The sequence below is a fragment of the Ambystoma mexicanum genome, chromosome 1q, assembly GCF_040938575.1.
Source record: "Ambystoma mexicanum isolate Mex_15411 chromosome 1q, UKY_AmexF1_1, whole genome shotgun sequence".
Classification (NCBI taxonomy): Eukaryota; Metazoa; Chordata; class Amphibia; order Caudata; family Ambystomatidae; genus Ambystoma; species Ambystoma mexicanum.
This window is the reverse complement of record NC_090922.1, coordinates 466,972,095-467,116,273: the sequence shown is the minus strand read 5'-3', so window position 1 is coordinate 467,116,273 and position 144,179 is coordinate 466,972,095.

Below are 144,179 nucleotides of genomic sequence, written 5' to 3'. Positions count from 1 at the left end.
TCTGAGGAGGCCATGTAATCGATGGCCCCTTGGCGTGGGACACCTTTTGAAGTGCACATGTAGTTTGGCACCTTGGCCTTTCGCGCCCCTAACAGCCCCCCATGCCAGCGCGCATCCACTGTAGCGAACCGCCTTTGATAGAGGGGGGTGGGATGGATGGGCCTGGGGCGTGCAGATAAGGCACAGGAACACTGCTGAATGGAGACACACTTATGTGGATTGCAGGGGGCCGGCATGCTTCAAGGGGCGGCCTGGCTGGAGACACGGGGTCTGAGGAGGCCATGTGACCGATGGCCCCTTGGTGTGGGACACCTTTTGCAGTGTACATGTAGTTTGGCACCTTGGCCTTTCGCGCCCCCGACAACCCCCCATGCCAGCGCGCATACACCAGCGTGAACCGCCTTTGATAGAGGGGGGTGGGATGGATGGGCCTGGGGCGTGCAGATAAGGCACAGGAAGACTGCTGAATGGAGACACACTTATGTGGATTGCAGGGGGGTGGCCTGCTTCAAGGGGAGGCCTGGCTGGAGACACAGGGTCTCAGGAGGCCATGTGACCGATGGCCCCTTGGCGTGGGATACTTTTTGAAGTGTACATGTAGTTTGGCACCTTGGCCTTTCGCGCCCCTGACAGCCCCCCATGCCAGCGCGCATCCACTGGCGCGAACCGCCTTTATATCAGTATATCGTTGCTTATCAATAACAAATGCCACATACCGGAGATTCTTGTGAGCATAGACCCACACTTCAACCGGTGTATTATAGTGGTCAAGACCCTAAGGCCTGTATAATCCAATGGTAATTGTTAGTATAGACATATGTGTGACTTTTATAGAGACATAACCCACTGAAAGACTTTGAATAAGTGTTATTTAGTGCATTCATTATCAAGCATATGTTATGTTAGCTTTGATAGATAGTGACCACCCTGCTTCACAGCGACCAGACCTTCTCCCATTCGGAGCACAGATGTCTGACGTCCATCCTTGAATGGAGACACACTTGATTCATTTAAAAAATCGAAACAACCGTTGTTAAAATATATGTGGTGTTTTATTTTGTATCTTATTTTCATGACACAAAAATACAAGACTTTAAAGATTATACAGGTCAGGTTGCAGCACAGCGAGAGAAAATCCCCTGTACTGACCGCTGTCACTCGGGAACGTTTCTCTAATGGCACGAACGGCACAGGCGGGTATCACTCTTCGAACGCGGTGTCCAAGCCTCCCGTGGAGCCACCATGTAAAGGAACGATAGGCCACCAGCTTGTACCACATGTGAAAAGTAATGAAACAAACTGTTTTTAAATGACCAAGATAAGTTTAATAAATGTTTGTTGTCAATGACAATCCTTGTAACTAATGGCATTCTGCACGGACAAATGCTATCTAGACAATGCACACTATTGAACGACTTACATGGGTTACAATGATATGTAGATGTAATTTTGGATATAGTAGAAGCACATGAAATAGGAGTGGCATGACAAGCAGAGTATACTTACTCGTTACTCGGATTACGAGGACGAACAGTTGCGCAAAGTTCGTGCATAAGCACCATCATTATTCTCAACACGGCCCGTGTGAGGCAGGCTGCAGTCTGGCAGCTCGGTGATGTATTGCGGTCGTGGTTCGCCTTCCAAAATGTAGGCCAGGCATCCCGAGTTTTCTCGGCAGCAGCAGTTCTCGTCCTCAGTTGGCATTAGCTCGCACCGATTGCATGTGCACCAGGTGGAGACGCCGTCCATTCGACTAGGGCCAGACTCTTCATCTGTTGATTCGTCCTGACAACTGCCGTCCGAATCCCCATCGTTTTCGCCTGCTTCCCTTTCCAGTAGTTCCTCCTCGGTATACTCGGGCTCGTGCATGTAGGGCATTATTGTAGCCATTGGGCCTCATTCCGAGTCTGGCGCTAACCAATGGCGCTATTAGCGCCTTGGTCGGCGCCGGACCCGTACCGGCACCACCATGGTGGAATGGGAAATTACCGCCCTATTCCGAGTTGACCAGGGCGGTAATTTCCCATTCCCCAGGGCTCTTCCCCATTCCCAAATGAGCCCCCATAGGGCTCAATGGGAATGGGGAAATTGCAAATAACGGTGACCGTACTTTACGGTCACCGTTATTGGCTTAAAAGCCCCTTTGCGCCCTCGTTCCTAACGCCTGCTAAAAGCAGGCGTTAAGGACGAGCGCGCAAAGGGAACTCGGAATGTGGCGGTAAGGGATTACCGGCACCGGTCTCATTAACGGTGACCGGTATCCCTTACCACCATACTCGGAATGAGGCCCATTGTGTGTTAAACAAACTAAAATAATTTATAGCGGTGGTACTGGTATTTGTTCACACGGGCTACAAGTGGCGAAGGTAGCTGACCAGAGCACTGAAACGAGTCACAGAATATTCAAAGTAACACAGAGAGAGGAATGGAATTGAAAATCTGCTGCTGTGTGTTGTGAAACGGTCTGTTTATACTTATTGAGGAAAGAGGCGTCCTGCCATTTCCATGGCGACACGTCATTAGCTGAAGCGCAGCGAATGTTGACACAAGACGTGCTTTGGCGTTGGGAAATGGGCGGTACGAGTCTGCTGATGACAGGATCAGGGGCGGGGGAATTGATTTAGTGCCGCAAAAGCAGGTCAGCCAGGGCAATCGGGGAAAAGATAGGATTATCAGAAAATGGCAGCTCCCTAGGAAAGTTTTCTAAAATCGAGCCACTTAGGCTTAAAAAAACATGGCCGACCCGTAGGGACAATAAAAATTTTTACTAGACCATGCCTTTAAACACTAGCAGTGGCACAACACCAATGATCGGATTGGCCTTCAGTCCTCATCCCCTGAAATTTTGGGCTATGTTGACTGGACCTGGCTGACCTTTAAAGCCGTGGTCGGACAGTATAGGACACAGATGTTAAACAGCGCCTGTGTTTTGCCATTAACAAAGGGCCGGCAATTACTAACGTAAACCATTTCACTGTTAGTTTTTAGGCAGTTGAAATTTTGACGTGGGTTTAGTACTTGCATGCCAGGGGAGTGATTGGCAGGGTAAACAGGGGACAGGAGACCGCTCATTCTCACAGAAGTCCATAAGTGGGTGCTTTCAGACTTAATGGAGAGAGTTTGTAACATTGAAGCTGCACTAGAATAGTCTCATTAGAATGCGTAAAGAAGTTAGATGCCCCCACACAAATAATTTTGCCCCTCCCCTACCGCCCGTGAATTTAGCGCCTCTCCCAACATTGGAAAGGTTAGCCCCCCTAGAAGTTTCGTTTTTGTTGAGCCCCTGAACACAAGCACACACACCACTCACCATACACATGCACACCCAGCCACCCATACATTTCAGTGGGCACCCTTTCACCATAAACTCACACAGGCTTTCCAAGGCCGCATCATGCAATCACTCGTTAATTCACATTACATTATATACATATATATATACACACCCACTAACATGTACGCACACACATTTAAAGAAATTACATTTTCTTACCTTTAATCCGTTGGTCCAGGGAATGAGACCTTCAGCTCCCTGCAGCAGCCAGGAATGCTCGATCCCGTCATCTGCAGGTGATCTGGAGGCCTCTGTGTCATTGGCTGGAGGGGAGCCCCATTACTTAAAAAAGAAATGGTTTCTTTTTGAAGTCACTCTGACTTCATAAAGAAATTATTTCCGTTAAGGGACCAACCCAGACAGAAATAATTTATGAAGGCAGAGTAACTTCAAACAAAAAGTATTTTCGAAGTCTTAGGGCCCACCAGCCCCAAGACATAGAGGAATCCAGCCTGTAGGCTTCCATGTCATCTGGTGGGGGAGCCCTCGGACTTCATAAAGAAATAGCACCTTTTTCTAGTCACTCTGTCATTATAAAGTCATTATTTCTGTAATGCTGTAACAGAAACAATTTCTTTATGAAGGCAGAGTGACTTCAAAAATAAACTATTTATTTTTTCTGTATTTTTGTGTAAAAATGTGTTTTTGTTTTTTTTTTGTCTGTGGGACCCCCTATCAGGACATGTGCAGGCCTCCATTACGCCAGTGGACAACATAATTGCCAGCAATACATATTGCTTCCTGCTTCTAATTTGACCATTTGCTCAAAATGTTGTTTGATCCTTTAGACGGATACATAAAGTTCTCTATCCTGAGTTTAGAATAGCCAGTGTGCAGAACATGTATCCCATGTAGGGGGAAACCTGTTAGTCCCATGTGTGCCGGCATGTATGACCTACACTATGGGGATAATGTTCTTTTTGTGTTTGCTAAAAGAGTGTTACACATTCAATTAGCTAGTCTCAATGCATCAGCTTTGCAATCATTGTTCATTAATGGAAGTCAGAGCCTGCTGAGAACACGTGTATGGTGGCATTCCCCGAATAGCAGCTCCCAATGAGAAGGACAGGAACACCCCATGAAATGTATAGCGCTGCCAGCTGGGGAGTTCAGGTCTAGCAAGCCTGTTGGGAATATGATCTACTCATGAAAATATAGGACCCCGCCTGGCAAGTACTGGCACTGACATAGGTATAGTAGGTCTGCTGAGAAATGCCTTCAGATGTGTATGGAAGTAATGCAGTGAGGACGGGACGGGTTGCTGAAATACTGCCCTCTGGTGGCCCATGATCATGCCCCATGTCTCATTCCCTTAAATGTTCCCCCGTTCCCCCAGCCCCCCAAGTTCCTACCGTGTATTCTTTCCATTTCAACACTGCTCTCGGGCAGGGTCACTATTCCTCAGTTTTGCACGACTCTTGTCATTCCGCTTAACTCTTTCATTTACTGACGCACCTCTTTTTCGGCTCCAGAATACACGCACAGGAGGACTCTGCAAGCCATCATTATTGCTACCGTGTCTTTTGTGAGAGAGGAACTTGAAAAGCGCTCGAAGGACCCATCGTATAACGGTGAGGCGGTAGGCAGTAATTATAGCGAATACAAAACAACTAATGAAAAAATAACGAATGAAAAAACAACTAATACCAAAATTACTATTTCTGGAAAAAACGAAACATGGGGTTGTGAGGTGAACAGTGGTTTTGTGGAGGGGTTGGGGTGGGAATACCATTTAAAAAAATGGGTGCTTTGGGCAGGGAACCACCCAAAACAACAAAAAAGAAATTAGTTATTTTGGAATTCGTGTTTTTTTATCCGTAATTTTTCATTAGTTATTATTTAATTAGTTGTAATTTCATGGAACCGTTGAGGCCTTGCATTGTGATGTTTATGAAGCCAGTGTTTGGGGTTTTGAGAAGAGGGAACATGAACACAGTTCGCTTAGAATTGACTGTAGTTTAGTTTAAAATAGATTTAAGGATTCGGATGGGGGCAGCGCTCTAGGGTCGAGGATGGTGCGCTAATGTGAATGACTGCATGCATTTCATGCGTGTGTGTGTGTGTGAGTGTTTCTGCTGTTGTGGCCACATGTGCCTTGTGCAAGCATTAACGAGTTTACTTCATCTGTGCTAGTATCATGCACATTGCACATGTTATGCATGTATGAGTGTCTGTATGTTTGTGTGTGAAATCTCGTCAATAAAATGGCTACGATTTTTGTGCACAATTTACATCTTAGCCATGGCACGCTCTGAAAGGACTGTTTAATGGGTTACACGCATGTTACACGTACGACCTATGACATGCAGATTAGGGAGAATGGTGAAGGTATGACAGGATTTCAAGGGGACGTTGACGTTCGTGACCTTGTACAAGGGGGACGTTTCCATTGGAGTGCATTGGCCTTGCACACTAAATGGTACAGTGATGGCCATCTACATATAACCAAAAAGGGGGCCTGTTCGCTTCAAAAACAGAGAATCTCTGATAGTTGTGACATGAAGAAATACAGGTTTGGTATCCTGACAAAATAAAATGCTGTTTGAGTTTGAAGTATGCATTCTTGAGAATATAATCTGAAAGATAAATTGGTGTTTAGAGCAATATGTTTTTTTAAATTAATTAAATGTGTTTTAGTTAAAATAACACAGAATAAGCATCGCATTTCATTACTTGCTGAACAATACACATTCTCCTTTAGAGAATTAAATAGAAAGCATGAAGCGCAGCCTGGTAAACCTTGAAAAGAAAATACATCTAATGTGAACAATTAGATTGTAAATAAATAATTCAGAAGGAATGATTTTCATCCAATTAAACAGTTTGATATCAATTTGAATGGAAATGTATAAGGTGACATTTCACAACACACAGAGATGAAAGTCATTGCAGACTTGTCTTCGAGCAAAAGATGCCCAGACAGTGTCCCTAGGCGAATGGTATTCTGTGCAGACGGCTTTGCCTGAGACAATGGGTTTAGATCATTACTGATGTCAAGCTAGAGAGGTTCATGAGCTGAGTTGGATCGTGTTTTGTATTTGAGTGCACATACTGCAGAACTTTCAGCCCCTTGATGCCCAAAGGAGTCTTTGTAAATATCGGATCTGAAGCCATGTGGAAACAGCAGAGGAGCATCCTTCCTTGGTTGCATCCTAAAATAAAGCTTGGCAAGTGCCACATCTTTTAGCAAGAAGGACACAACTATAGTTCCATGTGATAAACAAAAACGAAGATTCTCCATGGGCACTATAACTCCATGTCATGTAATAAAAATCATGTGGTAATATTCAACACACAAACTAGGGCAGGCTGGCTTGGAGGAATTTACATAGGTATTCTGCTGAGAGAGAAGAAGGCAGGGGACAATTGGTTGCATACAGTGGCCTTTTAGGAATAATAAAGGAAGGCACATAGGAGAAAAAGGAGATGGGCAACATAAGATGTCCGACTGTCCACCAAAGGGAGATGGCGTTGAGGGAAATCTGTGGTCTAGATGACAGAGGGAAAACCAAATTACGGTGACACGGAACAGATGACCTCAACATTCCCTGTAATTGACACTGCGGAAGTTGTTTTCCTCCCGGGCATAGATTGCACAGTGGGGGCTTGTTACTTTTGCACTTACGTGCGAACAAGGCCCCTCTTGGCAATGTTCATCCTTTGCACTAGGAAGTGCAATACAAAGGTGCAAATGCATGCTTAGTTGGCGGTACGCCTTTGTTTTAGCATTTCACAGATTAAATGCCACCTGTTAGTAAATAACAGGTGGCTCTGTGTAAAACAGAGGAGGCTGCATTTACAATGGATTCCCATGGAATCCACCTGCTTTTTGCTGGTGTAAAAAACAGGCGGATTCCACAGGAATTAATTGCTTTTTACGCTGGCATGGAAACGCCATGCCGGCATAAAATAAAGTGGTATTTGGGGCAGATGGGAAAAGGCCCCGGAGCATGAATAAAGATATTACAACAGGAGTAGCGCCTTTACTCCTGTCATTAACGCCTTTATTTATGCTGGGGGGGTTGTAACATGAGCCCCCACATCTTTTTAACATTTCATTTGAATAAATGATGGTGCGGTGAGTCACAGCACTATACGAGAAAAATGCAACAGTTGCTTTCTAATAGAGCTTTTCTTTCTCCCCTTTAAGTAAATCTCACTCCGAATTTTGCTGAGAATCTTTACATACCAACACGACGGGCCTGGCGTTCTAAACCATGGCATGCCTTACCAAAGAAAGAGTCCCCTTACATTTAACACAACAGGTGCATGCAGGCAGGCATTTAATGTGGAGCCTAACATTTAGTAGAGGCATTCACTTTGGACTGACAATGCACAACATAAACATGGATTGATGAGATTTTACCAGTTATTTCAAAATCAAAAATTTCATATTGCCTTTTTTTAAATGTTTTTAGGCATCCAACATTGATACTGCTGTTCTGAATAGAGAACTGATTTCAAGTGACTCTAATGTTTTTTGCTCAGTTCATTGTGAAGTATTAAATTAACTAAGCGATATTTGTTTGCATACATCAACATCCTAACATACAGTACATAGTTTGCATGATTTACCCACAACCGGTGTTTGTGAAAAAATGTCATTATTAAATTAACCAATTGAAGTTAAAACAAACTCCTTGATTTATTTTGTGGATGGATTAGCAACACTTTGTGAAGTGAGAAATTTTATGTTTAGGATCTGTTTCTTGAAAGGTAGTCCTATGATGACTAGGTACTGACATTTCTTAAAAGGTATTGTGTAATCCACTGTTTCTGATCTAATTGAGTACAAATGATCCACTTAGACATGGCTTGTGCTCGGCATGGTCTCAAGGCGCCTTCCTCAGAGATCAGCATGGGTTTAACGGTTTCTTTTGCTCTAATTAGACTTAAACAAGAAGGGATGCACAGTGGTTTTCTTAGATTATTGGACAGCTTTTCATGAACCATGGATCTGCACATTGGGGCGATCTCTATTGTAACCCTGAATTATTCTCAGGGGGGTAGAGAAGGAGGCTATTATCCTATAGAAGAGTGTAGTGAAGAGCAGGGCGTTCCTATACATACATATCCATTGAGACCGCCTATGGCTGCGAAATGGTTGGAGCATGTGAATGATAAAGGATGGTTGATCAATGTCATTGCATTATCAGTGATTAACAGATATTAAACTGAAGGACTGGTCTCACCAGAGTTTGGAGCTAATGATACCCGACAACATATATGGTTGGAGGGAATGCATTCTATTGTACCAATACAAGTAAATCTTTCACCACAGGACCATGTGGATCTACATGTTTGGGTGTGGCTAGGAAAATGTTTACATATGGACTGGGATGTCAGAAGTCTGCCCTATTTAAAAAATTAGATGTGGGTTCAGCAACTAGCTATTACGTTATGGTTGTTTGAAAAGGTTTTTGTGTAGTTGGAATGACATTGAGTGTTCAGGATATCCATGACCTAGTTTCACATTTGCATATACCCAAATCTTACCCAGTCAACAGAAGACCACTCAGTGCTACAATGGGAACACTGCCATTCTCTAATATTCTAAACCCTGGTGCCATCATCCTTGTTATGCTCCAGGTGATGGTCCAATAGGGGGCAGGGACTACAAAGCTGACAGTTGCAACCAGACTCATCAGTGTCCACATCCATTCACAGTACAATGCACTGGACTTTGAGGGGAGGCCATGGAGAGGAGGAGCTTTGCAAACTCCCAGTAAGATCGAGGAAGTGGGTGGACAGGTAATGCAGTCTGCACTGATATGTGTACATTCATTACTTGTTTTGTGTTCCTGTGTCTGTCATGTGTCAATGTATTAGGTGTGTGTTCATGTCTCCCATGAGGTGTGTGATGTGTGTGTTTCACATACATATTGGCAGGTCCATCTTTCACTTTTGCTTGCTAGTACCTAGTATTTGTTCCTGTATCTCTTCTATTGAGCTCATTGTTTGTCACAAAACCGAGTAAGATCAATGCAAGAAATACTCCAGGAAGTGTAATTAATCAAGGCTTTTGTTATAACCAAACAAATGACAATGTGAATCTCTTTTAAACAAACACAATCCTTAACGTTCTGGACCCTCCCTTGGATTTTTCCCAAGTCCCTTGTCAAAAGAGTATGGCTGATAAAACCCAATAGGAATCTCATGGTACATAAACAACTTTGCTCCTCCTTCTGCCTTCAGTTTCACACTCTAAGAGTGATCCTTCCCTGTGCCCTCTCCATTTATAATAAGACTGTTTAGGATTATAAGTGTCTGATTCAATAAATTTATAATTCCACAGCAAAAGTGTCTGGCTCAATTTTCCTCAATCCATGGCCATGTTCAGGGATGTAGCATTCATTTTCAGAGTCTCACACACTGGGGCGTTTAAGTGTTCCACACATCTTTCGTGGTTCCTGGTCCCCTTCATTGAGGTCCTCTACCTCTTGTACTGGACTCAAGGAAGGCTAACTTGCCTTGGTACATCTTTCACTGGTTTCCTTGGCCACAATCCCTGCAAAGTTAGTGCCCATATAGCTTGCAGTGTAAATGTTGAGTGCTAGGTCCTTGGGAGAGGATATTGAGACAGGCTCCAGATCTTCCAGCCATAGGCAAGATATCCTGATCCTTCTTTGGCCTGGACCGATGCCACACCATCACTTCACAGATACTGTCTCCTGCCAATAGTCTCCACCACCCTGCCCTTACTCTTCGTACCAAGAAAACACAATATTCGCATTTTGATATCAAGAGATCTGTCAGACATAATGGAAATAATCCCTCAAAAATTAGCAAATCAAGAGACAAGAAACAATCAACAAAGTACAGTGAAGATCTCAATGGCACCCTCGAATGTTTGGAAGATGGTACCGGAAATTGTATCCCAAATCTTTCTTAAGCTGGGAATTCCAGAGCAGAAACTTTAGTCAATGATTTGATCAGGACTTTATCCTGGAACACGAGGGGTCACAATTCATTCAGTAATGATTCCATCACATGTTATATCTTTTTAATTTTTGACCTGATACTATTCCAGGAACCTTGGCTAAAAACATTGTTTGGTTTGGATGGTTTCCCTATATACCATCAATTGGCAATTGGATCAGGCATAGGTCGCCCTGCAGGTGGTTTATGCATAGCTTGTAGAAATGAGGTTTTCTGTAGCTCTAAACTGCTCTCAGGGGATATTCCAGGTATTATGATTGTCAGAGCTGAAAGGAGGGGTAAAGACATTCACCAGAATTGGATTATAATAAACATATACTGGAATCCCGTAATAGCACCACTGATAGACTTTCTTCAGAATTTATTGGATTTACTCGTTCAATACACTTCCCAATTTCCACTAAATGAAATCTTAATAATGGCAGATTTTAACTCTCAATGTATTTGAGGTTGGATTTACTGATTCAGAGCAATGCAAATGTAAGATTAGAAATGGGTATAATTGGTGTAATTTTATGATAGAAAGGGATTTGTGGATACTAAATGGGAACTCAAAGGAACATATACCCCCTGCCCTGACCTGGAAGAGAGGGTAGTCTTATTCAATGATTGATTAGTTTCAAAAGGGATCTTCAATAGCTGCACAAACCTAAACGTTATTAATGGAAGTCTTAGTGATTATGCTATGTTGGAAGCCACATATAATTTTAATCAGGAACTCTTAAAACTCTGCTATACACAGGAATTATTTGTAAATAGTGCTGGGAACACGCTGGTAAGATTGAATAGAGGGGGTTGTATTCTTAATGATAAACTGGAGAAAATCACAAAAGACATGATGTCATGATTCCTACCCCTGGGGAACCAGAACAGGTCCAGCAACCCCGGAAGCAGGCATCACGTTATTTGGAGCAAGCCCAAAAACCCCTTCTAGGGGCTGTTGGGGTGCGGTCCTGGCGCCTATCGCACCAGGCTCATTCGGAGGGTCAGTCCTGGCGCCAAATGAGGCTTGGAAGGGACTATTTTACCTAGCGACTATTTTTTACTCGGGTGGGGCTGCAGAGGAATACTTACCTGGGACTACTTTGGAGGCTATTTAAACCACGCCCGAAGAGCAGCACACGCTTCGCGTTATTCTGCATCCATTAGCGTAACGCTCACCGTGTCTGCAAGCCTGCATCCAGTCTTCTGCCACGCCTGCCTCGAGTCTGCAGCTCCTAGAAAAAGGAAGGAACAGAAGGAGAAAAGGTTAGAATAAGACCAAAACCTTCGATCCTTACCTGAATTCCACTGTGCCTTCGAGCTGGAAGAAAGAAGCATTTTACGCGCGCCGCCTCGCCTACTGCAGCGCCGCGCTGCACTCACTGGCCTTCGCAGCATCCTCACGATCCACCGCATCCTTCTGCACATTCCCGACGCACTCTGGCACCTAAGGGGAACACAAGAACAGCAAAGGTGAGCCAAGGGAATAAACAGAGGCAATAGTAACTACCCCCATAGACTTACCTGATTACCGCCGGGGGTACTATTCCTCTTCACGGGTCGGCGCAGTCTCCATTGCATCCTCGCTGTACCCCGGCCCCTAAGGGGAACAAAAGGACAACAAGGTGAGACAAAGGGACAAACAAGGGGAACTCTTCTCACCGCAATAGACTTACCTAATTTTACCGCCAGAGGCATTATTCCCCGAACTTCATATTTTCTCTCCACACCTGAATAAGGGAGCAAGCAACAGGTTACATTCTGGCCTTATTTTATTGAACTGTGTAGGATAAGCCAAATCCTTACCTGAACTTCGTCAGCTACCACGAGGAACTCTTCGCTGGGGTCAAGCTGCAAACTGCAAGGAATCGGACAAGAGTGAAAGTCAGACATGTGAACTCTTACGAACTACATACTTTTTGGAGTCAATATTGTTCTGGAACTCACCAATTCCTTCGAGCCAGTGAAGCAACTGGTTATCAACGTGCCCCTGCGCTCAATGCAGGATGGAGAGCTCATCTTTTCAAACCATCAGGTGAGACTATAAGAGGGGACATCAAAGGTGATCTGTGGGGAGAACAGCGGGGGTGGGGGGATTTACGCTCAACTCCACGGGTGGTTAATTCCCTTTCTCCATTTGCAGAAGAATATTCCTAAGGGCCAAGCAAATGAAGCTAGGTGGGCCAGTCCAGTCTGTCATCTCGGCCCTACGCGTCACATTGGTGGAGACTGCAGCTGTCCAGTTCAGATCGACGCCTCTGTGGGAGCCAGGTGAGCGTAACACATGACAGATCAAGATTTGTCCATAAGCTATGAGCCTAAATGTTTTGTTGAATTTTGATGGGACCTTAATCCTCCGGATGACTTTGCTTCTGCACAATGTAGGAACCATAGACACCAATTTGACGCTCAAATTGTAGAGCAAAAAAGAAATGGAAGAAAACGAATGGGCTTCTTAAAAAAATAAGAACACTAAATATTCAACAATATAAGGAAGAATCAAGGCAGATAAATAATTCCCATAGAAATTGGATCAGGTCCCATAGATTTCTGAGGCTGCAAAAAGAGGGCGAGGAAATGCTAAAAGCAAATTGTTTAAAAAACGTGTGTAATTTCTGGTCAATGATAACCTCGAGGTAAAAGCCAACCAACTCCTTACAAGATGTAAGTATTCAGGAGCCGGTTTGGGTTGACCATTTTTTAAAGGTTTATGGACCTTCTGAGACTTTAGAACCCAAGATTATAATAAACTCAAAGTGGGCTCTCACATTTTCAATAGAGGAGATATCAGTTCTAATAAAAATTAATCTGCTTCTCGAGCCTCAGTGTCAGGTACTGTCAGGTTGGAGTGACATATTCTTTTACATACAGTATCATATACTCATTTACATTGGGTCAGGAGAAGACACATATTTAGAATAGAAAGGTTTTGGGAAGTTATTATGGGTTATATTTTTTAAACAGCCAATTTTGCCCTTAACCTTCATTGTAGTCTATGGAAAATGCCCCAAGCCAAGACGGAGGTTCTCAGGCTAAATTCTAATTGGCTGGAGATTGTTTATAGAGAGGACAGTGAACATTCTAAACTGCCTTTCATCGTCTTTGCCCAGCTGAGAGGTCATGTGCTATGCTGCTCCTGCTTAACTTGTTCTGGGGTGTCAAGTTTCAAGCAGTCGAGCGGCATCTTTGAAAATATAACGGGAGTCGTGTATGGAGTTTGGTGGAGACACAGGACAGGAGTGAGAGATTTCCAATTTTCTGAGAAAAGAGGTTTTCAAGATTCAATCACAAGATAAGTGACTTCCCTTGTTTTGATGAACTTTGTAAAAAGGTTATATTGTTTTAAAAAGGATTGAAATTTCAAACCTGTATCTAAAAACTGAAGCGCGTACGTTTGTTTTCTTTTCTACGTATCAATTCAAACTAGCGTGTGATTTTTTCCGTTACCTTGAGCCTGCGCGTGTGAATCTGCGCGTGAGAGTGAAGCGCAAGCGTGAACTTTTGACTCGCGTTTACTGTTCATATACGCGAGGGTTTTGCTACGTGAGTTCGCGTGTGTATTTTATTACGCGTTTCGAATCTGCGCGTGCGCAAGAACAAATCTATGTGGAGCTTCCGCGCGAGCTCTCTGAAGTGTCACGTGATAAAATAAAAGCGCGTGTGCTTTTTCCTGCGATTTGTTTTTTGCGCGTGTGCATATTTTTTCGTGGGTTGGACTTTAGCGCGTGTGTGTTTAACTCGCGTCTTGGACTTTAGCGCGTGTGCGTCTTACCCGCTATTTGGATTTTCAGCGCATGTGCGTATTTCCCGCGACTTGGGGTAAAGCGCGTGTGTTTTTATCCCGCGGTTTTGGATTTTCAGCGCGTGTGCGTATTTCCCGCGACTTGGATTAAAGCGCGTGTGTTTTATCCCGCGGTTTGGATTTTCAGCACGTGTGCTGGATTTTTCCACGTGAAGATTTCATCGCAAGTTTTAAATTCGTTCCAGAATAAAAGACACTCCAAAAAGTAAATATAAAAATAAATACAAGAACTTAAAAGAACTTCCTTAAACGTATTTAAAGAACTTTAGACTTTGTTCAAGAATCTTGAGGTTGAGAAGACAAACTACAAAGTTAAATATTACATTCATGGACCTGCTGAGAAGGCTGAATGATCTTTAAGATTCTGGTCAACAAGTAAGGAAGTCTTGTCTGCTTATCACTTCTCTGGGCATACTGAAGAGAAGTACCAGGTATGGTTTTTTGACTATTTTGGTAAAGGATATAGAGTTTTAAGGTTAGTATAGTAACCCATTGAGTAATGAGGTGTATTACATGTTTATGTTTTTAACTACAGGTGAAGAACCAGCGAGTTGATAGCTTCCAGCCTGGTGTTTGTTATTTTGTCCCTTCCCCCTTTCCCCTGGAAGTGAGGTAAACTGAGCGGTTATATATATTGTCAGCTCAGAGTGCCACATTTTGGGTGGATTGTCGGGGGTTCAGCAGCTTCTGCAGACACCAGGATCTCAGCACGACAGAATGAAAGGCCAATTAAAAAAAAGTGTCTGCCCAAGCTGTTATGAACCCCGACGAGACAGTCATGGAGGCATTGGGAGTAATGGTTAGGGAAATGAGAAAAGAGTTACGGGTGGCTCATCAGGAATATTCAAGTCTTTGTCAAAGAATGGATGAGTTAAATTTAAAGGTAACTCAAATACAAGAAAGAGAAGTTGAAGTTTCGGAAGGTACGGAAACCCACCTGAGTTGGTGAGAGTAGGAGAAGAACAAGAACCTAGACTTCCCAGAGGGGCAGTGGGAGGTTTAGGAACTTTAGTTATGCCTGTCCCTTTGGCCGCTCCCGAACGTTTTTTAGGAGATTCAAGAAAGTTTCAAATTTTTCAGACTCAGTGTGAATTGCATTGTTTAAGTCCTCCAGAGTTGTTTTCCACAGATGCTTCAAAGGTAACATTCACCTTATCATATTTATCTGGAGAAGCTTCTGCGTGGGGAAGTCTTTTGGTGAGTCAAAAGAGTTTGGCTTTGAATAATTATTCCCTTTTCCAGACCGAATTTAAGAAAATGTTTGATAAGAGACAGTTATCTTTAGAGGTTGATGGAGAATTACTGGAACTGCGCCAGGGAGGAAAGGAGTTGATTTCTTATATCACTCAATTTAGAACTTTAATTTTAGAAAGTAGATGGCCAGAGGAGAAGAGGGCTTCCTTATTTTATAGGGGCTTAAAGGATGAGTTAAAAGATGCTCTGGCTGGAGTTTTGGAGCGACCAAATACTTTAGATGCCTTAATTGATTTGGTAGTTCAGTTGGATTTTCGTTTAAATGAAAGACGTTTAGAGCGTAGACGTTCTCAGGGAGAGGTTAGGTTTCCAGGAAGAATGGAGAGGCCTAAAGTTGAGGTGGTGAACAGAGAAGTGAAGTCAAAGATAATTGATCAGCAGAGTCGGGTGAGAGGTCCGTTGTCCAAGGAAGAGAAGGCAAGAAGAAGGGAGAATAATTTGTGTTTATACTGTGGTAGGAGTGGCCATTTTCTTGAAAACTGTCCTTTTACCCCCAATAAGATCTCCAAATCTTCAGGCAGAGTACAACAAGTGTCTAACACAATACAGACAGCGGTTCCTCACATAACTGTGAATGTATCCTTGATGTTTGAAAAAGTAATTTTAGGTTCTGGGCCAATAATTATTGATTCAGGAGCTACGGGTAATTTCATGGATAGGGGATTGGCAAAAACTCTAGGTGTTCCTTTAGTTGCAAAGAAAGAAGTGGAGCAGGTCAGGGCAGTTGATGGGACATCTCTTTCTTCAGGTCCAATCACTCATAATACAGAGTTACTTGAGATGGAGATGAATGGAGCTCATAAAGAAAATATCTCTTTTGAGTTAATTGATGGCCAATCTTGAAAATTATTTTGGGTATGCCCTGGCTTACTCTTCATAATCCAAGAATTGATTGGAGTGCAAGAATGGTATCCTTAGAATCAACCTATTGTCTGGAACATTGTTTTTCAGGAAAATCTCTTGAAGAGAAAGAAAAAGTTGTGAATTCCGTTTCATTTTCGCTTGCAGAAAGAGGAGCAATAGGTTTGACATTGGAGCAGTTGTGGGTGAACTTCCTACTTGTTATCAGGATTTTTGGGACGTGTTTGATGAAAAGGAAGCTGGAGAGTTGCCTCCTCATAGACCTTTTGATTGCAAGATAGAGTTGGAGCCCGGAGCTATTTTACCTAGCAGTAGGGTTTATGCCTTGACAGAAAAAGAGAATGATTATTTGAAAGAATATTTAAAGGAAAATTTGGCTAAGGGATTTATTCGGCACTCTCAATCGCCGGCAGCCTCACCATTGTTCTTTGTGCCAAAAGCTGATGGTTCTCTCAGAACTTGTATAGGTTACAGGGCGGTAAATAGAATGACAGTGAAAAATCGGTATCCTCTCCCTCTCATTTCAGAAATGTTAAATCAAATACAAGGTGCTACCATATTTTCTAAGTTGGATTTACGTGGAGCTTATCATCTTGTAAGGGTCCAAGAGGGGGATGAGTGGAAGACGGCATTTAAGACCAGATTTGGCCTGTACGAGTACCAAGTGATGCCTTTCGGACTTTGCAATGCCCCAGCGGCTTTTCAATTTTTTAACGATGAGGTTCTTTGGGAATTTCTTGATGTTTTTGTTATCGTTTATATTGACGACATTTTGATTTTTTCCCAGAATTTGGAGAAACACAAAATTCACGTTCGACAGGTCTTAAGAAAATTGAGAGAGAATAATCTTTACGCTAAATTGGAGAAGAGTCAGTTCCATACGGATTCGGTAGAATTTTTAGGATTTGTTATCACTCCTTGTGGCCTGGAAATGAATCCAAAAAAGGTGGAAGCGGTTCGTGATTGGCCTACTCCAACTAAGGTAAAGGAGATCCAGAGCTTTTTGGGATTTGCCAATTTTTACCGAAGATTCATTGAAGGCTTCTCCAGTTTAGTAGCTCCAATTACTCGACTTTTAAAAAAAGGAGTTCCATTTGTTTGGGAAGCTAAGGCTGATGAGGCTTTTCAAATTTTGAAGGAGAAATTCATTACCTCTCCTATCTTGATTCATCCTGATACTTCCAAACCATTTTTTGTAGAGGCTGATGCTTCTAATGTGGCAATGGGAGTGGTGTTGTCTCAGAGGCATAATGTTACAGGACAATTGCATTCAGTGGCCTACTTTTCTAAGAGATTCTCACCTGCGGAAGAAAATTACACCATTTCAGACCGAGAGCTTCTTGCTATCAAAGCAGCATTTGAAGAATGGCGACATTTTTTAAAAGGGGCACGTCACACTGTGACAGTATTAACTGACAACCGAAATTTACTTTTTTTGAAGACAGCAAAAACTCTGACACCTCGACAACTTAGGTGGTCCTTATTTTTTGCGGATTATGACTTTATAGTTACTTTTAAGCCAGGTAATCAAAATAAAAAAGCTGATGTTCTGTCACGGCAGTTTCCAGAAAGTGAGGTTAAGTCGGTCTGTGAGCCACTTCCATTGATCGCTCCAGAACGTTTTGTTCTTGCTGTGATTGAAAAGGAGAACGAAATCTTCAAGAAAGTACGGGAATCCATTTCAGAGACACAACTTGAAGACTGGGTTCGTTTGGATCCAGCTCGCAAAATTAAAGATGGTTTACCTTATCTAGATGACAGACTCTATTTACCATCAATTGAACTTAGAGAAAAAATGTTGAAGGAGTGTCACAAATCAGTTTTGGCAGGACATCCAGGGTATCAGAAGACTCTTGAATTGGTCAGAAGAAATTTTTGGTGGGAAAAAATTCGACAAGATACCGTTAATCTTGATAAGACCTGTGAAGTTTGTGCTAGATCTAAGAATCTCATCGGAAAGCCTTCTGGGTTATTGGAGCCGTTACCAGATCCACCGCGGCCTTGGTACTCAGTGTCCTTAGATTTCATCACGGATCTTCCACAAGATAAAGGGTGTACATCGGTATTGGTAGTAGTTGATTTACTCACTAAAGAAGCACATTTCATTCCAATGAAGGGAGAGGTTACCGCTGATAGTTTAGCTCACAGTTTCTTGCAAGAAGTGGTAAGATTACATGGAATTCCCAGTCAGGTAATCTCAGATAGAGGGTCTCAATTTATTTCTAAGTTTTGGAGAGCTTTTTGTAAGAGATTGGGAGTTGAGGTATGTCTATCATCAGGTTACCATCCCGAAACCAATGGGCAGGTAGAAAGGATAAATCAGGAGTTGGACAAAATATTTGAGGTGTTATCTGCAGGCAGGTGAAGAGTGGGTAGATTTGTTGTGGGTTGCAGAATTCGCATATAACAACTGTAGTAAGGATGCCACCTCTATGTGTCTGTTTTATTTGGGACGAGGTTTTCATCCTCGTTTTCTTAGTATTGAGATCAATAATGATTCAGGGAACCCAGAAGTAGAAAAGAGACTAGAAGTCATGAAAAGAAACTTGGAAAAGGCAAAGGGGGTGTTGGTGGAGAGTAAACAAAAATACAAAGGGTTTGCTGACCTTAAAAGAAAGATTAATCCTCAATATAGTGAGGGAGATTTGGTGTGGTTATCAACCAAGTTTTTGAGAATTAAAGGAAGAAATACGTTTTGTCCTCGTTTCGTAGGACTGTTTGTAGTCGAAAAGGTGATTAATCCTGTGGCTGTTCGTCTTAGATTACCCAGACATATGAAAACTCATCCAACTTTTCATGTTAGTTTATTAAAACCTGTGGTTAAAGGAACTAGATTGACACCTACTCCTTCAGCAGTTGTGATTGAGGAAGATGCTTCCGAAGAATTTCTGGTTAAGAGAATTCTGGACTCTAGAAGAGTAAGAGGAAAGCTACAGTATCTCATTGATTGGGAGGGTTTTGGTCCTGAAGAGCGCACTTGGGAGAAAGCAAGTGATGTGCATGCTCCTCGTTTGGTTGAAAGATTCCATAAAAAATTTCCATTGAAAAGTGGCCGAGGGACTGGGCTAGGAGGGGGGTACTGTCAGATACTGTCAGGTTGGAGTGACATATTCTTTTACATACAGTATCATATACTCATTTACATTGGGTCAGGGGAAGACACATATTTAGTATAGAAATGTTTTGGGAAGTTATTTTGGGTTATATTTTTTAAACAGCCAATTTTGCCCTTAACCTTCATTGCAGTCTATGGAAAATGCCCCAAGCCAAGATGGAGGTTCTCAGGCTAAATTCTAATTGGCTGGCGATTGTTTATATAGAGGACAGTGAACATTCTAAACTGCCTTTCATCGTCTTTGCCCAGCTGAGAGGTCATGTGCTATGCTGCTCCTGCTTAACTTGTTCTGGGGTGTCAAGTTTCAAGCAGTCGAGCGGCATCTTTGAAAATATAACGGGAGTCGTGTATGGAGTTTGGTGGAGACACAGGACAGGAGTGAGAGATTTCCAATTTTCTGAGAAAAGAGGTTTTCAAGATTCAATCACAAGATAAGTGACTTCCCTTGTTTTGATGAACTTTGTAAAAAGGTTATATTGTTTTAAAAAGGATTGAAATTTCAAACCTGTATCTAAAAACTGAAGCGCGTACGTTTGTTTTCTTTTCTATGTATCAATTCAAACTAGCGCGTGATTTTTTCTGTTACCTTGAGCCTGCGCGTGTGAATCTGCGCGTGAGAGTGAAGCGCTTGCGTGAACTTTTGACTCGCGTTTACTGTTCATATACGGGAGGGTTTTGCTACGTGAGTTCGCGTGTGTATTTTATTACGCGTTTCGAATCTGCGCGTGCGCAAGAACAAATCTATGTTTAGCTTCCGCGCAAGCTCTCTGAAGTGTCACGTGATAAAATAAAAGCGTGTGTGCTTTTTCCCGCGATTTGGTTTTTGGGCGTGTGCGTATTTTTTCGTGGTTTGGACTTTAGCGCGTGTGTGTTTAAATCGCGTCTTGGACTTTAGCGCGTGTGCGTCTTACCCGCTATTTGGATTTTCAGCGCGTGTGCGTATTTCCCGCGACTTGGATTAAAGCGTGTGTGTTTTATCCCGCGGTTTGGATTTTCAGCGCGTGTGCTGGATTTTTCCACGTGAAGATTTCATCGCAAGTTTTAAATTCGTTCCAGAATAAAAGACACTCCAAAAAGTAAATATGAAAATAAATACAAGAACCTAAAAGAACTTCCTTAAACTTATTTAAAGAACTTTAGACTTTGCTCAAGAATCTTGAGGTTGAGAAGACAAACTACAAAGTTAAATATTACATTCATGGACCTGCTGAGAAGGCTGAATGATCTTTAAGATTCTGGTCAACAAGTAAGGAAGTCTTGTCTGCTTATCACTTCTCTAGGCATACTGAAGAGAAGTACCAGGTATGGTTTTTTGACTATTTTGGTAAAGGATATAGAGTTTTAAGGTTAGTATAGTAACCCATTGAGTAATGAGGTGTATTACATGTTTATGTTTTTAACTACAGGTGAAGAACCAGCGAGTTGATAGCTTCCAGCCTGGTGTTTGTTATTTTGTCCCTTCCCCCTTTCCCCTGGAAGTGAGGTAAACTGAGCGGTTATATATATTATCAGCTCAGAGTGCCCCATTTTGGGTGGATTGTCGGGGTTCAGCAGCTTCTGCAGACACCAGGATCTCAGCATGACACTCAGGTCCCAATGGACTTACCAATGGGATTTTGAAAATGAATCCAGCTATGTGGGTGAGGGGGTTAAAATCCCTATTTGATAAAATAATTGACACAAAAAAAATTCCAGAGTCCTGGAGAAGTCTAGAATCATCCCTATCTATAAGAGAGGAGATCGAATGGCAGCGTCAAACTACCGTTCAATTTCACTCTTGGACGTGGATGGAAACATTTTTGCAGGCCTAATTCTGAGGGACCTGGAAAAGTGGGCAAAAACGAAGGGGATAGTGTCAAAACATCAGACAGGATTCAGGAGAGAATTATACACCTCCCTGAACGGCCTTAGTTTAGTTTAGTTTAAGCATTTATATAGTGCAGCCATGGACCCATAGGCATTAGGGCATGGGACATAACATAAAACCTCAGAAAGAGTCGACAAGTGAGCATAGAGGCTGCGCCATCAGTTAGGAGAACAACCAAGTTTTCAAATTCTTCAAGAGGGAGGTTATTCCAAGCTTTCGGGCTGATGAGTAGAAAGCTCCTTTTTTGACCCTTTTGATTCTACTTCTAGGAATGCTCAGAAGTTTTAAGTTATTGGATCTCAAAGATCGACTTTGCATTTTTTCTGTGATAAATTGCCTTAGATAGTCAGGCATGGTGCCATTCACGCACTTATAGGTAATCACCAGTAGTCTGTATTGTACTTGGGCTTCCACTGAGAGCCAGTGCAGGACCCTTCTGGCAGCAGATACGTGGTCACGGCGCTTGAGCCCTGACACAACCCAAAGAGCACCGTTCTGAATGACTTGGAGTCTGTTAATTTCTGATTATTGTCTAGCCAATAGGCTACAACAATAGTCGATTTTAGCTCCAGTAATCGTGCAGGCTATTGTTTCCACATTAGCTTGGCTAATAAAAGGCCTAACACGGGCTAGAAGTTTTATATAAAATGCTAGAGCAGAAACTAGGCTGCCCACGTGGGCCTTCTTCGATAGCTGTTGATCTAAAACTACCCCCACGGTTTCAACCTTTTTAAGGGGAGTTAACATAACCTTGCCATGACAGAATCTAGTGTAAGGCATACCCAGCTTAGACAATAAGGGAGACAAGGCCACGAGCAAAAGCTCGGTCTGTCTGTTTCTCACCATCCAGTTTTCAATAGCTAGGTAGACACGGTTCAACTCTGCCTCGTCCACTGGTTGAGTGCCCACGACAGGGACGACACATTGGGTATCTTCCGCGTAGTTAGTGAACATGATCCCCTGTTGGTCGATCAAGGCAAAGAAGGGGACCATGAATATGTTGTATAAACAAGGGGACAAGCAGGCACCCTCTGGTACACCAAATTTGATGGAGATAGGTGAGGCTTCTGCTTCCACCGAGAAGACTCTGCTAACACGGTTATTCAAAAATGAAGCAATCTATTGTGTAGCCATTGGGAAAAAATGGGCTCCTGCCTTTAACCTGTCGACCAGAATAGAATGGTTGACCAGGTCGAAGGCAGCAGAGAGGTCAAGAAGCATTAACATGGACGCAAGGCCCTTGTCCATCTGCTCTTTAAGTCTAGATTTAAGTTCTAGAAGGGCAGTTTCTGTACCAAAGCCGCCTTGTCCTAAGTTGTGTCAGTTCAGGATCCTTTGAAAAGGGAAGTATGCCTCTGTTCAGAGCCTGGGTAGATTTATCCGAGGCTTTCGATTTTCAATACGATTAATAGAGATCGCCTGTGGGGTAAACTAAAGAGTTGGGATCCGCCAGATAATCTGCTGGCCCTTTTTATAGAATTGCATCAAAACTCATCTTTACGAGCAAGAATGACGAGATCGGGGGATCTATTCAAGCTATCGACATAGAAAGAGGAGTCCGACAAGGGTGCCTGGTCGTACCATTCCTTTTTAATGTATATCTATCAGATCTGTTTCAAAGGCTGCAGGAGATAGCACTGGCAAGTCCAAAAATTGGCACGATGAGGATTCATTGTTTGCCATATGCCGACAATATTGTCATATTAGATCATACGCAAATTGGCCTACAACGCCTACTTTATTTACTTTGTTTATATGAAAATAAACCCAGAAAAATCTAAAATAGTGTTTTTTAAACATCCTCAGAATATCACAAAAGCATTTACTTGGCATATTGACAACTAAGCTGTCCCCATTGTGACCAAGGTCACCTATTTAGTTTCACAGATAAGAGCCCACTAAAACTGATCTACTCTCCATACTAGATTCAAAGATTCTAAATATGGGTTCACAAATGATGATGATGAAAATTCACACAAAATTTTGCAAATTCTCTATTCTCCCACTAACAAAATTTTACAATGAAAAAATAGTTCCAACTCTCCTTTTTGGTTTTGAGTGTAATTTGCAAAGCTTTGATATTGATTGGGACAAAACCGTGGGTAAAATATGGAAAAGAACTCTTGGTCTGCCAAATTGTGTCCCAATAGCTTGCATACAATATGAACTTAGTGTCACCTCACTCCTGGCTTTGTTAGAATGGAAATGGATCTCATTATACAGATCGATCCTTGATCCCCCTCTATTATCCCTCTATGAGGATGTGACAATACAATTGCAGTTCGGAGATAACACATGTTTGAATAAACTAAGGGATAAAGGTAACGAAGTACTAATACAGTCGCATAGTAAGATGGACATTTTCATCTAAAATCCCCTTAAAAGGAAAGAATCCATGAAGAGAAAGGATTGGATTAGGGCGATGGAGAAGGTGAGATTAGCAAAAATATCAATCCTCCTTTACATTACATGATAAACCCAGATCATTCTTGCCCTCCTACCTAAAGAAATCACCAGATACAAGAACCAGAGCAGATTTCCTTAGATTTAGATTCAATATTTTGCCCACATTAGAAATCCAACACATTAGAGATAAGGTATCATTTCTGACAGATGGTTGTCAAAAATGTGATAAAGTGGAAAAACAATCCATTTAACATCTGTTATCGACATGCCCAGGTACCTGGGAACTGAGGCAGCAAAGATTTCAAAGATTTGTTCATAATGTTGGGTCCTTAGACACAATCCTCTTCTGGGAAAGACCGGCTTCGGGAAATGAATTGTTTCTTACAGCTGAAGTGGTGAAGGTTTTGAAAGAACAAACCTCATTGGATAGGAAAAATGTTTACACAGAATTCAAAGAATTAAACATTTTCCTACCTCACCCTTTGCATGTATAATCATAGGAAGCTTGGGTTAATGATTACTTTCGTACCGATTATCCTCTATTTTGTGGCTCAGCGTTGTCATTTTTTTTGTATTTTTTATCTTTTTTTTCTTTTTGATTGGAAACTTAGAATTTTAAGATTGTATGTGTTTTGTTTTCTGTATGATTTTATCTTCATTAATTGTCAATATTTTTGATACTTCCAAAAAAATGAATGTGTAAAAAGTCAACATTTTGTTTAAAAATAAATAAATACATATTCGTGTGTTGATGGGTGCTTCTTCTAAAGTCCTTGAGCTTTCTGTTCTCATTAATCTCTTCACCACTTTCTTGACACATCCCCACTTGCTCTTGCATCCAGCCAAGCATCTTATATGTCCTGCTGGTGTAGGGTGCATGTGCTCCTCTGTCTCATCAACTTCTTCTCCTTTCTCACCACTTTCCTACTTACCTTGTTCCTCTCTTTCCTCCTTTGTGGCATTTATCTCCCCTCAACTCTTCTATACTCGTAGGTAACTTTTCCCAGTATCCTTCTTTCTGAGGTCTACTCTCCAACCTCCTCCTAGTGTGTTGTTACTTTCCCCCAACTCCTCCTCTTTGGGGTCTCCACTCATACCTTCTCCTAGTCCTTCTTCATTAACCTCCTCTCTCCACTATCTCCTCCATTCCTACAATTCCACTTCTTTTCTCTGACATTCACCTCCTCTTTCCATCTTCTATTTTCAACCTCTCTTCTCCTCCTTCTTCACTTCTTCTCGCCATAGTATACTCTCTGGAGCTTTTGCTGAGGTTTCGTTGCAGTCTCTGGCAATCTGTCCACAGTCCCTATCTGAGAAGGAGGAGGAGCTTCCTTACAAAAATCTCACCACAATGCGGAGCTTTTGCTGAGGTTTTGTTGCAGTCTCTGGCAGTCTATGGCAGGCCAGGGGCCTGGGAAATGGGCACAACGACAGGTTTGAATGAAGCAGCCACCTAAGCGACTAGTGCCTCTGAGGATGTGTTCCTGCCTGTGGAGCCTGCTGAGTCACCTGTGCGACAATGGTCTATCAAGTAGGGCAAGGTGAGTACTGGGGCCGGCAAGATAATCAATCCTTCTGCTCGCTCTACCCCATGTGACCATCCAGCTGGACTCTTGAGCTGGGTGGCAGGGGAACTTACGCCACAGCTCAACCCCTGCCCTTCAATATAGAGGTTAAGGTTAGTGCCAGTACAGGGGAATACATTGACACTATCATCAACATGAAGGAAATGAAGTAGGCACCCATTAGGTTAAATGCCTGGGATGTAGCGGAAGAAGAAGATAGGGCTCCTCCCCCTCCGCTCCCAGGACATGTGCATTCTGATTCGCCCTCACTGGGTACTAATAGCCAATATAAAAACAACTTCTCACAATACAAGAGCTATGGAAAGTACATATTTAGACTTGTATAAAACTAGGGAGTACATGAATTACCTATTGTATGATAATGTGCAGCTAAGCCTTTGTTTCCTGCTTCCCCAGTCTCTAGTTAAACGTAAGAACAAGACCCAGGCCACCACCACCTCTGAAGCTGAAAAAGGAACATGCTGGGTAGCATGGCCGAAAGTTCTATTCTTTAAAAACGGTATCACCTTTCGATTTAAGGTGTTAGAAGGCCAAAAAAGCAGAACATTAATTATAGTCTCCACCGCATCAGGGCTAAAAGGACATTAAAAACATTGTTTTCCCATGTGCCAGTAACTGCAGCTAACAGTAAGATTATATCGTAATTTTGTTATTAAAGCACGATGTTGTAGGATAATAGACCAAGATAAATATACTGGTGGTCCAGTGGGAATGGGGGGATAAAATATTGTAGAATCTCACATAAACTTTAACAGACTCCCTATTTTCTCTTTAAAATCCAAAGTAGGCAGTCATTTCACTCTGGAGAATGGATCTAGCATTATTTGGAATTGTAACCTGTGCATAAAACCAATCGCTCCAAGGTATGCTGTGTGAACAAGTTTTGACATACATTAACCAAGGTATGTTTTCCACTACATCACTTTGCAAGAGATCCAGAACAATAGTACTCATCCAAGCTCAACCCCAATGTGTCCAGATTCTATCCCACTCTGTTACTAAGCCAGTTTTAATGATATCTTGGAATGTTCAGTATATTGTTTTGGCATCACATTAAAATGTAACTCTGTTTTGCCCAAAGCACTTGATGCAAACAATTTTCATTGTACTAGAGTTGTATTTCTATCCTACATATGCAGTAAATCCTCCATTTTGTTCTCTAAAAGTATTTGGGCAGAATTGATCATGGCACACTCATTTCTTATGTTTTTCCCATATGATTTGCATAAAATGCTTGGCATACCTAACTCAAACCAAAGCACCTGAATGGGATCGATTGGAGGAGGCGCAGAATGTTTTTCTAAATATTTCCTTTGAAAGTCTTTAATTTTAGTAGTAATGTTTCTCCTGTACAACATATGTTATACTGTAGTGTTGGGGGAACTTTCAATTCATATACTTTATTTAATGATGTTAAACTATGAGATTTTTAATAGACTCACAACTTATTCAATTCTGCTCTTACTTTAAGAGGCTTTAAATGTGATTTTCATGTGAGGGCCCTAACAAACCACATGTAAAGATAACAATAATCCTGTACCAGGAATTATTAGCAGTTCAATGCTGGCACAAGGGCATCCATCAGTTATCCATTTCGGATTACAACTGTTGCTTTGGGATCCTATTGAGCCCTTCGGCATGAGAAGTATGTATAACTTAAATAGTTGTTAGCTTAGGATCGATTATGGGCTTCTCTATGAATTTAAGACTATAAATTATGATATTTTACTATTACTGTGGAGAATACAATTTTGAAATATATGAGATCAATGACTTCTCAGAAACCTGACTTTAATGGATCGGTTTGACAGTGCCAGCAAGGTCCACGATACAATTCCAAAATGTGTTGCTGTCCTTAATTTTCATAGCAATTAATAAACTTTCATAGCAATTAATAAATTAATAAACACATCATATATCCTTCTCTTATAGCTTGAAATGATTTAATTTTTTCTATCATCTCCTCATCTTACCATAAGCATTGTTTTTATCATTATTACGTTTTACATTTTCACTTGATTCTCCTCCATAGCACCCCTTAAACCTTCTCCAGGATTGGGAAAATCCTCCACAGGTTACATGATTCCATTTGTCTTTTTTCTACTGATCCTTCGATTAACTACTGTTCATTTATGAACTACTTTTGTTTCTCTTTTGTTTTTGCACATCAATTAACTTAGCAGAATAAAAAATAGTCGCACAACACAATTTTTGTAAATTAGAAAAAGAACCTGATTTAATTTTAATCTTAGGTATGATTGGCTCTTCATTCTTCCAATGAAACTCACAAGCTATGTTTTGGTAATGGTTACCCTTTCAATCCCTCTATATTCTATCTCTTTCTTTTGCTAACTTCCCATTCATAATCATTCTGGCAGCTGTTTATAGGTTTACACAATAGACACTTTTATCACAATCACTTCACTATTACTTTCAGAGTGCACTGTCTACATATATACTTCTTCATCCCTCAGAATATGTCCAATCAGAAAGATGATATGTGGGTATGGCACAAAATTATTGATTTACGAGTCTTACTCTTCTGTTTGGGATCCCTTATCAGATAAATGTTTACTCTATCCAGGTTAACCAAAGGAATTTCATAATATATTTAACAGATTGTATTTCTCATGTGAGCTGGCATTTTATTTCTCTGTCAACATAAATATTAACAATAAAATAGATTGTGTGGTCTCCAACATTGCCAAATCTGTGGCATATCCAATGATAGGTGGATGAGCTCAAATGTCCTGATTTGGCTCATCTAATAGTTTAAATTCTAAGACATAGCCATCAAGATTTTCTATCAGAATGCACAAAAGATTGTAACTTTTAAAGGGAGACCGAAGCCACTAGATCATTTAAAGAAGTGTTTGAGGTAGACAAGTATGCTCATTCTACGAAATGCTGCATCACCTTATTCAGATGACCGCAGTCATTGTTTATTGGTATCTCTTTGTTATTTTATTGTGATTGCACTACATAATATAATGACATATCAGTTGAGAGCCGTTTGATACATCAAGGTCATAAGGGTCCATTGTGCATTCTTTACCTTTAGATTGCAATTTAAAAGTAAAGTTCTCTTAAATGCAGAATTTGCAATTGGTATCTTCATTTAGAATGCCACTAACTTTAGCCTTACAAGTCTTATTCTCCAATTCCTTTTTTGGATTATGAATGATAACTGACACTTGAATTTTCCCAGAGCATGGGTGTATAAGAGGAGCGTCATACTTAGCCTAAGGATTCCCAGTTATATGTATCACTTCACTGCAGAAATCATTGTCAACTTCATTAGTCAGACTCAGACTCTTCTCACATATTATTTCATATGACGTACTTTTAAAAATCAACAATCTTCAATGTTCCTCGGAACAGTGCGTAATTGTGTTTTGTGTTTAATTTGAGAGTTACAAGATGTGCTACATTTTGATTAATCATATTTGATGCATACAGTATTTCTGGTGCCTAATGTCTGCCATTTGTGTACATCTATCTGCCAAAGCCTCTCTTTGTGGTTGTAAAAGGGAACTATTTTCCCCTACAAAGTCCCCTCATGCTATACATATCCTGGATACAGTAGAATACCTTAGGTATTCACAAAAATGATGCTAAACAAGCTACCATCAGCACCATTCCACAACCCTCCCTCCTCACCCAGTCCTCCACCCTCATGCCAAACTACCTCACTTTTCAACCCTGTCACCCAAGCAGAGGTCACCTCAATCCTGAAAGGTTTGAAACCATCTAGATGCAAAGGAGACGCCTGCCCAGCCGCAATCATCAAAGACTGCTCGGACGCCCTGACCGCTTTTATCACCACTTTCATCAATGCAATCTTCTCCTTGAGCCTAGCCCCACCACTCTCAAGAAAGCCTGGATGCTACCTCTACTGACAAAAATGGCCTTGGACCCCTCTACCCCTACCAACTATCGCCCAATCACCAAAGTCCCCTTCCTCCTCAAGATCCCTGATAGAGCCGCCTACCTCCAAATCCAGCAATACCTGGAATCCAACCATATCCTAGGGTTGCATCAATCTGGTTTCTGCCCTGGTCATTGCACGGTATCAGCCCTGCTTGACTTTAAGAATAAGCTAGATGAGATCAAGGATGCTGGAAATCCAGCCCTACTATCTCTCCTAGATCTCTCAGCTGCTTGCGACCTGGTAGATCACAAGATACTCTGCCAACACCTTACTTCAGCTGCTAACTTCTCAATGGAAGCAACAAGCTGGATTTCCTTCTTTCTGGAGGGCAGAACTATCAGAGTCTTCACAGGTAATGCAATAGCCCTCCCCACCCCCTGCACCAATTGCCTGCGGCGTTCTGAAAGGCTACTGTCTCTCTCCCACTCTTTACAACATTTTTACCCAACCTCTCTTCAACCTCCTTGACTCAATAAGCATTTCCTATACCAACTAGATGCAAATCCTCTGACTCACAGGTATTCATGCTATTGACTCTGCCACAGTAAACAAAGTCTACCAAACTATCCAGGCGGGGATGGCCACACACCATCTGTGTCTTAACGCTGGAAAAACTGAAATACTCCTAGTGGGATCCTTAACAGAGCTAAATAATCTTGACCAACTTTATTTCACCATCACCATTGTTAGCATCTTTATCTTTGTCTCACCACCAGTGTACCTTGTCACCAGAGTGTACCTGTATGCCTCACTCGCCCTCACTCGTCAAGTCAATGCCATTGCCTCCTCAGCAGTTCATACTCCCAATCTTATCAATGCCTGCAGACCGTTCCTCCCTGCTGACAGCTGTCTCACCATTGGCCGAGCAATCATGGGCTCAAGACTAGATTACTGCAATACGCTCTTTGCAGGCACCTCAACCCGCAAATATCCCAAAAATGCAAGTCATCCAAAACAATACACTTCGTGCAACCCTTAACATTTCTAGGCAAGCACATATCTCTGCTGCAAGAAGAAATGCTCACTGGCTCCCTATAATAGATTGGATCACCTTTAAAACACTGGCGATCGCCCACAGGTGCCTCTGTAATACTGCACCGCCTTACCTTGCTCAGAAAATCACTAAAGCCCAGTCCAAGAGACCAACCAGAACCGCTTATGCCAACCGGCTCCTTATGCTTAAATTTCGACTGACCACAGCGGGCAGTGCCAGTTTTCCAGTGATGGCAACTAAACCTTGGGCTGCTCTCCCCAATACACTGAGTACTGAACAATCCTACTGGGCCTTCTGCAAATGTGTGTAAAACTTGGCTCTTCACGGAGTGTAGCACATGGTTGCCCTCCCCTACTATTTTTCCGTCAATTCTTCTACAATGCCTGTGTTACTTTACCTGTAACATCGCCTTGATGCCCATGGCCTTAGTGCACTTTATTAATGTGAAAATGAAATAAAATAAATTGTCAACTAATAGCAAAAGGAGGGATGGCTTTCAAATAAAAATTTGGAGTTTAACTAAAGACTAATTACTGCAATAAACAACCGGGAAACAGCAGCTTATATGTCAAATAAATACACTTGATATAACAGAGATCTTTCATCGAAGCAATTATATTTAAAAAAACACATGAATTGAGATAATAGCAATATCTATGATAAGCTACATAATGTACCTTGCATATGGCCCATGTATATCATATTGCGTGCTATCATAAGTGGGCCACGGAATCCGTGATGTCTCTTGCCAAATATTCTGCCTAACAATCACTGTCAGAGCCAAAGAAGCACACATAAATAAGCAAGAACCATTCTGACAATTGCAGATTGTTGGTGAATACAAATCAGATGTCAGGGGCACAGCACCTCCCCCCTCGCCCTCCCTTCCCAGCACCTAGAAAACCTAGATGCATCAAAAGAAACAGGGGAGTCAAAAACACTAGAAAAGCAAAGATTAGGGGCTCATAACTTAAAATTCCCACTACAACTACAGACAGGGTCACTCATCTTTCACCAGACCATTGCATTACCATTGCAGTGGGCTCCTCATGGTAGTGTCTTTGCTTGAGCCCCAGGCGCAGCAACATTTAACAGCCATAGCTGCCATTTCAAAAAAATGTTGTCATGAGTTGGTTACTAAATACCAATACCTCCATCATTATAGGTATCATCCATAGACCTCCGAAAGACATACCTTTGTTTGAAGAGCAATTTTTGGCTCTTGTGAATAACTTAACTAAACCTAAATCTCCCATTATTATTATGGGCAATTTCAATTACTGGGTAGATGACAAAAGAAATAAACCACACTTAAATATACCCAATGGATTAAAGAACCTAGGCATAAGGATGACCATTTCATCGACAGGGTTCTTACCCACTAGCTTAAGGTTCTTGCCCCAGTCTGTTTCTGCTGTCCATGGTCAGATCATTGATAGTTAACTTTATTGTTTGTCTTCTGGATGCTCCTGCACGCTTAGACAAACAGCCCAGGATTGTGACACTACTGAAACTGCTTCCCCCCTGATTCCTTTGGCAATGTCACATCCCTGGTTTCTCAAGTATCATCTGCTATCTCCTCTGAAATTTAGGTGCTAGCCCCAGAAGAAATCAAAGTCATCAAGCCTGAGACGTTTAAAAGATCCTGGTTTAATGACAATGTCCTGAGATCCAGACTCTTGAAACAGACATTCAATCTTGATTATCTTGAATAATACTTGGAGGCAGGTTATACATCCATACTTCTTTATTGCTCCATATCAACTGCCTGCCCTTCACTCCTTTTCCTTCCATCCCCATTCTAGTTCCATTCCCTTTGCATTCCACATTCTACAAGCCACAACAGCAACCGGCCAGCGACTTGCTAAACTGGATGCCTCCTATAAAAGCTTCAGCATTGCTAATAATCAAATTGCGGTCTCAGATTGTGTTAAGACACTGGGCATCCACTTGGACGCAGAGCTGAACATGAAGGCCCACATATCCCATTCCTACTTTTCCTGTGGTTACCTTGTTAGGCTTTTGAACCAAATCAGACCTTATATCACTCTCAAAAACAAATCTATCCTTGTATCTGCCTTAGTGAATTCAAGGCTCGACTATTGGCCTTCTGGCAGGGACGACACAGGCCAATCTTCAATCCTTGCAGATGGCCCAGAATGGTGCAGTCGTGCCGTTTTTTGGGTTGGGTAGACAGGATCATGTTACAGACTCCAGAAGGGCCCTTCACTGGTTACCGGTCAAACACAGGATTGTACATAAGTGCTGGACATTCATCGCACCTCTGTATCTGACAAAACAACTGATCACTGATCTCCCCTTGCGATCTCTGTGATCCAGTGATGGCTATGAAGTCATACAATCTCGGTTTAGACTGGCAAAGTTTGTTGGTAACAGCTTCCCAGTTCAGGATACTAGAGAATGGTATATGCTTCCACTGGCAATGAGAGCCACCAATTCTCTCTCCACCTTCAAGAAGCTGGTCAAAACATATTTATTCAATCAGTAATAGGTACATTATTAAATTCCCCTATTCTTATTTAAGTTTGTTTTCTCTTGTTTTATGGTATCTGTGCGCGCTGAGGCCTATGGGCATGTGGCGCGTAATAAGAAATAAAATGAATAAATAAATAACGACAGAGTGGAAAATTGAGTAGCAACACATTACAAGGAGGGTGGTGGTTGTATCATTACTGGACTCCGATTGACATTTACCCCCTTGTTTAGGTTAGCAATGAAAGCCTCACCTGCAGTTAATGCTACACACTGCACAAGTGACAGGGCAAGAGGTTTGTAGATAGGATTATCAGGATTGGAAGATCTATTACTAAGTCGCCATGACATGTTTTGAAGTTTTTTACAAGGATAAGTGCCAAAGAAAGGGTGCTGAAGGCAGCAAGGGATAGGGGCCCCACATGCTATAGTAATGAGCCTCTCGCCATCGTCCCAGATCTCCCCAAGGAGGTGGTGTTAAAGAGAAAAGCCTTCAGAGAGGTGAAGAATATGGCAAAGGACAAAAACGTCCAAGTTATTCTAGTTAAAACTGCCATTAGGAAAGTGTTCCTACTTGGAGGCACTAGGAGCATGGTGGACCCTAAGGAGGCTATAGGCTGGCTGAGGGATTTGGGGCTTCCCCAATGTAGCCTCTGCTTTGGGCTTGATAAAGGTGACTGTCACTCAGTGTTATGTCCCTTCACACCCCCTTATCATCATACACTCCCAAATTTCAACACACAATTGCTTTTCTATGTTTAATATAATAGTAATTCGTAGGGTTAAAATAGCACTGCCCCAAAGCTTCAATTTTACGGTGTGTGGTGATCTTTTAAATGCTGATTTACCTTTGATAGGTAGGTGCGCTCCATGGCACACTCTGTGCTCCTCTCAGCTGCTGAGAGCTGGTCATGTGCAGGGAGGGCATTTAAACGACAGTGGTTGGCTTTTTCAAACACGTCATCATGTTATGTATCTTGTTAGGCCAATGTTTTGCATATCAGCAGCCCATGCAAAAGTGAAGGGCAGCTGCGTTTGGTAAGTGGTGGAGGGTAGTCCGGCAAATATATTATTATATTATTTAGTCCCTTTACGTTGAACTGATTTTATTTGCTCTTGAACGTAACGTGACCATCTCCTTGACTTTAGCAATTGTTCTGCTAGGTGTGGTAGTCGAAATATTATGTGACTTTGTTTAAGATATAGATCTGGTTACGGAAGGGGTGTTAGAGGTACATCTGAGCTGGACCTGGGCGGTAAAGTAATTTTGGATAATGCAGGATGACATGGCACAATATGTTTGTAATATGATATTACCTCCGCCTATAGAGAACATTTTTCAGACAAGGAGGAGGTCTTACCAACGTTAACCAACACATTGGCAGTTTATAACATCTCGAAACGGATGCTTACCACTAACGAAATTGCAGCACTTGAGAAAGGTTTCTCCTTTATTCCTATGCGTAATCCAAGCCAGATGGACCTTGAATTTGAACTTCGTAGTTTTTTCAGAAAAATTCGGCTGAGAGACCATTTTGGTACAAACAGTAGTGATTTAGAAAACAACAATACTCCGTTTAGGCCAAAATCGACTTTCATGCCTACATCACAGATGGTTTCTAGTGAAAAAATCACCTTTGAACGTGCTGTCCTTCGTGACTTTCATTCCATCTTTTCAGCTCAGGGTGATCCAATTTCAAATTGATGTTATAACTTTTCCAAAAAAGAATGGTCCTGCTTGCAAGAACTGAAACGAGACACTCCTATTATTATCAAACAGGCAGATAAAGGTGGAGGAGTGGTCGTTTGTGACACATCCTTTTATGATTCAGAAGTACTAAGACAACTGGACAATGGGATCTTCTATTTCAAACTCAACGGGGACCCGACAGAGACTATACAAAGTGAAATCTTAGCCCTGGTCAAACAGGCTAAAGATGCGGATATCCTTAGTACCAAAGAATTTTTATTTCTCACTGGTAAAGGAACATGCGTACCTTTGTTTTATATCTTGTTAAAAATCCACAAGAATATATTAAATCCTCCAGGCAGACCGATAGTGTCTCTTTGCAGTTCTATTCTAGAACCTTTGGGAAAATACATTGATTATTTCCTCAAACCTTTGGCAGCTAGTACACTGACCTACCTGGCTGGTACCACTGATGCTATTGTCCATTTGGAAAACTTTCCATTTGATCCAGACAAAAACTTGTTTATCACTCTCGATGTCGAATCATTATATTCGAATATCCCTCAGTCAGAGTCATTGCCCATTATCAAATGCTTCTTGGATCTCAGAGATGATCCGCAGCTGGTTCCAAGCAAATTCATTGTGGATCTCCTCCAAATTGCCCTGACTAAGAACTACTTTAGGTTTAAAGAGGGTTTCTACCTACAAGTTAAAGGTACCGCGATGGGTGCAGCATTTGCCCCCAATTACGCGACCCTTTTTATGTGGGCTTTTGAGAAGGTCTCGATTTTTGATATCTCCAATCCCTTTTTGCCATCTATTCTTTTTTATAAAAGATATATAGACAATATTATAATTGTGTGGGATAAATCTATGGGAGATCATGAACAATTCCTGACTTGGATTAACTCATTGAATGACCATCTCAAGTTTACTATGTCTGTGGACAGTATGTCAATTTCATTCCTGGATCTGACACTTAAACATCAGAACGGTGCTATCATTGTGGACCTTTTCTGTAAGACTACAGATCGAAATACTATTCTTCACTTTGATAGTTTTCATCCGCAATCTTTAAGGGAAAGTATTTCCTATGGACAATTTTTAAGAGCTAGGCGGAACTATACGAACAAGAAACATTTTGTGTCTCAATCTAACATCATAGAGAACAGACTATCTCAGCGAGGTTATCCAGCTCACATATTGCGACAGTCCCGTAAAAGGGCAAGATATCAGCATCGCGAAGTCCTGTTGACTAAAAATACCCGTACCACACAGAATCAGTCGCGTATGGTCTGTGCCATGACCTACAGCACCCGTCATGCCAAAATTAAGAAGGCAATTGCCAAGCACTGGCATCTACTTCAAATGAACATGTCTGACTTGGAACATCCTATGTATGCATTCAAAAAGGGCAGGAATTTGAAGAGTTGGCTATCCCAGGCAGATAGACTGCAGACCATGCAGGCACCTAAAACCATCACTGAAATGTGGGGCATGGAATGGGTTACTGGCAACTATCCTTGTGGTAATTGTTGCCAGTGCAGATCTACCACAGTGACCAATACTGTTACCATCAACCATAGAGTCTGGAACTGAGGGATCACACGACGTGTAATTCTAAAAATGTGATTTACGTGATTATGTGTTCATGTGATAAGTGATATATAGGCAAAACCTCTAGACCCATTAAACTGAGAATCTCTGAGCATAAGTCCAGAATTAGGACTCGCAATTTTTCTTCTCCTTTAGTTGCTCACTTTGTTGAACACCAACATGACTGTGAAAACTTACGTTGCTGGTGTCTTCAAAGAGTCACGGGACCAGACCATTATGCTATTGCCACCAAATTGTCCTGAAGGGAACAGTGGTGGATATTTAACACACAAAGTCATACACTAGGCCAGAATGCCCATGAAGAATGGCATGCGTTATTTCAATAGATCTTTAATGTCGATACAGCTCTTGGACTCTAGCCCTCTAGCCTTTGGCTATTCTTGGTGCCTTCAGGCCCAAGCCTGTACAACTTCATTGATAACACGTTAGGTGTTACGTCCATCTTGACATCGGTAGAGATGTATCATAGGTTTGGGTGTACAATAATTTTTCCCTTCGTTGTCTCGACCTTTTTTTTTGGTGTTATTCCTGCTGTTATCCTTGAGATTGGTTTCACATTTTTTATTGTGGCATACTATACAAATGCCCTTGTTTTGATGTACTCTGGCTTTTCTGGCCTTAGTCCTCTCTCTGGATTGCTTGCTTCTGCCTCTAGGCTCTGCCTAGTTTGATTGTTAATGCATCATACATCTTGTTATAATCTGACACGCGTTCTACACTGAACCACGTGGCCAGTCATGTTTTGGCCTCGCTGTGCGATTTTTCGCGTGGTGTGTGTGTGGGGGGTGTCCTTTGGTGCGCTCAATGCGCTTGGGCCGTGGTGTAGGTGACATTGGGCCCGCTGTGTGTTTTTGGGGGCGAGGTTGTGTTCGCTCGGCACGTTTTCACTGCGCGGCGCGTGGCTCTGTATTGGACGCGCTTTCCCGTGTAAGGGGTCATGTGCAATAGCGACGTTTTAGATGTCCGATTTGATACGCCCATTGGCGTATTTAACCTCGGATACACGCCAACACAGGAAGTTCGCTTGCTGACTTCCTGGTGTGGTGTTGACAGCGTTTTGCCTCTGAGGTAAGTAACTTTTAGCAGGTAGCCAGATGGAATTCCTCACGGTTTCGGCTTCTTTTCACCTTTCTATTCTAGATTAGGTCAAATATCTATGGTGGAGGTATTTATGTTTACGAATTAGACTTGCTTATATGTTGAGACCTTGCAGTACCGTTATTTAGGTTACACAATAGGCATATAGATCCTGCTGTGCATGAACTTGTGTAAGTTCAGTTTTTTACGAACTTTCAGATTATGCTTTCTGCCTTTACCTCATACAGTGCAGTGATGTATTCTATGTACGTTATATTTCGGGGCATAAGAGATGATTTATCAGCTTTTTGTACCTTCTATTGCTTCATACACTCCCTGTCTATCCTTGAATGATACTTGGAGGTTCACCCTTCTGGGGAACCCACTGAAATCCCGAACTGTCTATGAACTTGAGGCCGTACCACAGATAAAGGAATCACCTATTGATGGTACTTGAATGATAGATCTGGGCTTGATCAATGGTGAGCATAATTACAAATTAGGATGTTGCCCTTATCCCCTTTTCCCCGAGTGCAGGATCTTCTTTTTTATCATTACTATTGTATCACTTTTTCGGTTTTTCCATCTCTTATTTTTCAATTAATCTTTGACACATGGGTGGTCCCATTGTTGGATTTTCCTTTACATTTTTATATGTCTACTTTATTTAGAATGGAATTTATTTATTTCTTTACTTTCGGTTTTCCTCTTTGGCTGCTTACATCTCACTCGAGTCTTTTTTACCAGAGAAATTTTATGACCACATTGTGGCTTGTTTTATTTTTATCCATTACAGATCTAATTTATTTGAGATTTGTTTCGGTGTGGCCGAATCGCTACTTCCTGGACTCTTTTGCCAGGCTCCTGGGCCCACCCCAAAAGGGTCTGAGATTATGGTAATTAGATTTTCTCTAATTAGATTTTCTCCCCTACTAGTCACTTTGCACGTTCCAACCCAACGTTGGGGGATTGGTCCTTCTTTGGGATCCTCAGATCACTTGTTTTTATGTACGGATATTATGTATTGAACTGTTGTGCTGTTTACATATATGGTTGTTCTAATGTTATATCTTTTTATTATTATTTTCTGTTTGGAGAACATACATTTTAGTGTCTCTCTGTAATTTGTAACATTTGTGTAGGTAAATCCAAGACACAGATGAATTTTCAAGAAAGTTTATACGAGAATGCTACGTCCTGATGAAGATGGACATCATTTGTAATTCAGTTAGATGTGTTTTCCATCGAAACTACCTGTTCTAAGGCGCCATGCTCACTATACTGTTTTTATGTATTTGTGGTTTATTTCGCATGTCACCTCAGTAGTTGACGTATAGCATCCCATGTTAGATTTTTTAGAGTATGAGTTTATTATTATTATTTTTGTGAAGATTCTTCAGTTTCTCGTTTTATGAAATATTTGAACTGCTATATTTGGAAACAACACTTTTTCTTCTCTGCCACTTTCAGGATTCAATCCATCTTTGAATTCATTTCCAAACCATCCTGACTTTGTTCGGTTGACCAGGATTTTTCCTACCCGAGGGATTCCCTTCTCTCGAGTGGGTTTAATCCACCGACACTGACTTAGACCTATTTGGGGACGATGGTGATCATTCCCCAGCTTGTGATCTGGCAGCAAGCTCTTAGCGGTCCTATTGGGAAATTAGTATTTTCTTCACATTATGCACTTTATTCGTGTTGTATAGTTGTATGTTCTATATTTACATTTACTCTTATTCATGTATGAGCTCTGACTTATTTAATAATCATTTTAATGTTTCTAATTAAATAAAGGAAAACAAATTCTTCATAAATGTTTTTGTGAATTATGTGCAGTGGTCTGAGGAGTTTATAGAGGGACCGCTCCCGACTGCTGGTGGGATTATGCTTCTTTCAGTAGACTTATTTACATATCCGCTGGCTTGATTTTTGTGCTTTGTTGCTGGTTGCTTCCCCTTTTGCCAGCGACGTAGGGGGTACCCATCTATTGCATTGTTGTAATATGATATTTGGCAAGCCAGGTTATTAGCTAGGATGGAACGTGCCTCTTCTCTGTAAATGGTCCCTTGAGCCATAGGTTAACTACAGAGACCTACTAGCCTAAATACTGATGTTTTTTTTTAAAATTCACTTTGTGTATTTAACTACATAAAATTAATGAGAATTTGTATGTACAAAAAGTGAGCAACTTAAACACCCACAATCCACACACACTATTTTAAATGGTATGCAAATGCCCAACATGATTTTACATCTGCACTGATATTCTTATCAAATCTAGAACAAGTTATAAGGATACAGCACAAGCACAAATAGCCTCATTGAGACACCAGCTTCGAGCTGCACAATATATGGTGCTGGCTGTCTAGCGCAATCTGGCTCCTTTGCAGCAAATGTTAAATGTCCTGGCGCGGGGATTCCACAATTGAATTATTTGATATTTATTGCATACTAATCTGCTTACATACACGGTTCTCGGGACTAATATTCTGATTGTGCTGCATGGAGGGGCGCTATTTTGTAGTCTGGAATCTAGTCATTCGATAGCTCAGGGTAATATATTAGTCACTTAATGGAGGTGGAAAGTATTACTCATTTAATGGCTGCATATTTATGGATATTCAGCTAGATTTCGGGGAGGCTGCTCTTAGAAGTATTTATATTTTCAATAGGTTTGTGGTTGCGCCGTTCAGTTGCAACTCTGTTACTTGACTTGAGTTTTTGTTTTCTATTTTTGTTTTGCTTTTCTCATTTTGTTTTTTTATATTTGATACTCTTCTCATCGATGGGAATACAATCGGGTTGAAAGGTAGACAAGGGCGTGCAGACGTCATGAGCCTTAACACAGAGAGCAGGGATGGGTTGACTATAATCTCTTGCAATGTGAATGGAATTAATAATCTCATTAAAAGGAAACACATCTTATCTCCTCTGCGTCATTTGAAGGCAGATGTTGCTCTGTTGACAAAATGTGCAAAGGATGGGTGGGACAGGTATTTCACTTGTCTTGCTACTCGAATTCGAAAGGGGTGATGATTCTAGTTAGGAAGAATTTACTGGGAGTGATGGTCTCTTCACTTAAAGATGAGGAGAGACAACTAGTTTAATTGATTTTCAGGATCCAGAATACCACTGTCATGTTGTGCAGTATGTATGCCCCAACTATGAATCGTGAGTGGCATGTTCTTTGATGAGGTTGGATGCCAGTTGCAAAACAAAGGGCAACAGAACATCTTGTTAGGGCAAGATTTTAATGTGGTTCTGGATCTTTTTTTTCGACAGGAGTGGTAATAGGTTCCGTGATGGTAGGAATATAGACAGGGATGCACTGAAACTGTTTATGGGGGACTTCAACCTTTCATATCTGGAGGCTAGAACATCCCCCTGGTAGAGACTATACCTTCCATTCAAGCGCACACAACGTTTATTCTAGAATTGACAATATATTGATTTCTGATAGAGTCGCCCCAAATTTCACTAAAATTGATATTGAGAGTATTCGGATTTTCGATCACACCCCGATTAGAATGGGAATGTCTTTAGACTATACGTCTAAAAATTCGGACTTGTGGAAAATGAACACAACAGTATTGGAGGGCAAGGGGTTAAGAGACCAGTTGATACGTGAGGCGAAAGAAGTTTCTAGGACTGAATATGAATGGGGAGGTGCAGATTGATACTGTATCAGAGGCTTTCAAATGTGTGATGCGCGGCATCCTGATGAGACTCTCCAGTTGCAGACGTAGGGTGAGGAAACTTGAACTGGACACTCTAAGGGCCTCAGTTAAATATTTGGAGAAAGACCTGATGAGGCATCCCTGTGAAGATAAACAAGGGAAGTCCTTAATTTAAAGTATGAGTTAAACATTTGATTGAGATGGCAGAACTGATACTTTTTAAGACTAGGTGCATCTATTATGAAGGAGGTGAGAAATGTAGGTGCCTGCTAGCGCACCAGTTGTGGGTGCTCTCTGGAAGCAGGGCTATCTGTGCTATTGAGAGAAGCTCTGGAGGGATAACATAAGATCCTGCTGAGATAAACAAAGAGTTCCAGGCCTTTTATGAGAATTTCTATTATGAGTCACAAGTCATCAGTGATGAGGCAACTGTACGTTATCCAGAAGAGCAGGCTTTACCAGGTTTTAAAATTACAGGATAAACTGCCTCAAATCAGAGGCCATGCCCTGTTCTCATTTTTGCTGCAGGTCTGATTTGACTAACTATGCTTTCAGATGGGGTCCTTTTAATATGTTGTATCTGGGAGTTTGGCTGACTAGCGATATAAAGGACATGATGATGAAGAGTAACGTGAAATTGGCTGTAGACAAAGTATCAACCTACCTGATGAGATGGAATCTCTCAGTCTCTCGTTGGGGGGGCAAAGTGAATGCCTTAAAAATTACAGCAGCACCACAGATAACTTATATCATTAGCATGATCCCCCTCCCGCCCACAAAGTCATTAATGAAGAAGCTGGATAGTTTGGCTCAGACATTGTTATGGGATCATAAGCCTCCAAGGCTGAAGCTGTGGAAACTGAAGCTTCAGAGTGACAAAGGGGGTCGGAATGTGCCCACCTTGAAGAGGTATCACCTGGCTTTTATTGCCCATCACATACTGTTTTCCTTGCGAGAACCTTTTGGTGCGTGGACGGTGACAGAGGCAAGTATGGAAGGTCCACTGGAACCATCCGCTCTGTTGACTACTGGAAATAACAAGAGGAAGGATGTCTCTGTTCTTACTGATTTCATGCGCAGGTGTTGGCAGGAGATATCTAAGTTGCTAAAAATAGAAGCTCTACTAGTGAGTAGTGCTTCAATTTGGTTAAATCCTGCAATCAAGATGCTTTTCTGGCCAAATAGGTACCTAGGAGGGGTTCAAAGGATTGGTGACCTATTTCAGGGCTGGTCATGTCTCTGCTACCAGAATCTAAGAATTGAATATGACTAGGGAGTATTTTCCCCCGATACTAAACCCCGGTAAATCATATCCTGGGAGCGGGATTTGAAGCTGTGATGTCTTGTATTCAAGAGAGACGCTTTGCCAGTTAGCTATCATGGCAGCTCTATGAAAGACTTGGATTTAGTGCCTTAAATGGTTATGCACCATTGCCACCTTGTGGCTGAATGGTGAATTGAATGCATTTTGCAAACAGTTTTTTTTGTTCTCTCTGTCAACTAGTCCCTTATTGTTGTGCTAATTTCTTCATAAGCACAACAATAAGGGCACTTCTTCCCCACCAACATTGCAGAAATAAATAAATTAATCGGGTCCACGGACCCGAAGAACGTTGTCCAAATAAATAAATAAACACGGCCGTGGCCAGAGCCATATCATGCCCTTGGCCCCCGAGTAGCTCCCCCACCAGCAGAGAAGCGGGATGTGGGGAGGGCGGTGCAGTTACAGGCCTCAGCCACGGCCTTGTTTTTTAATTTATTTGGACAATGTTCTTCGGGTCCGTGAACCCGATTAATTTATTTATTTCCGCAATGTTGGTGGGGACCAACATTGCAGAAATATATTAATTAATCAGGTCCACGGACCCGAAGAACGTTGTCCAAATAAATAAACACGGCCGTGGCCGAGAAGCAGGACGGGGGCAGGACTGTTACTGCCTCTGCTGCCCCCTGCAAGGGGGCAGCAGAGGCAGTTACAGGCCTTCGCCACGGCCGTGTTTTTTAATTTATTTGGACAATGTTCTTCGGGTCCGTGGACCCGATTAATTTATTTATTTCCGCAATGCTGGCAGGGACCATCACTGCAGAAATAAATAAATTAATCGAGTCCACGGACCCGAAAAACATTGTCCAAATAAATAAATAAACACGGCCGTGGCCGAGAAGCAGGACGGGGGCAGGACTGTAACTGCCTCTGGTGCCCCCTGCAAGGGGGCACCAGAGGCAGTTACAGTAGGGTGACCAGACGTCCTGGTTTTCCCGGGGAAATCGCCCTCCATCCCGCGACCCAGGAGTTCTTTTTAATTTTACCGTCGGGGGTTTGCATGGTTGGGTGACTATGGAAATTAAAATTATTATAATTATTTTTCACAATGTTGGAGTATTGGCTCGAACCCCCAACCTTTCAGGTGCACGTCACAACACTTACTAACTGTGCTACAGAGACTGGCTTGGAAATAATTGTACAGCAGGCCATGTAATATGACTGAGTTATAGCAAACGCTTGTTTTGAAGTAACATGCCAAGATTCAGAGACAAAACTGCACAAATGAGATCATATACAGTTTATAAAAAGGAGAAGAGCTGGAAATATGATTGGGTGGTGGTTGTGGGGACGTGTTGGGGGAGGGGTGGTCATTGGTGGGCTGCAATCTGGGAGTCCCTCTTTTATGTTGTTGGTTGTCCCGGTTTTCGTTTTGGAAATCTGGTCACCCTAAGTTACAGGCCTTCGCCACGGCCTGGTTTATTTATTTATTTGGACAATGTTCCGACAAACGTTGTCCAAATTAATAAATAAACTGTGCCGTGGCCAGAGGCAAGTCATGCCCTTGGCCCCCGAGTAGCTCCCCCACCAGCAGAGGAGCGGGATGTGGGGAGGGCGGTTACTGCCACTGGTGCCCAGCGGCAGTTACAGGCCTCAGCCACGGCCTTGTTTTTAAATTTATTTGGACAATGTTCTTCGGGTCCGTGGACCCGATTAATTATTTATTTCCGCAATGTTGACCCGAAAAACATTGTCCAAATAAATAAAAAACCAAGGCCGTGGCAGAGGAGCAGAACGGGGCAGGACTGTTACTGCCTCTGGTGCCCCCTGGTTATTTCCCCACCCATTGACTGTCTACTGCTAAACTAAACCCTATTGTCCTTACCACCCATTACCTGCCCTTCCCCACTCAATGCCCACCATCCTGGTATGTCTTAGAGCTTTCTCTATCAAACCGTAACATCAAGCCACTATTATTAATTAGTAGTCTGTTGTGAGTTAATGGCTTAATTGCGTTTGCAAATGTTTTACTGGTAAAATGAAAATGTCTTAAGTGTGCCTTTCCCCCACATCTGTTCCTCGAAGCAAAAGTCCTGTAAAAAGCAAGTACTGACAAAGTCAACGATTTTAGCTCGTTCTTAGGTTTTGGGTAGGACTTGCATGGTGGTAGTCATGATAATATAGTCATAGCTGGTCACAGAGGAAAGCATACCTAGTTACATCTTGGATACAGGTATTGCATAGACTTACAAGGTGGTGTGTGAGGGTATGACCCCTTATTTCCCCCGTCCTCCAACACTATCTGAAATGTTGTCAGGCCTAGTACGATAGTCGCTTGTTTTGTTCCTCCCTTCCCTTTCTCCACCACTCTCTCTCACCTTTTGTTTTCTCCAGCTCTACCAGAAATGTTGCCAGGCCTAAATCGGTAGTCGCCTGTCTGTTTCCATTTCCTTCCCACTCTCCCCCTCCCTTCCTTATCTATGTCTTAGCTCTTGCACTATCTGAAATGTCGCCAGACCGAGTACGATAGTTAATTTCACATCCTTACTGTTCATGGCCTGTAAGAATGTCATTAGGTCCTAAGTGTCACTCACTGGTGTGGGGAGAGAAATGCTCCCTCTTACGGTCAATCTAGAAATTGTTTAGAACATCTCACATTGAGAGATTACCCTACATTTGCATGCAATGAAGCAATAAAATAAAATTTCTGTGTTTACACCTGGAAAAACAGTTGTCCGTGATTTTTTGAAAGGGGCAAATGGGAAAACACTGATAAACACAGATTCTGAAATTTTTTGAAAACACTGGAAAAACACTCCCAGAAGTAAAAAAAAAATAAACCCCTAAAACAGGAAACCCTAAATATGACCTCAGGGACTGCACATTTTGGGGATACAGGTCCTTGAAGTTCATTAGCTAAGCTGCCTGAGAATGTCGTTCATGGATCTTTCCGTCATCTATGTGAACAGTAACATGTGGCCTCGGCTGTCTACAAGCTCTTGAGTGGCTCATCACAATGGAATACTCAGCTCTTGGGCAAATGGTCGAGCTGACTCACATCTGAAATGATGATATCAAGATGGGAAATTCTTTGCAGAAAAATTCCTCGTATGTCTATTAACATTGGTGAAAGAGCAAGTCAAGCTCCAGAATAGAGTATTCTGGACATTTGAACAGATGTGCAAGCAAGGCCTCAGTACATCCGATGCTTGTTGGTGCTGCAGACAAACAATTGGGTCATTGGAGCATATGCTATGGGACTGTGATAAGGTGAAGAACTTCTGGATTGAACACGGTTCTTGATGTGGATAACAAATACGACTTTGTGACTTTGATTCTGGGAGAGGATTCTAATTTAGAGGACCTGTCCTACCTGCAGGAAGCCTGTATGGTGGCCAAAAGCATTATGCTACAGAATTGGAAATGCACTGTCTTGCCCACCAAATCTTCAGGAAATCTATTCCTGTTCCAATATTTCCAATATTGAGAGAGTTACCCTGCAGAGCCAGAAGAAAAGCAATGTGTTTGAGGATACATGGAGAAGATTTCTTAAACTGGATTTCGAGTGAATCATGTCTGGTGTATAGTCAGAGGAGGTTCGAAGTGTTTTTAATTTGTTTTTTGCTTCTTTCCTTCCACTTTCCTCTTTCCCTGGTAGTGTTGACATATTGTTTTTTTGTATATAGTGGTTTTAAGACCAAACATTTTTAAATTTAAAAAATAAAATGCAAACTTTATCTAAAGGGACTCGGATAAAGGATCAGGCATATTGTTTCTTGTCTTTCAGACAATTTCCTTGATCAGAAATTGTGTTTCAAATGTGGGTAGTTGCCCTAATATCTAAATCTTTATCTAAAGAAGGCTGAAAATTGCAGATTAGTCTAGTCAGCGCTTGTAAAATAACAACGTCCTGCAGGTTCATAGATAAAGAATTATCTGAACAGCAGACCAAAGAGTCTTGGAATGGAATGTATAACAATCGGCTTAATTGTTTTGTGAGTGCCTTGAATACACTCTAATACACTAGCTCCTGAACGGGAACCTGGATTCAGATTCAAAGTGGATGCCACAGCAGATATTTATGGGTTTAATTGATGAATAGATTGTTCTTTTATGACAGCCTACCTGCTTATCATGAGGACAGGAATGCCTGGGATCCCTTAATAAATATAACCCAGCATTTTAGGTAAATAATAAAAATATGTACAAGGAACACAACACATTTTAAGACACACAAATGAATAGTAAAAACAGATATCCTATGGGCTGACTAGGTGATTATGAAAATATAGACTATTAAAAACTAAAACGTCAGCCCTGAGTTTGAAGCAGCATAGATCTGTATTAATCAAATGCACAGTGCAGAAAAAACAGAAATGTAAAACCTAGAAGTTTAAAAGTGCAACAGTATAAAATGCAGCGTCCAAAGTGCAAATCAACAATGCAAAGCACTGTGTTCAGAAAGGTCATATAATTTCCCTTTCATTTTTCAGAAGGATCAGGCTAACGATCTTAACCTGATTAGATGCATTTTTAACCTTCACAGGGAACACATGAGTGGTTAGAGGGGCCTTCGTAGTCCATCTCCACCACTCATAGTAGGTAAACGAAATGTCTGGCAAAATATGCAGATCTTGTCTCAGTGCTAGAACCCAATGATTCAAGGACAAATAATGCGTCAAACAGCAATGAGCAGTTAGATTCAGTCGACCTGTATTGGCTTCAATTAGCACCAGTTAAATGAAGTTGTGGATCGGCCACTCAGTGATAATAATTTTCAATAGAAAACAAACCACAGCCTTTGACTAATGTGCACATATGTTTAGAGTCAGGATCACTGAATTGTATTATGACCAGAGAGGTAACTCAATCAATCAATTGTTAAGTGCAAAAATTGCAGAAATTGAATCTAAATCTTAAGTATGTAATTTCGAACCCTGGCAGTGTGGTAGCACTTGTGTTAACAATTGTAGCATCAGAGGTAAGATGGCAGATTCAACATAGGTCTGTCAATAATGATAAACAATGATAAATCACAAGGTAATATGATGGCTGAAAAGAAGTTTGAAGGAATCGTTCAGCGGGATGCTTAAAGCAGATCCAGCAGGATCACCTTACCAGGTGAGCATCTCAATTATTTTATTAATCAGACCCTCATCTTCCAATCCTCATCTTCTACATTCTATCTTTACTGTTTGGACAACAATGGAAAGACTAAAACACAGCATAAAAGTTGGAACTGGCTGTTACAACACAGAAAACTATTCTTACATTCAAAGATAATGTTACTAACCGTACTAAAAAGTCCCCCAAGCTAACATCTTTTTTACACTGAAAGTTACAAGTCTTTACACATCTCTACCTCAAGAAGAGGTACTTACAGCAATGGAGTGGATTCTTTAATGGGAGCTGACATAAGGGCTAACACCTTTTTTTTATTGTTTCATTGCATTGCTGATTTGTTTTTGAACATTCCATGATCTATTCTATTTGAAAATAAGAGGAACGTCAATGGGTGAAAGAATAGCCTCTGTGTACTGTAATGAATCTGATGGTGTCATCACTCCTTTCCCGGAGGTAGCCTATCCTCATGTGTCCAGGGGACAGCAGCCACTACCTGATCCTGACCCTGGAGGTGGCTATTTGAGGGAGGACCACATGGGGGGAGGTGACCCTCAGGAGGGTGGAGCGACATCATTGGGTGAGACATGGTATCCCGGTTCCATTTTAGGGAAACCCTTTCATGACCTCAGGCCTTCATGGCATATTGTGACAGCAACCCTCAATATTCCCCAACACTCAGTCAGAGAACTTTTAAATATCACATAGTTACATCAGTAATACAGTAATAAAGACTGACATGAGGAAGGGAGCAACCAGAACAAAGATTACTCAGCTAGATGATCGAAGTGAGCCCTCTAGATTGAATCCAAACAGCTCCCTTCAGTAACACAGGAGTTAAAAGATAGAGCCGTAGAAAAATACAGAGGGATCTGACCGACTAGTGACTGGGAAGCCAATCTGTCAGGTGGACACGTGAGCAGAAAAGTGTCAAGAAGAAAGAGGGAGTCAGCGTCTGGACCAGAAATGCATTCTCACAGGCAGGAGCGACACTGAATCGGGACACAAGGCAAAGAAGCTTTGCACTGAAAAGAGAACCCAGAGCGAATAGTAGACCGCCACCAGTCACAGAAGCATGCCCCCTGAGAGAGAGTGGAAGCTGAGAAGGCCCCAAGCAGGATCAAAGAAGCCAAGAAAGCTGTCCTAAAGCCAGTGAGCCCACAGTGGAAGGTTGGGGATATGGGAGGGACGGAGAAAAGGCATTCCTGGTCCCTAACTAGAATGGGAGCAAATTCTCTATGGCTTGCATCATGAACTGAGTTTCATAAGTCCCTGTATTTGGAGAGTTGTAAATACACTAATGATAAGAGGAAATTGGGGAAAAACATATACCCTCAGATCTTGAAAGTGAATGAACATATGAGGAAACCTGGCAGGAAAGTATACAAGGTGTTTTGCGAGTCTGGCACCCACACCCAAATTGTATAAATTAACTATATGAGAGAACCTGGCAGGAGAGTATTCCGGGTGTAAAGGGCAAGCACATCCTTTTGCAAGCGCTCCACAAAAAGAATGTATCTAGTCATGTGAAAAGTATGGTGTCCAGTTTATTTAAGCAGCATAAACTGAAGAAGTCTTTTGTAATTAATACAATCATATATATCATATCCTGTCAGTTTGTGTTAGTAGGTGACAGATAAAAGGTATTATTTCAACAAAATGTTGTAGACTCCAGTGTGAAGGCGATACAGTATGTAGAACATTTGGATGTACTCGCCTTAAACCCACTAATTGCTATAGTAACACATGGTTGAGTGTTAGCCATTCCTGCAATCTGCAGCACCAAGCACCCGCACAAACGTTATTACTAGATAACTGACTACCCTAGACAGAATTAGCGTGACTATAAGGTCTGTCAACCAATCATGCATTTTTTACACAAAAGTATTCCAGGCTTTTGCGAGTCTGGAATCTGCACCCAAATTCTATTAAGGGACTGTATAAGAAGAACCTGGCAGGAGAGTATACCAGGTATTCTGTGAGTCCCAGAATCCCAAGGAAGATTCAGGCCATTAGGATTTTGAATTGCATTTGTGGTATTTTGAAAAGAGAATACCAAGGAAGATTCATGTGTTTGGATATTTAATCACATTCAATGTGGACAAGATCTGGGGAAGGGAGTAATTTCCCCGGGAGTGAATTACAACACAAAGAGAAGGGGGTTATCCTCTTGGGCTACAAAAAACTTGGTTATTCTTTTGAACTTTTGCTTTGGTGGACAGAAACCTGGAGAAGGGAGTAATTCCCTGGAACTGTGAACATTATTAAGTTGACAATATTGTTGGATTTATACCTTTTTGTTGAACGTAAATATTTGTGCACTTTTCAAGCCAAAGTCAACACCCTTAACACATTAGAGTGACTTTTAGAATGAGAGGGCTAGGTTAGGATTTCAGACACATAACATATTTGTTTTGGACATCTTGACACAGGATGGGCCATTAGTTTTTGGTTGAGGTAGGGAAATTCCTCCTAGATTAGGGATAGTGAGGCATTTTCCAACCCCTTTATTATTTAATAATTGTTTATTCCAACCACCATGAGTCCTCTGTGTCTGTGTCTCATTCCTGGTTCCTCACGTTATGCCAGCAGCTTTTTGTTTAGCTTTGAAACAGAATATATTTTATCATGCCTAAATTCAAACATGTATCTAAAAGCATATACATGTGCTAAAGATTGGTGTATTGGCCATGTCAAACAAGACGTGCTTGATTCTATCAATTATATTAATAACGCCAGCAACAGATTAGATTTACATTTTAGTGTGGAGAGTATACATTTTTTGATGTTCAAACTACGGTACCAAATAATCTTCTTACATCTACAGACTTTAGAAAGCCCACTGATGGGAGCAATTGCTTACATGATACGCATATTAACCCTAGCTCTACATTTATTAATCTTATTTACAGTTAACTATTAATGATAAAAAGAATAGTAGCAGACCCTTATAACCATAACTGTATTTTGTTGAATACAATTCAGGCACAGTCCTCATAAGAACCCACTTTACAGCCGTCGGTCAGAAGAGCAGCTAACTTTACATCAAAAATGTGCTTCAAACGCAAATCTATTAATTTTCAACAGAATTTAGAATATGTGACTTCATTTTTAAGATAAAGTGCTAAAATGAAACTTTTTTTCAGGAATATAGAGGGATTTTTCAACAAAATAAGGTTAGTTAGGACTTTTACTACTAGGAAAAGAGGGATGTTTCCTTTTCTTTCATGTCAGCCCGATGGGGCTCAAATGGGAATGGGGAGCATTTTATTCTGGCGCCCACGAATGGGCAATTACCAGGTCCGGCAGGGCCGTAATGACCGGTAATTGCCCATTTGCGGGCTCCGGAACAAATATGATATTGGTGGAACCTCTGCCGGTTTTACAGGCACGGCTACTGCCGGTGTTATAATGAGGCCCAATGTGTAGTTTTAGAAATTGTGAGGATTCCAAAACAAGGAGAAAGTACAAACAAGATGCTTGCAAAAAGAGATAGTTACGGGATAGATAAAATGTCACTCCTCACAGAAAAGAGCATGCCCACAAAAAAAACAGGCAAATTTGTTTAATTTGATTTAATGTTTAAAATGTAGCTTAAGATTGGCTAGGAAACACACTCTCTATTAATAAGACTTTACCTATAAACTGCATGTGTACAAGGTTCAAATATATATTGAATAGTGAGATGTAACTTACTGAATTATATGTGTGATATGTGTAACTAAGATAGAAAACATCTACTAGTCAATAATTGTATCCTTTTGTGATTTGGATCATGATTTGTTTTTAGAATTGTAATCTTTTGAGGATATTTATTTTATTTATTTATTTTCACATTTATAAAGCGCACTAAACCCGTAGGCATCAAGGCGCTGTACTATTCAATAAATGGTACTTGCTTGGAACATTCAACATCCAATCCCATAATAATTTGTCAATGATGCAGTCATATATTTCATTAATAGTCCCCCTTCTATGCTCGCTATACCTTGCATAGTAATTGCTACTATAGATCCAAATATTGTATTTGGTTTACATTAAATATTTATCTATAAATATATAAAAGTCAAAATGTGTTTGTTTGTGGTGGGATTTGTGGTGAGGCGTTGTCCCTTTTGGAATTCCACACTGTTTCACCAATCTGCACCAAACTGCAAAGTTGCCTGCTAGGACCCTCTGGACATAACTGACTACATGGCATTTGAACACCCCACCCTTTCCCCGGATTTCAGCAAAAGTCAAACTTTGTGGGTTTGTGAGTTGTGGCAAAGCATTGTTCCTTAAAGAATTCCACACCTTTCCACCAATCTGTACCAAAATGTGCATATTTACCTTTTAGGACCCTCTGGACATTACTGGCTACATGGCATTTGGACACCCCACCCCTTTCTCCGGATTTCAGCAAAGGTCAGCATTTGTTTGTGGGTTTGTGTGTTTGTAGCTTCTTATACAATTCCACACCGTTTCACCAATCTGCACCAAATGTTGCATAGTTACCTGTTAGCTCCCTCCAGACATTACTAGCTACATGACATTTGGCCACCGCACCCCTTTGCCCAGATTATAGCACCTTAACACATGAGACGGTTGCTTGAAATCAGCAAAACATCAATGTGGTCATAGAAGGACCAGTCCCGACACGAGGAACAAAACTGGAGGTCCAGGCATTGCGTTGCACAGTTTCCAAGATATGTGCACTGCAACGAACTGTGCCACGCCAGGTGGGTAGAGAGCACAGAAGGTCCCAGTATGCAGCAGCATACCAACTCTTGCCTCCACCCAACTTCTTCTCCGGGCTATGTCAGCCAGCCACACGCGCCCATTCTCAGTGCAGTTTACTTCAGGGTGCAAAGCACATGGACCGATAAGGAAAGCGGAAAAACGACCTACAGAATCAGTGTTATCATGTCTCTCTACATATCCTGTTTGAAGAACGAGTATTATGGCTAGTAAAATATAAAATGTAAATCAAAATGTCATATTCCATCATCATCCAATGGTTCTTAGCATTATAAAAACAGTTTATAATAATGAATCCTTCATACATTAAAAGAGAACATCTGTATCTATATCTCTATGTCTTTTCTATTCCAACGTCTTAAAACAGACAGAATACATTTTTCAATCCTATGAGCATTACTTGTTGTCATTCTTAAAGTATTACTCATACTGCTAAGGGTATAAGTTTCTTCACAACATTCAAATAGTCCATTATCATTATTGTCATTATGATAGAACCATATCCCAAAAACTTGACTCATCAACCTATCTTCTTCTCAAACAAAGTGTACAAAAACTTCTTTGCCCCACATGTGTAAGAGTGGAACATTCCATAAATAGGTGTTTAAGATATTTCATTGCTTTCCCATCATTACAATATCTGCACATCCTATTAGTTCTAGTATTTCCTTTGTCCACTCCCATGATCTACACAGTCTCTAGATTATTTAGTAGACATTTCTTAAAGAAATTATGTGAAGCGGGATTAGGAAATGTGAACATGTGTATGACTAGTTGTCAATGTACTCCGATTGAGCTTAACATTTTTAAACATTGGCAATTACTGTGCCAATACCATAAATGTATTTTCGTTTTCATTTCAAATAATTGAAACACTTTTTAAAATCCTCTTATTACCACATTAATGTGTTACTCTCTCTGTTCCTAGATTGAAATATAGAGCTATTCTTTTCATTTGTGATTTAGTAGATAATGATACAAGTTAATTTCAGTTGTTTTCACCTGAAGCAGCGTAGATTGAGCTAAGCCTAGTATATTTCTCCAAACCTTCCCTTCATTCTTTTGTAACTAAAGGTTGGACTCAGAAATTCTATCCCATAAAGGGTCGTAGATGTAATTTTCATGTTGTAGGCGTTTATTATGGGACTAAGAGTAAAGCATCAATTTTCAGTATCACATTGTCTTAGTAACAGGGTTATAGGCATTGCTTAGACATTGCTTTGTATATTTTCTTATTCTGTGAACTTTCTTCGAACAAGAATTATTAACCAGAAATCATAGAAAAGTCTTACACGTCTCCTATTCCAGTGTTTACTAGATTCCAATTAAAGGGGATTTTCCTTTCATTTCAAGTAAAATACATCCCTTTCATTTAGTTGTATTAATTTCCAATTTATTAATTTCAGTGAAGATCCCAAGCTTATTTAAGCTTTCTATTAAACCTTGTTGTCTCTTGCCTAGGGTAACCAAATTGTCAGCATTAGCTGACCATCTCATTTGATTACCTTCTTCTATTGTTGGCTAATTTGTTTCTACTTTTAAATCTTGGCCTGCACCTTCTATATATAAGTGCTATAGAAGAGTTAAACAGACTTGGGGCCAATGCACAGACCTGCTTAGTAGGTTCACTATTCATATCAATTCCTGGTGTAAAGTGGCCCACATTGGCTAATCTATTTTTAACTGCCTGAGCGGTATGTAATGATATTATTAATTAGAGTAATCCATTTTCTATTGCTGCATTGTTAAGCTTAGCCTACAACAGCCCTCTGTTAATTAGAATCAACATTGTGGAGAAAGCAGCAACAGTACAAGGGAACATATGAATATTCTCTTTTTATTGACCACAGTAATCTTTCCTCTGCATTTCATAGAGTGTTTCCTTAATTGGAATGATATAACTGCCTGCCATTTGTACATGTGTGGATTCATGGAGAACTCTTAATCTGGTTCTCATAATTATAATGACTTTGTGAAGACTTTTATGGGACCTGTTCTTCAGGTGTTTGATCTAAATTATTATTTGATGTGTTGTGTTAATTGAAGATGATGTGGACTGTGTGAAAAGTGGGTGTATTCTCACTGCTACTCCTTGGCTCCTCTTCGCAGGTGGCCAGGGAAAGGCCATCGCTTTTGGATCCTGACCCTGGGGTCACAGAAACAAGGGATGATTACCTGGGTGGAGGGCCTTGAGGATTGGCATTGGGGTGCCCTTGGGTGAGATATGGTATTCCTCATTTCCTAATGACAACCAACAAAATGCTCCCCCAACCTTTATGGGCTGTTATAAGCCAATTCCCATCCCAGTCAAGAAATCAAGCAGCCAGAGGAAGACATGCGAGATGGGGAGCACCATGTGAAGAGGCGGCCGTGGTGGAACTGAAGCAGCTCAAGCCAGGATGCAGGAAAGACATCCAGCAGACTTAGGGGACCCCTTCCAAGGGGGACGTGTGACTTCCGCAAGCCTGGGAACTTTCAGACCCTTGAGTGTGCAGCGGGAACTACCATGAAGCCAGAGCCCAGAGGAAGCTGGCCGCATGCCGACTGAGACACTGGAGCTGCCGGTGTGGGGCGAGAAGCAAAAGGCTGGCGAGTGTGGCTCACGCCGTAATGTACAGAAGGCCGGTGAGTGTCAGGAGAGCAGTATAGAAACATGAATGTGATTTTTGAACACCAAGCTAACGAGAAACGTTACATTGAACAATTAAGTGCTCATTGAATACAGAGCTAAAGAAAAAGTATACTTTGAACAACTAAAGGCTCATTGATTACCGATCAAAAGGGACACTTAAACATTGAAATAAAAAGTTACACATTAAATCCTGAACAGAATAGAACTTCCAAAATGTGAACAATACAAGTGCACATTTGAAGACAGTAAACCTTTTGTGAGTGAATGCAGTGTGTCAAGGCCACGGCTTGGCTAGGAGGTTAGGAACACATGGTGGCAGGGCCATGAGACTTATCAGGAGAAGCCAAGTAAGTGTCAGCTTATCCCCAAAGCCAAACCTGCTCTCTAATCTTTACTTTAATGTTCCTTCTGGCCTCAATCTCCTCAATCTATTCTCTACTTTTTATACGGTGAACTATGGCATCCTGCCCTGTCAGCTCTGTGACATCCTGGGTATCATTGATCTGGCCCTGGCCTGATTAGCCTCCTTTCTCACAGACCGACCGTCTCTGGTCCAACTTGGGTCTTTCCTCTCTTCTATCTCTCTCTCTACATGTGGTGTTCCCCAGGGGTCTAACCTTTCTCCCTGACTTTTCAACCACTACATGGCACCTCTTTCCTACTGCATCACTACTCTCTGCTCCAATTTTCAGTGTTATGCGGATGACATCCAGCTCTCTTTCAGGCTCCCCTCAGGCACCTCTGCTCCTTCTCTCATACCAGACTGTTTGGCCGCTGTTCAGTAATGGTGTGATCTCAATGATCTTTGCCTTAATGTAAGAAAGACTGAGATCCTCACCTGCTTCCTCCTTTTCTCTCTCCCTCTTGCAGCCCACTCTGGGCCCTCTTCCTGCTCTTTCATGGGAGGCTAAGAACCTTGGTGTCATCTTCGACTGCACCCTCTCTTCTCTCCTCACCCCCCTGTCATCTCTAAGAAGTCAAACTATCATCTGCACCTCTTTAGAGGCATTCTTCCTTTTCTTACTTTCCCCCAGAAGCTCACTGGGCCTCATTCCGAGTGCGGCAGTAAGGGGTTAAAGGCACCGGTAAGGATGCCTGTGCCATTAACCCCCTACCGCTATATTCTGAGGTCCCTTAGCGGCAGCCGCTAAGGGACCAAGGAGCTAATAACGGACCCGCTATTTGCGGGCCCCTTATTAGCTTATTCCCCATTCCCATTGAGCTCTATGGGGGCTCGAATGGGAATTGGGAATGGTTTTCGGAATGGTCCGACACCACGGCCCCGGACACAGGTTTTGAGGTAGCCATGGTGTGCATTAGCACCATGGCTACCTCCAAACTCGTAATGACCCCCACTGTCTCTATAGCCCTTGTCCTGTCTAGACTGGACTACTGCAACAGCCTCTTTCTAAATCATCCTGCCTCTACTCTTTGAACGTTACAACTTATACAGAACAGGACTGCAAGACTTATCCTTGGCCTCAAACCCAGGCATCATATCTCTCTAGCTCTGAAATTTCTTCACTGGCTCCCTGTACTACAGGGATCAAATTCAAGACCCTTTGCATGATCCACAAGGCTTTCTAGGGCCTGGGAATGCACTACCTCCAAATTTCTCTTCCTAAACATCTTCCTTCTCGAGTAATGAAACAACTTTTAATTCACGGCACACGCAGATTACTACTTTTAACTTATATTTCTCTTTTTGTACAAAGTTTTGGCGGACTAATCAAACCTTTATTTACATTCTGCGTAAAAGTCGACATTACATGACAATACTTCCAACCATATTACCATATAAGAAACATACCCAATTTTTTCAGTTTGCTTGGGACTACGGATATGCATATCCTTAGTAGAATAGCATAACAACTAATATCATAAAACAATTTACTACATAATTGGAACTAATTACATTTAGTTTTATTTCAGCAATATAACCTGAGCAATATAACCCGAGTGGGGGGGCCTTAATGGTTAGGTAATGCCCCGGGGCATTAGTTAGAAGCCTGAGCGAAGTGGGGCATAAGTTAGAAGCCTGAGCAAGCGAGGACTTTAACATTAGCCCTGTGGCATTACTTAATCAGTAATGATCCCCCGCTGCCCCTGCAAGGGTTATATTGCTATTAGTATCCTGGCATGGTGTACCAGGGTATTAATAGTGTTTTTCTAAAAAACTACAAATCAAGATGACCACCATGGTTTGGGGAGAAGGGAACTGCAGGTGTTCTCTTCTCCATTTGCCATGGCGGCCATTGCCAGGCACACTAGTGTTCCTGGCACTGGTGAAGGGCAAGGAAGCCTCAGATAAGTGGGGCGGGGACGGAGGGCTTTGGAGATGTGGAAAAGGGGGGTGAGGGTGAGGGGAAGGGTAAGGGGTTTCCGCAGAGCACACTTAACTGTTTCCCAGCGAGGGAAGATGGTGGCCTTCAGCTCCAAGGAGACTCTGAGCGGGGGTTTTACTGTGTGGTAAAGCCTCCATTCTGAGCCTCTCGATTGGCTCAGAGGCAGCCCCCCCTTGCCGGGTACTAATTAAGAATAAGTGCTCCCTGAATTTCAGTATAGACTCTCAGAGATCTGAATTTTCTAGTTATGCTTCTATTCAAGATCCAACAGTGCTCTAAAGAGTCCTGATGAACTTAATATATTCTGACATAATCCACATTGATGATGAATTTCTCCATTGCTGAAACTCACTTGACCCAAAAACATTTTGGGTGGCTTCCTAATATGGGTAGTAAAGTTATCTCCAAATATTGGAATTGTTTTTGTTATGTTATTATTTGCGTTTGTTATACATTTTGTAGGGAATCAAGGCCATATCCTGCTGTCGAAGGGCATTGATTGCGACCCGACACGCATATGAATGTTCCTTCTTATCAAGTGACCTGACAACACTTAAACAGAAAAGTCTTCTTTCTGACACAGAAGAGCGATGTGCATACATGCCATTTGCAGCCATAATGAATTGTAACCTGCCGATTGGTGCTGGGTTGTTTAAAATGTGCATGTAACTTATCTCTCTATAATTTCTGTGCATCAACGTAATTAAGTTAATTTTTGTCAACCACCGAATTCTCTGAAGAAATCAAGTGTTTGCAATGAAGTAATTCAGTTGTAATACATTTCTTGAAATTTCTTGCAGATGCATATGCGTTTGAAAGTGTAATACTTTTCAAATGAGTATCCATGATAGATATTTATGTAGCACAGTTATCACATCGTTGATAATGATTTAACATTATTGGGACGCTTCCCAGAGAGAGTGCAACGCAGTTCCCGCTCTGTCACATTCAGGACCTTTGATTGCAGCTATCTAACATCACCACATGCCAGGAAGCATACACTTTCTCTTTGTGACGTGCCAGATATGTTAAACCCCCCCACCCACACACACACCACTGGCTCCTGTGTCTGTTGCTTACCTTGCTTTCCGGTGGTTGCCAGCAGACAGGGTCTTCTTTTATACCCAGACTGCGTGCAGGAATCATGTCCTCGGACTGAAGAACATGCAGGAATCAGGGACCTAACAGCCATCCAAGGCAACTCACATGCTGTCTTTGGGGCATGTATGTGTCAGCCCACGCAGCAATGGCTTCTGTGCACACATATTTACTGCCCTTGAGTCTTGACGCTGTTTGAGGTTACATAGACATGCAGCCCAGACAATAAATGTAGTCAGCGTGCAGGTCTGACCAAAGGTAAACATATGTGTTTCCTGCAGCCTGCAAGCAAAGCAGACAGCATGCTACAGCTAAGGGTTGTCTTCAGAATAACCCATTCAGTGCAGAATAAATGATGGGATAGGTCTCTGCTGCCTATTACAGACACAGGCCGACGGTAAGAATCGGGATAGCATGATGCCCTGGGCACTTTTTGCCATCCAAAAAACACGACAGTCTTCCACAGGGTTTTCACCGTTTCAATTACTGTATGCTAAGTACCCTTCGGGATGTCCTTGACATGTTAAAGGAAACTTGGGACGAGAGAGAAGCCCTTCTAAACCTCTCACAAACGGCCCAAAGATTATAAGAACATGTGGCCACTGTGAGTGCAATAGTTCAAACACACCTTACTAAAGCTCTAGAACACCAAAAGACCTCTCATGATAAAAAGGCTTTACTTAGGTCCTTTTCTATTGGACAGAAAGTTCTTGTACTCCTACTGACATCTGACAATACGATGCTGTCCAAATGGCAAGGACCCTATTAAGAACCTGAACAAACTGAGACATATAACTATCGAATATGCCAAACAGACAGGTGAAACAAGACCCACATATATCATATACACCTTCTTGAGGAGTGGAGAGACGATCCTGTAGAAAACACAACTCTGATGCTGACTATTCTCCTAACAGAAGAGTCAAATAGAAATACTTTGATTCCTTCCCACCAACTCAAAAGCAAGACCTGCAAGACTTGTTAGAACAGCTTACTGATGTCTTTAAGAATGAACCAGGGAGAGTGAAATAGGGATTTCACTATGTCCGCACGACCCCAAGAAAGGTTGCCCATTTAAAACCATATTTCATCCCTGAATCAAGGAAGTAAGTAGTCATACAGGAAGTGGAGAAGATCCCGAGCGCTGACATAACTGAGCCATCTTTGAGTCCTTGGTCCTCTCTGATTGTACTCACTTCCGAGCCAGATCGATTGTGGAGGTTCTGTTTCAAGTTCAGTATGATCGATGGGGAGCCACTATTGTCCTTTCCCTGATCAATCTGACAGAAAGGTTCTGGCAAGTGCCTGTCAATCTAGAGGAAAAGGAGAAAACAGCCTTCTCCAAACCTATTGGACTCTTCCAATTTAAATATTTACCCTTTGGCCTTCACAGGGCACCAGCCACATTTCAAAGGTTAATGGACCAAGTCCTTCAGCCATATTCCTCTTTCTGTGGAGCCTATATTGGTGACATCATTATTCATAGCAAGACACGGGAAGAGCATGCGCACCATCTCTATTTAGTCATCAGAGCTTTAAGGAAAGTTGGCCTTACTGCAAATCCCAAAAAATGTCACTTTGCACAGTCAACCGTCAAGTATCTTGGTTTCCATGTGGGAAATGGACTTGTTCAACCAAAGGGTAAAAGGATGAAGGCTGTACAAGAAACCCCAGTACCCAAGACAAAGAAAGATCTGAGAGCCTTTCTAGGGCTATTTGTGTACAGTGGACGCTTGGTTCCTAATGTAAAGGCATTATGAAGCAAGACACAGACAACAGATTCAAATGGTGTATTAATGGTGTATTAACTCAAATGTCAGGATGGTTGAAGGCCTATCATGCCTTATGCTAAGGTGGGATTTCCCTACCTGAACGAAACTAAGGGAAGTCTGAGTCAGAAAGTTCAATTTAAAAGTCTGTCTGTGTCTAAAACCCGTCCTTGCCCTCACACCTAAAGCTAAACAATGTGTATGGATGTTAACAATAAATGAAATGGTGATTAACTCAAGGTTCTGAGCTTCTTCCAGCTCTAGCTTCCTTTTCAGCTACCCTTCCCAGTTCAAGAAAGTTCCACACATGTCTCAAGATTACCTTTCTCAAGTTCATAAAAGTTCTGCAAATTCGTGCGGCCCCCTTCCCCAAGTTCAAGGCACCACAGTTCCACAAAAAGGGTCTTGAGGCTCCCATCCTCAAGACAGCATTGCAGTTCATCAAGTCTCAGGGTTTCCTTCTCCAATACCACAAATCCCAACTTATACTTGGTTTCAAATGTTCAACACAATTCCAGGTGAACTTGAACTCCCTCTGAATAGGATTAACAATTCACTTAAATTCTCCTTCTTGGTTTAATTCAACAATGTCTGTATTTTTCCAAATTGAGGGCTACCTGGTTTAGGCGCAGTTGTCAGACCAGACAGTCCACCCGTCACAGGTCGGGGCAACCAGGAACCCTAGGCTGTTCAGCCCACACAGGCTCTTCTATACCTAACCCTGTGTACAGATTTACACTCACTTAGCTTCTCCCTGTCAGCCTCTTGGCGATATATGAAGGTTCACAGTTAAATGGTTTCTCATGGTTAACCTCTTGGCTTTGCTACAATGTGTCACATCCAGGCCCGGACTGAGAACTAAAAGTGGCCCTGGAAATTGTTTTTCAAAGTGGCCCCATATTTCGCTGAACGAGTAAGCACAGCACGTGAGCACAACCCTTCTATTTCTAGTATCCCTCAAGAAAATGTTGAATACAATTAGTCAAGATTAGTGCATTTAAAACATGTTTTAAATATATATGGATTAAAAAGTCTTATTTTAAATAGGGAAAGAGAAAAACCCAGGCTGACTACCCCTCTCTCTTTGGTCTGTCGAAAGAACACAGGGAAGGGATGCACTAAAACCTGCTTAATAATAGAGTAGAAAACTACACCTGTTGGGTGAAAAATTATTTAAGACTGGATACTTAATTACAAAAGTAGAAATTTCTTTTAATATTTTTTTTGTTTAAAAAGATTGTTCATAAAAACAGACAGTTACAAATTACAACATGCATTCATCAACAGTTACATATCAATCCATAAATTGTATGAGTCCAGGGTGTTACAGTTAACATGTATTTTAAGCATAGTTGTGAATTTCAATATGCGAGTCACCAGAAAAAACACAATTAGGTTTTCCTATAGTCGACATATGTTTCGGCCTTTTTGAAATACCAACGTGGTGAGCGCTGGTCAATGAAATAATTATACGGCCATCTTCCCTGTGTTCTTTCGACAGCCCAAAGAGAGAGGGGTAGTCAGCCTGGGTTTTTCTCTTTCTCTTTAGAATCTCCCTTCCTCCAGCCCTGACCCCCCGACAACAAAAAACTTTGGGAGTACCCATCCTTATAATTATTGTTTTAAATAGGTTCATGATCTCTCAAAGTAGATCTTCAGTGGTAGAGTGGCCTGGAAAAGGCAGTGTCCTAAACCTATGAATGTGTTACTTGTAATAAAGCTAAACGTTCCTTCTTTTTTTATATTTATTTTTTATTGAAATTTATCAACTTTTTCAATTATTACATAAATTCATCAATAACATTATCGAAATTTATCAAAAACAGTAAAAAAATCAATAGAAATTCATTTAAAAGTAAATATCAATTGAAGATGACACAACCACACAATGTACATAATGAACAAAATGCGAAATAGGACTACTGAATAGATACAAAAAAAGACATCAAATGCAATCTAAAAATCACTCAATATAAAAAAGGAAAAGGAAAAGAACAATAAACGAACAACAATCATATTACATCACAACATGCTGTGTCATAACTCGTTATAAAATAGTCTTAAAAAGATGTGCCTTTACCCTTGAATAAGCAACATCTATTCTATAACATAGAACCATTCCAGATCTGCATAATTTGCGTATTTTCTTCCGATCAGAAAAATAAAAGAATGAAAAAAAAACTTAATTTAACAGCTGAAACCAATATCCACATTCTCATTAGCTCATGCTTTTATGAGTAGCACTGAAATATATTGTTACACCTCTTTTGACCAACTCTGAATTGCTTTAATGCGTCTCTTCCAATTTCAAGGCATTCAAAAAGTTTATTGTTGCTATCCAACTGCTCATACTCTTAGCAGCAACTATTGCCACCCACCTATTTTCTGGTTTCATATGTGCAAAATATTCCATGTGTTTGATAAAATGTATTTGTCTTAGTCCCATGAGTGCCGCACAATCTACTATCACATGTTCTAAGGTTTCCTTGATCTTGTAATTGTTGCAGAAGCAACACCAGTTTTCTTCTGCCTTAATTAGTTTTCTTCGAACTTGGATGTCACGTGTGAACCATAAGTTAAATCGAAGTTGTAGTATTGCATTTCTCATAGCGGGTGTGGGGACGCTATAGAGATATGGTGCCATATCTCTATATCTCTTTGGGCCAAACAAGCAATTATTAAAGTCTTTATATTTAAGACATGAGGTTCTGGTGTTTATCCAATCCATCATGTACAGTTTTTTCTTGGCTCTGTCTGGATTTGAAACCAGAGTATTAATGGCAATATCAGCATTTGCCATTTCAGAGGCAATATATTTGAACCAAGATTTTGGAAACACATGATGGGAAGACAGCATATACTTGGAGACAATCGCTAGCGTGGAATCATTTGAATCTGAGAGTAGACATTTCCGAAAGAGGCTTAACAAGTGCCAATTGTACATAGCCGTCAGTGATGTTAACCCCAGTTCATATCGCAGCCAAGGTCCTGGTATCCCCTGTGGTAACTGAAGGGCCGAGCGCCAACATTTTGATTCTAATTGATTCAGAAAGGTAGATTGAATACCTTTTTGTGTTTCCAAACCATACAAAATTGTTGCTGTTACATTTTGAATCCCAAACATTACCATTGATTTGATGGAAAATGTACCGTATTTGTGTAAAATGAGTCGTGTCTGAGATATGGCTGAGGTAAATTTTTGTTCGTTTTTTTGCATATGAGAGTGGACAGATTTACGGAGAATAAGGCAGTGAAGAGCCTAGGGTGGGTGTCCACATCGTGGTCCAGGTCTGGAGACATAGGCAGTGCCAGGCCCTGGCTTGGGGTTGCTTAAGACCTCTGACTTTGAGGCAGAAGGTAGTACTAGTTGTGCTGCCCAGCAGGGAGTTCCTATGGCAGAGGTCTGTGATGGCAAGAGCGTGTCAAATTTCTCACCTGGTAGAATGGGTTTACATCCTTAACTTTGCGACAGCATCAGAAAACATGCAGAGCCAGAGGACAAAAGCCTGCCTGGGCCATGTTAAAATAACCCTATGATGGCACCAAAGCCTGGGATCAATTTGCAGATGGCCCACGCCTCCAGTGATTAGCATGGCACTGTGAAATTAAATACCCCTGCATTGGAGTGAAAGATGCATCTAATGGGCAAAAAGGAGAGTGAAGTGGTCATACAGCCTCCTGGTCTCAGAGGCAGGGTGGGTGGAAAGCCCAATAGGTGGATGGCTTGATGCATCACAAGCTTTCAAACGTGTTATTCAGCACCCTCATGCTCCCCCCAAACTATGAGACTAGTTCCATCCCTACCTGGAGGGCAGTTCTTGGGTAGATGAGCCACTTCACGTTGCTACCCCAATCAGGCAGCCAACTATTTTGTGTATTATTATAATGTGGGTGAATGGTTTCGCCACAGATGTCCGCATTCCCTAATTCTTTCATCACTGTCCATGTGGTAGGGCTCACTGCTCTCATAAGCCCACAATGTAGGATCTGATCCCCTGGCCCCTTTAGGAGATGACCCTGCACTGGACTGGAGAGGTGCACAAGCCAATGCCCCACGAAAACCCCATATTCTTAACATGATCCTCACATGGGCAAAGGGTGCCGATGTCAGATATCAGCAAGCACTGTTCATGTATCGTGGAGTTCTCCATGTTTTAGCCAAAATAAAAGTTTCTGAGTTACAAGAGAGCTGTTCGGCTTGGAAGATGAGAATGGTCAATGTTGTAGCTGCAGGCAATTTCCTATTGGCTGGCGGTATTCGCCTTCCACCGGGTCTAGCTTGCTTATCGCAGGCATACGGGGTGTGAGGTTGGGGCACTTTTTCCTACAGAGCAGTTTGCACTTTCCTTCTGCTCCCAGGAGCCGCTGGTGGAGTCTCACTGACAATCAGCATTTGTTCACTTTCAAAGTCATTTCCTCTATGTGGGTGCTACAATAACGGACTGTGCTTGAGGCTGCAGACTGGAAAGCCTCAATGCTAGCCTGTGTTATCTGCGCTGGCAGGTGACCAGGCCCCGTGGCGCTGCGAGTAATGCATGGGGCTGGGCTGCTTTATAAGTACCCAGTTAATGATGAACTGGGCTGTGACGCTTTAAAAGTGACCCCGCTGACATACAGCCATTACTTTGCAAGGGGAGGGATAGGATGTTTGGAATTCATCAAATTACTTAATATAATCCTGAACAAAGGTGAATGAGATCTGTAGCTCCTGCCAGCCCAAGCAGAATAAGTGTGTGCCATGCATACAATACGTATGTACTATACCTATGCCTGCCGTGGAAATCGCTTTAATAGCTCACATTATACAAAACTGAACTCAGCGCCTCCACCCAGCCAGTAGCCACCCCCCCACGCCTCTACTCGCAATCACTGAGTCAAAGATTCCATGGTTGCTCGTTTATTCGAGATTCGATATATTATCTTTGCTGGTGAAAGTAGCATCATGTAAGAAAATAGCCTGCTGCATGCCGAAGTGGCATATTGGGGAGTCAGTACCCTGGCGACACCTGCAGGGGTTGGGTAGGGCGCTGTGGGACTACGCTAACGTCACTTACTTATGTAGGGTAGGGTGGTCATGGCACCGAGTAGCAGAGTTACTGCACACAGAGGGACCCAGTCCAGTCAAATAACCTGTATGACCAACAGGCGCAGGTATACGCCCCAATAAATAGCTGTATCACACTGCACAGGGGTGGTCCAAGTGAGAAGCCACCCACCCTCATACGGCACGGGGTGGTCCAAGTTAGAAGCCACCCACCCCCGTGGCCTTGTCTTTTATATATAAATGCATTGCTGCTCCTATAGATGCATGCACTCATTTAGCTTCTGCAGGCTCGTGTTCAGTGTGCGCTACTCGCAGGTATTATCGTCTCAAATGACCCAGAAACAGTCTATTAGGTCGATCGGGACATTACAGTATCTGATGCATGTGTGTGCTTTGGGTGTTTTAAAAGGTCTCGCATACGCAGCTCATGGCCAAATGGCCAAGTCCCAGAATGGGGCCCAGAGGCATCATTGCGCGGTGCTGCAATGAAAGGCCAAAACAAGGTATTGCAATTACATCTGCAGCTGTATGTGAGCAAGTGCAGTTTCATGGCACACAGGAAATTGGCACATGTCTAATCTTCAGTGAGACAACGAATATGCTCATGGGAAGAGTGCCCTGCATGTTGAGTCTCATGTGTTCCTAAAATCCAACAGTACAGTGAACGGAAGAGAACACGCTTCCAGGATATATTCAAGCAAATTACGAAAGACTCAATGGGCTCACTTAATATGTATTGTTTCTGTCACACTGGTATATGCATAGTATTCCTTAAATATGTCCATATGCATAAATGGTAGGCATGAATTCACTGTCACGTGTTCCTGTATCAGGGCCGGCTGAAGATGTGTTAGGGTTGCAAGGGGCAATTTCAACATGATGTTTGAGACCACCTTGCCTTACAACTGGTAAAAAGACTCAGCTGTGCGCCTGGGGTATTTAAATTAAAATGAAGTCAAAGGAATACAACAAGGTGGTTAATAGCTGCAGAGTATCATGGGGCAGGTAGCCAGCAGGTGGTTGGAAACACAATGTCAGCTGGAAAGCTATGAATCGTTCTTTGCCAGGAGGGTGCCAATGATGGGGGAAACTGTATAAGAAAAACAACTAGGTGAATAGAATGTTGCTGGGGAAGTCACAGGCCTGATGGCACCGGAAAAGGAAGCCTGCAATGTGTGAAGTGCACATGTTTATTGTCCAGATTTAAAGGAGTATGTTTCTGTGCCATAATACTACCCACACAGGGCAGCTGCTCCGGGACCCCCAGAATCCTGGGGCCCATTTCAAATGAAATGGAAGAAAAGTCCTCACACCATTCCTGTCATGCATGTCCTTTCGAGTGCCTACCTCCAGGACACTTCTGAAATACAACTTTCCAGGGTCCCTGTGTCGGCAGTGTATCAGCTGCAGGCTGCCAGGCCACATGGAGGGAGTGGGGCTACGACACACCTCTACTGGGACAAACCCTCTATGGTTCACTTCAAGCACCCCGCTCACCGTGATGAAACACTTAGTACCCCCCTTCACCTCTCCACACATACACCTCTCTGCAGCCTTCAGTTCCTCTTCCAGAATTCATCCACTTCCTCCCCCTCCACCCCCACATGACCCCTCGCATGCCCACCTCTTCCACAGCACCTAGCTCCATCAACACTCCTTTTGAGTTGAGATCCCACTTGATGGCTCATTTCCCAGAACCCCTCAAGCAGCTTTTTGCACCCCCTGAAGAACTAAGTTCATTGAGGGGAACTGATCCTTTCCAGGTAACCCTCCTCATTCCTTCACTTTGCCTCGTTATCTTTCCTTTTCAAAGAGTTTGCTTCTGCCTGAGGTCCTTGGTCCCTCTACTTGTCCACCACCAAACAGAGGTAAATACTAAGCAGGCCCGAGCCTTTTATGCAGATCGTGCTCCCTCCTGTAGAGCCCAGCCACTCTGCAGATTTGTGATCGCTCTTGCCTGAATTAGTTCCTTCTTCTGATTGGAACACTTCCCTCATCAAGCCCTTGTCCCTCCACGCTTTCTACAGTTTCCGACATTTCCTGCAGTCCTCACTTCACCTATCTCCTCAATCCTCCGCCCCAGTTCATCCTTTAGATCGCAATTTATAGTTCAGACTCACCCCCCCATGTATTCTTTGGTCCCTATTGCATCCCTCAGCCCTGCCTGCTGTCCCTTCTTCAACCCTCGTTCCCCCACTCCACTTGCAGCCTTCAGACCCAGCCCCTCCTGAAACTAGGGGTCCCCACTTCCCCATCCTTCAGAGTGCTGGCAACCTGCAGGCCACTGTTCCGACCTGCACTTCCTCTTCTTGCTAGTTGGATCAAGGTCACTAGTACAGTAAGTGGCTATACGTACCATGAGAGGGTCAGGTCACTAGTAACATAAGGGAACAAAAGAGACTTACTTGCATCATGATCGGATATAAAAAGGCCAGCACCACTAAAGGTAGGGTCACTGTACAACAAGCGGACACTTGAGGATGACTTGAACAGTAAGTGGCTATAAGAGAGCACTAGTACCATAATAGGGTCAGGTCATAAGTACCATAAGGGAACACATGAGACTCACTAGCACCATAATTGTGTATATAAGAGGGTCAGCATTACTAAAAGGAGGGTGCGGCAAGCCGACACATGAGGGTCACCAGTACAGTAAGTTCCCATTAGAGGCTCACTGGGACTGTAATTCGGACATGATGGTCACTAGTACGATACAAGTGTCACAAAAGGGTCACCACTACTGTAAGAGGGTCATTAGTACCATAAGCAAATACAAGTGGATCACTGGCAACATATGGCTGAGGGCCGGTAGAGCATGTGTGAAAGCAGTGAGGACCTTCTAGAACGTTCAGCTTCCTCCCCCGCCCTGTGAAGACCACTCCCTTCTGCTACCCAAAACAATGTTGCTCAGGCGCTCCCACTCACTTTCTTCATGCCCTTTTACTCCCCCGGTCTGCTGTCTGCCCACTCCAGTCTGCTTTATACACAGTGTTCTTTGCACTGTTCTACTCCCAGCCGTGCACAGTTCCAGTTCCCTCCTACGCAGTGCACCTGCTATTAACTCCTTGGACATTTCTTTCTGCTCTCATCCCCTACCCCACGCAAGATTCAAACCCCAATCGCCTGCTTCAATTAAATGAGTACTTATTAACTGTGATAAGAAAGCCCTCTACCTCACCCTCACAAATTAAACCATTAATAGTAATGTTTTGATCTGCCCACTTCACTCTTGAGATTCCCTTCGTCACCTGCCACTTTGGCAATCAAGTGGGCACTTTTCAGTCTCCTGTGCACACAGCTGTAGGTGTGAGCGGGCTCCAGGCAAGCCAGTGAGGCAGCCCTTGGCAGACGTATCGTTTTTACTGTCCGTATCTGCGCTGAGCTCCAGGGTGTCCTGGCAGCCCTGAGCCGTAGCAGCACATGCACATACCTTTTTGTGTTTTTGTGGTGGATCTGGAACGGACTCCGAATGCAGGTGGCAGCTCTCGATGTTGGAGCAATGTCAGCATGGGCGCCTGGGCTGCACCTGCGCAAGTGCGTATGCAAGCACAGTCAGTCACATGGGCACTAGGGCACGTGCGGTTTGTTTAATGCACGGCCCCCCACAAATATGCAGGCATGAGCCATCGGGCTGGCACGCCCCAGGGAGAAATGCAGCAGCCAGTTAACAGCGAATGTCCCAGGCTGGCCTGGATCATGTATGATGTTCGTTCCCTTTTTGTATCCTTCCACCAAGCAAGAAAAGAGGCCCTATTCCCACGAGGCCTACCGGGGAAAGTCCCGGTTTCCCGGTGGGCCAGTCCAGCACTGGTCGCATCTCCCTTTTGCCAGTCTTTAGCCTTGCCGTACTGTATTGATGTACAAAGTTCAATTCTTGGTGGTTTTATTTCTTCTCCACCTTTCTGTCATGCTCTTTTGCAAACTTTCATACTTGCTTTCTCATTTCGCTCATTGCGTTCAAATGGGCACTTTCCCATTCATCTGTTATTGGCTCATAACTTTGCCCACAAAGTTTCCATTCAATTCGGTATTCAATATTCTTTATTATTTACTTTGTCGCTTAACTTCCAAACAACCTGTGGCTTCGGGTTGGTTTCACTCTGTGCTTGCTTTTCTGCTCATTCAGCATTCATCTCCCTTACACAAAGCTCCCTTAGAGCGCCCCGTTCTTGAGTGATGTTCCTTTCCACTCACCGGTCTCTGGCGGTCCTTTCGGGTGGCTGTGATAGTCCACTGTTGTCCTGCCTGCTGGCTTGCCTTTGACTGCAAGCCCTGCCTGCACTTCTAATGCTTCTCTGTGTTCAACGGCAGCTCTGCTTCTCTTCCACAGAGGCTGATGGCAACTTTGTTACTTTTCCTTTGCCTGTAGCTCCAACTGTGGCTTCCCGACTTCGAAGGCTACCACACCTGTAAAATTCTACTGGCCCAACGTGCCCTGGGCTCCACAGGTCCTCCAGATTGTCTGCCGGCATCCTGGCTTTCCTTCATGCAGCACCATAGTTGCATTCTCTCCAACAGGATCCCCTGCTGATCTCTCCCACGCCGGCCTCCGTGTTTGCCTCTCGGCTGCTATTGTCATCTCTTCTTATACACCTGTAACCACTTCACAGGTTGCATGTGTGAGGTCTCAATTGGACTTGCCTGACTGTAATTAGAGTGACATGTCTGACCGTCACAGTACTTTTCCGGCATCTTCCTCATCCCAGTAGTAGAGTGGTGAAATGAGTCACTAGTGTTCAATACTCCTAGTTGCCTCTTGCTCATCCCAGTACTGTCACAGGTTGATTGTGCCAAAACGAGGGGAGATGCTTTAAAGTAGCCCATAAAGGCCAGGCGAGGGTTAGGTTGGTCCTCAATAGGGAAAGGGGTATATCATGTCTCACCTGTGGGTACCCTCTTCCCAATCCCCAAGGACCCTCAACCCTGGTTATCCCCCCTCGCTTCTCCACCCCAAGGGTCAGGATCCAAGGGCAATGGCCTCTCCCTGGCCACCTGAGAAGAGGATCCAGGGTGTGTAGGAGTGTTGATACCCTCCTACCTCACTGATAAACTTAAAAACATAGAGCCCCAGAAGATAAAGTAGAATCCTGAAGATCAAACCTGTTTTTACAAACTTAAACTATGCAGTGAACTAGTATTGGAAGTAGCCAACTTCAGTAAATAATTAATCTTAAAGATGGACGCCTCCCATGTTGGTCTAGGGGCTGTTTTTCCCAAGATCACAATGGCATTGACCATCCGAATCTTTATATTAGTCGGAAGCTTTACCCCAGAGAAAAGAACTATGCTACTATTGAACTTGAGGCCCTAAACATATAGTGGGCAGTGTCATACATAAAACACTATCTTGCTGGTAGAAAGTTAAAGTTGGTTACCGATCATTCTCCGCTAACATGGATGAGTCTATGTAAAGACACCAATTCACGAGTCATGCACTAGTTCCTTGAAATGCAACCCTATTGTTTGATGGTAGAACATTGGAAAGGTCGAGACCAAGAGAATGTTTATTTCCTCCAGCAGCATTATGGGAAGGGTATGTGATGAATCTGATGACGTCATCACTCCTTTCCCTGTATTAGCCTCCCCCACATGGCCAGGGGATGGCAGCCGCTACCCTATCCTGACCAGGGGGGCCGCTATATGAGGGAGGACCACATGCATGGATGCACCCTTCGGGGAGATAAGATGACATAATTGGTGAAAATCACACACTCCCATTCCCTTCCAGCAATGTTTCCTCTATCCCCCAGAGCAGTGAGCAAACATGAAGATATAGAAATAGCTAAGTGCCTGCTACAGCTGTATCCCACACAGGTACTAGACCAGGAGACCGAAGCTTAGAGCTTGCTGGGGGCTGTATTCAGACACTGGCAGAGATTAGAACCAAACAGAGAAGATTCTGAGAACCTGCTTGGGCTATTTCCCCAGATACTAGACCGAGAGAAAAAAAAGAAAACATTTCCGACCCAAGTAGCCAACTTGGGTATATATCCCAAATCCTGACAGAGATGAGCTATAGAGAGAGAAACAAAAGCCTGATGAGAATTATATCTCAGGCCCTGGCTCAAGCCAAGAGAAGAGGGGAGAGAGAAAAGCACACTGTCTGAGAGCTGTACTGTGTTCAGGATCCACAAGGAAATGAGTGATCTTGATGTATGTTCTGCCATGCCATTGGGCTCCCAATCTCTTGTGAACTGTTTGTCTTCCTTCATTGAAAATGTTGAGCTGATACAACCACTATTGATGACCAAACGAAATATAAAACTGCCCCCCCCGCCCTTCCAATGCAAAGGGTCTTCTTCTTGCTTCTCCTCCTTCCAATGAGGCCTTCTGATTGATATGAAGGCATGAGGAGAAGAGATGTTCTCTTGCCCAACCAACAAATAAAAGACACTATTGGCAAGCGTACCTTCTTTTTGGATGCCTTGAGTAACTTTTTTGTTCCTGCTTGTATCTTTCCCCAAGACTTAAAGATGGCCTGTATCCTACCACTACTCAAGAGGCCATAATGACCCAGCAGCCTTGCTAACTCCTGCCCCATTGACATCATACATTGTATTGGCAAAGTCCTTGAGAAGATAGCTCTCTTCCAACTCCTGGCCTTCAATGAAAACAGTGACCTTTTGCATGGTCACCAATCAAGTGTACATCCTATCTGAGAAACGGAGTCTGCCCACCTCTTTATCAAAAACAAACTCCTTCAGTTGTTTTACTGTAACTGTCCTGCCATTCACATCCTTCTTGACCTTTCCTCTGTGCTTGACACTGTGAAACATGACACTCTTCTTGACTACATGGACAGCGTCTTTGGTATCAGAGATATGGTCCTCAGGGGAATGCATTCCTTTCTTTTGGACAGAGGAGTCCAGGTCAGGTCAGGCCTTTTCCTTTTCTCCCTACCATCTCTAACTGTGTGGTTCCTCATGGCTCTATACACTCCCCTTGGCTGCTTAATACTTACCTGTCACCACTAGTGGATCTTAGCCCTCCTTTCTCTTGCTCCTTGCAGTCTTATGCTGATGATGCCCAAATTGCTTTCAGGCTGGGAGGCGACCCTCACTATCTCCTAGACTGAATACTCTGTGGTATACCAGGGATTCCTAGAAGGACCAGTAGTGTCCACATAGCCCCTTACCTTTTATTAGTTGTCCATTCTGACTGGGCAAGGAAAGGGAGTCATTAAGATAGGCCCCTGGACGTATGAGTTCCCTGTCCTGGCCCTTTCTCAATAGTACCCCTTTTGAGTTTAGTGGAACACCTACGCAGCACCACAAAAATAATATGTGACCGACTCGGCCCTGTGTGACTCTATTGTGCTGGATACCTGCAAATTTCTCTGTTCATTAATGCAGAGGGGTACATCATGTAGAGCAGAGTATTAGGGCATCAGATTGTGTACAGACCTTTAGGAAATGTAGTATTAGTACTTCAGCAATTTCTTTCTGTAACCAGAATTTGTCCTCATATCTCTTTGTAGTGAACATTGCAGCGGTGATTGTTCGTATGTTTAACGAGCGCAAGTCGACACTGAAGCAAGGTATGTCTTTCTTTTCTTTCCTTCTCTACCCGTTGTGTCTGTTATGGTATTGTGAGGGTGCTGGAACCAATATGATCACTCATCTCCATAAAAGAGTGAAATGCATGTGTCACCAGAATCTCTTGCTTTTGTGTTGTTGTCATTTTTGTAAATTGCTTTTATTAGGATTTCATCTCAAATTCATCTCAGCGTGGCATACACTCCCACCTATAAGGTAACCAAGGTAACCACTGTTTAACTAAGGAACCAAGCTGAGAAATCATGATGCCATCAGCTCCATCCATCTCGCTTTCCAATCTACCCTCTTTCCCAAATTGCTCCTATATGTTTGTATAAGCACCTTCCTGTTACCTTTGAGGACGTGATCAACCCATAGCATGAATGCCCCATGAAAGCTAGCTTGCAGAAGACTGATGTAGATCATCACAGCTATGGATTACAGGATAAGATATCTTGCAGATGACTGATGTAGATCATCATAGCTATAGACTACAGGATAAGCCAGTTTGCAGAAGACTGATATAGATCATCATAGCTAAAGATTACAGGATAAGGTAGCTTGCAGAAGACTGATGTAGACCATCATAGCTATAGATTACAGGATAAGCCAGTTTGCAGAAGATTGATGTAGATCATCATAGCTATAGATTACAGGATCGCATAACTGATCATGGACATTCATCTAGTGCAGGAATGGTCGATTAATTTCCCAGGGAAATAATAGTTAATTGAGCATCACTCCTCTTTCCAATGAACCACCCCTCCACCTATAATATTTAGTGAAGCAATAATGCTGCATTCTACGGCCGATACCAGGTGGTAAAGGCCCAAGTTAATAGACTGGATCTCAACAACTGCTTTTAGAAAGGGCCATGGGTCCTTACCACCTGGTCAAGCAGAAGGAGTGGGGACATTACTGTTATGTTGGCTGGTCATGGGACCCACCATGTAGAGTTACGTGGTGACGATGCTCTCATCACCAAATTGAGAAAATAAAGATGGCGGCTGCCCAGAGCATCGCAGAGTAGCTGGCAACAAGTGAGAGAGTGCCACTTTCATTGAGTCTGGTCTGGGGAGACCGCAGCCATTCCACTGTAGTTCTATCTAATTATGTACCAATCTGCATAAAAGAACTAGAGACAAGAGTTGCCTCAGTCCCACCCCCACTGCGGTGAGCCGTGTGACCTCCACCTGTCACCCGTGCTTGCTCCCTCTGAGCTGTGTACTGCTGGAGCATGTTTTATACATGTGTGCAGGAGGTGCAACATCACTGTTTATCCGGCATGTTTCTCCATGCACTGAAAGGGGATGATTCATCATGGTGAGTGCTGAACAGGGGCAGCCATTTCACTGGGAGTGTTTGCATGCCCCCCCACTCTTGTTTTTTTTGTTTTTCATCCCTCGTTAAAAAAATAAAAGATACTGAGAAGGGACTTTATTCAACAATGTGCAGAAAAGACATTCAGCTGCACTTTGATTTAAAAAAATGAGGAAAAAGGGGGACTTTTCTGAGTTTCTCATCCAGCTTTGTGTTTTGTACACTTCTGATTAAGAGCAGCAAGGAATGTAACTATGATGACAACTGTCATCTTAGCCTTTCCTGGCCACCATCATTGTTCATTGGGGACATGCTGAACCATTTCATTCTCTTCATAATGGCGGATGATGCATGAGCTGTTCATCGGGGGATCTCTGAGGCACCACAGAGGAATTGCACCTATGGCAGAGTTTGATGTTACGGTTGCTCCATCCAGCCAAGGCTCCAGATGGAAGTTGTAGGTGGAAATGCTAGAGATGTACTTCATATCCACTTGTAAAGATGAAGACATTGCCAAACTTGCTGAATATGGCTGTTCAAGTGACACATAAGATATCCAAGACCTTGACCCTACCTGACGGTAATACCAGGCCGCAAAAGTTGCCCCTGTAGGCTGCTTTAGCCCCATGGTCAATGCGGTCCATGAGCATTTCATTCTGAGAAATGCCAAACAGAAAGAAACAGAGACACTGGAAGCTTTTCATGCACGTCACTTGGTATTCATGTTCACTCTCATTAGTGAAGAATATGAAGTAAGAGAGCAAGTCATCCAACAATGATTTTTCATAAAATTGACCAAACAAATGTTGGCAGAGCCAGGCCTATCACTGGCGCGTACACTGGAGTTCAGAAGAGTGCATGAGCTAGCAGAGGAAAGGGCATTCCACATGAACACAAGGATGAAATCCAGGAAGGTGGAAGAAGACTCTCTGGTTTACAAACTAAAAGCAAAACCAATTGGAAGAAATATCAAGGTGGACAGTGGAACGTGGACATGCAATAGTTGCAATCATTTTGAAGGTGCAATACTACATACAAGACACTGTCGAGCTTAAGCATACACGTTTGGAAAATGTGGATGCCTGAATCACTTAGTGAGGGTCTGCTGCTCGTTGGCCCCCTACCGATGCCAGAGACAGTGGCCCACTCCCAAGAAAAGCAAATCAAAGGCTGCCCAAGTGCAAGTAGTCAAAGACCAACCAGAGCAAAAAGAATAATTTCCAGTGTCTTAGGTGCCGTACAGAAAAGGACAAGGCAACCTAGGCGTACTATTAATCTTCAAACCAGGTACACACCTTTATTTATAGACTCTTGTACCTCCATCAGTGTCATGGCCGAAACACGTTTTCACCTGCTAAAGGGGGTAAAAGCATTAGTGCCTACTAAGGTTTGGATCTACAAGTTTGCGTGTTCCAAACCCATAGAGTTGTACGACACGCTCACAGGCAATGTAAAGCATCGGACACATCAAATCCATGCAAGATTTAATTTCACAAAAGTTAGTGAGGGGACATTATTGAGACACGAGGCTGCTGAAGAGCTGCAGGTGCTCCATTTTGCATGCACAGTGTATCTGGAGAATGTGGAAATCCCACTGGACAGAAACCAGACCCTGTTCGGAGGCGTGGGAAATCTGAAAGGTGCACCCATTGCATTGCACATGGACTACACAGTGCAGCCTGTAGCCCTAAAACATAGGTGTACTTTGTCCCACATCAGACAGATGTGGGTGGAGAAGAAACAAAACAATTGATGGAAGCTGACATGATTGAGACAGTGACTGGGTCTACACTGGGGGTATCACGCATAGCAATAACCACTGATGATATACTGTTGATGGAAGCTGACATGATTGAGACAGTGACTGGGTCTACACTGGGGGTATCACGCATAGCAATAACCACTGATGATATACTGTTGATGGAAGCTGACATGATTGAGACAGTGACTGGGTCTACACTGGGGGTATCACGCATAGCAATAACCACTGATGATATACTGTTGATGGAAGCTGACATGATTGAGACAGCGACTGGGTCTACACTGGGGGTATCACGCATAGCAATAACCACTGATGATATACTGTTGGATGTCATTTTTTTCAAAACTGGGTCTGAAGTCTGGGTTACATCAGATGGTACTTCACCTGGACTCAAGATACATCGCCACCTTCAGCATGCACAATGACCCAGATATAAGAGGCTCAGTTTCGGGACATCCTTCACTGCTAATGTCTTCCAGCACATGATTCATTGTGTGCTGCCTGGTCACTCGGGAGTCCTCAATATCAGCACTGATATTCTTGTTTATGTAGCAACCGAAACGTAGCATTTAGACCAATTGTAGGAAGTGTGTGACTGACCTCAAGAGCAAAGGCTGATTCTTCATCAAGAGAAGTATGAGTTTCTAATGACGAAGGTTCCATTTTTTTTGGAGGTGTATTTCACGCGCAGGGCCTGTCTGCAGATCCCCAGAAGGTGAAAGACATTCATCATGGCCATGCTCCCCAGAATCAATCCGAGCTAAGACGTTTTTTGGGGATGGTCACCTACTGTGGCAGATAAATTAAGAACATGGTCACATTGTCTGAGCCTCTGCGGAGACTCACAAAGAAGAAACTGCATAGGAATGGAGCCCTTTGGAGGAAAATGCAATTCTGAAGGAAAAAACGTCTCTTTCCTCAACAGTAACCACTGCCTTCTTTGACGTTGCTCATACTTCAGAATTACTGGTGGACACTAGACAATGTGGTTTAGGGGCAGTGCTTACCCAAAAAACTGCCAGGTATGAGGTTCTTCATATTGCCTATGCCAGCAGAGCCTTGCTAGGGCACACACTAGTGATAGTCTCAGATCGAGCGAGAGGCTCTGGCAGTTCTGTGGGGGTGTAGACACTATCAGATATATCTGTATGGAAAGTCCTTTTCTGTAATAACTTTTAATTCAGATAATATCACGTGCAGCTTCACATCCCCTGCTGAGAATAGAATGCTGGCTACTACAGCTGCACGAAAATGATACTCCCCTCACATTTAAGCCAGTGAGATCAAGTCTTGCTGGGCCACAAGACTTATCTTTGGCCGTAAGTCCAGGGACGGCATCTCTCCTTCCCTAAAAAGTCTTCATTGGCTCCCGGTTGCTGCACAGATTAACATAAAAGCCCTCTGCATCATCCACAAGGATTTCTGGGCCCGGGGACCACACTATCTTCAATTTTATCTCACTAAATACTCTCCCTCTAGACCACTACATTTCTCTGGTACCAACTCTTTGTGTGTAAAGCGTTTTGTTAAACAGAGGGTAGGTGGTTGTTTGCTTTCCTCAGTTGGCTCCCTCCTATGGAACAGCTGCCCTCCTCCTTCTCTGCCTTTAGCAGGACTTTCTTAAATTCTGGAAACTCCTTAAGACTTTCCTCTTTACCTCCTCCTTCCCTTTTTCTATCCTCTGCTAATCCCACAGTTGCTGTGATTGGTGTCCGGGGCAATTATGCATCCGCAGGGCCCTTCTCCTCCCACACACAATCATCCCAGCTCCTGTCTACCCTCAGCACTTGCATTGGCACATCGTCTGCCCTGGAGGTTCTCACTCACATCTAACGTGGCTCCAGCCCGTGTAGCACTCAACAATCCTAGCACTTAATCTGTGGCTCACTCATGAGCTCAGACTCCCTAGTACAGACCCTCTTCCTTGCTGCACTTGTACATTCTGAATACTCACAAGGCATAGTAGGTTCATCATTTTTCCTTTTTCCCTCACACTGCTCTTAAATGTTGTGTTTTGTAATGTATTTCACTCCCTGTGAGTGCTTTGATACAGTATTTTACTTGCTATAAAAGCGCCTAACAAGCAAACAATAAATAAATAAATCACCCAACCCAATCATAGAAGAATAAGGAGGCAGAGGAAAAAGAGGTTTTGGGACAGATATGTCTCATTGTTGCAGATGTGCACAAGTTGATATCAATACAGGAGCTGGTGGAAGCTTTGGCCATAGATGCATTCCTCGAGCTGGCATTTGAAGCAACGAGGACTAGGAGATGGAAGGACATGCTAGACTCCTTTGGTCAATGGGCGACCTCTGTAAAAGGTGTGCTGCAATGACTTTGGAAAGTTTGAGATGAACACTCAGTATTTCGGGAAGGACTAGTACTCCTCGATGTCCGTATTGTATTTCACACCACGTTAGTCCCAAAGGTGCTGACATTGGCACATTATGTCCACCTAGGGTTGACTATGACAAGGTGAGACTTCACAAGGGTTTGATTTCCAAGGCTTGACATCCGACCAACTCCCACAGTCAACAGGAAGTTGTGAAAAGCCAAGGTCCAATATCAGCACCTTCAAGGGGATCAACATTTAATTGTCCTTATTGGCTAATGAGGTACCCATAGGTGGAGCTCCTGGGCTTCACATCAGCCAGAGACAGAATTTCTAGCTTCAAGAAAAGGTTTGCCACTAACGGACTGCAAGATGAAGTTACAGGTAGGGGTGGGAAAAATCCAGCTAGCGAAACGGAATTAGCAAAATTCGCCAGCAATTCCTTTCCATCTGCTGGCTGATTTTTCACCTTTTCTACCACACTTTTTCCCGTTTATTTTGCCGTGGAAATTACTTTTTTTTAATGAAGAATTGTTTTTTGTCTGGTTCAAAACACGCAAAAAGTACAAACCTTTGGGGAATACTAAATTTGGGAATACGGCATAGCACATCATGCCACTCTGCTATCGGGCCAAAAGTGATAGAGAGAGGTTTATGCACACCTTAAATAAGGCATTTTGAATCACCCCGGCACAGGGGGAGGAAGTCTAAAGAGCTCTAAACCAGTTCCTAAGAGCCTACAGGTCTATCCCCCATGCATCTAGATAGGTGGCTCCAGAAGAAGCTCTCACGAGGCCGTGACTTATCACAGATGCAATCCCATCCCATCCCATCCCAATAGGAGCAATCCCACTAATGACAATGCAAGGGATGCTGAAAAGAGCAAGATGGCAAATGACAAGGAGAACAAGCACAGCAATACCAGGTTTTGCATGTGCCCATGGGAATGTGGCTCTATCACCTTGTTTGGAGATTTACAAGTAATAGGCAAGGGCGGTTTACGAACCTGAACTGTGGTGGTTCCTGACGAAGGACAAACTCGCTGTGACAGAGAATACATTTCTGAAATCCATCTTGAGTTTACCCAAGAGCACACCAAATGTGTTAATGCATTTAGAAACTAAACAAAGTGACATCATTGTTGAAATAGATCTTAAACCAGTTCTTTACTGGGTTAATCTATGGACTTTGCCTGTTCATGAAACATTCAGGAAGGCACTGCAGGACCTTTTAGCGCAGGAGGGTGCCACCTTACTTCCCTGGTGTAAGCATGTTAATATCCTTACTGTCATAGGTTTGGTAGAATTGTAGCACCATCCAGACAACATTAATAATAGTACAAATTATGCATAGTATATTTTGCAAATGGAAGAAAATGCTTAACAGTCTTAATACTGGGCTACTAAGAAAAAGATTGGTTATGAGGAATATCTTGATTTAATCATTTCCTTACTGACCTGCTCACTCTAAATTAGGTTTCGTCTTGTAACATTCCTCATGACACATCTTACATGCTCATGGGATGAGATGAATGTAGATATATGCCAATGTTGTAATCAACTCAGAGAAACAATGCGCCACTACTTCTTTGGTTGCTTAGGGTATATGACATTAGGCAAGAGATATTTAAACCCATCATTGGGAGATAATGTAACGCCTCTATCCTCTGAAGCTAGGACTGTTTGTAAATCATCGGAAAATCTTTGGCGCAATTCAGGCTACATCGACGTTTATTTTTTAAAGCATGGCTCAACAGGTCAAAGACCCTAAGGTTGTCTGAGGCCTATCATGGTAACAAAGCATGATGCTCCAATTGCACTAGCACACATGTGCACATATTTTTGGTAATGCTTTCCATTTTGGTTATGCAATGTTGGGTGTTAAAGAGCAAGGAAAAAGCTATATGTTTTTAACAAAATGATAGAGCAAAGTTTTCAAAATTGTCAGGTATTGATGGCTTTTTAAGTAATTGGCATAATTGTGATCACATTACCAGTGCGATTGCGACAAATTTATTTGGAATTGTGTAATTAATATGATTTAAAAATTGTGTATTTCTCTGTACAATTTTTTCACACATTGTCAAAATAGACTATTTGATGATGATGACAAGGAAAGTAAACTCAGGGGGATGATTCTAACATATTTCATGTTGGAGATATGGTTCTTCTAAAGAATCAGATTCCTAAAGAAAAGGTTAATCTTTCGAACCACACCTATGGTTCAAAACTGAGGCCAAAGGTACAATGGTGACAGCTGCCCGAGGGTCTCAATGGATCACTCGAAATGTGAGTATTTTAAAACATACTGAACCTGCTATCGACCCTGATGGGGGTCAGGAATGGCCCTCTATATCCCCATACAGATTGAATCCAAATGCCCACAGATTAAATAATTACATGATGTACTAGTATAGATTGTTGCTGGTGTTCGTTATGACTGTTGTTCCATGGCACAAACAGGAAACACGAGTTGTGTCATAATGTTATTGTTGTTTTTTTCATGACAGAGGAGGGATGCTAGGTTGGCTGGTCATGTGACCTGCCATGTAGAGTTGCATTTTGATTATGATGGTGGTCTCCTCACCACGTTGTCTATCCAAGGTGTGGCTGATTAGCCAGAACTCAAGAGAGTGCATGCCACGTTTATTGAGTCTGGTCCAGGGAGACCACAGCCTTTGCTTGGTACTCTGAGCTGTGTATGTGCCAGCCGGCACATAACAATCAGTACCACAGAGCAAACCCCCAAGGTGCAAATGACCTGGATAAAGTAGCAAGGAAAGGCCAAGGAAAGCATAGAGCCAGTGGAGTCAGTGACTGGATGTAAAGGGGCTGCAATGGAAATGCAGGGCTCAACGGGGAACTCCTCATGGCCAGTGCAGAGTGGCGCCGGTTGGATGTCAGGCTAGAGTGAGGAGCAGGTACTTGGAGAACTACTGGTAGGTAGTTGTGCTGGGAGGGGCCAGGGTTGGTGAGAGGGAGCCGGTTGGGGGATGCCAGTGTTCGACACAGGGAAGACCGAGGGATGCAGCAGAGGCCAGCAGCATGGAAATCAGGCTTTGATCATTAGCTAAAGCCTGCATCCTGCTTGCATTCCTTGGCAGCTGATTGGCTGACAAACGTTCCCTTGGTGTTAATGTATCAAAACGTCATGTTCTAACAATTTTGAGAAATCTCTCGGTAATCACTTTATAATTACTCTCGTGCTGACACCTTCTCTTTCCATCAATACAGAGAGAAAAATTCCCTTATTGTCAAGTGCAAGCATGCAATTTTCTTTCTCACCAATACTCACATTAGAAAGCCTTTCTCCATCGGCAGAAACTTTAGAACCTCCTTTCCTTTCCCCTTTAATAGGGCTATCATAACCCATCTTCCGCCATTAGTCACACCATAACCTGATCTAACCATCAGAATAGGTATCATAACCTTCTGTTTACAACCATAGTGACATCATAACGCTAACGCTGATATGACTGACACCCCTACCCCATCACCATAAGTAAAGACACCATTACTCACTTGCTTCCTTCTGCCGACCAGAGGTGACCTACTATTGCCTTTTCCATACCAATAGTAACATCACTTAATACACCAGTAATCAAAGCATCTATCTTCCATCTGCAGTATCATCAAAATACCCTCGATCTATCAGTAATGACATTGGAACCACCTTTCTACATCAAAAGGGACACCACGCCTATTCCACAAATTGTGACATCACCCCCTCGCTCTATCAACAGAGATCCAACCCCTCTCTCACCCATTATGTTTCTCATCACACGTTACACATGCTGTGATATTACCTGTACATGTTTGAGAGGTGGCTTAATTCTAATTCAAGGTAGACTTGGACACTTACCATGAAGGGACTGGTTTCATTAATTAGAGGGTGCTTCTTAAATGTATTTTAAAAAAGGAAATTAACAAGATTAATTGCCTTAAAATAACACATATTATTCCAATGCACTTTTTTCACCGAGGCATGTTTACCATAATGTTTACCTCAATGGCACCTTATTTTCACTTGAGCAAGTTTTGCTTGAATCCTAAGACCATGCAAAATTGCACTGGTGCTAAGTTTCCGTAATGGGGAACCAAGATAGTTTCTGTGATGTGAACCAGGACAGAGTGCTTCTTTTGGTTTTATGTTTGTGTGTGGTCTGGAAAGTCAAAATGGTGTCCATGGTGCTGAAACCTGCAGGAGACATTTTTTTCAAGGGCCTTCTCCAGAAATGCAAGGTCGGTCACTGATTTAAGATACGTGTACGGTTCAAGTTGGCTTGTAGATGCCTATGGCTCACCTGAAAGAATGGAAGACAGCATATTGAACAGGAGAAATTTACGAGACTAGGAAGGAAGCAAAATTCTCACCAGACCAGGGTTCCATTCCGGTATGCTTTAGAATCCTCCGGCGATCAGATAATACTGATCAGCCACCATGACAAGAGGGCCAGGAATGAGGCAGCTTTAGATGGAAAACTGAAGATTTCCCAAACAGGCCAGTATTTCTGAAAAGCAGTTGGTACTGGGGAAAAGTCAGCACATACCAGGCAAACCTGACGTTGCTATATTGAACAAACAGCTATTGTATAGAGCCAGCACTGAAAGAAGGAACGTGATGTAAACTTGCACAAAATGTGCAATGCTTGCAAGCTGTTGTCAGCTGTTTCAATCCATCCATGGCCTTGTCCCATGCTACTCTACGATCATTGTTTATTGAGGGTCCTACGATGAATGATTGGTTTGCTGTGAGAAATGTACTCAGCCCGAACCCAGGAATGTCAGTGCTATACTTTACTCTCTATTAAAGCAATCCTTATGTGCCACCAAGGGTCCACGCTAATGGATGCTGCATTTGACCTAATCTGTGTCACTTACCGAATGTCAGCATAGTTTTGTTACTGACATGTTACTGTGATTCATTCCATGCACAGCTGATATGGATGGTCTTCAGGCATTCTGGCAGATCTGAAAAAGAGGGGTGACACATTCTGTTAGTGGATAGAGACAGAACATGCAGCATAGTTTTGGCGTTGTCTTGGTACATGTGGCCGGCTTTGCACTGCATATGGGTTTCCTTCTCTATGTGCTGTGCTGTGTCAAGAGCATAGATGTATTTATGTGAAGGGGGTTGGGGCCTTGTGTTCCCATGCTGATAATGTGCATTGGCTGGGGGTGTTCTATGGTTAATTAGCGTACAGTGCGGCATAGCCATAGTAGTTATTCAGTACAGTGAATACCAAAGAGGTGTGTTTTTGTAATCCCTAATTGTTGTGGTTGCTCATCTTCTAAGGCACTCCTGCTGTGACCTTTCCTTCATCCCCAAAATTGCTCTTCTTACAAGTACAGGGAGCTTGCCTCTAAGGATCGGTTTACACGATTTGCAGAATAATCTGAACAAACTGCATACTTTTTTGATGGATGGTCGGAAGGTGTTTAGGTATAGACCCTGAGATGGGATATTAGGTTACTAAGGCAACGTGCATGTTAAGGCAAAAGACATTGTTCATTGTTGGGATTTGCAGGGAGGATTCCTGCTTCTTTTTCCTGTTCACCCAACAGGGCAGCTCACCATCTGGAGCATTTGTAATCAGAAGGATCGTCTCCATAGAAACGTCTTGTGGTCCACACCAAGGTGGATGGATACAGCAGTGTAGAAGGGTGCACATTTTCACCTTTGCCTGCCTCATGAGGGTACTTAAGACAAACAGTGGGATGGATCTGGAGGCAGACATCCTCTGTGATGTGTTGAGGTGCTGAGAGTTCAAGAGATACAACTGTGCCTCACCCGCCCTCTTTACCTTGAGGCTTGGCTATAAACTTTATGACACTTTCCAAAGGACCAAAAGTTCTCTTTGTTCTTAAACAGGCCATTGCAAGGAAAGAAATTCTACTCGTTAACAACCGCCATTTGTCTTTGGGTCGACCAAGCATTCCCTAAAAATACTAAGGATATATTCTGAGAAGTGCACTCACAGTAGACTTCACCAAGTAATCAGAAATTCTCATCAAACAGGTCATCAATTAAGGATGCAGTTTATGCTTACTTAGACATAAAGTCTGGCATTTGTGACAGCAAGTTGCTGTAATCACTCAAGGGGCACAGGACTGTGTCAATAAATGGCTATGAGCAACTGACAGGTGTTTGTGTTATTCTCGAGAATCACACGGAATTACAGGCATCATTAACATCAGTTTGAGAGAATGTTATCTGACCTGACCTACTTAATAACACAAACACTTACTGATAAGAGCGCTGATTGACGAGTTAGTAACCAGGCTTTAACCTTAGCCCCTCACCTCTTATCAGTGAATACTAGGACCGATGCATATTATACATGGCAATCCATGATTGTCAATGGAAATGATAAGTGCCTACACTCGATTTCAGCCTTGATAAAGACTGCGAAGGTCAAAACACGTGTCAGCTAGAGCTACAATAGTCACATGGGCATTAACTGTATACTGTGTATACTATTTAATATGATTTGCTTGTAGATATAATGTTAATAAATCTTTAACTCTATATTAGCTGGATTAGCACACTTTTTCTCGTTGACCTATGTTTGCATTGTATATTTTAAACTGGTTTGGTTATTTCTATTATTAATAAATAGACCTTCTGTGCAACCCTGCATGTTTCTTGTCCTGATAAAGGAGGGAGGTTGTAGGGAATCAATAGTGTTACACTGGCATGTCCTAGATTTATAAAAATAACTTTCTTTAATAAATAAAAATCGTGCACCTTATTTCGGTTGGGTGAAAACCTCCTGGAACAAGATGTCACTGGATTGAAACATCCTATGGTCGAACCAAGCTTCGAGCTGTGGTGCGAGCGGTTTGAGCAAAGCTCAGGGGCAGAGGGTCATGTTGATCGGCGAGCTGACGTCGAGTCAGTTTGAGTACAGTGGCTCATAGCAGTTTGAAGGTGACGTTCAAAAGATGCAGGTTGGGGTTCTAGCCAGGATCGGTTTGGGCCAAGCCAGTTCGAGATGTGCAATAATCACTTTGTAGGGTCGGTAAGAGTGATGCTGCAGTGCTTCGTTTCAAAGGTTGACAGTGGTTCAAAGCAGTGCTCCTTATGCTCCGGTGTATGGTTCGACAAAGCAGCAGTCCGAGGTTGAGCTGGGTCGAGTCATTTGATAACTGCTGGTTCGAGTTGGCGAGTAACACTCCAGTGGTTCGCATCGTATCCGGTGAAGAGCAGTTGATTTGATCTAAGCAGGTGATGGGCTCTGTGAGGTCTTAGGCAGCGGTGAGCTGGTGCAAGATGCAAGCACGCTGGTTCGAAGAGTTTGATTGAGTGCCAAAGGCAGCACCAGTGGGTCCTGTGTTTCGAACGCAGTGAACTTGATTAAAAAACAGTGTGATCGGTTTGAACCAATGAAAACAGATACTGTGGATGTCTTGGCTCTCAGGATGTTGTGAATAACAATAGAATGACTCATGATCAAGTTAAGTCCTTTTTCTAGTTTCCCAAACATGGGGAGGTTGGCACACAATGGCAGGGATCCCTCAGGATGGTTAGTTCTTGGGGACCGTTGTGGCTGACAGAGAGGCAGGTCTTGCCCCAACAGCAGGTCACTGTCATTGCCACTCAGTCCTCACCTCTGAAAGGGCTTTGGATAGGTCTGCTTTCCCAACGAATGTCCAATGAATTGTTCCTCTGATTTTTGTTCAAGAGTGAATCAAAGAAGGAGTGGGAGACCCTTTCTTTTAAAGGCAAAGTTCTACATGTGATTGGTCAAATGAAAGCCTGTTTTAAGGATCCAATCCCTTTTCTTATAAAAAAAAAGGGGACTTTGCCTTCTGACATTACACCAAAAGTGCTTTCTGCTACATTAGGTTGAGGATACAGGAAGGAAAGAGAGAGGCAGAGAGAAACAAGAAACTGTGGTTTTGTCTCTATCAACCTGTGCTCAAACACTGTATTTTTAAAAATCTTTATGGAAAAGACTCAAAATGTAACTCAAAAGGAAAAGTTCCAGAACAAATAACCCACTCAATCTCAGATTGTTTCATAATTCATGTGCATTCATTTGGTGAGGACTAATAATGATCCCATAAATCAGCCAACACGTGTTTTGACCAATGAAGATCAAAAGAAATAACAATCGAAAATTGGCCCCTTTTGAAAACCGTTGAAGCTACACCAATTTCTGTCAGATAATTGAGTCTGGTGCAAAGTGTATACCAATGAGTGAAAGGTTCTGATGTAGATACATTCAAAACATAACCAATTTCTATGAACCTATGAAAACGGGTGGATTAAGACCCGATGACCAAGCAGGAGGTCTGCCCACTGGGGCTACAGGTCTTAATCACCTGTTGCTTATAAAATATTTTCTTGAACTAAACTTCAGATGTTTTGGATGGACTTAGAAAAACTGGGCATTATGACCTTCAATGGGAACCATTTGGGAAATGTTAACCTATTGCTCAATATAAAACCTGCAAAAACAAGTATATGCACTGGATGTCCTCTGTGAATTGGGTCTTTCACACAGACTGGATTTATTGGGGAGGGTGGTTAGTCAACAGTGACAGAGATGCTAAACAAATCTGGAGTTCCCGAGTTCATTAGAGCTGAAGGATTTTTCAGAGAGTGGAAGGGGCAATGATAACTAACACACACATGATGTTACTCTTTGGTGCTGCCAGAGTTCCCACTGTCCACTGAAGGTGGGGGTAGCAAAACAACTCACCAGAATACCTTCATTAGCTTGGATCCGGTCCTTCCAGTGATACTGCTGTAGTAGGTTCTTGGAGGTGATGATGCGTTTCCAGACTTGTAGATGCAGCAACAGGTGTCATTTCTGGGCCTAAGGAAGTACATAGGCACATATGCCTCATAGAATCCCTGGCAAACGGGATGGTATGGTCTTAGTACTGAGTCCCTCATCTTTCTACAGAATGTCCCCTTTGTGAAATCAAGGTAAAGGGCCTAGAAACCATCCCAGGCATGAGAGAGCTGGTCCTGTCTCTTAGTCGGACGAACCTTCTCTCCTTCAACAGACCTGGCTCAGAGCCAAGCCCACCCAAGGCGCAGAGTAGAGTGCAGGAAGCTACAATATATTCACTCTAGGAAGCAACTGGGGTCAAAGATGCAGGCTGGGCTCCCCTGATCCCCCTGCTACAGTGAATGGTGACAGAGCCCTTAGGACAGCTGATGCCAAAGGGAGTGTCTTCTTCTTAAACCCCTGTGGTGTCCTAGTTGCCTGCCCCAGACCCATTGTGTGTGCTTGACCTAAGTGTTGTCATTAGTATGATGTCATATGGAATGCTGCCTACGAGTGTTCCACCCAGGACCATAGGGGTCAGTTTCCTGGGTGGAGGGCACCGGTGGGTCCATTTACGTAGTTACTACTTCATGAACTTACCTGCAACTTACATAAGAGTTCGAGACTTCATGAGCAACTGGACATTGCAAATGTAATACAGCATGATATATAGTGTTACTGGGGGTATTGTGATCAATGTTATGACGAGTACTATCATTCCACAGAGATAGTTAATGATAGAGTTGCCCTAAGGTATAAAACAGGTTTTCTATATTTGCGTACAATGAGGAATTCAGTATCGGTACCGGAAGAGTATGTAGCAGCAAAGGTTGCACAGTAAAGAAGCAACGAAGGTTGCACAATAATCAAATATGGTGTAAAGCAAAGGTGAACTGTGCATTCATTTTGAGTGACATGGGTTACGTACAGGTATTTATCAACGAAGGTTGCAACGTAAAGAAGCTACAAAGGTTGCAAAGTAATGAAATATTGTGTAGAGGAAAGGTTGTACAGTGTGAGAAAGAGTGTGTATATAAGCAACAAAGGTTGCAAAAGTAATGGAATATTATGTAACGCAAAGGAAAATAGTGCATTGATTTTAAGTAACACGGGTTACATAGAGGTAGTATTCAGCACCACAGGTTGCCAGTGGACACATGTAATGTAACACAGGTTACTTACTGTGAAACAAATGTTGATTCATGTTTGTGTGAGGATGGAGATGTGTGTGCAGTCCTCCCTCCTCAGTGTTGTCTTGATGTGTGTGTGTGGATCCTTCTGCCTTCTCCAGTGTTGCTGTCATGGTTGTCTGGTTAAAAAAGAGGAGCAGTGTGGTGTCCTAGTGTCTGTGACTTACGTGTTGTCATTAGTAAGATGTAATATGGAATGCTGGCTCGGAGAGTTCCCCCATGGACTATTGGTGGGCATCGGTGGGCATCGGTGGGCCCATGTACATAGTTACTACTGCATGAACTGTTAACTGAATACAAGTATGTTTATGTGCTAGGCAAGTACTCCCCCTTAATGTGCTTTAAAAAATGCAAACTCTCCAGGCAAAATGTCTCACGTTATAACTGCGCTGTTGTGAGCGTGTTCATATCTGCCTGAACTTACCCACTTCAAGTCTCTTTGTTTTTTCATTTTCAGCTACTGATTGTGTTACACCTTGTGGTAAGTATGTTTTTATAAGCAGAGCTGTTGAACCATATGCATTCTCTTTACTTTCTGAACGAGTGGGGGAAGTTGGCTTGCTTTGTGTGGGTGCATAGCTAGTTTTTAGCACACGCGAGAAATACCCACATATTTAAGGTCAAGTTTTAATTGACTTCCATGAAACATCAATCTTACAGGAAGACCACTTCTAAACATTATCGTATGCACACATGTTTTCAAGTATTCTTGCTGTAGACCAAGGTGATGGTCAGAAGGTAAATTGCATCATCCAAATTTTGACCAAAAAAATAAAACTGAGTTTAATTTCACAATGTTTACAACTGATAACATGGCGGCTTGCGTTTAAGGGGCCCACAAAGTGCCCTGGACTCTGAATACTGACCTCTCCTAATTATATTACATGTGCCGACACGCGTGGTAGACACTAGGAGATCTGTGTTCCAATGGTGGCTCCCCTAATTGCCAAATCATGTCATCCCGAGAACATCCAGGTATCAAACAACCCTTCATCTCCTGTATATATATATATATATATATATAAAGAAATCAATGCCCACAATATTAATCAATGTAATTAAAAAAGAGCCAACCCTGTGCTGTCCATGGGCTGGGAGTGATGCCAATGGACAAGTTAGGAACGCAGAGAGTGAGATGCTTTGAACACAAATGTCAACTTTCGTTGTCGTTAATGTGCAAGGTCTTCCTAAAAGCTGTCAATAGTAAAGCTCAACTAACATACCTGGTTTCCAAGTTCCCTACTGATTGCATTCCTGTGTATAATTATACATGATCATGTATGCCTGTTTTCTACTACTGAATGGATATTCTAGACTTTTCCATCCACGTGGTGTTGAAATCGGTTTGGTGTCAGCCATCCTTCCTAGTTCGCGAGACCAGTTCACTCTCAGCAGTCAGCAGTCTCAGCAGTCAGGAGGCAGGGAAAGTTTCAGCCAATCATGGCATCGAAATTCACTGTGTGTCCTGATTGGCCAGGAATGCTTTGATTTCCAGCCAGTCGGTTGTCTGGGACCGTTCAGCCACCCTACTTGGCTGAAAGGAATTGTGTCCCTGCCAATCATGGCCCCTCTGGGCCTGAGGAACAGGTGACCCAGAAAAGGGAGGCAAATGGAATTCTGAGAATTCGGTTGTGTAATTCCAAGGAATTCTGCACGTTTTCACTTCCATAAAGAATGTTTTCACGACCCTTAAGCGTAGCAGGTGAGCTAATGGACACTCTCTCCCTAGTTCTCTAAGAAAATTGCCATTGCTAGCAAACCTAAGTTGCTAGCTTCTCCTCTCATGGCTTCTTGCAGGTTGCGATTGTCAGAGGAATGAAGGTGGCTAGGGGTACGTTGGTCGATGTGTGGACTATTGCCCGGGTTGTCTTTTCTTATAATAATTGTAAACAGGATATAAAAACGCAGTGTCGTACTCTTGCTGACTGTTGGATTCCTCTCTTCCTTCCATCAGGTTTTCAAACATCTTCCCGCTACCTGAGATGTGACACCTGCACTCCCTCGGAATGTGATGTGCCTGTGGACTGTCCAAGTAGGTCCCTTCACTCATAGCACTAAAGGGAGCAAATGGGCAAAGACATGCAGTTTCTGGAATAGGGATTTAACTCTTGACTTTTTTTAAACAGCCAGTCTAACCTACTCTTATAAAATGGAAAATGTGAACGTTCTCTGTTCTTAGTTTTGCTTCTGCTGGTGCCGTGAACACGCCTCCTGAAAACAGGAAGTAGTGGGTAGCTGATTCAGTCGGTAGAAAGGACACATGCGCTACACGTCTTTACTAGTGCTTCCTTTGAACAGGGTCCTCTAGTCATCCTGTCCTATCTTGTCAGTATGCAGAATGCTGTTGCTTATTAGCACCAGAGGGGGCAGGCAATAGCAGCCATTCAGTGCACTGGAAGCCACCAGGGCTGTTAAGGATGGCTGAGGATGCTTAATGGCTGCCATTGCATCCCCCTCCCCCAAGGTGGCAATGCTTTTAGCATCTGCCCGGGTGGAGAAAGGCTGACAAGAAAAAGGGCTGGTTCGGACGTTGCTGAAGGAGGGAGAGTTGCTCTGGACGCCATCAGCAGAGAGAGCATGCGCAGGAAACAGGCAGATGCACAGCCAACAAGAAGCAAGAGCGGTGCTGGGGAGAAGATGTTGTGTGGGAGACGGAGAGGGCCTCTGTTTAGGTAGCGTGCCGGCAGGAGTGGGCGTAGGGGCCAGGCGGAGGTGAACAAACAAGCCAAAGAGATTGTGAAGAGAGGGTCCCTGAAATGGCACTCATGTCCCTTATTTGCATGACTGCCTGAAGGACGAGAAATGGCAGATGCCAGTCGCTGTTTGGCTAACCCCCAGGTGGACTGATGCATTCCACACAAGTGAGCAGATATTCTCTTAGGCAACCGTTCAAACCCTATCCAGCTGATGTCTTTGCGGATACAGGTGCCCCATCGCTGGACCTGGTTGACTAATGATAAATATCAGGCAGTGCTGATGTCATTAGTGAAAACACGACATAGTAACGTTAGTCACAAATGAAACTCCCATCCCTTCACAAAGTTACGCAGACACACACGTGCACATATGAAGAACATGCATACACAGCTCTGTAGATAGAGAACAGATACATATAGATACCTTTAGAAGCCTTTCCTTATCACTAGCCAAACACAGAAAAGCAAGAAAGTCACACAGAGCAGGCTTTCAACCGCTTTATTGCAACTAACCATGTAGAACTACAGGATTTATAAGGAACCTGGAAGAGCTGAATACTACTACCCCCTAAGGAGAATAATACAATATATATATAGGGAACCATAGAATGACTGCAGTGAATTCACATGAAGCCACCAGCCTCAGATTAAGGAATAAAGAGATGCAGACTCTGCAGCACGAAGCACAGGGCCAGTGCTCACAGCCTAGGACAAGGGTGGGTGGAACAATCCTGGCTCCCGGAACAGGGAGCCACCTGCAATATAACAGAATAAATCCTCACTAATTGCAGACCGAAAAGCTCAGTTTTGCGGTCTTCACCCACGTGACTCAGCCAAGCTGAACAATGTTCATTTACCCACGGTGGGAAGAGAAGCAGTTCCCCAAGAAGAGAGGCAGAATTATTATGTGTTGTCCAACGAACATTGCAACCATCAGGCACTCTCCCAGGCTAGGTGTCTATACCAGTGGCAACAATCGGGACACCCAATCTTTTTATTACCTTGAAAAGGTACACTGAGCAGTGTGAACAGAGCAGGGTCCCACACCTGAGGAGACCCGCTCCAGCCATTTAGGCAGCACAAGTCCTGGGGTGGTATGTAATGCGGCGAGGGCCAATGGTAGTCCTGCGACCCTGCAAAAATGTAATAGATAGTTTTTGGGAAAGTCTCTGGAAAACCCACCTGACATGGAAGGACCAATTAGACAAATCATATAAGGGACATCCGCTCTATTGGGTACCTGAGCTACCCAATAGAGCGGGCTCTTAGGTTTTTGGGGAAGGGCTAGAGATTGCAACTTCAAAACGAGTTAAAAGCTTGTGACACAGATCAGGAGCTGTGATTGCTGGAAATGTCTGTATTTTGTGTATTATCCCTGTCTGTTTTGAAATTAAAAGACAGTTCTGCTTTGCCCCGTGAGGGAGTCCTACGTCATTTCCAGGGAAGTGTTCGATGGGCCCTGGGTACTCTACTAAGTTGTGATTTGTGTTGCGAACCCCCGGTCCTCTGTTCTGCCTTACAATTGCACCAGCAGTGTTAGACACCATGGGACAAATGGAGCATTCATGAGCTGGGGTGGATTGGCCTATGGGGAATTCTGGAGATGTCCATGTCGGCCTCTGCATTCTGGGCCTCTTTTATGTGGTAACCTATTTTATGTCCACATTTTCTCATAGGAAAAGTAGTGGGGTTGCTGCAACTGTGTAATATAGGGCCACTCTGAACATTATTTCCAAGGCCTCTTTTGGTTCCCAGTCGACCCCTGAATCGGAGAAAGTGGTGCAAAATGGAGAGCCTCAAAATGCGGAGGTGAAGAAGACGTTCCTAAGCTGCTTCCTGTCACATCCTGGTTTGCCAACTGTCTGCGATGATGTGAACCCCTCAGATCAATCAGTCAATCTCACCTCTGCATAACTGGACAGAGGGGATGCATAATCCAGCAAAGATGTTGGCAGGTGACAGCCCTCAGTATCAATCCTGGATGCTCGTATTCCGTCACCCTAGCCTCCTCTCTGGGATTGGCCCTTCCCGATACACTGTAGACCCAATGCAACCTACCAATGCAGACAAAACAATCGAACCCGATCCTTAACTTTGGTGTAATTCCCCAGGTGTCCCCCTCCCCGGAATGCGCTTCTTAACTGTGAGGAACCCCCATGGATGTCTTGCAACAAGCACGTTCTGCAATGGCCTGCTCTTTGGGTCATTAGTTCTTGTGTTTTGTGAAAGTTTTGTGTGTACACCTATTCCCCATGTAAGGCTCTCTTGGAACGGGAGTTGTCCACACCCTTGATCTCCACATTAAAAGTTCCCTTGGATCATGTGTTCAAAGCACACCTAAATATCTGCGGTTTAGAGTGAACCTAAAACCTCCAGTAGGAATCTCCAAAATCGTAACTGATTCCTTTTTCATAAAGTCCCAACAGCTTACGTTTTGTGCAGTGCAAGGCACTTAATCATTTCCCTTGGTTAACATTATGTTAGTGAATGAGAGTTCTTGGAATGTTCCAAAATTAAGAAGAGATGTTAGTAGTTGCATTAGTGTACCATCCCTCTGTCCTTGAATCTAGCTAAACTCTGACTCACAAATCCTCAAGATTTATTTTAAGAAGGGTATTTTGTCTTCTGCGTGTCTTCACAGTGAATACTCTCTGGATGTCCTGATTACAAAGAGTGTCCTTGTATGAGCACCAGTCTTTTACACTGGTAGAAATTGAAGATGGCCAGCAGGATCAGCAGGATTCTGCAAGGCCGGGGATCTCATGAGACTTTGAAAGTCTCCAAGATTTTCCACATTCCGGACCCAAAGAGCGATGGTTGAATTTGTTGGCTATCGTTTCTCTGTTGATGGCTCTGATGGCTCTGTGTACCTTATGCAGTGGATAAGAGCAGCTAGGCTGATATTACTCAACCGTATCCCTTAATATCCCATCTAGTTCACTGCACATATGCTCGGTGTGTGTGTGTGTGTGTGTGTGTGTGTGTGTGTGTGTGTGTGTGTCGCTCCACACTTGTCCCTGTTGCTCTCTGTGGACTCTCCGGAAGTTGTTCTGGCAACTGTATGAGATTTGTGGAACCGAAATAGGTCATTTTCAATTCAAATGTTTGGGGCTAGGATTGTCAGAGTCAGGACCTGGATGTGAGAGGAGTCTGTCAAATGAAGGGGCATGGAAGGGCAGTATATGATCCTGCAACAAGGCATGCATTGAAGGACCCCTGTTTCCTATAGCCTCCCTCCTGCCACCAATGTCTCTCCTCTGCTAACGATAGACAGCATCCTTGTTGCTGTGCAAAGGCTCTCTCTGGGCCACCAATCTATGCTGCCATACACTGTCACTCTCATGAACCCCCCACTGTCTCTCTTGTCTCCACCTACTCTATACTGCCCCACTGTTTCTCTCCTTCAGTCCCCCTATTAACTCACTCCTGCATGCACTCACTCTCTCATGACTCAACACGGAATGCTTACTGCCCCAAATTAGTATGTCCTGCCATTTCTGGTTCACACCCCTCACTGACTCTCCAGTCACTGCTGACTCTGTTATACCCCCGACTGAGTGTCCTCTGCCCCCCCTGCTGACTCCGCTGCCCATATGTCTCTCTTCTGCTCAACCTTTCACTCTTCCGCCCATCGACTGGCCGTTTCGTATTTACTCTCTTTTGCACCACACCTTTTCTCTCCCCTACGCTTCTTGCCTATCTCCTAACACCAACAGTGAAAAGGGTAATGACCCGCAAATCGCGCTTCTCCTGATTAGTACTGTATGTTAATAATATTCAGTTCTGCAAATATATATGAAGAAAGTAATCAAAAGTCCATGTGATTGGTGTGCTTTATTAACACCCTGTATTAGTCGACACGTGTTTCGACAATGGCGTCCTTCTCAAGGCTGACGTATTCATATCAGAAAATTGTGCCAACCAAATTAAAATAATCAAATTTCAGTAAAAGTAAAAGACATAAAAAAATAAATATAATAAATTTCCAATTTATACAGGAAAACATGAAAAATATTGCAAATTAGAAAATAATAATACATGAATGAATAAGATTCACATACCCAATTTGTAGATATCAATGTTACTCAATATGGTGAAGGAACAGGAAAAGAAAGAATGGCAATATGTTACTATGCTCATTGTTAATTTTGAGTCAGAAGATACTGATATGTTTGATTAGCATATAGATCATGCATTGTTCATGCTCGTGCAGCACCCCAAGTCACACCATATATTTTCTTCTGCACTTATCCAGTGTGCATGTTAGTTACAGATGTGACTAACTATTTAAATTGCTATAAAGTGTCTCTTAAAAAAGTATGTAATCACAGTGCTCTTGCATTGTTGTATGTTGAGTCTCACCTATCTTCTGCTAATTATATTGTGGATAAAATCCAACAGGATTTGTCATTCAAGAATGATTCCTGATGTGGTTGTATTCATGACTCATATTGTAATCAATTATTACCTGTGAACATAGGAGTGAATAAGATATGAAAATCAGTGTTCTTGTGATAGTACTTGGGGCTTTCTCTTGCCCATATGCATGCATGCTTACCCTCCGATAACCGGTATTGTTAAAGTTCCTGAGTCACATAAACATTCCAAGTCCATATACTCAATTGTTCACGTTATGATCGATTTATTGTGGATTACCTATTGGTTAAAGCTGCCTATTAGTGAAAAAATATACTTCAACGTTGTTTCCTAAAAGGATGTTTCTATAAATCGTGCACACTTACCGTATATAAGGGTTCAATCCCATTCTAAGTTGTTATGGACGAGTCAAAGACGCGTCCGCCGGATGCAACGTCTTAAATACTATGTGGATAAACAAAATCCATGCCAGCCACGATCCGGTATAATCGCGCATGCGTCTGGGGCCGTTCGCTATTCTTTTGCGCATGCTCCGTGAACAGGAGTAGTGTTCTAGCGGTGCGCCAGCGCCCCTTTTGATGAAATTGGTGATAAGTATTTGCGCAAAAGCCCATCTAATATTCTCAAAGTTATAGATGTGGCTGAAGATATTGTGCTCAATTATAAATAATTTAATAATATAAATGCATGTTTCAGCGATAAACAGTATGCATTTGAGCATACTGATGCCCACAGTTTATGTGATATTGTTATTTACTCTTGATGCGGGGTCGTTGAGTCCACTGCTTGGACAGAACAATACATGATGTATATTAATTAAACTATACATTAATATGTTTTTCAACAGTTAATATTAATTTTAAAGTACTAGTTAGTACTTCTGTCTTCAACCACTTGGAAATATTTAACTCTCCGGTCTAACAGTGCCAATGATACATCAATTATCGATTATCTGTAAAAATGAACATCAGTTACATTATATCATCACATCTGTAAATCTTGAAGTTCCTTTCTCATCAGCCCTCGACAAAGAAAGATACAAACTGATTGTTTCGTTGTAACTCAGATTTTGGCACAACATATTTCTACACCAATCTGACTGAAACAAATGACAAAATTCTGTCCTCACATTACATAGTAGTCATAGGAAAACATGCATCTCATGGTCTGAGTTGAGACCTATTTGTGTACAGCGAAAACGACATATTTTATGAGATATATCCCAGGTCGGGACCTTCGTTCCATGACCTCCAATCTTTTGATCATTCCCAGAGCTAAGCGGGAAAGGCTCGGCGGCAGAGCATTCTCTATCGCCGCCCCCAAATTGTGGAATGGCCTTCCTCCGTCTCTGCAAGCCATTGCTGACCATCTTGGCTTTAGGAGAGCTCTCAAAACCTACCTGTTCTAACTCTAGCTGTTATCAGTTTTCCTCGCCCGAGCAGTCTCTTTTTCCAGCGCCATGATGCCCTAGGGCGACCGTGCACTTTATAAGTTACAATAACATAACATAACATATACATTTGGCCTCCATTTGTTGGAGTTTAAGGGTGATATCTCCCCCTCTTGTGTTCAACTTTGCTTTCTTTAATCCAATAAAACGTATGTCTGCCTTATTGTCTGTTTGGTGTTCAGTTTGCCAATGAATGGCAAAAGGCAATCTTGGATCCTGGCTGCCCAGACTTGAAAGATGCTCTCGTACTCTAAATCGTAATTGTCTTATAGTGGACCCTATATAGGTCTTGTCACAAATCAATTTTAGCGCATATACTACATATCTAGTTCTACAATTGATAAAATCTTTGATCTGTGTTGTGTATACATTTATAATGGTATGCTGAGTGACATTGTTTTCAAGATATTTTACACATTGAACACACTCCACATTTGTGGAAACTTGTTGTGGGTGTTAGCCATGTATGACTTACATTCTGTACTTCTAATCTGTGGAAATGATGGACTGGTTTTGTCCCGAATTGTCATTGATCTGGTGAATATGAGTCTCGGTTTATCTGTCAAGTGAGGTCTTATGTCCTTGCCGAGTAGTAAAATGTTCCAATGTCGTAATAGTAACTTATATAGACACTTGGTGTCTTTCGAGTACTTAGTAATGACATCAATGGTTGGGTGAGTTTTAGATTCTTGCTTTTTAGATTGCAGTGTTATAGCTCTGTCTAATGTGCGATATCTGCTAAGACTTTTATTGATGTTTTCTTTGGAATAACCTCTTTGGTAGAACCTGGTTGTTAGAAGTTCACATTCCCGTGTAAAGTCCTCATCTTTTTTACAATTTCTGCGAGCCCTGTAAAATTCTCCATTAGGAATATTTTGTATGGTTGAAGACCGGTGACACCTAGTAGAGTGAAGAGTGGAATTTGCCTCAGAGGGTTTCCGAAAAGTCTTGGTGGTAATAACATCGTCCTCTATGAATATCGTGAGATCTAAAAAATCTATATTGCAACATCTGGGTTGTGCTGTAAATCTAATCCCATAAGTGTTATTATTGGCATGTATAATGAACTCTGATAGTTCTTGAGTTGATCCTGACCAAATCATGAAAATGTCATCTATAAATCTCTTTCAGAGTACAATTTGAGATTTATGCTGTGTATTATTTAGAATACTTTGCTCAGGTGAAAGGTGTAGCCATGGTGGCTAAATATGCCCTGTCACTGGCGAACCTATTTATGGCACAGATGGAAGAAAATCACATGTACATCACAGCTTGTCGACCTCGCCAAGCCTCACTAGGGTCATTCAATTTGTACAACCTCCCACACCAAGGTAGCAGCAGTGGGAGAATGGAAGCCGGTGGATGTCCAAGGAGGATTGGTCCTGGTAAACTGTGCAAGATCTCCAGACACGTGTCTTCAACAGCAGAGAGGAGGTCTGATCATTTGTCTGTGGTGTGCAGGAAGGAGTGAGCTGGTGGATTCCCTGCGTAGGTATAGACAATGACCACGAACAGCACTTGTATCTCCAGCAGCACCGGCTCACGTTTGTGAGCGGCTACTCCCATTGGATACCTCTGACCTCTTGTTTGACAAAATGAAAAATGACACTAACAAGATGGCAGCAAGAGCGGTGGTCAGTGAGAAACTGGCAATACCTTCAGGGCAAAGTCTGCATCATAACCGCTGTATATTCGGCTTGATCCAGTGTGAAGCCTCCTCCCTGCCTCTTTCCAGCTTGACCAAATTAAAAAGAAACCAACATTATGAAAATCTCTGGAAATGCTAATGATAATAGAGACACCAGAGATAAGAAAGCTAGAATTCACTGCTGGTGGCCAGGAACTGGCTTGTGTGCAAGGCCTAAGCAATGGCTCCAGAATTTGAGATGGCAATGGGGCTCCTTAGAGCAACAAAGACTGACTTAAACAATGTGTCATCATTGGCTGATCAAGCTGGACAAGGATTGCATATTGTTGAGTGACAATGAAGTGTTGTGGCAGCATTTCTTGGGATCTCGAGAGCCCATGATTCCTCCTGTGGCAGAAGTAAAGAGATTACTGGTGCCAAGGGAGCGGAATTAATCTCTATCCCTGCAACCTATCTTTGGGTCTGAGGGAGATAAGTTTGATACCCTTATTAATTCCATTATAAAAGCGGAACGGGAAATCTGTACCAGTGGGAGAATTACACCCAAGTTCCAACAGACCTGCGTCACAATAGATAGCAAGGGAATAGAGTGTGGCCAATCCACAGCACCAACCACAGGGGTGGACTAGACGTACCCAACCCCACTATACTAAGTTCATTAAAATACAGCCGGGAACGCGCTGCACCATCAGCCACAGCAGTTAGATGGTCAAGAAAGGAAAGCAGCAACTACGCCTACCAATAGGAATGCTAGTTAAAGAGAACAAGATCTGCTAGAACCAGGACATACATCCCACTAACCCAACTTCAAATCTCTGCATACCTAATTCACCCAAAAATCCACACAACCATCTCTCGCCCAGCAAACCACACGCACTTCACTTCACCACACTGCCACAACAACAAACAAACAACACATAAACAGCACCAACAGCACACAAGGTCTCGCCCTGGTCTGATACATCAAAGCTTAGAGCACGGTGGAAACTGAACTGAAGCCGCCAACAGCCCACCACTTCTCTCTCACTCTCCTACTCCTTCTTTACCCAACTAACCTAACCCGGCCCCCTCTTGTGTTACAGATCAGCCTGAGTGCCGGGTGGCCAACTCCGTTGGTGACGGTGTGCAATACAAATACCTTTAACATTTAATACAGATAGTGGCAATCTGGCAACTCTGGAGACCCGAGCTCATGCGATATTGCCAGCTGCACCAGGACTTCAAAGAGTGGCACTGGGAGAGATCGGGAGCAGGTCCTGAAAGGCAGGTACTGTTTATTTTTTGCAATCAATCAATTCATTACAAAGTGAGCAATACATCTGAAGATACTGGGTCTGGGATTGATCTCCACCTCACGTTGTAACTGAGGGGACTCTTGGCCGAAAGGATAAGAAGTAGTGAGCTATATATCAATTTAGTGTCAAATAATAAGAAGCTGGGTGCTGAGGAATACCAAACAGGACCTCTAATCTCAGGGTAACTTCTACCTTGTACATCTAGCAGCAGGGCACGAGACCTAAAAGAAAAGTGGGGGACTCTGATGAGCATGGGGCAGTGACGTCACTGGACGCCAAAGTAAATATCAAAGTAAATATGCTAATTTCATTCAGGCTTGTCTTTCACGCTTGAAAAAACCACACACACACACACACACAAAAAGCATTTGCCAAGAGAACAGACCACCTTGCTGCTTAAGTATAGAATGCTCACACCTTTTAAATCTGAGTACTTGTAACAAAACATGTCCTCAATATGAGATGACACAATGAGATTCTTTGTACCTTCACAATGGATGATTGCCCTGGTTTTGGGGTTAAGTGTCTCATTTCATAGGCTCAATGCCAGGGTTCAATTCCCCGCAGGGTTTGATTCCCGGCTCCAGCACCACAACCTGTTGTTATTATTTTTTTATTCTTTTATTTCTTGAAGACACAGGGGGTACGTCGTATGCCTCTCAAAAAAGTGGGCGGGTGCTGTCCACCCCCGTGGGCCCTTGACCTAGATCCTAGACTACGAATAACAAATTTAACGTAAAATTACTACAAATGAACTTGAGGACAGACTTGATTGTTTAACTAAATCCACAGCCAATAATTGCCCAAACACCACTTAGAGCACCAGTTCCTGTATATTATCTCAAGAGGAGTCAGGGTCTGTAACACCAGATCTCACAAGTGGACCAAGGCTAGAAGATGAGGATAATATGCAGGGGCCAGCAGCCATCACGCAATTCAGATAAAGATACTACAGCAAGGGTGAGGACGGATGAGCATCATTCTGACAGATCTATGGTATTATTGGCACCCCATGGAACTGGCAGTGTGGGGCAAAGTGGTGAAGCCACCCTACAATGCACATATCACTGACTCCAAGGCATGCACACCCGGAAGACCACTCTAACTGCTAGACCACCCCTTCCGATCCCAAGACTAGCTACTACTAATCACGCCTGCAAGATGTAACCGATAGAGAACAAGACAGGGGAGTAACTGGCTTAGGAGAACCCACATACACTATGTGATTTATCTACAGATGCAATGAGATGGCAAATGTCTGCAAGTGCAACAGGCCTGCGAGCAGTTGATCAGTATGAGGCTTCGGGAGCCTCTGATGGTGAATGGGTACCAAATGCAGCTACAGCAAATCACAATGTTAGGCCTCCGAATGCAGGCTGTAAGAAAGTAGTTTGGCTCCTCTCAGTGAACCAATCAACAATGTCTCTCAAAACAGTGTGCAAGAGCCCGTCACGGCCCCTGATGTAAGGATTAGGGAGTTTGAAGGTGATGTACAAGAACTTGTTTTGTTAAAATACAGTTCCCACGGCAGAATGGCGAATCCACAAATCCATCTTGAAAATGGTGTAAGGTTATGTAATGTCTGAGTATTTAGACCTCTGGCAGAAACAGAGCAAGCTACACAATACTTCAAGAGATTATGACAGTGTCTGCTGATTAGTACTCATTATGTCCCATGGAAGATGAATCCAAGGACTACTGGTGAACAGTTCATTTTGCAAAGCTGCATCAACAAGAAAATCAAGTGGAATAGCAACACCTTTGATGCTGAAAGAAGCAAGCAGACTCATAGATTTGTGTAAGAAAATATCAGAAATTAAGTCAAAAATGCAACTCTCACACTTCATGCGCAATACTGTTTTTCTGTAGTTGTTTTACTCGAGTAACACCTGAACGCCTTTGGTTTGTTGTAGCATGGAACAGTGGTGAGTAACCTGCGGCCCTCCAAATGTTTTGCGCTTCAACCCCCATCAGCCCTAGCTGGCATAGTCAATGGTGAAGGATCATGACTGTCGCAGGCCACAACTTCTGGACGGGTGTAGGTGGCACAGCATTGGCATAGAAGCACACATGACTGTGTTTGACTGATGGGCAGTAATTCACTGTTTACACTTGACTCACAGGCTCTGGGTACACTGGGTGGTCAATTGTTTGCAGCACTTAGCAGAGCGTTGAAGTCCATTACATTCTTAGTTTGCAAGGTCTATCTGATTGTCTTCTGTACAAATCAAGTACATACTGTACTTTTGGGAGACAGAGGCATAGACACTTCAGATTTAAACCAGAATCCCCGTTACTGTTGATGAACGTAGGTGGACTTCAGTTATTCTATGTAGCTTTATAGACTAAGGGAAGAGTCATTATCACAGTATAATGACCCGCTCCCAAGTTGTGGGCCAAGGGAAAGCAGATGAACATAAGCTGGGAAGGGGTCATCATGCCAAGCAATAATGACCCTTCTAAAGGTCTGTAAGGCTATCAGCAACCAGTGCCAGTAGGAATGGACTGGGACCCAAAAGTGGCCCTGGAAATCTGTTCAAAGTTGACCCATATTTCATCGAAGGAGCGAGCACAGCGTGTGAGCCCAACCCTTCTATGAGGGGATTGGGAGCATCCCCCAAGAAAATGTTGAATAGAATTAGTCAAAATGATTGCATTTAAAGCATGTTTAAACATATATGGATTAAAAAGTCATGTTTTAAATAAGTTCATGATCTCTCAAAGTAGATCTTCAATGATAGAAGGACCTGGGACGTTACACATTTTGAGGATGAGAAAAATGAAGTCATCCGGTATTAAAGGTGCCCAGACAACATGCATCCCTCATCCATTTCATCCTATTCCCCTGCTGGGAAAGTTCCATAGATAAAAGGCATGCTTAAACAAGCATTGGCAATGCCAACAGTTTTGTCTTTTGGGTAGGCATGGGAAAGCCCTTTGCCAGGCACTGCTGTAGTGGTATTAACTGTCCATTGAATGGTAGTAGCTGCACAGTGGTGAGAGTACCTGGGCAAATAATAGCACGGCCTGGTGTATGCCTAATACTGATGCACAAACTTAAACAATTGGCTTTGCCAATGCTTGTTCACCAGGACTTCAGTGAAGGACAGGCAGAGTGTTTGAAAATAGAGTGGCTCAAGGCAAACCGGGCTGACATATTTATTTCACCAGTAGTGCTTTTACTGTTCCAATTAAGTTATTAACTCTCAAAACAGCATGTGGGTAAATAACCAAACAGCACGTACAAGCTTTGTTTCCCGCCTCATATGCTATTTCTCCCTAGCTTTACTCGAATGCAATAGTTTCATCTTATAGGCGGCACTTTAGCCAAAACTAAAAAAAGGTTGACTTGGTATGAGTTCAGTGAGTCATGCCAACAAAGCGACTGCAATGTCCCGACATAGTGGCTCGGCGCCTGTACGTTCAACCATAGTGGTATGCTTATCAGTGGATCCACTTAGCTAATGACAACGTGTTTGCATGTTGCCCTTTTTGTTAAGGTGAAATCCGTATTGAGAGTTTGGGGCCTCATTCAGCACCATGCATCCAAAATATCAAAACATGAGGTGGGTGTGTAATCATGCTACATATTCACAGTCCTTCTGTGTGCCAGAAAATACAGCTTCAGAATTCTGTGCTGAGAGCTCGCCCACATTTCATATGTCAGGAAATTGCATGTCATTTAGACCCTTTTTGTCCCTTTTGACAGCCCGTCTTCCCCAATTCAAAGAGTACTATTCATTGAGGGAAAAACAAACCTGTTATCAGCGACAAAATGCAATTCAGTGTGCTAACCCTCTACATGGTGCCTCTGTGTGATGCAGACAATCAGTAACAATATGTGTACCCTCTCTGTAGCAGTCACGCAATCCACTGATCCTCTCTTTGTATCACCGACACTGCTGACCCTTTATAAGCTGAAAACAGACCTTTATTTTGTAACGCTCTGCAGTGCAGCTGATGGCGCAGGGACTGGGGAAAACTTGGGAGGGGAGACAGTCAGCCCAAGTAACCCTTTCCTCGCGAGATTGTGATATTTGCCATTGCAACCACAGCTCGACTTAAGAAACAGGGCTTTGCATCAAAACTGCCTAGTGTAATCACGGGTGCCAGGTTCCAGAGGTAAAGGGAGTGAGTGGCTATTCCCATTCTAAAGGCCTTAGTGTTCTCTTTCTAATAAATCACTCAAGATCGTAATGGCACAGTCAGGTCAATTCTGCCCACCACTCCTTTTGCGTACAGCATGCAGAGCAATTAGTGGCCTGTGTGCCTGTGCTCTGTGCCCGGCCTGCAGTGTTCCAATCCTGCAGCATGCTTTATGCCTCCCTCCTGCTGCCCCTGGGACGGCGTGTGTGCACAGAAAGAATGTGGCGATTTGAATGTAAAAGTTTGTGACATTGCCAGATGTTAAGGGGGCACAGGGATGGAGAGGCAATTAATGCTTTATCAGGGGCACAATCAAGGTGCCACAGGGAATGCCAGCACTGGCACTGAACGGCTCCATTAAGGAATATGTTACTGCACAGGGATTTTCGGGGGAGCAGGAAAAAGCATGGAGGATAGGGAAGTAGGAAACATTACCTTTTGCCATGTCCCTCGGTTTTCTGGTGCTTGTGATATGCTGGGGACAAGATTGCACTGGAAAGTGGCCGGTGGTGGCAGGTATTGCTAATTTCAGTGAAAAGGCTGGCACTGGCAGGCATGGTGGAAAAGCTGGTGCTGACAGGCAGTGGAAAAGAGCTGGTAATAAGAAGAAGGTGGCATCTAGTGGCGGGTGCTCACACGTTGCGGACAGTGGGAAGCCCAGTGAGCCAACAGTGCACGGCTCTAGAGCAGGGGTTGCAAACATTAACATTATCAGGAGTTACTTGCAGTGAATGGCCAATAGGCAGGAGCTTATCTCTGCGTTTTATGTGCAGAACGGATGCGCTTCTCCCCGCACGTCTATCTCGCATGGCAAGGCAGACTGTCACTGCAGATTAAGGCCCAGCTAATCCACCAGAACAGTGACAAACCACACACACCAAGCTACCAATGCCAGCCCAAGGTCTTCCAGTGGGTGTGGGGGGATACCTAAAAATCCTGTTCAGTTTGCTGGGCGACCTGGGGTCGGCACCGCTGCCCTGGACTCTACCTCAATGGTGATTGAACACAACGCACCTCTAACTCAGTGTAGATTAGATTGCCATCTCCCCCCCCCCACTCAGTCTGAATATATGTCACCTACTCGCTAACGCATGGATGTTACTGTTGTATCACTTGCAGCGTCTCGCACACACGTGTCAGGAGAATGTTTAGAAACCCTAACCGCACAGATCTCGGGTGGACCTGCTGCACTGTTTGCACAATGAATGCACACAGAAACACTGAAACAGCAAACACATGACCTGTCTCAAAACTCTACGGTCGCCGGTAGTGGGTACTATGAGCCGATGAGCCATGGCAAAGACAGTCAAATTATTACGCTCGCCTCAGACTGGACTCAGAAGTAATTCTCATCACGCTGCGCCACAGTCGCTCACACTGACTCACAGCATTCCAAATTCAATCTGTAGCTGTCCAGACTTCAGTTACGCTTATGGTTACTTACCTTGAGGTCCCCCGACTGACCTGCTTGCTGCAGTCTCTGCACTGCAGTGTGCCGAATGGTCAATGCAGGCGGCAGCTCGCCTCATTGTCTCTGGAGCACTGGCACGTGTTGGGCGGCTGCACCTGCGGATGCAGCTCGGACACGTGGCACAAGCAGTTTCTGATGCCTGGCAGGGGTGGTGCCCCCCACAATGCGCAGGCGCACGTGAGCCTCTGGAATCATGATGCAGGCAAAGTGAACCACACCCAGGCATGGCTCTGATACGCTCAGTGTTACCATTTGATTTATGTATCCTTCCCCAAGAAAAGAGGCCCTGTGTCCCCAAGGCCTAGCGGGGAAAATCCCGGTTTCCCGGTGGCCAAGTGCAGGCCTGGGCAATAAAGATTTTGGAGATGCGGTGGTGAAGTAAACAGGTTAGTTTAATACTAAGTAAAGTACATAAAACAAATGAAATATGGTTTGATTTTGAAATATTTAAATAATTACGTGGTCTTTGTAAGGCAAGCATTATAATTGTAATATGGGTTGAACTGGAATAGTTTTAGCATGAGCATGTATTATGTGATATGTTTGTTATGTGCTATGTTAAGGTGAGCAGATTTTGTTTACAAAAGTGAAACCGCTGTTCCATGTTTTAGCTTTCACTTTGTTGTGTAAAATTAGGTTGGAGTGTCTTGTTGAAAGAAACCTTGCTGGGAAATTGCATTGCAAGGAAATTTGATGCAGAAAATTGCTTTCTATTGTTTCCCTGCTTCCCCCTGAAGTCTGAATGTCTGGAATACAGTTAGTACTTATTGACTGCATTCCAAACTTTCTGATTGGCTGAGAGGAGCTTCTGTAATGACTTCCATGTACTAATTAAGCACTAAGCCCCCAACAGGGGGGCATTTAGGTAATGCCCTGGGGTCCATAGTTACAGGTCACAGCAAATTGAGGGCCTTAGTACAGGTCCCAGGGCATCACCCGAAGCAGTATTGTACCCCTGTGAGGGGCTTATTGCTATTAGTACCCCGGCTTGTAACACCGGGGTACTAAAAGCATTTTTTTCTTTTTCAGTTGTGAAACGCGACGGAAATAAAAGAAAGAAAATGGCCGCCATGGAAGGGGGAATGTAGCCCTTTCTCCCTTTCCATGGCGGCCATTATAAATAGTAAAGAAAAAGGTAAACAAACAAAATGGCCACCATATAAATGGGAGAAGGGACTACACATGTCCGCTCCCGATCTACAGTATGCTGCCATGGAAAGGAAGAGGGACTACCTTGGCTCCTTTCCATGGCGGCCATTTTTTTAGTTTACTTTTTTGTCATTTTTGTAATATCTGCGATATAAAGGGAGAAGGGACTACACATACTCCCTTCCCCATTTCCATGGCGACCATCAAAAAAATATGAAAAAAAGTCAACAAAAAAATCACCGCCATGGAATGGAGAGAAGGTAGTCCCTTCTTCCTTTCCATGGTGGCGTGCCATAGATCAGGAGCAGGGGTGCTGGGGACAGAAGTGTACCCAGTGGGTCCATTCCCAAAAATCAGGTAAGTGTGGGGGGAGGGAGGGAAGGAAGGAAAGGAAATCTTGGAAGGAGGCTGGTGGGAGGGGAGCACTTACCTCATTCCCAGTGGGGGAAGACGGCAGCCTACAGTCCTGAGGAGTTCAGGGCGGCGGGATTACCATCTGGTAATGCCCCGTTCCAAGCCTCCTCATTGGCTGGGAGGCTGTCACCCTTTCCCCCGCAGGGTACTAATAGATATTATTGCTAAGATTGTTTGTACACATTCAATATTTTGGGCTCAATCTTTTTGAGTGGCTTAGAGGTGGTCAACAATGTCTTCTATGTACTAACAGATTTTATTGTTAATGTTGTTTGTACGCATTCTATTTTTTGGGCAGGATGTTATAGTCACTCCTTTTAGAATCAAACACTCAGTTGGCAAAAGGGGAGCCTAAGAAATAACAGCACAACCCTACCAGTTTCCCCATTAATGTTTATAACAGCAACTGACAATTTAAGGTTTCACTGCGGGATGTGAAGGGAAGAATGACTGGGCTGGTCTACATGGCACATTGGAGGTGCAAAAAGGGTACAAGGCAACGATGCGTAATGCTCATTGCATTCAGAGATGGATTTACAGTAAACATGAATTCACTAAATGCATACATTGGGCGTTAACCCCCATTCTGTGCGCCAAAGAAGTAACATAAATGACAATGTTCAGAAGGTCAGGGGTGATAGAATCTCTTTAAAGGAGACTCACATGCGCTATTTTGAGAATAAATTAAAATGAAGTTTGGGATATTGCTAAACTACCCGTAAGGCTCATACAGAATGTGTTCATTGCTGTTGTTGGAATGTTTCCTCCACCTTTCATCCAGAGGTTTGGGTCTATAAGTTATCCAGTAGATAATCCTAGTATATAGACCTAGTTGTAGCTTCAGGTGTTTGGAACACAAGAGCAGGTGTCCCTTGGCAAGTGCAAGGTTTGGAGGCTGCACCTGCCATTTAGTGATGAATCTGCATTCACTGTCAGGAGGATAAGTAGCTTAAAAAGTGCTGTGACTATGTTTGCTCTTATAGTTTGGGGCCATCATGGGTCATTACAACATGTAACTTGATGTAATTGTTTTTATGTTGTGGCGAACCAGAATGAGTCAGACTAAGTTGTGACATGTTCAAGGGTATTTATTTAAATAATAAGAAAAATGCCTATCTGGCTTACCACTATGAGGGGAATTCCCTGACTAATAAACTAAACGTAAGGGTGCTCATCAAAAGTCTGAATGAAATAGTCCTCAGTCCAAACCCTATTAGCTATCTGGCCCTACCACTTAGGAAAACAGTAACAAAAAGGAGGCTCGAGCAATAGCCTCTGTCCTTGGGCTTTGCTTGGCCCAATTACTTGGATCCCTTTTCCAAGAAGGCTTGTCTTGAAAAGTTCATCAATTTCTCACAATACAGTCCTCAGACTCTCTGCATGTTCTGTATGCCAAATCTTAAGTCTTTACATATATTCCATATGGTTCTATTTTTCCAAGAAGGCAAGGTTTTCTTAACACAATTCCACCATTTCTGACTTGGTGCTTGATAGTGTCCTTGCTTTGCTTTTCAGCACTGAAACCCTCCAGGTTATCTCTGTTCCCAGTTCTGTCTGTTGGGTTTTATGCTTCCTGGGCTCCCCAAAGTCCTCTGGCCCTCTGTCAGGCTTGCTTTAACAGAGCCTGCGTGGAGCGTCTGCCTGTTCGGGTTTTCTTAGCTTTCATAACCCTTGTGGCTCTACTGACCTCAACATCAATGCCTCTTGGTTTTTCAGGGCTCTTCTGGCCTCTGATAGGCTTGTTTAGTGGGACCTTGGTAGGGTGTCTGCCCGTTCAGCTTTTCTTGGCTCCCGTAGCCCTTGAGGCTTTCCCAACCTCTGATACCACTGTCTGCCCCTCTCAATGGCGTTACCTCTTCGGGATCGTTTTCTTCACTTCAACTGCCCAACTTGGCAGATAATGCACTTCTCAGGGATCCAATCTCTCAACCATGCTCTAGTATTGGCATTAGTTGACGGGTCCAAGCCCCACCAAGGCTTCTGTGTGGTCACACCACCAGGCAACACAATTGCTTTATCTTTACAGTCTCTGTCTCTATCCCGACCTTGGCTTCTTTGCCGGTTAGGATGCCAGCCTTCCGACTTCTTGCTAGTGATCAGTTCGCTTTCCATGCTACTGCTGGCTCCACGGTTTAGCATAGTGTAACAAATAGGTCTCTTGCCCAATTGTTTACCAACATGCTCTAATCTTTCATGGTTGTTAATCTGACATTTTTCTGATCCTTGAATCCCAGTAATCTTCCTAGGTGAACATATATAAAGAAATGCATAACTATTTTAGATCTATTTTCCCCTTATTTTATTTTATTTTGTATCTTTTTCTCACTTCTTAATGGTTGTTTAGCATTTCAATAAATGATGCCTCGAGTGTTTTTTCATACATAGTGCAATAGATGAAAAAAACATTTAAACTTTGAACGTATATTGAAAAACAAATTTTGATGCATTATGGTCATTCAAAATGATTCATTTTTAATGTTTTGTCAAGAGCATGTCTCGACCAATCCTCCCATGCTACCGCTGGCTCCATGGTCTAGTATGGCTCTGCCTCTCCAAGACGTTCTACTGTCAGGCTCGACTCTGCGTAGGATGGTCTCTCTTCCATTCCAGGTTCCTCATTGTTTTTCCATGTACGTCATCACAGACAAAAGGGGTCTGTCATTCCTCTTTGACTGTGGAGTTCAGGCGGGATCCACCATTACCAAAAGCAAAAGCAATTGAAGAAATGCTACTATTTGGAGAGTCCAAACTAGAAGTAACAACAGTCATTCCAATTCCTATGTAGGCAGACAATGGGCCTCATTATAAGTATGGTGGTAAGGCAACAACGGCACCGGTATCGCTACCGGCACCGTTGCTATTGTACCGCCATACTACGAGTTGTGCTCACGGGTCTTGCGCTGCCCACCAGGTCTGACCTGGCGGGCAGTGCGGCACCCACGAGTGCAACTTGTGGATGCACCGGCACCGTTATGAAAGGTGCCGGTGCATCCGAGCTCCCCAGTCCCATAATTGGGGCCGAATGGGGATAGGGAGTCACTTATTGCCGGAACCTGAAAGGGGCAATTACTGGGTCCGCCGACCTCGGCATGACCCGGTAATTGCCCATTCGTGGGTGGTGGTAAAATCACAGGCCTGGCGGCAGCCATGCCTTTGTTACAGGCATGGCTACCACCAGTCCCATAATGAGGCCCAATGTGTTATGAATAGGGATCTCCTTACAGGAATGGGAGTCCTTGCTTCCAAGAGGGGAGTCACTTACTGTGACGTCCCACTTTCCCAGACCCATAGGCAGGGTCTTTCTGAGTGGGCTCACCTCCCTGGCCTCAAAGGAAGTGCCCCCTCTCTGGGGAGAAGGGATGAATAGTTTAGATTTGTCACAATGTTCAAAATGCAGACAGGTGCATGCCATCCTGTTTTCTAAATGAAGGTATTGAAGCTGCACCTCTTTAACTTTATTTGCCTTTGTTGTTTGTGCATGATAGGTCTTTATTTTTCGACATTTTGTTTCACTGTTAAGAACTTGAGGCATTGTTCAATATATATATATTGACAAAATGAATTAGTTTACAAACATAGTTGATCCAGGATTGGCTCACAGTGGGGGTAAATGAGAGTAAATCATGCAAGCATTTCTCAAAACAAGCAGCATGAGTCCTCGCATAGATGATTCACTTGTTGGGCAAGTCTTATTTTTGGCTGGTAGCTTTCAGGAAAAGCTAGACCGCTTCCATAGGAAGTTCTGAGTATGGGGGGATTGACATTTTCCTGGCAGAAGAAACATTGGTAGATTTTGCCTTTGAAATACCCACTACATAGAAAATCCAACAATATTCACCGAAGTGCAAGGTCGCCTTTCTGTTGAAGTCAGGCACCAGGTATGTAAACATTCCACCCATTACTGATGGCGCAATGTTCTGCGTGTTCTGACTCACTGACATGATGGACATTTGATGCAAATCGTTCTGGCATCGCGATGGGCCAGCTCCCTTATGTGCTTGTGCATACTCTGTCAATTCAGAGCAACTTGTGGCGCTTCTGCCACAAATTCCATGCCACAGAAGCAGTGGTGCCCCCAGACATTTTTGCAAGGGGTCGACACACCAAACTAACAAATGGGCAGGCGTGGGTGGGAGGGGCCTCTTACGGGGCAGTGTTTTTATAAGGGTGGCCGTGGCCCCCCTTACCTTCCCCATGACGGCTCCACTGCACAGAAGCTGCTTACAGACTGCCCACCCATTGAACTATCCATTTCCTCTGTACGGTAGGCAGGTATTTCCCCCACCACTAGTTCTGATGAAAGGGCCAATGTGATTTCAAATGCAGATAGTTCTGAGGGGGGGGGCTAAAATAAGAGTTAATCCTATAAGGGTATATTCTCTGCAATTTCCAATGTGTTTTTTTTAAATCTGTAATTATGTTCAAAGATTAACATTAGAAAAAAATGAATTGCTCTTCCATCGGACTTTCATGATTACATTTTTTTCAAATCAAAGAAAGCGGGAAGTGGTCACCTCCATATACCAAATTGATTTATTCACAACAATAGTTTGTCCACTTCCCAATTTATGGCGGTTTTGCCGATCATCATTAGCTCCTTTGCTATTAATACATCAAAAAACATTAATGATTTATTGTATGATGGTTGTGCGGCGATCATTTTTTTTTATATATTGTGTATGGTTTAGAGCAGGCTTGTCCAACCTTTTTGAATGTGGGGCCGAAGCATTAGCTTTTTGCCACCCGGTGGGCCGGTGAGCCAAAAGTCAACAACCTCACCCAAAGCAGTATATTAAAAAGTGATATTGTGTGACCTTTGACACAATAGCATCACAAGCAATGATGCGCCATGCAGTCCCAAAGATAGCTTTTGGTGTCGGGGGCAGTGAGTATCTAAGGGAGCCCCTCCATCAAATGATCCGAGGCCAGTTGCTTGTGATTTCTTTCAGTGTATACGTGTCTAATATTTTCCTGAAATAATGGGGGCGACCGAGCGTAGCGAGGGAGCTATCAGGATCTAGGGAGGGTTTGGGGGGTTTCCCCCTCCAAGAATATTTTTTCAAATATGGGGTTGCAATGGTGAATTTTACATATGGCAGCTTATCTCTCTAATACACATTATTTACTTCTGTGTTAATGATTGATGCTGCCTGAGGATGTGCAGTGTGCCCAATACAAATGCCAGCTTATCACTGCAATACACATTCATTACTTCTGTGTTAATGATTGATGCCTGTGCAGTGTTGTGCCAATACATATGCCATCTTATCTCTGTAATACACATTAATTACTTCTGTGTTAATGATTGATGCTGCCTGTGCAGTGTGCCTAATACATATGGCAGCTTATCTCTGTAATACACATTCATTACTTCTGTGTTAATGATTGATGCTGCCTGTGCAGTGTGCCTAATACATATGGCAGCTTATCTACTGCAATTCATTCATTACTTCTGTGTTAATGATTGATGCTGCCTGTGCAGTGTGCCTAATACATATGGCAGCTTATCTACTGCAATTCATTCATTACTTCTGTGTTAATGATTGATGCTGCCTGTGCAGTGTGCCTAATACATATGGCAGCTTATCTACTGCAATTCATTCATTACTTCTGTGTTAATGAAAGAAGCATAATCCAGTTCAACAGATAAAATGTGGAAAAGCGATCACCCAAAGGTGAACCTAATTGAAGAAACGCAATGTGAGCACAATCTCAAAGTATGAAGAACTAGACATGGCCGGGTGCCCTCCTCTCCCAGCGCCCAGGGGCGGCCGGTGCGCCGGTACTTGGATCACTCCAGCTGAGATGAAGGCCATGGTGTAGGAACCGGGAAGGGAATTGACCTCATGGTGTCTGCTGTAAAGACCACAGTGTCTTGGATCTGGTGGGCTACAGTGTTATGCACTCTGAAAATTCACTCCCCAGCTGGCCTTCCTCCAACAGGGGCACGGACACCTCCCAAGGGCTGTTTTGCCTCGTCCAGATTAGCACTTGTCAGTTGCAAAAACTAGATAGAACCCCAGGCATTTTACCTGCTGTGCTGCTTTTCCGAGTATGGATGGCGTGATTGTGTTGCCTAGCCATTTTGGCAAAGAATTCATTCCCATATGCGGTAAAATCATGTGGAAAATCATTCAGTTTGTGACTCATTTTGAACAGTACCCAAGGGTGAGGTTTTTGTAAAACGGGATGCAAATTGTACCCTCCCTCCCCAGGCGGAATGTTCAAACATTAAGGCAGCCCATGCTGCTTTTGAGCCTCCGAGATACTGCTGGCCAGATACTTCTGTTTCGGTGTATCTGGCCAGCAGTACCACGGAGGCTCAAAAGCACTGCATGCCGCAAACATACGTCGCAAAATATAGCAGGCAGTACTTCCCACAGGAGAACTAGGCCTCGGTGGGCACCTCATGTGGCACTGAGAACCTGGGCTGGGCTGGGCTGAGCTGCTGACTCACGCAGGCTCTGCCCTGGGCTCGGCAACGCCGATGTGTGAAGGTGGCGCTGTGTGCCCGTCATTCCACCTACACACAATACGTGATTATGATTTCTATTGGCTGAGAAACAGCCAATGGAAATAGTGTTACTGTGCAAGGCTTGTATCTATTGTATTTATTTCCACTTCTACAACCTGCCTTGCATGGTAACAGTATTTCCTTTGGCTGTTTCTCAGCCAATGGAAATCGTAATGTGTGTGGACTACAATTCCTACCCTGAAACTGCAGCCACAACACTCACTGAGTATAAAATTAATACAAAATGTACAAAGTAACCCTAATGCTTTGTCTGTGCTCTTGGGCTTCGAGGGCCACATAAAATGGCTTGGAGGGCCACATTGCGGTCCTCGGGCCGCATGTTGGACAACCCAGGTTTAGAGAATAAACATTTACAATATTTAATATCGAATGAAATACATGATAAAAAAAATTAATATGTTATGACGTGGTTTTTATAAACTAACAAACAGTATAGCACTTATAAAACTTGGATATTCGAAACAGTTGCTTGCATCTCAATTCATCATAGTTAGCATTATTTCACCAAAATAAACAATTTCACAAATACTATCAATTCATAGAAAATGAATATTAAAACAATTGCATATATCTCAGTTGAGGTCTCCTGCCAGTATGAACCCACCATTAGGGGCCGCTCCTTACCAGTGCTGGATTAGGGTAGTGATTGTTTCCCAAAAATCCTTTAGTTCAGCTATCCCTTATGCCAATAGACATTGAAAAGGAGAATTTCAAGGTCAACCGCTGTGGAAGATACTTTCACAGCCAAGATCCCCAGTGGGAGGTCAGGCACTACCCTAGATGAAAACCCTAATGTCCCTTTAATTGCAATCATAAGACCCACTGAAGGCCTCCCTACCATATTGTGTTTTGCGTGTTGGGAGAACACCTCATAACCATCTATAGAGAGATTATTCACATGCCATGTTTCTTGTAAAAAAATACAGTTACTTTCTTTCAACATGGCAACGGTTTCGGGGTTAGATAGCAAATGTAAATTCCCTCTTGTATTCCGGGACAGCAACTTCAGATTTATATCCTCCTCTGTCAACCCTTTAGGATCTAGGAGGGGGGTCAGTTCCACAAAGCTGCTTTAATTTGGGCCCAATCTTCATTCTGTTTATTAAAGCATCTGTGCTGTTGCCTGGCTTGCCATGGGCTGTGTCTATCGGGATGAAACACAACTTTCAAGTTCCCACCATAGTTGAAGTTGCCTTTTAAAGGTTATTGCTCCCCCTCTAATAGTTTAACCTCAAACCCTAATTTTCCCAAGGTGTCACTTTCAGCCATAACAAGGTTCATTACCAGTTGGGAGTTAAAGTAAATGTTACATTTCTCCCATTGATCTCGGTCTAGAAATTGAATCCTGTTAAGATCACAGGAGGATAAGAGTCTCAGGTTCGGGATTTCCACAAAGATTTTAAGGACATTTCCCCTGTTCAGACACACTGACATATTCATGCCCCAGGGGCTCATCATCTGTGTAATGTTTGTAACTTGCAGTTCCTTTCAATGGTTCTTATTGATGCCATCAAATATCTCCTTAATGCCTCTGTTACTTCGATGCATAGATTGAACATGGCCCTTGCTTCCCTTGGGTCACCTCAGGATACTCTGGGATCCCACCACTCCCGGACCCTGAGGTTTCTGTTCTCGATAGCTGAAGGGGTCATTAGTACAATCACAGTCCCCAAAAATGTAACCTGCTCTGGGCACTATACAGAAGTCTTACCTGATCCACCCAAATGACCACCTACCAGGTGTATAGCCTCGTCCGATACCGGATCGGGCAGGGGACGGGGCAAACTCAGAAGATAGAGTTTCTCAAACAGTTGCGTATTGGTCTCACACTCTAGCAATGGGGTCCCCTCTTCAACCAAGGTGACAACCATCCTCAAAGGATCTTGCTTGACTATTGCTTTATTTATAACTAGTACTGGATTCCCACCAATGTCCACAGCACCTGGGGGGGATTCCATGCCCAACCAAAACTGTGTTCCCACCTACTCACGTATTACCTCTGATGGTTCCATATCCGATCCTCTTTCCATCATTGGGTTCAGCAGTGTTCTCACCAGAGGATCAGTTTGGATACCAATCTCAGCCCTTATGGATTGTGTCCCATATTTGGCATTCTTAGTCTGTGGCTCATGGCTCATAGAGGCCGTTGGCCTCTCCCCAAGACAGGTGGAATTCTCTCCCACCTCGGGTGTTCTCTCCCCTATACTCTACCTTATTCTCTCCCTCCAAAACGGGTGTCATCACACTCTGTAAAACGTTGCCTTTATTGCTTCTCTTAACCAGAGTATAGCGAGGTCATGGATATTTGCGTGCAGAAGTTTTCTGTTTTTTAATGTCTTTAGCTTTTTTTGATTTCTTGGCCTTATACCCTTTTTTGTTGGTGCTATACATACCTTCTCTCTTGGGGACCTCATCTATGGTTTGGTCTATAATATCAAGTCCGACCTTAGGGGCATTTTGCTCAAATTCAAGTCCACCAACAGAAATACACAGCCCAACCTCACTTCCTACAATGCATTCTCCGTCATCTGTCTTCAAACCCCCTGAACAAGGGACGTCAGCAGCTGAAACAATGGATACCCGCTGATTCGCTTCTGAGGCACAAGATTTTGCAAGCCCTTCTAATCTTTTATTGATTTCCGTCAATCCCCCCATCAATGCATAATCAACCTCAGGAGTTGTCCTTTGTTGCAACACTAACCCACAACTCCTTTCTAGTCCCTCATATCTATTATACATTTCTGTAAATAGTTCAGTATGTGCTCTGACTTCAGCCCAAATATTATCGTAAAGGTTCACAAACAAGCTAAGGACCATTTTCAAGGCTGATACGGTGGGTTGTGTTAGGCAGATTCTATCGTCTGCTTCCCTGAGAGTGTGACGGACTGGGGCGTCTTCAGAGTGTTCATCATTTACCTCTGAAATGAAGCCCCTTTCTCTAGGCCAATGCTGTTTTCTTGTGTGTTCATCAATAAAATTAGTTAACTCTGTGGGTGACCCTGCAAACGAAGCATCACAGATTTTCTGTAACACGCTATGGGACATAGAGTCAAAATGATCATTTCCATTATTTTCCATAGCAAGGACTCTATGATACGCATATCATGGAACTCATTTTCTCTTCGGTTCCTTGCTACATCATCCGTCATAGAATGGTCTAATCTTGCAATCCCCCTCACAGGAATGATAGATTTTATTTCAGAGCTGGTGCAGGGTTTTTTCCAAAGTAATTAATAATTTTCTGCCCAGCAATAGGTGAAAGAAGAATGGATTTCTTCAGATTAAACATTTCCCCGCAATATCTGCCTTCGGGGTTATGTGTATGTCTTCATATGTAGATATACATCCTCTAGCCAAGCCTACAGAGGAGCCATTGAAGAGTGTTAATTGTTTCAATATTTTTATTGTGGTCTTACCCTTCAGTGTAGTGTTTTATGCTCCTCCCTCATAGAGGATATACCGTGGGCATAGCCATCCTCCACTAGCGTAGCAAATCCCACCCTCTTAGTGGCGCCTACTCCAGATTATGGGTAAGCATTGCCACTAACCAACCTTAGATACACTGTTGTTACTTATACAAACAACAACCCAGATAGGGCCAATGACTCTAAATTAGGAATGACTGCCCCTAGATGATGTACTGGGGCAGTCACGATGTTATCACCTGTCCCTACATTATGAATTTGAGCTGTCACTATACATTCTTCTTGGCGAGTGGAACACATTTCATCAACAGCCTGCAGATCAGCTGTGTGATTTACATCTGCCATTTGATTATCCTTTAAAGAGTCTATGGCCTGAGGCAAAGCAATAATAGGGTATTCAGTAACTGCCATATCTTGTTTGTCATCAATTGTGTCATCAATAGTCAATTGGCTCCTGAGCTCCTTTCGCAGAATTCTAGGGGAGAATGGTCCACAGAGAGAAGGTAAGAAAAGTGAATCCCAACAAGATAAGGGTACCAAGGATGGGCAGGTTTGTAGGAGGCCCTATGGCTCCCTTCCATTGAGACAACAGAGAAATCGATGCAGAGGGGTCACTTTTTCTGGATCCAGTAGTGGATCATTCTCAGACGATCAATCCAGACAACAGACATGACAAACCCAACCACATTTTACATATCCACCACCACCCGTTTTTCCTTTTTTAGGGGCGGTGGTTTTGGCAATCCCCAATGGGGATACCCGCAATGGGCTTCCCCGCAAAGAGGAGGTAGGCAAGGATTCCGACCCAGACAACGCAGGCAGAGACACTAGGTCCCAACACTGATCACCAACCTACACCCATATTCAATCTAGCTGGCATTGACCTTACAGAGGCACAAACGTCAGTGTTGATGAAGGGATTATCTTTTGTACTAAACACACACAAAGACTGGTATGACTCGGAAATGGAAGTCTGTACTTTCCTTAGAAAAGTGAGACTCCATTCCTTCTTTAAAGAACATCCTCCAAACTCCGAGGACCAGGAAGTAGACACGGGTTTACACAAACCCTCAACTTTTACCCCTTCAGATAATCAAGCCCCCAATGAACTCTTAACGTTTGAAAAGTGCATTCTACAACACCTAGCCAAACTTAAAAACACAAATAAGAAGAAAATGGGTGTCTAAAACAACTTAACTTTAAAAGAGAAACAAGCCCTAACATCACTTCAAAACAACAAGGGCATAGTAATGAAACCGGCGGACAAGGGAGGAGGAATAGTCATTATGACTATTACCCAATAGAAAAATATGGTATTGGCCCTACTGAGTGACAGGGATTGCTACTCTATTTTACGTAAAGACCCAACAAAAGATTTGGGTCAGGAAATTTCAGAAGTGGTAAGTTATGCACTGGAGCGGGATTGGCCATCTCCAAATGAAGCAGAATTCCTTACCACCCCGGGAGGTAGAACTCCATGCTTCTATGCTCTGCCAAAGATCCATAACGACACACATATTTCACCAGGCAGACCAATAGTTTCGGGATGTGGGTCGATCCTGGAGCCCTTATGTAAATTTGTAGACACTTTTCTACAACCCCTCAGCATGAAAACCAGCATGTACCTGAGGGACACCACCCATACAATCACCATCTTTGAGGATATGTCATTTGACCCATTGACCCAGATTTTAGTCACCATGGACATCAAGTCTCTTTATTCGAACATCTCACAGGAGGCAGCGATTGAGTGCATCCGTGAATGGCTCACTAGGGACCCACTACAGGATCGTGTTCCGAGTAACTTCATTCTGGAACTAATGACGATAGCTTTGTGCAAAAACGTTTTCACGTTTTACAGACAAATGTACCTTCAGACAAAAGGGACAGTGATGGGGGCAGCATTTTCCCCCAGCCTAGCTATCCTATATATGGCAAAATATGAGGAAGACTATGTTTTTTTCCCACTAAACCACTGGCGAGACCAATTGGGGCATTGGTATAGGTTCATAGATGACGTGATCTTTAGATGGACAGGTCACTTGAACCAATTATTTCAATTTTGGGAATGGCAAAACACGTGCAATAGTGACATTCAATTCACCATAGAACATAGTATGACACAGGTCTCCTTCCTGGACTTGACCATTCAGCATTTAAATAGCAGACTAGCATGTGACCTTCACCGCAAGCCAACGGATAGGAACACGTTACTACACCATACTAGTAACCACCCAACACACACAAAAGAAAATTTGCCCTATGGGCAATTCCTGCGCATTTATAGGAATTGCACCTCAACCGAAGATTTAAAAAGACACGCGTCACTCCTTTCAAACAGGTTGCGGACCAGGGGTTACCCCAAGAAATTACTAGATCAGTCGGTAAAAGGAGGACTCAAATTGAATAGAGAATTGCTCAAGCAACCAATCAACATAACAATCAATACCAGTGAAGACCGTCTAACCTTTGTGGTCACACATGGCAGAGACACAGAACAGATCAAGAAGATCATTAACAAGTAGTGGCACATTGCCAGACTTAACTTACCAGAAGATTCCCCACCCAGGTTTGCATATAAAAGAGCGAAGAAAATTAACAAATTCTTGGTCCATTCTCTCTTTCAATCTGATTCAGCATATAAGGGGCAAAGAACATTACACCCAATACAAGGGCATCACCCATGTGGGAACTGCGTGGCGTGCCAATTTACTAGAAAGATTAAAACCTTTACAATTGGACAACAGGAATGGATTCTCAAAGATTTCACAAACTGCAAAAGCTTGAATGTTATTTACTGCATTGAATGCCCATGCGGCTTAAGATATGTAGGACAGACAACAAGAGCCATGAATCTAAGAATATGTGAACACAGGCCGAAGATCCGGTGCAAGACTTCAACAGCACATTTAGTAACACATTTCCTAGAAGTCAGACATTCTCCAAATGACTTCACCTGGTGGGTACTGGAAAGAGTAAAAGGTGGGGCAGACCTTCAACATAGTCTGCTCCACAAGGAGTCCAGATGGATCCATCGCCTGGATACCTATCACCCGGGTTTAAATGAAATCTTCCAACTGGTAATACGCTGATCTCATACACTGTTGGTTCGAACTGCACAGTCAAGAGACTCCTGCAATACATCCAGGTTTAGCTCTACTGTTAGAATTTTTCCCAGTAAGAGGTTTTCATTAAGGGACAAACAAGTTGTCACAACACCCCCACCTTTTGGAGACAACAGCATGGACTAACCGTGCCCATGGGACAACCGGAGTCCTATCGTACCAGGTTTTCCTAAGGATGCAACATCTACGGCAATATCATAACATCTAGATTGCTGATCCTATTCATCTGTTCCAGTACGCAGATCAGAGTAACACAAATTGGCCACAGTGTCACACGTCACGCTGCAGTTACATACCACGTCAAGCAGGACAAGCCGCGGCTAACCATGAGACTTCAAAGTAATAGATACAGACTGTTGCTGTGACAACCAACAACAACGGAGCCTCGTACCATTCCGAGGTTCTCTGTTTCCGCATCACGTGCACCAATAGGGGCAGGGATCCCGAGCGTCATTTCCATGACGACCGTTTTATTTTTAGGTATTCTGCCGCGCGCGCACTAATTTTCCCAGTGCTACGCACGAAGCACGACAAAGCAATGACCCAGCAGCTCCTTGGTCTGAAACGTAAAGGTATGTTTGCAAGATTCCCTGCTCGGAGAACCATGCAATACACAGTAATGCCCGTGCACTTGAACAAACAATTTAGCTAGTAGCTACCACTTTGCACATCCAAGAAGAGTGAACGCTCGCAGCATGTAATGATAAACAAAGATGTCGTTATGCCCGATCCATTTAGTGCGCAGACGACCAGCCAGACGCTAATTGTCTTTTAGCATTTTATTATAACTTTTTGGTGAACATGCAAGCATCTTCTGAAAAAACAGTGAGTATACAGCTATAGCATGCTCTATTACTGTGCCCTTTTGAGGATGACCTGACATAATATATCCTCTCTGCTCATCTTTTTAGGAACAGAGACTGCCAAACTCAACATACCTCTGAGTCCACAATCCCCTAATATGAAATATTGAACTTGTACTCATAGGTAATCATTAATGTTAATAACCGCAACAGATACCACAAGGAGAACTGCATTCAGTTGGCCAGTTTTGACACATTTCTATATACTTTTACAGATATGCAATTGATTACCCTTTGCAGATGTGGGTTGGGCGATCCAATTACTTCCAAAACTATGAAGAGATGTTTCCTTAGCACACCAGCTGACCCGTTCGGACCTGACCACTACCAACCACGGGCCTCCATACCCACAGGTAAATACTGTAACAACAGATTTGGGTCTGCAATACACTGCAATGCACTCAATCCTTTCACTAACAGGCCATATACTATTTTCACTTGTAGGTAGTCCCAAGGGGGGACGTCAGAGAAATACCCCAGTGGGTTGAAAAGTATACAGGCTGCTAAAGACACAGCAACCACATAGCGACCAGCTTCAAGGACTGCTTTGTGCTCCACTCCAGACACGACTCGACACTTGGGATTTAAGTACCGGCAGGTAAAATATAGGCCGGCTACTTAGAGTTTTAAATTATTCTGTCACTGCTAAATAAATATAGTCACTGATTGAGAGGTTCCTTTATTGATTGCTCTTTATATATTTTCACACAGGGTCTCCAAACTGACACCCTGGTGAAGGCGGGCCAAATGAGTCTAGTGACCGCCGAAACGTGAAGAGTTTGGTTTGCCATCAAACACCACTCAGTTTGCCATCAAACACCACGTAGGCAAAGATATCTTTTACCCAAAGATCCGGACATAGGCCGAATATAGCCTTAGGATACAAGAGGACAACTTGGGAAATCCTCACACGAATAGCGAACATTTCATATATTGGAATAGTCCTGCTTATTGTTTCAAATTTAGGACTTCATGCTATGTACCTAGCAAGAAATGAATGCTCGTGACACTCGTTACACTGAACAACACTTGAACCAATGTGTACAATTAGGAATTGAAGTGTGTCATTTAATTGGTTTCCCTTTTGCTTCACCGTTTTTTATTATTGCATTTGATTTATGATGACCTAATTTCTTTCCTTACCCTTTGAGATTTCTCGCAGACGTTATTTTGTGATTCTGCACTGATATGCCAAACAGTATTCTTTGTTTACAGCATACGTTAATTAAAATATTACACAAACTTTTATCGTATATTTGGTCATTTGCCCTCTCAGTTTAGATACATCATAACTGAGTCAGTTTTACATTGAGCATGTTTTCCTCCATCGGCTTCAATTGTCCATACACTTTTACAAATAATGTGTCTGGACTACTGAAGAACAAATTGGACACCCGCAAAGAAAAGTGGGTTAGTCTTAGAATTAGTTTTACTTTCATTTTGTTCTGCGGTTGGGATACATCAATATTAGCACATGCGTCATATTTAGGCCTTGTATCCCCACCGCCTATGGCCTCCTCCTATAACCTTAGGGTTTCTGTGTTATCATTATGGGCAACCACTGTTGCTTAGGATTTTCTATCGATAGGACAGTTTTTGAGTAAATCCATCTGAAGTTAGTCCATCATTTATTATTTCTTTTCTCTCCCAAGACCAACATACCTTTTGTCGACTAGTGCTGGGGTGGAGACCTAGCCATTTGAAGACTATAATGTTATATAAAGCAGTGAACAACACATCACGACTACCTTCATCAGTGATCGGTCTCCTTAGCCACTACCACATGATAGGGGATGGCGGAGCATGCTACTCTTAGTTTCACAGAACAGCAAATACAGGACACGATACAGGGCCCAATATGTTTTTGCCCATCAGGTAACAATCCAACTGTGGGCACTACAAACACAGGAGATGCTATATTACGGAGTGTGGAGTGTGCTGGAGTGTGTTACCTGTGGAGTGGGCTACTTAGTGGTGACCTGCTGCAGTCTGTTTTCATCCTCCATTGAGGAAAGGTGGAGCTCTGATACAAAACCCCCAACACTACGCAGAGCGTAGCAGAGTGTGCTGGAGTGTGTTACCTGTGGAGTGGGCTGCTTAGTAGTGACCTGCTGCAGTCTGTTTTTAGCCTCCATTGAGGAAAGGTGGAGCTCTGCTACAAAAGCCCCAACACTACGTGTAGCATAGCGGAGTGTGCTGGAGTGTGTTACCTGTGTTCCCTGTGAGCCGTAGGGGCCGGGGGGGCATGGGGAAACACACTTTGACTCTGATTTTGCAAATTGACGAGTATGAGGACTGGAATCCCCGCTACTCGTGCCCATGTTAAACGTGTCCTGATGGAAGCTGCGCCCCATCGCCAAAACCTGTGCGGTCATGTGGGTGGCAAGCAGCAAAGCCTAACAATGCTAGCCACCGACAACCCCGCCGCAACGTTAGCTGAATCCTCTGCGGCGGTGGACCTCAGACACCGAGAAACACAAGTAAGTGGCATTGCAGCAATGCAAGGGATTGAAGAGATTGAAAGAGAAAGCAGAATCGAAGGAGTTGGAGAGGGGGGGGGAGTGAATGGTACTTGGAAAGCCGGAGAGTTCTTGCTACAAGCTTGCGAATGTGACCAAGACCGAGACTGAGTCTATGCATGCACTGGGAGTTTCTGCATGTTGCTCCGAAGTCACATGCTCTGCCCTAATACACCGCCGCCGCACACCCCACGGAACAACTACATCTCCCGACAGGAGGGAACGGACTTAAAAAAAGTCAACAGCATTCCCCTGGAGTGTGCCGTGGAACGGCGAGTACTGTAGTGCCTTTGCACCCCTAAATGCTACACTCGAGCCCCGCACAAACCTATCACCTCACAAAGATCAAAGTGATCAAAACAGGAATGCGATAATGGCCCACAATATGGAGGTGGACTCAGATGTGTGAAAAGTGTTAAAAGGGCTAAATGCCAACATTAGCAGCATTAGCAGCAGTGCCCTAAGTATAGAGTCGAATAACACTATTAAAGGGCCGCAGGAAGTGAATCTGCCCATAGAACACTGAATACCATCTACCTCAATTTCGAAGGGTGAAATCTTATATGTGGCTCCTCAGAGTCAATCTTCAAACACTGATCCAACGAGAGGGCTAGTCCACCGTCTAAAACTGCTGGCATGGATGAGGGTTGCTGTGATGCACAATCCAGGAAAGCACAAAAAGTCAATTTCTAACACAACAAACAGTGATCAGATTCCAATGGGTAGTCAGGTGCTAGCTGATGCTCAATGTCCCGAGTTAAGACCCGAATTAACAGGGCCAACATCTATGACAGAAGGTCCAGATGAAGTATGGAAGCACTTAGACTCCTGGAATGATGGAACTAATGCACGAAACCATTCTCAGCCCCCCTGCCGGCGCAATTCATTAGTAATTGCGGACCAAGTGATATAAGATCTAGATGCTCTGAATTTCAAGCTAGTGCAACCCACGAGAGTACCCAACTCAAACTCATCTGGAAGAACTATGCCCATGCCCTGGAAAACACTCCATAAGAACAAGAGTCTCAGTGAAGTGATGCGCCTTGAATTGAGCACACCGTCTTTGACACAAGAAATGAAGAAATCCTGACCTCGCAAAAAAGGGCCAGGTGTGCCGCAAGCTCAGAGAATGAAACTAGCTGCTTGTACAAACGATTTAAGGGCCAGAAAAAAATGAGCATAAATGGAAGTGACGAGGAGCACGCACATCCAATACCACAGAAAGAACGAGAAGAGCTTGAGACATCCTCTTCCTCTGATTGAAGATAGTCCACTGGCAAAAAGAAATAAGGACCAACAGTGCTCAAAATCCCAACGCTCGAGAGGATTAAGATGTCAACAAACAATACCCGCTTTAATAGAGAACATACTCTCTGAGATAATTCCTATTCTGATGTCTGCAACCACAATAGCAGTGGCCTCATTGACAAAACTGTTTGAAAACCTAAATGAGAACCTACGGGATCAAACGACTCTGGTGGCTCTACTTAATTCAAAAATAGTAAAATTAGAAACAGACATGGTGGAGATGATGTCACAAATCACGCTGACCAGAAGAGGCAATGATATCTCCTTAATACCATTGAAAGAGTCATTAAAAAATAACTCGGAGGACAAACGACTCCTTGCTGAAGTCACAAGACAAGCACTCTCACTTCTTCAAAACGAGCGAGATTGAAGTGGTGGTGCTGCTTCAAAACAAACATTGGCCGACAATCGGTCTCCCTCTGATTTAGTGATTGACTTAGAAGAACCAGAAAACACAAAAGGCCTCCAAACAAAAAAACACCATTCTCCAGAGACGGCGGGAATGACGAAGAAAAATACAAAGCAGAATTGCTGTTATGAAAAAGAATGAATGATTAGTCCAACTCGGGAGAGCATCCAGGTGCTGGGGTGTGAGAAAGTAGCAGGAACGCAGATAGCGGGACCAGCCGGGCCTGGTGAACAGGGGAATGTGTCTGCCACTGATGAGCCGCTGGGCGAACCAGAAAACGTAAAGGAACAAGATGTGGAACAACATCTGGAGGACAACCACGCTGTAATGCCAGAACTCTCTGACCCCCAGTCGATTCCATCGGAAAACAAGTCTCTATCATCCGAAGCTAATAAGAAAGATGGAGAATGGTTTGACATATTTGAAAAGCCTAAAACGCTATCGACCTCCCATAAGATGAACAAAAGCGCAGAGGGTGAAATGAAGCAAGGAAAATGCAAGAAAAAAATGAAAAATATGCAAACCCAAAAGAATAAAAACTCTCGAAATTCTGCTAACTTCTTCAGAAATATAAAAGCTCTGAATATTACTCTTAACAACACAGAGCATACAAAAAATAAAACAGGGAGAGATTCAGCTGAATCAACCCGCAAAAAATCTAAGGGGAACAAAGTGCAGTATGTGGATTGAAGGAAGGGAGCAAAGAAATTGTAGTGATTCAAAATGAAGAAGATGATACGGATGAGTTGCTGAATATGTCGAACTATAGTAGTCCCGAAGGGGACGAGGCTGAGGAAGTAAAATCTGTCACTCCGAAGCAGAGAAAGGAGATCAAAGTTATCAGTCCAGAGCATGATCGTGGACTGAATCCTTCAAAAACGCAGCCTCTGAATGGAGAACTTCAAAGTGAGGCAAGCCTGAACATGAAAAGAGTGATCTTGTGGCCTCAGACGCCACAAAAAACCTTCAATAAAAATATGAAGGAAACCAAGGAGGTGGAGTTGATCCAACCCTTCCTCACATTAGAAGAAAAACGTTGGCTAAGTCTGCACAACATGGAGATTAAGCTATGCCAAGCCAATGCAAGGTCCTCAGGGCAAAATGAAGAGCAATCTAAAAGCAGCACCAATGGCGAGACCCGAGAAGACAAACTGAATGTACCTGAGACTGGAAACGAGGCTTCCCACAAAAAGATGAAGGTGACAGACCATCAAGTTCTAAACCAGCCCTCTGTGACTACGAACGTCCCATGGGCAACACAGCTATTTAGAATTCTGATTGAAAGAATCGAGTTCAAGAAAAATTATGCATCATTGAACAGGTACTCTATACTGCAGCTGTTTCAATCGATTCCTGTTCTGAGACAAATAAAAAGCTCAAGAATTGATTGAGTGGAAATTATTGATGATATGAAGCAAAAATTCGTCCTGTTACACATTGGCAACAAGAAAGATGCACAAGCCATGATGATGTGTGAGAGACAGCTGCTGGACGCAGGATATCAAGTGTACGAGGTCAACAACACCCTTGCGAGTAACGAGTGCCCTAATCCTACGGAACCAAATTATGTAAATAAAAATGAAAAGGTAAAAGTGTGTAACAACCTAGTATCAATGAAAGAGAAAATTGCCAATTTGGAGAACGCAAAGGCAACCTCTGAAGAAGTTATTTCTCAAACCTCAATGTCAAACGAGGAAATGAGACAAAAGAAAATCAAAATAACTATAGAGAACAAAATGTGCAGAAATACAGATTAAAATAAAAATAAATAGTTGGGCATGGATAGCAACAACTCTAAATCTGCCATCAAAGAGTTAATGCCGAGACCAAAGTAATAAAGTCGTGCTTGCAACATGGAATACGAGAGGGTTCTCGCATCTCCTCGAGTTCCTTCCGAAAATTCTAGTGACGGCCAACATATTATGTTTACAGGAAACATGGTTAGCTCGAACTCCATGCGTTGAAGGCTTTGACGTTGCCATAAACCCAGCAATTATCAAAAATAAGGGCTGCCCAATTTCGGGCCAATTGATCTTCATCAAGCGAAGCAGTGCACTACGCATTAAGTCATCCCAGATCATCTCACCCTATCTCCAGTTAGTATGTCTCGAAGCATTAGATTCCTCGCAGTCCACATCAGAAATACTTTATGTGATAAATGTGTATTGGAATACAACTTCAGCAACCCACCAGAAATGTGAAGACGATCTTCTAGACTCAAAAGATAACATCTTAATAGAAGATACAAATGCTCAAGTGATATTGTGTGGTGATTTTAACATGAAGCTGATAGGAGTGGAGCGAGCGAAAGTAGCAACAAACTATAAGGAGAGGATGAAAAGTGAGAGATGGCTTGAGGAAATGGCAAACAGAAATTTGGCATTACTGAATGGATCTATAACGGGAGACATTCCACCAAAACCGACCTGGAAAAGAGGACCTCAAAAATCTATAATAGACTATATTTTAGTTTCTGAAGTAATGGCGCAAGAAATAACGCTGCTTAAAGTCACACAGACCAAACAAAGTGACCATAATGTAGTCACTATTGAGTGGAAGTGGATTAAACCACAACAACGAAAGCTGTGGCAGCAACAAATTACCGTCGAACCTGGACTCAACAGACTGAGATTAAGGAATAATGATATCATAGCAATAACCAAAATTATGTGATCAAAAAATGAGCAAAACAAGATGGAATCAACAAAATATCATATCTTGTTTGAAGTCTACAAAATAAAGAGGAAAAATAACCAAAATAAATCTACATATCGGAGGCATAAGTACGATGCCCAAGTCGCACAAAAGAAAAGAGAGTTTAGGAAAGAACTAAGAAAAATCCACGCATCTACAGATCCTGATTGTAAATGCGCGATAAGAAAAACGAAAAACCGCTTTAATAACTGGTGTAAAGCGCACAGACTAGCACTCGAACAAAGAGACGCAGAGATAATGTTGTATGCATTGAATCAAAGAAATTCAAGAGGCTTTTGGACAATAATAAATGAGCTGGAGAATCCGGAGAATGCAGTCCTAATGAACATGGTGAACGAAAAAGCCTGGGAAAGACACTACACGCACCTATTCAAAAAAGTAAAAATATCAATTTGTCCTATTTTGCAAACAAGTAAACCTTGGGAACTTAACATTGATCGTGATGACATTCGAGCATGTATGCAAAAAAGTAGCTCATCTAGAACAGCTGGTTCTGATGGCCTCTCAAACGCTGACTTGAAAAATAATATCGATGAGTGGACGGAATTCTGTGATATACTATTTCAAAACATAATCAAAGAAGGACGCATTCCATCAACCTGGAAATCTGGGATTATAGTCCCGATATTTAAAAAGGGTATCTGCACCAATCCAGCGAATTATCGGCCAATAGCCCTTCTGGTGGTGGTGGGGAACTTTTTGCAAGCTTGCTGCTCAACCAATTGACGCAACGGATAAGAAGACAGAAGATCTTTGATGTGCGACAGTCTGGATTCGTCAAAGGAGTAGGATGCATTCTAAATCTCCTCATATTAAACCTGTTGAAAATAGATGCAATCAAAACAGGGCAAAAAGTCTACTTAGAATTTATAGACATGGCTAATGCATTTGATGGTGTTGACCGTGAAACACTGTGGATACAACTCAACAAAAGAGGATGTGCTGTCAGCCTGATTCAAGCAATCAAAGAGTTTTACTCGGAAACTCACATACAAGTGCGTCTGGATAGATTGGGAAATTTAACTCACCCATACCAACAGAAAGGGGTGTGACGCAAGGATACCCCCTTGTAGCAACTCTCTTTAATTTCTATATATCCGAAGTTGGCTTTGCTCTAGAGAGTGTGGTGTCTTTTCCACCTATGGTGAACGGAACTCCGATAAATCACATCTTGTATGCTGATGATATGGTTATTCTAGATCTTACACCCATTGGCCTACAAAGAAAATTGACTGCATTAAAAGCCTTCATCAAAGATCTGTGGCTAGATATTAATGTAGCGAAATCTGAAATTTTGGTCTTGGAAAATAAACGGGGTAGGCAACCAAGGAAAAATAGGTCAAGTTGGGCTTTAGGATCAAAGAAACTGAACAAAGTTCAATATATGCATACCTAGGAACAACAGTAACCTCCAGTATAAACGACGAACCAATGAAGAAAAAACTCCTAAGCAACTGCAAATAACTAATATCCCAAGGAATAATACTGCAAAAAAAATATGGAAAATTCTCTTATATCCCAATAAGAAAATTTTACCTGAGCAAGGTGAGTCCTATACTAACCTACAGAGCAGAAAATATGTTTGGCTGTGACTCAAAGATCTAGGCAAGATGTGAGGGCTCCTTCTGGAAGCAAATTCTACAGATCCTCCAAAGCTGCCCCACTGCCTGCATACTGTATGAAGTAGGAGTCTCTACTCTGAATGCAAGATTAATCTGGAACAAGCTAACAATATTCAGAAAGACAAATGAAGAAGCAGATTTACCACCCTTTGAAGTGCTGACTGAGCAGAAAATGCAAAGGAAAACCGCACTAACAGAATGGAGACAGCAATGCAAAGACATCTTGATCCAGCTGGGCACGGATGAAAAAACACTATGGGCTTACCCCAATGCAGTTAAGAAAAAGTTGCTGGAAATTGACTGGATCGAAACTGGAGAGAAAAGAGCGCCAGGCGAGGCAAAAAAGCTTAACACTCTCCCCAAATACATGATTGTTGCACCATGTAATCGTCTAAGAAGGCTGTATATGAAATTTCGACTAAATCTTTTCAAAACTAAGGAAATTCGAAGTCACAGACGAATGATCCAATCCGGAAATACAAGCTGCAGATTCTGCTTAAAGGAGGAGGAAAACTTAAAGCATTTGGTCCTCTTTTGCCGTAGCCTAAGAGATTTCCATGGAAAATTCCTGGGGAAAGAATTGGATAAATGCCTGACTAATAACGAGGATGATTGGTGGAAGCAAATGCATAACAGCGAATGCAAATCACTAACTTTGGCACTTATGAGGTTCCTAGAACAGCTACAGAAGATGCTGGAGACGGTGTCAGACGTTCACTAACAAAAGCAAATTTAAATAGCAGCAAATGACACTTAGTGTTAATAGTGCTCGCTCTTCTTTTTTCATTTTTTCTTTATACCTTTTTTATAGAATAACTGGAAATTTATTTGCAGAATCAGATTAAGAAGGCTGTATATGAAATTTCGACTAAATCTTTTCAAAACTAAGGAAATTCGAAGTCACAGACGAATGATCCAATCCGGAAATGCAAGCTGCAGATTCTGCTTAAAGGAGGAAGAAAACTTAAAGCATTTGGTCCTCTTTTGCCGTAGCCTAAGAGATTTACATGGAAAATTCCTGGGGAAAGAATTGGATAAATGCCTGACTAATAACGAGGATGATTGGTGGAAGCAAATGCATAACAGCGAATGCAAATCACTAACTTTGGCACTTATGAGGTTCCTAGAACAGCTACAGAAGATGCTGGAGACGGTGTCAGACGTTCACTAACAAAAGCAAATTTAAATAGCAGCAAATGACACTTAGTGTTAATAGTGCTCGCTCTTCTTTTTTCATTTTTTCTTTATACCTTTTTTATAGAATAATTGGAAATTTATTTGCAGAATCAGATTATATTGTGATTTATTGTTGAAGTTTTACATTTCAAAAGTTTGTATAAACTATGTGAAATAAAAAATATACATATATATTACGGTTAAAAAAGAAGACCTTTAGGACAGAACTTCATGCCCACTTCCTAAGGGAATATCTTAAGGCAAGCATAATTCCAAATGGCCTTATAGTCAGAAATACCCCCTGTTTATTCCTTGATGACAAAGTATATGTCACAAACTTTAGTTGCATTGCCACAAAATGCAGTCGCGACCTAATGGTCCTTATGATCACAACGGCCTAGAGAATTAGCCATCAAATTCAAAAAGAGCTTGATAGCGAGGAGGCTAAATTCCAAACTAGTACTACCATCATAGATACCAAAAATCAGTTATTGGACCTAAATAAACAATTTGAGGATTTTAAAGCAACAACACTTGCCAGAAAAACAAAACAAACTCCAGAAGGATATTAAGGATTTTCAATTAGACTTAATATATCCCTACATTTCAGACAATTATCTGGCTAGTCAGAACCAAGCAGGCCGTATGGGTCCCCTTCCATTGAGACAGCAGAGAAATCGAAGCAGAGGGGTCACTTTTCCTGGATCCAGTAGTGGATCATCCTCAGGCGATCAATCCAGACAACAGACAGGACAACCCCAACCAACTTTTACATATCCACCACCACCCTTTTCTCCTTTTTTAGGTGGGGGTGGTTTTGGCAATCCCCAATGGGGGAACCTGCAATGGGCTTCCCCGCAAAGAGGAGGAAGGCCAGGATTCCGACCCAGACGATGCAGGCAGAGGCACTAGGTCCCAACACCGATCACCATTTTACACCGATATTCAATCTAGCTTGCATTGATCATACAGAGACACAAACGTCTGTGTTGATGAAGGAATTATCTTTTGTACCAACCACACACAGAGACTGGTATGACTCGGAAATTGAAGTCCGTACTTTCCTCAGAAAAGTGAGACTCCATTCCTTCTTTAAAGACCATCCTCCAAACTCCAAGGACCAGGAAGTAGACACAGGTTTACACAAACCCTCGACTTTCACCCCTTCAGATAATCAAGTCCCCAATGAACTCTTAACGTTTGAAAAGTGCATTCTACAAGACCTAGCCAAACTTAAAAACACAAAGAAGAAAATGGGTAGCCAAAACAACTTAATTTTAAAAGAGAAACAAGCTTTAACATCACTTCAAAACAACAAGGGCATAGTAATCAAACCAGCGGACAAGGGAGGAGGAATAGTCATTATGACTATTACCCAATACAAAGACATGGTATTGGCCCTACTGAGTGACATGGATTGCTACTCTATTTTACGTAAAGACCCAACAAAAGATTTGGGTCAGGACATTTTCGGAAGTGGTAAGTTATGCAATGGAGCGGGATTGGCTATCTCCAAAAGAAGCAGAATTCCTTACCATCCCAGGAGGCAGAACTCCATGCTTCTATGCTCTGCCAAAGATCCATAACGACCCACATATTCCACCAGGCAGACCAATAGTTTCGGGATGTGGGTCGATCCTGGAGCCCTTATGTAAATTTGTAGACACTTTTCTTCAACCCCTCAGCATGAAAACCAGCACGTACCTGAGGGACACCACCCATACAATCACCATCTTTGAGGATATGTCATTTGACCTATCGACCCACTGTGACAGGTTTCCCCCTTTCTCACCTGTCTGTATTGTTTGTTTGTGATCTTCGAAGATGTCTTCTTTCGCACTGTTCGGGTTTTGTATAACCCTGTGCATGGGTCCTCGGGTTCCAGCGTGCGGTTCGTGACCCGACTCCAGGAAGCGTTCAGATGTCTGGGGAAAAGTGCAGGAAATGGCGAGGAGCGCACTCGGAGATACGAATGCGCTGGCAATCCAGGAAATGCAAGGTGAGGAAAAAGGGGAAGGATGAAAGAAGAGGAGATTCAGGGGACCGGGAACCAGGAATCAGAAGTAATCGCTGTACGAACTCCGGCCGCGCACATATGACTACTGCAAGCGGTAGCGTTGAGATGCGCAGGGCCGCGGGGGCGTGTCTGCTTTGTAGAACGTAGAGAGTACAACGCAGAGACTGGCAAACAGCGTTTCCGCGTTCAGCAGCCATGTTGGGAGTACTGCTGAGTTCAGTCCCCTATGGGTTAGGGACCACGAAGTCCAGAAGGGACGCGTAGGTGGTTCATGACAGCATGCCTCCTCCGAAACCCAGTTCCTCCGAGTTTGCCTGGGTGTATAAGGTGGCACCTTCTGAGCAGTCTGGGGGCATTTATGTTTGAGACTGGTTCCAAGGTGCGTTCACTGGGAGGGTACCCTTTCCACTCGAACAGATACTGTAGCTGTCCACGTCTGTACCTGGAGTCACATATTCTGGAAACGTCATATTCTAACTTGATCATTGACAATCACAGGGGTAGATCTTGGAGCAGTTCGGGAGGACTGGACATATGGTTTCAACAGAGAACTGTGAAGAATTGGGTGGATCCTCTTCCAAGATTCTGGTAGTCTGAGTCGGAAGGCCACTGGGTTAATGATTTCCTTTATGGAGAAAGGACCATGGTACCGGGGAGCCAATTTATTTGGTCGTAAGTGTTGAGGAAGAAGTTTCGAGGATGGCCAGACCTTATCACCTATTGTGTATGAAGGCCCTGGTCTTCTTTTGGAGTCAGCATAGAGCATGGTGTTTGTTCGGGCCTTTTCGAGGTGTTCTTTTGCTTCGTTGTGTATGTTGATGAGGGTTTCAATCCAGGAGTCAACTGTAGGAACAGGGGTTGGATGTGGGAAAATGGATGGTAGAACCGAAGGGTGGAATCCTTGGCTACAGAAGAAGGGGCTAATTTTGACAGCCGAGTGATCCGAATTTTTGTAGGCGAATTCAGCCACAGGTATTAAGAGTGACCAATCGTCCTGGACCTTGGTGGCGAGACAGTGAAGATATTGTTCCAGAGTTTGGTTCACGCGTTCAGTAGCTCCATTGGTTTGTGGATGATAACCTGAGCATATGACACGTTGGATTCCTAGTATGCAACATAATTGTTTCCACAACTGAGATATGTACTGGGGTCCTCTGTCAGATATGATCTTGGAGGGTAGTCCGTGAAGTCGGAATATGTGTTCCAGGAAGATTCCGGCAAGTTCAAACGAGGATGGTAGTTTATATAAAGGTGTAAAATGAGCCATGTGAGTGAATAAATCAATGGTAACCATGATAATTGTGTATCCCCTGGAAGGTGGTAGTTCCACAATAAAGTCCGTAGCAATGAATTCCCAAGGTCTTGTTGGCAGCGCTGGTTGGAGCAGGAGACCTGCCGGTTTCTTGTTGTCATGCTTGTTTTGAGTGCAGACTGCACAGGTTTGGACGTAATGCTGGACATCATCTTTCATCTTCGGCCACCAAAACTGTCTTTGTATTAGACGGAGGGTGTTGGTGATGCCACAGTGTCCTGAATGAAGGGTATCATGACATAGGCTTGTGATCTTTTGTCGTAGTCTCTGAGTGGGGATGACGAGGCAATTGTCCTTGAATAAATATCCACCCTTCGTTTTGAGGTTCCATCGATTCTTTCCATTAAACTCCTTCCAGATTTCAGAGGACTGAGTTTGAATCCGAATGTCTTCTTGGAGACTGATTTCTTGGGCAACAAATATTGTGTGGGGGAACATCTTTGGGAAGGATTGGTCTTCAAGAATTTCGTAGTCAGGACGTCGGGATAAGACGTCAGCTATTATATTGTGTGTTCCAGGAACATGATGGATTTGAAACTGGTACTGGGCAAAGAAGAAGGCCCCACGGGCTTGACGACTGTTCCTACATTCCAGGGATTGCAGGACTTGAAGATTCTGATGGTCTGTGCGGACCTGAACAGGATGTTTTGCTCCCAGGAGTAGATGACGCCAGTCTGTGAAGGCTTGACGGATGGCTAGTAGTTCCTTTTCCAAAACAGAATGGTGGGTTTTGCTAGGGGTCAAGGTGCGAGAAAGGTAGGTGATGGGGTGTTCTAGTTTGTCATCAAATTCCTGTTTCAGGACTGCCCCAATGGCTTAGTTAGAGGCATCAGTTTCCACTAGGAAGGGTCGATCAATGTCAGGTTGGGCCAGGATATGGGCTTGTGTAAACTCTGACTTTAACTGTTGGAACGCCTCATCTTGGACTGCTGTCCAGTGAAAGGGTGTATCCTTCTTCAACAATGTAATGATCGGATGTACAATCTCCGAAAAAGAAGATATGAATTTCCGGTAGAAGTTAGCAAGCCCCAGGAAGGATTGAATTTGTTTCACAGTAGTTGGAACAGGCCAGGATAGAATAGAGTCTACTTTCAAGCGGTCCATTCCAGTTCCCTCTGGGCTAAGGACGAATCCGAGATAGTGAACAGTAGACACATGGAAAAGGCATTTCTCGGGTTTAGCCAGGAGCTTATGTTCACGTAGACGTTGTAAAACTGCTTTAACATGTTCTTCAAGCTTCAGATGGCCCTTGGAGTATATCAGTATGTCGTTCAGGTATACTATGATGAAGAGGAACAGCATATCGGAGAACACCCTGTCCATAAAATGTTGGAAGACCGCTGGGGCATTGGTAAGTCCGAGGGGCATAACCAAGTATTCAAAATGACCAAAGGGTGTTCTAAAGGCTGTTTTCCATTCGTCACCTTCCTTTATACGGAGCAGATGGTAGGCACCTCTGAGATCTAAGTTCGTGAACACTACAGCTCCTCTTACTGCTTCCAGGATATCCGAGATTAGGGGCAGTGGGTAGCGGTCCTTGAGGGTGCATTGATTAAGACCATGATAATCTAGGCAAGGCCTAAGCTCCTTGGTATCTTTCTTGGGGACAGAAAACAACAAAGCTCCCGCCGGGGATTTGGATGGTCGGATAGTACCATTTTCCAAGTTGGTATCCAGGTATTCTCGGAGGGCTCTTTTCTCAGGTTCTGATAGAATGAACATCCTCCCAAAAGGAATCACTGCTGAGGGTTCAGTATCAATAGCACAGTCTTCAGGACTGTGAGGGGGAAGGGCTTGAACTATGGCAGTCGAAAACACATCAGTGTAATCCTGATAGGCCCTGGGAACCTGGATGATATTCGAGACAGTGAATGGACCTTGCTGGTTAGTTTGCTTTTCTTCAGAGGATCTTGACAAGGAATCTAGGGATAAACAGTGGGACATACAATGTTCTGAACCAAGAAACAAGGATCCTGCTGCCCAGTTGATGTAGGGGTTGTGCTTCTGTAACCAAGACATACCCACTACCATTGGGTAATGGGCAGATCTTATGATGTCAAATGTGATCCTTTCTTGGTGGTGGTTTATAGAAAGCAGGATTTCTTTGGTTTGAAGGGTAATGGGTCCTGAAGAGAGAGGTCTTCCATCGATAGCCTCTACAGGTTGCATGATGTCTCATGTTTCATATGGAATGTTATGGGTAGTGACCCAATCATGATCTATGAATATCCCCATGGCCCCACAATCCACTAATGCCAGAATGGGATAAGATTCTTTCTTGGAAGGCAATAGAAAGGCCTGCAGAATAACAAGATTGTTTTGTCCAGGAGAGTTCAAGGATGGAATAGATGTGGAGCAAACATCTCCCTCCCGAAGCTGTGCTCCATCTAGGATCGGGAGCTGGCGTTTCCCAAACACTGTGGAGGGGCAATAGGACACTCTCTCACAAGATGTTTATCAGAGGCACAATACATGCACAGACTAGTGTGAATCCGTCGCATCCTTTCTTGTGGAGTTCTGGGTCCGCGGAAGGCTCCTAGTTGCATGGGCTCTGGGTCCATGGTTGGGGAAGAAGCAGGCTCAGGACTAGAGGAAGGTTCTGTAGAGGCCTTTTGGTAGGGTATTTTAGTCTTCTTCTTTTCCTCCTTTCTTTCCTGGATACGAAAGTCAATTTGTAAGGAAAGGTCCATGTGAGCCTGGAAGGAACTTGGGCGAGCTACCCTGGCTAGCTCGTTTTTTATCTCTTCATTCAAACCTCTTTGAAAGAGGGTGAAACAGGCCTCAGAGGACCAGTCTGCTTCCTTGGCAAGTTGTTTAAAGCGTGTCACATAGGTAAGCATATCCTGGGATCCTTGTTGGAAGTCCATTAAGCATTCTTGGGCACTGTAAACCTGTTCTGGGCGATCGAACATGGTCTTTAGCGCCTGCACGAAACCATCATAGTCATCCAGGAGGGCATCACCCGAATTAACTAAGGGAGTTGCCCAAGTTAATGCATTCCCAGAGAGATGTGAAATCACAAAGCCCACCTTTGCCCTGGGGGTGGAGAAGTAGTAGGGCTTAAAGGTGTAGTGCACTAAACATGAATCGAGGAAGCCACGAAGGGTCTTTGAAGAGCCATCATATTTATCCACCACTCCACCCAACAACACACTTTCCTTGGTTGTGGAGTCATGTGACAGGACCATTTGTTTCAATGCCGCATTTTCGGCTTTAAGATTTTGAACTTCTGTTGCTAACTCCTGCATGCCGCGTCTCAATCTGTCACAGGTTTCCCCCCTTCTCACCTGTCTGTATTGTTTGTTCGTGATCTTCAATGATGTCTTCTTTCGCACTGTTCGGGATTTGTATAACCCTGTGCGTGGGTCCTCGGGTTCCAGTGTGCGGTTCGTGACCCGACTCCAGGAAGCGTTCAGATGTCTGGGGAAAAGTCCAGGAAATGGCAAGGAGCGCACTCGGAGATAAAAATGTGCTGGCAATCCAGGAAATGCAAGGTGAGGAAAAAGGGGAAGGATGAAAGAAGAGGAGATTCAGGGGACCGGGAACCAGGCAGGAATCAGAAGTAATCGCTGCACGAACTCAGGCCACATACGTCTGACTAATGCAAGCGGTAGCGTTGAGATGAGCAGGGCCGCGGGGGTGTCTGCTTTGTAGAACGTAGAGCGTACAACGCGGAGACTGGCAAACAGCATTCCGCGTTCAGTGGCCATGTTGGGAGTACTGCTGAGTTCAGTCCCCTCTGGGTCAGGGACCACGAAGTCCAGAAGGGACGCGTACAGTGGTTCATGACACCCACCCAAAACACACAAAAGAAAATGTGCCCTATGGGTAATTCCTGTGCATTCGTAGGAATTGCACCTCAACCGAAGATTTTAAAAGACACGCGTCACTCCTTTCAAACAGGTTGCGGACAGGGGTTACCCCCAAAAATGACTAGATCAGTCAGTAAAAAGAGCACTCAACTCGAATAAAGAATTGCTCCTGCAACCACTCACCACAATAATCAGTACCATTGAAGACTGTCTAACCTGTGTGGTCACACATGGCAGAGACACAGCACAGATCAAGAAGATCATTAACAAGTACTGGCACATTGCCAGACTTAACTTACCAGAAGATCCCCCAATCAGGTTTGCATATAAAAGAGCAAAGAACATTAACAAATTCTTGGTCCAGTCTCTCTTTCAATCTGATTCAGCATATAAGGCAAAGAACATTATGCCCAATACAAGGGCATCACCCATGTGGGAACTGTGTGGCGTGCCAATTTAATAGAAAGATGAAAACCTTTAAAATTGGACAACAGGAATGGATTCTCAAAGACTTCACAAACTGCAAAAGCTTGAATGTTATTTACTGCATTGAATGCCCATGCGGCTTAAGATATGTAGGACAGACAACAAGAGCCATTAATCTAAGAATATCTGAACGCAGGTCGAAGATCCGGCGCAAGACTTTGACAGCACCTTTAGTAGCACATTTCCTAGAAGCCAGACATTCTCCAAATGACTTCACCTGGTGGGTACTGGAAAGAGTAAAAGGTGGGGCAGACCTTCAACATAGTCTGCTCCAAATGGAGTCCAGATGGATCCATCGTCTGGATACTTATCACCATAGTTTAAATGAAATCTTCCAACCGGTAATACACTGATCTCATACACTGTTGGTTCGAACTGCACAATCGAGACTCCTGCAATACATCCAGGTTTAGCTCTACTGTTAGAATTTTTACCAATAAGAAGTTTTCATTAAGGGACAAACAAGTTGTCACAACACCCCCACCTTTTGGAGACAACAGCATGGACTAACTGTGCCCGTGGGACAACGGGAGTCCTATTGTACCAGGTTTTCCTAAGGATGCAACATCTATGGCAATATTACGATATCTAGATTGCTGATCCTATTCATCTGTTCCGGTATGCAGGTCTGAGTTACAGAAAGTGGCCACAGTGTCACACGCGACGCTGCAGTTACATACCACGTCAAGCAGTACGAGCTGCGGCTAACCATGAGACTTCAAAGTAATAGATACAGACTGTTGCTGTGATAACCAACAACAACGGAGCCTCAGCCTCGTACCATTCCGAGGTTCTCTGTTTCTGCATCACGTGCACCAATAGGGGCAGGGATCCCGAGCGTCATTTCCATGATGACCGTTTTATTTTTAGGTATTCTCCCGCGTGCACTCATTTTCCCAGTGCTACACGCGAAGCAGGAAGAAGCGACGACCCAGCAGCTCCTTGGTCTGAAACCTAAAGGTATGTTTGCAAAATTCCCTGCTCAGAGTACCGTGCAATACACAGTAATGCCCCTGCACTTGAACAAACAATTTAGCTAGTAGCTACCACTTTGCACATCCAGGAGGAGCGAACGCTCGCAGCATGTAATAATAAACAAAGATGTCGCTATGCACGATCCATCTTAGTGCGCAGACGACCAGCCAGATGCTAATCATCTTTTAACATTTTATTATAACTTTTTGGTGAACACGCAAACATCTTCTGACAACACAGTCTCAATGCAGCTTTAGCATGCTCTATTACTGTGCCCTTTCGAGGATGACCTGACATAATATATCCTCTCTGCTCATCTTTTTAGGAACAGAGACTGCCAAACTCAACATACCTCTGAGTCAACAATCCCCAAATATGAAAAATTTAACTTGTACTAACAGGTAATTATTAATGTTAATAGCCTCAACAGATACAGCAAAGAGAACAACATTCAGTTGGCCAGTCTTGACACATTTCTGTATACTTATACCGACATGCAATTGATTACCCTTTGCAGATGTGGTTTGAGCGATCCAATTACTTCCAAAACTATGAAGAGATGTTTCCTTAGCACACCAGCCATACCCGTTCTGACACGATCACTACCAACCACCGGCCTCCATACCCACAGGTAAATACTGTAACAACAGATTTGGGTCTGCAATACACTGCAATGCACTCAATCCTTTCGCTAACAGGCCATATACTATTTTCACTTGTAGGTAGTCCCAAGGGGGGACGTCAGAGAAATACCCCAGTGGGTTGAAAAGTATTCAGGTTGCTTAAGACACAGCAACCACATAGCGACTAGCTTCAAGGACTGGTTTGTGCTCCACTCCAGACACGACTCGACACTTGGGATTTAAGTACCGGCAGGTAATATATAGGCCAGCTACTTAGAGTTTTGATTTATTCTGTCACTGCTAAATAAATATAGGCACTGATTGAGAGGTTCCTTTACTGATTGCTCTTTATATATTTTCACACAGGGTCCCCAAACTGACGCCCTGATGAAGGCGGGCCAATTGAGTCTAGTGACCGCCGTAACGTAAAGAGTTTGGTTTGCCATTCAAACACCACGTAGGCCAAGATATCTTTTACCCAAAGACCCGGGCAAAGGCCGAATATAGCCTTAGGATACAAGAGGACAACTTGGGAAATCCTCACACGAATAGCGAACATTTCATAAATTGGAATAGTCCTGCTTATTGTTTCAAATTTAGGACTTCACGCTATTTACATTGCAAGAAATTAATGCTCTGTGACACTCGTTATACTGAACGACACTTGAACCAATGTGTACAATTAGGAATTGAAGTGTGTTATTTAATTGGTTTCCCTTTTGCTTCACAGTTTTTTATTATTGCATTTGATTTATGATGACCTAATTTGTTTCCTTCACCTTTGAGATTTCTCGCAGACGTTATTTTGTGATTTTGCACTGTTATGCCAAATAGTATTCTTTGTTTACAGCACATGTTAATTAAAATATTACACAAACCTTTATTGTATGTATGGTCATTTGACCTCTCAGTTTAGATACATCATAACTTAGTCAGTTTTACATTGAGCAAGTTTTCCTCCATTAGCTTCAATTGTCCATGGACTTTTACAAATAAGGAGTCTGGACTACTGAAGAACAAATTGGACACCCGCAAACAAAAGTGGGTTAGTCTTAGAATTAGTTTTACTTTATTTTTGTTCTGTGGTTGGGATACATCAATATTACCACTAACCGGGCAGAGACACAATCTGAACGAGATAAAAGATTTACTAGATCAAAGTATAAAAACAGGGCAAAAAGAGGGCAAGAGCCAATTCCTGCTCTTTTTTAAAAACATATCACAAATTCATAGATTTACAGTTTCCAAATGTAATAAAAGGATACAATTCAATTCCTGTAAAAAAAATATCTAACATTCAGTGTTTCCTGGGATTCTCATTAAACATGTAATTACAGTTCCTACTGTTTAGAATATCACAATGTCACACATTTACAATTTCCAAGTGCTACAAAAAAGGTTGAAAAAAAGATTTCAACTCCAATTAAAATTGTCACAAGATCAAAGGTCTGCATGTTCATACGAGCTGTATAACAAAACGCATACAATCAACAGACTTAGACTTTCTTTCAGTGTATCTCATACAAAGAGCTCAAAGGAAACTTCCCAGAGTCACTCCTCCAGAGATAGATACACAAAAGCGTATTACAATAAGCAAAATTAGACTTTCATTCAATATGTCTCGGATGAGGAGTAAAGGTTCCAGCAGTCACTCCTCCAGTGGAACACCGGACAAAAAAAGAAGGAATGTTAGCCTGAGAACCACACGGGTGGAGGCAGTCAGCAGGTTTAACTTCAGTCAAAGGGGACCTCAAAGGACGAACCTGCAGTCACTCCCCTGTCAAAGCCTGTCACAAAGTGTTTGCTGCCTAACATAGTACCTTGTTAGTAAAGTATGTGACCAGGATTGTCCCACTTCACCTCAGGGGCGTTCTCCATAAGGCACAGTTTAAGGCACAGTTTAATTGGCAAAGTGAAAGAGAACAGCTGCTGCCTTTGTCGAAGTCGAAGTAAACTCGAGGGTGATCAAAGCGGCTCAGTCACACTTAATCGTAGTATTGGTTAGATGTCTTCATAATTTCATAACAATCACTGGGCAGTTGATGAACAAGTTGAGTCAAGGTGCAGTCACAGTCGCCAGGCACCATACACCAGACACACTGTGCCACGTGCCGCGCTCCGTGTCGGTGTGGTGATTAAAGAGAATAGGTCTGCCTTCCAATGGAAAGTGTAAACAGACTTCTCAGGCTGCACACATAGCATATCCAACAGGTAACACCAGGTAACACCGGACACACTGTGCAATAAGTGTATGTTTCTGCATTTTGACATGGGAATTGTAGTTCTTTGTTCACTTTTTTCACTGATTAAAGTTGTAGGCATAACGTTAGTATGAAGGTTTTTTATGCCTCTTATCATGCCTTAAAATGTTGATTTTAGAGATTAGAATTCTCAATTTCCTGTGTCTTGCTCACAATTTAATTCTGTTAAAAGAATTTCTGTGGAGAACTGAACACTGCCCATCTTTGTATTTACTAATTTAATGAGGAAGGATACCCTTCTATTTCTGGAGTCAAACCTACTTCCAAATTCTGTTAACATGACTTTAAACCTTTCTACAGATTTCTTACCTGTAGTGTATGTTGTTTTCTATTTTCAAGTCCGGGACTACCACCTCGAAGAATATGATAAAGTGGAACTAAAATGTCAAGTCAATTACACGATCGAATCTGACCCCGATGATGAGCTTGTATACTTGTGGAAATTTGCAAAGAATGTAAGTATGTTCTTTTGTGGTCTTGTGAGATGATCTTAAACTGGTAGTGTGTGTGTACAGAGGAAGAGGACTGTGGAGACTTACAGTTTCTCCCTGAGAGTGGGAGGGCTGGGGAAGCATTGGTGTTCAATCAGGCTCACCTCTGGAAGTTACACAAGGCTGCACCTGACCATTGATAAACAGAGGCTGACAGGAATCAGCTTTCCCGGCAGTGCAGTACTCAGGCTATGAATAGTGTGGATGCTGAAATGCTATGGCCCTGCTGCACGCTAGGTTTGAGATGTGGCATCATTGGTGACCATTAATGACCTTGCCTTTCACACAAAGACTGCATGGAGTGGTGAAGGGTGAGAGAGTGTTGGGAAAAATAATGTAGAGGGGTCTTCACTTTAAAAACTCCACTGCTCTTGGATGAAGTCTGACTACCTCTATGGGTTCAAAGGCCCCCAATGTTCATCTGATTCCTCTTCCAAGGATCGAGTGGAACAATGAAGCCTGTGGTGGAGAATGAATGATTTTCCTCCCCTCAACAAACCAAATTGGTTTTCCACAGACAAGTTCAGTGAGCTCTTTGTTTCAAGCACAAGCCACCTATTTTCACACACACTTTAGAGTCACTGGTTTTGGAGAAGTTGGTTGATAGTTTTTGCACAGTGCGGAATCCCTTCCTGCTTTAAGGTTGACTCTGATCACAGCACATAGAAATACACCCTCCACTTTTCCTTCCACAATTAAACTATCGTATACTGTAAATCCTTCAGTTTGGGGCACAGGTAGCCAAACTGTCATGCTACAGAGGTTTTGGCCTGAAACCTGTATGATTCTTTACCACTGTCAAAGCAGGCTGGGGCTGATGGGGGTTGTGGGCTGAAATATTTTGAGTGTGACAGATTGGCTACCCCTGCCCCACACTCAAAGTCCGACAGTATACGCAAGAAGATGACGCCCATGAAGAGGTTCTCCGGGCCCCAGGATCTTGCTTGTTCCATATGTTTTATGGTAGTCTGGTTTCTGCGAGAGAGATGCGAGGTACTAAATCAGAAAGATCAATACTACCCCATTTTATGGTTGTAAAATACCTCATAATTACCGATTAATCTGGTGCTAGGGAAAGTCCTGTTCTCAACTTGTAAAAGGGTAAGAATATGACAACCTTTTGGCTATCACTCTTGGCCACCGAACAATCCTCCCCACAATTCTAAAACAGTGGTCATGAAGCCCTACCTTCCATTCTTACCCTAGGCACTGGCACGTCTGTAAATCTTCAGATTCTTCACCTTCCCTCTGCTTTACTTGAATTTTTATTGGTTGAAGTGCGGAACTAGCTCAAGATCAGTGTAACGCTGTACAGAGTGTGGGTAGCCTGCATTTGGGCTGCCATCTTTTAACAGTAGCACAGTATTATGAGGTCTGTACATCGGTTTGTGCATCCATTGGAATTTGTCTTTGTTTAGGTGTTGTTGAAAGAGCCATGTTTTGAGAGATTTGTTAAACTGAAGGGTTGTGGGGGCATTCCTAGCTGAAACTGTGATCGATTTTCAGAGGGTGGGTGCATGACAAAAGAAGGATTGTTTGTGGGTCCTCCCTTTGTGGACGAGTTGTGATTCAAGCTGGTTGGTCGATTTGCTGTGCAAGGAGTGTGTGCCACCAGATATGAGGAGCTTACCCACCAGGTATGCTGGTCTGCTTCTCTTGACTGCTTTTTAGATGATACATGCAGTCTTGAATAGTATGCTGGCTGGGAAGCCAATATAGTTCACGTAGGCTGGGGTCATTTGGTAAAATGTCCATGCTCCTATAATAAGACATGCTGCAGCATGGTGGACTGCTTTTAGGGGAGCCAAGTGAGCAGATGGGAGCCCCGTCAGGAGAACATTTCCCCCATTGATGTGTGGGAAAACAAGCGCCTGCAGTACAATCCAAAAGTCCTGTGGCGGGATGAAGAGTTTGATTTTTTGAAGGCTGGTGATTCTGAGCCAAGCTATTTTGGCCTTCTTGGCTATGGGTTTCTGGAAGGACATGCTGCTGTCAATGGGGATCTTTAAGGACAGTGCCCAAAGTTTTCATGTAAAGGTTAAAAATGATTGGTGAGACGAAGGAGCCTTGCGGGACTGGGCGGAGATCTGGAGTTGCTTAGAATGCAACAAGTTCATTTAAACAGCCTGGTGTCAGCTAGAGAGGTAGGAGTGTTAAACGGGATATCATATTGTACCTCCTTTATTGTATATATTGGCCTAAGCCCAGTCGCTCTGCAAAGAAATCCACATTGCAAGGTTCCGACCTTAGATCGACCTAGCCGCCATTTTTGGTCCATCTGCCATTTTGATTTC